This window comes from Brachycentrus maculatus, unplaced genomic scaffold (assembly GCF_059751285.1).
Source record: "Brachycentrus maculatus isolate JH-2025_06_01 unplaced genomic scaffold, ASM5975128v1 h1tg000077l, whole genome shotgun sequence".
Classification (NCBI taxonomy): Eukaryota; Metazoa; Arthropoda; class Insecta; order Trichoptera; family Brachycentridae; genus Brachycentrus; species Brachycentrus maculatus.
Window position 1 is genome coordinate 333284 of NW_028280831.1, and position 144179 is coordinate 477462.

Below are 144179 nucleotides of genomic sequence, written 5' to 3' on the forward strand. Positions count from 1 at the left end.
GCAATCTTCGAAAAATGGAAATGGTTACTGCTGAAATCGATTCGTAAAAAGTTTGTTACGTATTTCGTAATACGCGTGTATTTGGTAAATGCATAATATGCAATTGGCAACCAACATAGGGTTAAATTTGCGGGACTAGGCACGCATGGTCGCCTACGCCTACGCGATCAACCTGGGGGCTTCATGGCTATTGGCATGATGGCACCAGGGCTGCCACACACATCACTTCATAAATAATAATATAAAAGAAATAAAAATAATTTTAGAATACCCGAATGCAAAACAAAACAGTACCAACAAAGTTACATATACTTAGGAATAAAAAAATAAAAAACCATCCCTTTAGTAATTAAAATTATAAAAGACACAAACACTAAAAAAGAAACTAAACGAACACTAGGTACAAACATATACAATCTATATAACAGGAAATTAAACATGACAATTCCCTCGTACCGCATAAACATATATGTTCCCTTGTAATAAATGTTTTTTTTTAAATATATAATATGATGCTGTAAACCAAAAAGCAAAAATTAGAAAAAATCCCTCTCCAAGCACAAGAGCTCAGTCTCTGTAGCGCAACTATAATTATATGATTGTGTTAAGTAGAAATGTGTAGAAATTGAATTAAATTGAATTAAAAAAGTGAACATATTGCGTAAATAAAATAAAAAGTTTTATTTATTATTTAAAATTAAAAAAGGTATTTTGAGATGGTTTAAGCTGAGACTCGAATGTATTAAGAAAATAGTAAATCAAACATATGAGGCAACTGTGTCTTTAAAAAAAAGTAATATCTATTAGTTGCCTAGGAAAATTCTCCAAGCCTATTATGCACAAGGATTTATAGCATATGCACAAGGTTTATATATCTTAAAAATGAACGTGAATATATCGCTCACTCCTTTCAAGAACGTCATAAATCAAAAAACTTAATTTTTCAGGAGAACGTTTTCAGGAGAAAGTTTAAAAATATAATACAATGTATTAAAAATAAATATCAAGCCACTTATTGAACTTTTTACTGTGCAACAGATCTTTTTAGGTAAAACCTGAAGGTTTTTTCTCCATTTGAAAAATATTTAGAATATTTAAAAAAATAATTAAATAATACCTTTTCTTAAAAATGGAAAAACAACACTTTCTGCCCTAAAGCGAGTAAATATTAAGTTAAAAATATGCCTCTTTTGCTGGGATATAGTATATTTTCTGGGCGTTCCGGAAACATGCACAACTAAAAATTTACGATTTTTGATTTATGACGTTCTTGAAAGGAGTGAGCGATATATAGTTTATAATAAATTAATAAGGTTGATACCCATGTACAATACAATAGATACAATGGATTCAATATCATTTATCAATCAAAATTTGTCAAATTTACTTGTCTTATTCATATTGCCATATTATCTAAATAAGACACTACTACAATAAATCTGATCTTTATGTCCTATTTTCTCATTAATTTGGCGAATGTGGTAGGTAATAGAAGCAGAAGAAGCTAAACTTGGCAGGATCAAGACTTTCGATTGCTTGTGATTGTTAGCATAGACAGATTGGTGTGCGCATAGGGCATCGTATTGAAGCAGTGTTATCTTGATCATTACTCACAAGAAGGCAAGGTATATCACTCCTGCGCTTCAGGGACCAGGCCAGGGTAGTATAATAATATATAATAAAACCCTTATCCGCACCCCAATGGTGCATAGGGCACTGCGTCATATAAAAGCAGTGTTATCTTGATCGTTTACGCATGAAGGAAAGGTGATCAGCCCTCCGCTTCAGGTACCAGTCCAGGGTAATATTAAATAAATATAACACTGAAAAAATCACTTATATTTATTTTACCCCCCTTGGGAATTGAACCCGGGTCCTACAGAACGGTAGCCGAGCGTGCTGACCATTACACTACGGAGGCGGACTGTTAGAGTGTTAATATATTAATATTTAGTTTCATCCCCCTCTGAGAATCGAACGTGGGACCTCATTACATTAATCATATAAATATATTTTCTTCTGTTTATCGAAAAATTATTTTTTATACTATTTCTATTTCCGTCTCCGGTTAAATTTGCACATTCATTGGCATCCGCGTATGTGACCAGTGAGGCATTATGTACCGTGTATTACTGTTATGTAGTTGCCAACATAGCTGGGTAGGTACTATAGAGAGGGCAATCGTGAACACGCGGATCAGCGCTTTCCCAAACCCTGCATAGCCGTACACAATGTAAATGTACGTATTAAGCTACCCGTGTATTGGACAGCCCTGTGCACAGTGAAATAAACTGACGTTTATATTAAAAATTAAATGTTTTCAATTATTATTATTCTTCTTCTTTCTATACATCTTCAGGATGTGCCTGTGTCGTCTCCTGTCGCTCTTGGGATGATGACTGCCGGCTATCTCTCCACCTTTTTGAAGGTCTGCCTGGGAGTCTACGTCCTTCAGGGTTTCCTTGAAGGATCGCCTTCGTTGTCGTCCACACCTCACGATATCTTCCGTCTTACGCATGCTCTGGATATCAGTATTTCTTACGCGGTCTCGCAATGTGTTTCCGGTTATATGTAGATCGGAGAGTTTTCATCTCAGAGATTCTGAGTCGAGATTTGTTCTAGAGGTATTTGCTCTTGCCTCAATTCCATAAGTGGTTATTGAATTCAATAAATTTAAAAATATATATATATTTAAAAAAATTAATCTTTAAAAGTCAACGATTCCTTTAAAAATTTTGTACTTAGTAGTATTCGAATACTCTTACTTTACTCCTACTTTTTTTTACATATCTACAATATATAAATAATAATTTAAATATTCATTTTATCAAAATCCTGAAGTCTGAAAACTAGACACTCTCCATATCTGTACAGATAACAACAACAAAATATTGTATATTTACTAGTTTTGTGAAATGAAACATATTAGAAAATTGCGCCATACATTTTCTTTCTTTTCCATTTAAACACTCAGGCACAGTAATGCGTGGCTGGGTACAGCTTGTATCTATTCGTTTAATAAAGATCAAACTTTTAACATACTATTTTAGAGACTGGTTTGGACCATTTGAATAGTTTCAAAAATTTGAGTAGTGTGCTTATCAATCACGGGTAGAATGGTGAGTGCTACACTGCATAAAGTGATCACTTAAACCACTAGCCTATGACGGGTCGTATGCCTTGAACTACATATCAAAATTCAAAATTTCTTTTCCATAACGATCCAATTGTTTACTGCGGCGCATCGCCTGCTCTAGACATGTAGACACACCGATGTGCTTTATACCTTTGTACGTAGGTATATGTACATTGGTATATGGATGAGCTTAATATGTGCATAGGTAGATGGTTCGTGCGAGCATGTCCGTGTGGCTTAACACAAGTCCGCGCCGTATTTGCGTAAATATTTCACAGATGCATCACAGGTACCTACCATCCGACAAGCGGATGCGATATTCTCAATAGGTACTTGTACATACATAAATATGTCCGTGTTTAATGTGCAAACACACAAGTTTAACTATGGATTGAAAGTAACTAAGCTAACTTGCGTCTACACATGTACAAAATTCATTTTTTTACATTAAAAAAAAACGGTCAAATCTGCCTTCATTTATTATATATTAAAGTCGAATGAAAACGAATAAAAGGCGTTTTATAATAATCAACTACTTGGAATTTTTTTTCTATTTTTTTATTATTATTAATTATTATCAAAGTGTTCATAGTGAAGATGTAGAAGACGTGTTAACAATGGTATTGAGAGCAATAAAAGGCAAACATTTCGAAACTAATCGCAATGCAGCAAGAGCGTAATTTAACAATTACAGAAATACGTGAAAGGTTAGTTCAAAAAACGATTATATGTTTTTTCAACATGTAATATGTACTGTACAGTAAACGCATGCAAATGCATAAAAATACAAGTAAGTACAATAAATGGAATAAAAATATATGCAGTGTATTTTTTTTCAATTTTCCATACCTATTCTCTTACTTGTATAATTTTTTTAATTCATCTCCAGTCTCGGGCTTGACGAATGTATATATTATATATTCAACTGTTGTATCTTACCTTATACATAATATACTACAATCAACTTTTTGCTACTAGCGTTTACATTTTTATCCTATTAAAATAATACTTAAACAATTAAAAAATATATTTTCTATTCCATTTAATTCTTAACACTCTCGCCAGAGATTGTTATATTGCCATATTGCAATGTTTTTTTTAACCCTTTGTATACCTATTGTTTTTTTAGAAAACTCCCATGAAGTGATTTTTCGCGAAAACAGCGCTGTATAAATTGGCCATTTATATTTTATCATCATTATATTATACATCAAACAATTTTAAAATTGTGATTTTTTCTATTTCCTTTTATTTTAATTTTATGAAATGTTTACTGTAATCAATATTTCAAATTTAAACCTCTTTTCCTATAGTAATTTAAAATGAGATTGAAAATAAAATTTCTCAATAATTAAAAAATAATACAAAAAATAAACCGTTTAAATTTCGCATATTTTTCAGTTGTGCATGTAGCTCGTAGTTTTTTTACGTAAGTATCTATTTCTGTAGCGCTGCCGGAAATATGCAATGCTGAAAAATTCACGTCGTGTCAGCACGACCATCGTCTCGCCAAGTCAGACTGAAAGTTCAGGCCCCTCCCCCAAAGCTCCGGCCCGCCCCGATTGGTCGGCCGGTCTCCGCCCCTCGCGACGTGCCACGAAGCTACCCGAAACCGAACCCGAAGTCGACGTCACATCCGTCTTGGCTTACGTGACACGATAACGATGCAGGTCGGTGCAGTATTGGTGCAATGTCCTGGATTCAAGATTTAAACTTATGTAGATGCACATCTGATCCCTGCCCGCATTTAATGGTGTACAAGGCACTGCATCGAATCGACGCGTTTCTTCGAATCTCTTCGAAAATCTGATCTTCATTATGTGAATCACTACATAAATAAATATTTCATTGAAACTTCAGTTTCGGATTGTTATGTTTTAATGTAAAATCTTTTAAAATTTGACACAAAAAAAATCAATTATTTTAATCTAAAGAGTAAAACTACTAAGAAAAAATAAACTTTTTTATTTATGTTTTATGGTAATAGTGCTTAGTTCTTTTTACGTTTGATCAGTTTTTATCGTCTTTATTTTTAAACTCATATATTAATTTATTTATTTGAAAACTACTGATCGATATCAAAATAATGCCTCGAAGAAATTAAATATTTTTTGGCATCGCTAATATTTTATCGTAAAAAATAGACGTGATCAAAAATAGACAAACATACATTTATCATACAAAATAGATTTCTTTGTTCAATTTTTTAATATGTTTAGTAAGTGAAAAATCGTTTAAGAAACTAAAACAAAATTGATGACATTCAAATATTTATTTTTGAACAATTCCCATGAGGAATTATTAAGAATTTAAATTAATGTTTTACTAAAAAGGTTGTAACAAAAATAAAGTAAAATATTCATTATTTTTATATGTATTTTTTAAAAGAGATATCATTTTTGAACGAAAAATCAAGACTTATTTTCCTAGCGATAGTATTTTCACGATGTTATGTTTGTTAAAGGTAGAAATATAAATAAATAGTGAACCGCCCTTAAGATATTTTTTTACGAAAATGGCGCTATTTTATCCAAAATTAATATCATTATAAACAATGCTGGAAGTAAATGTATGTTGATATTGGTTCATTTTTTTTGGATTATATGACTCATTTTTAAAATAAAGTTATAGATTAAGATCCAACATGCTCATTTATTATAAAGTTATAATCCAAATAATCAATCAACCAATTTCCATTTCCATTTTGAAGTCGTCAAAATAATTTCATCTGAATATAGTATAAACAATAAGTATGTTAGTTAGGTACTTTTAAAAATATAGTAAGTAGATTTAAAAAAAGGTTTTTCTAAAATTTTGTTAATCTAAATCAATGCAAGAATGATTTTGAATTGTTTCACCAATTTTCAGTACCCAGGAGATAATATTATAAAACCCAAACAATTGTAAGCGAATAAAAGTGAATTTGTAGATTGATATTGATAAATATTTATTGCTTACTTATAGTGTAAGAAAGTTATTTTTATTTCCCTTTAAGCTTCAGACTAGATTTATGACATGTATATTTTATAAATAAATAGTTATTTTCTAAAATAGGAAAAAAGGAGCTTTATTAGCTTTACTATTTTTTTGTTGACCCGATTGCCTGAAAATCAACCATATTGATTAATAATTTTCAGTACTCTTTGGTTAGTCAGATTTTACATTTTCGATACCAAATATTTACTTCTAGGTAAATAATAGGAAAATCATGTTATTGAATAGCTTAACTTTAAAAAAACTTAAAGCTCGCGAATGGCGAAGGAAAAAAGTAAAGAGCTTTATTAATGGCTTTAAATTTTTTGTTTGACTCAATTGTGAGAAAAAGACTCATATTTATGCATAATTTTTAGTATTCTTAGATTACTCAAATTTTCGAAGTATATTTTTAGAATAAATATTTACTCCCAGGTAAATTAATGGAAAAAAATCGTGCTTTGGAATATCTTAACTTTAAAAAACTTAAAGCTCGCGAGAGGCGTACCCTCCCCACCCCTAGTCCGCCAAGGGTGGTATGTCCAGAGGGTGGAGGAGAGGCATGACAAAATGGCCTGCAGACTCCGGAGTCGTATTACTTCACTACTGTTATCCCATTTCGTCGCACTGCCTGACGCATGCCTTGGCGGCTGCATCCCTCTCTCGCGCGTGGGGGATGAATCTCTGAAGGGTACTGACTAGCAGAGGCGGCATTAGTCCACTGATAGCGGCAGATAACGCTCATAAGTTTCGGTAACGCGAATCTAAAAATATCGCTGCGAGTTTCCACGTCGAAAAAATAATTAATTTAAAAAATAATCAGACATTCCTAAATAAATTACTTTTAAAGAGTTTCTTATTATTTTTTTCAAGGGCTTGATATTTTAATGAGAACTTTTAATATTATAATGATTCATACATTTTTTTCTAAACGTTCTACAGTTCTTGATAGTTAAATTCTGAAGATTAATTTTAGTGTAATGACAACCGTGCTTTGGGATAAACAGCGAGCTCCTCCTATTAGGAGAATGGGAACAGGTAAAAATATATTTTCCATACTTAGTTTGCATCAATTTATGATTTGGAAGATAATGATTTATTTCACATATAATTTGAAATGAAATCTTTAAAAAAGGAGTATTTTTCTAAACTAAAAGCCTTTAAAAAATATTAAAAGTTTTGTGCTGACATTTCTTGGAGAAACTACATTTTATATAATAAAACAGCAATTTTCTTTTTTCATTTCATTTTATTTGACCAGTGTTATGTACAAAAAAGGCGTTGAAAGACAGAATTTTTTTATAATTTTTCTGACAAAAAGAAATTCTATGAAAACCGGCTTTAAACTCGTACCACGTTTTACACGTAAATATATGTAATTATTATAAAACATTGCTTAAATTCATTCAATTTAAACTAATTTTGTGTAAAAATTACCGTTATAAATTCCTGCCTTGTTGACTTCCGTCAATCTGATGATGTCGGTAACAACGATACACTCTTACTTGACAAGTATAATAAATATGGCAAAATCTATATAGTTATTTTATTATACTAGATAGAAGGTTTACAAAAAAATGACAAACGTCATATTACCCACACATTTAAAATAAACAATAATAAATTATCATTTATCGTAATTGTAAAATCGTACTAACCTTAATCCATAACTAACTTAATCCGTTTACTAAAAAATATAGTCTTCGCAAAAAATATTTTAAAAAATTAATTGATTATGATGGTATTTTTTAATAAAATCCATAATAATTTTCAAAATTAATACAAATATATTTGTAAATCAATCAAAATATATGCATGTTTAGTAGAGTCAACATTTTTCTTCAAAGTGTTTTCAGATTTTTTAACATTCCAAATTGAATTGACTAGAATTTCTTGTCAGTCATCCAACATGTATATTTATTTGTAATGAAAATAAAATAAACTGTATCATACCTTAAAAAAAAAACCTTTCAAAATATCGACGTGCCCTACGTAAAGTGCTCTAACTACATTTTTGTCAATTTTGAGATATTTGGTGTACGTTATCAACTGACCGTTATCTACAAATATAAAAAAACAAAAATATATAAAATAAATTACCCCTAGTTTTCAGGCGTATAAGACGCTATCGAAATGAATTTTCGAAATGAACTGAACTCCTAAAACTCTAGCTACTTAATTTTGACAAAGCATAAAGTTTTAAAACGATTTAATACACTATTTTATCGAGTTTTTGAATGAATAATACTAGTTTAGAATTTCAGATATAACCGTTAATTACTAAAAAACAATACGTTGAAAAAATCTTCTAGGCCCTCTCCTGTAAAGTAACAGATTTGCAGTTACAGTACTGAAGCCGTCGATATCATTATTTATCTCATTATAACTTATTTACAATAAGTTATAATGAGATTTTAAATTTTTTTTAAATGTAATAATGAGCCCACCGATTTTAAGGTATACAACTTCTACTTCAAGACGTAGGTACATATTAATTAATCTTGAGAAAGAAACTGTCTGCTTCAGAACCGGTCAATGATGTAATAAGGTTATAATAAGATATAAATAACAAGAGATTTTAAAACAATTTTTTTTTTTTTAATTTAAAATAGAATAACACAAAGTAAATGCCACAAAAATTAATTATGAAATATATTACCAAACTCAAATCTGTTAATGGTTTACCTAATTAGCAAGCAGGCAGTCTTCTTAGCTATATATAATTGGTATATTATATATAGCTAAGAAGCTTGGCTAAATATAATTGGTATATTATATATAGCTAAGCTTCTTAGCTATATGTATTTTGTTGAATTCGTGCAATGTATACATACTTGATCGATGTAAAAAATATGACAAAGATTTTTCATTCCGAAAAACGAAATATTTTTACAATACTGTTATTTTTTACTTCATACCTATATAGAAGCAAGCAGAAATAATATAACAACCGCAGACTTTGAAATTGGATGAATATTTATTTATGATGATTTTTTTGCATCTATATCGCAGTGTTAAGCACATTTGGCTAGCATGCTGGAGGTACCGAGTTCGATTCCCAGGGAAATCAAAATAAATATATATGTTTTTGCACTCTAAAATTAATTTTATTTTACCCTGGACTGGTACGTGAAGCTCAGAGCTTATCACCTTGCCATCGTATAATAAATGATCAAATTAACATTTCATCAATTTGATGCAGTGCCCTATGGTATATTGGGTGTTGGTGAGTAAAGTAAGTACTCGTATAAAAGTTAATTTTTCTTGAAAATAAAGCAAAATAAATGTAATTTCAACTCTAAGAATCAATTGGTTTAAGCATTTAAGCATTAGGTGTAGCATATGTAAAGTAGGTAATATGTATCTTGTTTTTTTATTAGCAAAATAATGAGCGTTTCATTTCCGAATAATTTTAGAATATATTTTACATACATAAACACAGATAAATTAAAAGTCAATGTACCTACAGGATTACTTGTTTTTCGTTTATAGTAAAAATGTTCCCTTCTGTTGATTTAATAGATTTTCACTAAGCTCCCTTTCGAACAACAATGAAAAACGATCTACCCTTCTTTTTTTCTACTGTCAGAAGAAAAACTAAAAAGGGAAAGAAATTAGCGAGATTAGCGTAATCCGACTAATTCCTTTATCGTGCCGATCAAGGAATGGAGGGATCGAGGCGAGATGAAATGCCAAAAATACGAATTTGTCTCGAAATATATAATTTTAAATATAGCAAGAGAAAAGCGTCCTACGATGTTTTTTTTTAATAATGATATGAAGGTCGATTGAATGTTAATTTTAAGTATTACAGAAATTTTAATATTACTTGATACGTTATTTAGGATTAGACTAGGATTAAAATGTCGTTTTTTAAGATGTATTTTCAAATTTGATCAATTGATAAAAATCACAATGGTATCAATTGATCAAGTTAAAAAAAAAACATCAAAAAAAATTCACAATATTTTGAGTGCATCAATTTTTTTTTCACATATCTGGATTTGTCCACTTAGAAGTTATTTACGGGGCTTACTACCTCTCATAGGCTGACTACTCATTACCCAAATTTACTCCACAGTACTCAAATTCGTCATTATTTATCATTCTTCACACGCGAATTTTCGGCACCATCTATGGGTGAGTAAACAAGTTTTTTTTGTATTGTTTTATTCAACTAGAGATTATTTTACATACTAGAAGACGCTTGACAACATAATCTCAATTTTTTTATCAGACTTATAATTTGACCAGTTATTTTATTCACAATATTTTGGGCGTGTCTAAATCTTGTGTTCACAAATGTTAGAAGATGGAAAGAATCTTACATACATTTAATGAAGGTCTCTGCTAAAATATGATTTAAAAACTTAGCTCCATTATTTATGGTGCGGAGAACTCGCATGTGAAAGAAAGATATATTGAAGGATATAATTCTACATCCAAAATTTAAGTACTGTGTATGTCAATCATGGGTAGGAAAGTGAATGTTACACGTGTATAAAGTGATCTCTTAAACTAGCCCATGATAGGTCGTAAGCCTTGTAAATACTCAGGCTTCCATATTCATATTTTGGTGTTTAACTATAGTTAGCATTTTAGTTATTGAAAAACATTATTTCAGTTCAAGTACAGGCATTTAATTCCTTTTTATTTAGACGGTTTTTTTGTTCGAACACTTTGATATTAAAATTCAAGTCATTTTGGCATTGACACATCGTTGTTTTCTAAATTTGTAACGTTTTTATATAAAATAATAAACGACAATTTTATTTTAATAAAGAGGGTTTTATAAAATGCCAAATGAAGACTGTGTTCTTGTAAATTAAAGACATTTTGTAATTCCAATTTTAATTCTTTGGCAATAACACAATTACAAAAGCAGGAAAATAAATACAATCGGTAATTCTAACTTCAACAACTTAAAATTAAGTGAATATTAAAAGTAAATAAAAAATCGTCATATTAATAATATAAAACTTTCAAAATCACATAAATAGTCAATTTAAACACAATATTTTATAAATATTAAAATAGTAAATGTAAATGTAATTTATACAATAAAAAGTTGTGACTCCTCGAGGAATCAAACATGGCACCTTAAGTATAATAACCAAACTGAAATATAATACATGAAAACTGTGAAAAAGAGCAGTTATACACACATATGTTTTACTAAATTAATTGCGCTTTAATGTATCGGTCATAGATTATCTTTTATATACTTAAATAATCGGAAGGAAACTTTAAATTACTTAAAATATTTAAAATATTTAATGACATAACTTATGTATAATAAAACCCTTATCCGCACCCCAATGGTGCATAGGGCACTGCGTCATATAAACGCAGTGTTATCTTGATCGTTTACACATGAAGGAAAGGTGATCAGCCCTCCGCTTCAGATACCAGTCCAGGGTAATATTGAATAAATATGACAGTGAAAAAATCACTAATATTTATTTTACCCCCCTTCGGAATCGAACCCGGGACCTCCAAAACGGTAGTCGAGCGTGCTGACCGTTACACTACTGAGGCGGACAGACTTAATGATATAACTTTATGACATAAATACGAGAACTGAAAAACCTATTGAAAAATGGAAGGAAAATTATCTTTCTACACGCATCTAACAAAATATTTTTTACGCGAAACTAAGCTCGGTTTTAAAATTAAACTAATTTACGATAATAAAATATTTTAATTGTTTCATTTATATATATACATAACAAACTGTAATATAATTTGTGTTGAGATCCTTTGTTATTTTAATTTAAATACTTGTCTAGAAATAAAAATGTATATCTAGGATGTCAAATGTATTTTTGTAAATATTTTGAAGGATAGGTATTAGATAAAGTTATTTTTTTTTATACATGTGGGTTTAGTGGCACCTAAAGTTGTGTTAGTGGTAGCAGTGCAGATGTAGTAGTAACTTTGTGTGAAAATCCCTTCACGCTCCCTTAACCAGCAGTTTCCAGACACAAAGTGGCCGGGAAAGCTTTGTGAAGCATTAACTGACAATAGCTGAAACGTCTCGGACGATCTTAGCCACTGAAACGAAAATCGCCAAGTTCTTCCCTTCGGCGAGTCGGCGCCTCTTCAAATGCGGCTCGCGCAAATAATGTTCAAAGCTGTATGTCTATTAACCTTCTTTATATTTGTATGATACTTAAATAGAATAATATTTTAAATTGTTATTAAAACACTTGTTTTTTTACCACTACGAGTATTATGTTGTTACGACTAGTTGTAGATGCTTCCATCTACGGGTTTAAATATAAACATTAAAATTAATTAAACAATGAAATAAAAGATTATACTAAATTAACATTTTTTAAATTATTTAATATGTGTGTATTCAAACCCATAGATAACCAAGCATTTGTAGCTTCTAAACTAATCGTGGCAATATAATACTCGAATGGTAAAAAATAAATGTTTTATTTATAATTTAATTATGTCTTATCGCAAAGTGAATCCCGAAAAACTAACATAAAATATTTTAATTAAAAGTGGTAGAAAATAAAATGAACTGTTTTTCCGCTTAATTTAAAAAAATACAGATTAAACCAGTTAAAACGTAGGTATAAACATAGTTATCTTCACAACCTTTTTTTTTATTTTTATAAAATACATAACTTGTTAAGAAGCTAAGATTATTAAATTTTTATTCATTGTAGAATATTTAAACTTTTTTTATCTCAGTAAATTAAAAAAAAAAAAACAAGAGATTCACAAATTAGAGTGTCAAAGTAAACACACGATGGTAAAATAGGAGATAGTAAACCCAAGTGCCCAAGCCATTACTTTTATTTTCATTTTCCATTTTTACTCTCTTCCTTCTATTTTTTAGTTTCCTTTCTGACATTACAGTTATGTTCTTCATACTGAGATGCTTCCCTTACATCATCTGTTTTCCATCAGATTTAATACTTTCCTTGATCCAAGAATCTAAACGCAGCACTGATACCTTTCCTTTATATATGTAATTGTTGATCGAGTTATCAATGCGGCGATTCGTACAGTACTCTATGTACCTGGGTAAATGTAAATACCTATAAAAGTTAAAGAAGAAGATGAAATTGAAAAAATCTGTCACTCTGCAAAGCAGCATATACATATTATCGATCTGAATACTAGGTATTTCGCAAATCGAAAATCACTTCGGTAGGTAAAAAAAAATGATTTGTGATGCGAAACGAATTTGTCCATAAAATTGAATTTGCTTATTATAATCTGCAATTTAACATCTTAAGAGGTGGCTTATAATGTTAAAAAGGGGAAAAACAGGGGTCATCCAAAAAGAAAAATTAAGATGCATTGAAAATAACCAAAGCAAAGTCACATCGTATAAAGAAGTAAAGTAATTCAACATGAAGCTATGAATCAAAAGGATCATCTATTAGTCCATATTTATTATCATACCACAATATTCTGGAAAAATGAAACTATCAATGGTATAATATAATTTGACTTTCAATTTTAAATTTTAATGTCGAATGACTGAACTGAAAAATATATTGTTATATTGAAAAATATGTGTCGGCCTGTTCGGTATTCAACTTTGTAATTAAGTACTCGTATTTTGAAAAGAAAAACGAGGTAGAAAAAAATTCCTCCGTCATACGATTTTTTAAGTAATAATATTTTTTACGAATGTACATTTATATCAAAATGTTTAAATCCAATTAATTTGGGACTCTCAACTTATTCAGCATGAACGTTGTACAGTGGAGTCTAAATATAAAAATTGTACTGAAATTGGCTTCTAAAAAAAGAAGCGTTAAGTATTTTTAAACAATTGATATAACTAAAACTGATAGTTATATTAAGATAATATTTTTGCATTTTCGCCATTTCGGAATATGAATGTGATCCCTTTGAATGGCATCCATAAATCCAACCTAAACACTATCCAGGGAGACACTTATATTTTTTTTTAAATATACAGATAGAAATGTTTTATTTTTATTTTAATCGAAAACAATGAAACGCTTATCGCGATCACACCGTTTAAGAAGATTAGTACGTTTCTAAGCCCCGATACATTTATTTTGTCCGATCTCACCCCGCTAAACAAACACGCATAGTGTCGAAAATCCGCTACAGGCACGTAAGGACAACACTAGTAGTAGACAGTAGGGGTGGGTAATATCCGACCAAATAGGGATGACAAGGTGAGGGTGAGAATAGACAATAATGTCGATGCTTGTTTACAAGCAATAAAATGTTTTTCCGCTTAATCAGCCGATAGTAATATAAAATGCCTTCACGATAACGTGGATATATTCCTTTAAATCCATTGAGACAGGTACATTTGAGGGTACTAAATATATTTAAATATACGTATTCCAATAGATTTATTTATAGAAATAAATAAATCCATTGAAATAGGTACATTTCATGGTATCAAATATACTTAAATATACCTACTCCAATAGATTTATTTATAGGAATAATTCCACATTATTATGAAGGCATATTATGATAGTAATATGTTTTAGAGAGTTTTTAATTAGTGTGGGTAGTAGGAAAACTAGCGTCGAGATATAATTAAAATATGTTTTAATTTGCATTGCTTCTGCAGTTATGATTTGTTCATAATATAATACAGTATCTCTATATGTCCGCCTCCATAGTGTAGTGGCTAGGGCGCTAGGCTACCATGCTGGAGGTCCTGGGTTTGATTCCCAAGAGGGTCAAAATAAATACCTTTTAGCGATTTTTCAGTCTAATATCTATTTATTTAATACGACCCTGACTGTAACCTGAAGTGGAAAGGTGACCACCTTTCCTTCGTGTATTTAACGATCAAGATAACACTGCTTCTATACGACGCAGTGCCCTATGCACCATTGTGTGCGGATAAGGGTTATAAGAAGATATGAACCCACATTAAACCCAGTTCTGTTATTTTCGTATTGATTTACATATATTATAAGACTTCTTAATAACACGCATAAATTTTATCTTCTAAGACGGTATTTTGTATCTATTATTTACTTTATAGATACGCTAGTACGCAATAAATGGATTTTACATATCGCTCACTCCTTTCAACAACATCATTTATCAAAAAACTTGATTTTTCAGGAGATCGTTTTTAAAGTTTAAGGATATAATAATATATATTGAAAATAAATATCAAGCCACTTATTTAACTTACTGTGCAACATATATTTTTAGGTAAAAACCTGAAGGTTTTTTCTGCATTTAAAAAATATTTATAATATTTTTAAAAAAAATTAACAATACCTTTTCTTTAAAATGCAAAAACAACACTTTCGGCCCTGTAGTGGGTAAATATTAAATTAAACATATCCCGCCTTTGCTGGGATATAGTACATTTTTTGGTCATTCCAAAAACATGCACAACTGAAAATTGACGATTTTTGAAAATCATAACGTTGTTGAAAGGAGTGAGCGATATATGAACCAAAATAATCCGCATTCATAGTTTAGTACTTGGGAATACCTAATTTTTTGGCACGTTATCGTAAACTAAGTCTCGTACATATTAGCAGTGTCTATCTTACACAACCTGGTACAAGCACGGGTCCTATTCTCCTTTTCTTGTCTACAGGATGTGCATAGCTCAGCGTGAAGAACAAACTAAATAGTAATGTCCTACATACATCATCCATATGATTCATGATGGTATCACATGATCCATTGATATTCCTTCAAATAATCTCCATCCAAGATTCTACATAATAGGACTGATAACCATATCTTCATACCTATATATGTAGGCTTGCTAGATTTCTGAAATGCTTAACCGGTATAACAGAATGCTCCCAGCGTGCAGTAGGTACAGTGAAATAAATGACAAAATAATTATCCTGAAAATCCTTCACAGTCAATTGTTTTAAGACTTTTTTGTCATCTAAATCAAATTTAATGTTTACCGGGACTTAATTAAAACCGGCCGGGACACCGGGATTTTGTCTGATATCCGGGACTATCCCTATCAAACCCGGACGTCAGGTAAGCCTACACATATGCGGCGATCATGTTAACACCGTATCAATCCGATCCGGTATTTTATGTACCATATATTAAATATTATAAATTAAAATAGTAGTAAAAAAAAAGTTTTTTTTTACAACTTAAGTTATAAAATTAGTAGTGTTATTGCCGCCCCGTATAAATTTTTCCTGCTTTTCTGTCGACGTAAAGTATTATTTTACACCGATATTCCCATTTTGTTGCCAAAGATGCAAGATTTAATAAAAAAAAATTACTTATGACTGGGGTTTATATTGAAGGGAGAAAAAATTGTGGTGACAATATCAACTACATTGAACCCAGTTTGCCCAACAACTAATAGTGCGTCTTTCGATATTGCACAATTCATTTGAAATATGTCTTTAAGTAACTTACTCAAAAATAATTACGATAATTTGTTTCAAAATTATTAAAAACCAACACGTTATAAAAATATATCTGCACTAGTTGCAGTTCATGATATTTTTTGCTTGTTGTTTTACTTTTTGCTTACTGATGCTAAGTAATTTTTTCAGGTGACAGACTTTTAGACATTCCTTGTAATGTCTGTGGGGATAGAAGTTCTGGAAAACATTACGGTATCTACAGCTGTGATGGTAAGATTTATTTCACCTTTTACTGTCCTTTAGTGGTAGCATTTTTAAAATATAAATGTGATGTATATTTTGTTCCATTTAATATTTGTTATTTATTTTATTTACTTATCTTTATCCCAATCCTTGAGATTCGAGAGAAGTCATTGAGTCATTCGATTTTTCAAGTTTTATGAGATCAAAAAATTTATATGATCCTAGCTAGAGGAGGGCTACTACAGCGCAATTACGTATTCCAACATCCAACTTTGTATGCAAATACGATATCGACATATCGAGTTTGTCAAATTGCGAATTTGCGATTACGCAATGTGACAAAGTCTGAAATAATCAAGCCAGTTTTATATAAAAGATATGTATTTTTATTCAAGTATTGAGAATCGAATGTGTTATATGTTGATTCGTTGAAATGTTGATTCGTTATTCCAAAATAGTCTCATTTCGCTGATTTGCTTACATCACGTTTAATTTTAATAATAAGCCCTTAACGCCAAATTTAAGTTTTGACACCATTTAAGAGATATATTTGTGTTTTGAGAAAAAAACAAAATTTATTTTCAAAAACTATTCATAGTCCACACAAAGCTTTTCATTTCATCTAAGTCTATTTTAGTTCTCCTTTTCTTTGGAAACTTTCAAAGGATAATGAAGTTTTAAAGGATAATGATCGATTTAGTATTACCGATTTTAGACCATTAAAGGATAACGATCAACTAAATAGTATTGCATGCTTTCGTTTTTTACTTATTTTCAACCCTTGTCACTTGAACTTGTACGGTTTTTACCACTTCAATTATGCAAATTATAATGGTGTCTGGGAAAAAAGTTACAATTTTAGTATTTCTCTTCAACATCTTCGTCGTTGAAAGAAGATCTTAGCCAGATTTCGACCACCCTTGAACATCATATACACAATAGTATGTACACTGTGGTATACGCAATAATATATCACTAACACTTGCGTGTTTCTGTAGGTCGTTCCGGATTTTTTAAGCGTTCAATTATGGAAATTGTAATGATCTCTAAGAAACAATCGACGATTTTGCTATTTCCCTCCCATTCCTTTGATAGTAGATAAAACTTCACCTCACGACCAGGTGTAGTTGTTAAAAAGGTCGTCTTAGACAGATTTCGACCACCCTTGAACATCTCGTGCACGAATAACTAACACTTGCCTGTTTTGCAGGCTGCTCCGGATTTTTCAAGCGCTCCATTCACCGCAACCGCGTGTACACGTGCAAGGCTGGAGGGGAGCTGAAGGGACACTGCCCAGTTGACAAGACGCACAGAAACCAGTGCAGAGCCTGCAGGCTTGCCAAGTGCTTCCAGGCCAACATGAACAAAGACGGTCAGAATTACTTTTAAATCATTACTACTACTACTAATACTACTACTACTAACACCACCACGCCGTTTCTCTGTAGCGGTAAGCAGAGAGGATGAAACGCCACACTCTTCTGTCCTGATATATACTCCTAGCTTCCGTCATATCCATACATCTAGTCATACATGTCCTCCGATTACGTAGACTTTTGACGCCACCATATTTTAGGTTCGGATTGATCTGGTCATGCCAAGTCTTCTTCCTCGTTCTTCCGTTCACATTCGCCAAATATCCTTTCTTTGAAAATCCTTATCAATCTTCTTCTCACTTCTTCTGTGTACATATACATATTTGATTCCGTCGGATGCTTTTGATATTTAAAACGAAATAAATATATGGTATCAAGTTTCTTTGTAATCCCAATAATATTGCTGATTGTAGCGCCATCAGTTGAGAAATTGGTGAAGTATCTATTTAGCTTGTTCCGTTTGAACATATTCCTATAAATTGGCATCTCATCCGTAGGGCGAATAATCCAGTGTGTGATATAAAAAATAATATTAAAATGAAAATAAATCCCCGTTTATTGGAACTGTGATAATGTTTATCGCGGAGGGAATATTATCGGTTTTTAAGGCAACTTTTTCAAAAGCATATTTCTAGGCATTCACTTTTGATAGAAATATATTTCCGGTTAAAACAGACCCCTAACAAATTTAAATACGCGAGCGATTTTACCTTTACCCGTACATTCTCGTATATTATGGGACATTGGAACAAAACACGCGTGAATCGTTAATCGCGTCACGGCTGGAAGTAATCCTGTTAAACCGCTGAATGACCAACCACCGACCACCTTCGGAAGGATTGAACTGTGATATTATCGGGTTTGTTATAAAATAAAACACTTGTATCAGACCACTTTTGAGTTTATTAATGTAGACACGACTAGTTATACTACAAATGTTCTTATCAAGAAGCCCTTGTTGACTAGAGTAGTAAGTCTTGTAGTTCTCAAAACTACTCGCGATTATATTCTTCTTCTTCTAACCCTTATCCGCGCCCGATGGTGCATAGGGCACTGTATCTTATTTATGCAGCGTTATCTTAATGGTTGCTTACATGAATGCAAGGTAATCGCTCCTGCGCTTCAGGGACTAGTCAAGGATAATATTAAATAAATACTAAAGAGTAAAATCACTAACATTTATTTTCACCCCCCCCCCCTGGGAATCGAACTTGGGACCTTCAGCACGGTAGCTAAACACGCTAACCATTACACCACGGAGGTGGACTATATTAATCACCTCAAAAGTAGTCTTCATAATACAAATGTTGTATTTTTTTATTAAATTCATATTTTTTCCTTTAAACCCTTATCCGCACTCAATGGCGCATAGGGCACTGCATCATATAAAAGTAGTGCTATCTTTGATCGTTAACACATGAAGAAAAGGTGATTAGCCCTACGCTTCAGGTACCAGTACGTGTAATTAATATTGAAAATTTATAAGAGTGTATATTTTATATTAAAACCATCAATATAGTACAATATTTTTAGTGGTGTTTCAAAAGACATTTATATACTTGAGTTTAAATTACTTTCAACATAACATATTAGGGCATAACTTAAGCCATAGATGCTTTACAAAATGTGAAAGAAATTCAAAAAACAGCTACAGAACCAATATTCAACTGGTTAATTTTTTGTATTGTTTTATGTTATTCTCACTTTAGTATAAAGTGTCCCTGCGATTTTATTATTATATTAGACAAATGAAGCAAAAAATCAATTAAAGATCATTTTCACCCCCCAAAATAAAGCGCGCTCACTGCATTTAATATTCAATTCAGTAATCAGTATTTATATCGACCCTAAGCATTAATCCCCTGCACTTGATACACTAATTTATCTAGTAACCGAATTCGCGTGATGCACATTATAATAGAGAGGGTTGTTCCGTTGTTCGCCGAGTGCTGCCCGACGACCCGCGGCGATCGGTAGAAAATAGGGATGCGCTTGCATCGCGAATAGGCCCAATATGTTATTTACCGGTAGCAGAAGAACAGGAGAGAAGAGGGATAATCGAATCTGCGTCCGTGCATGTAGCTAGATTCCAGGTAGGTTCTGTAAATACTGCAGATGTTTAGCCAACGGCAAGGAAAAAAACAAAATAAACCTTTTGGATTCGTCGCGCTCGATTGTGAGGGTGAGTAGGTACTTTAAATTCAATTTTGACGGATCTGAAAAAAACATAATCAAATCCGAACTGAAACAACACACCTATTTACTTTGTTTTTGTTAGTTTCTTTATTTATTTTTCGTACGTATTTACAAAATAAATGTTTTTATTGCTAGAATAATGTTACTGGTGGCATTTTTTGGCTGGCGATGCGATATTTGACGTTAGTCCGCCTCGCAAAACTTATCTTTTCAAATTTCGCTTTATTTTGCGGACAGCGCTAGTGATACAAATATTTTAATTTCATTTATCGATTCGGCAGTCACTGTGGTAAAATCTATCCATTATTAATTTAAGTTTTACTTAGTAAATACCACAATTTCTTAAAATCTGTTATTGTATTGAAACAATCCGCCTCCGTGGTGTAAAGGTTAGCGTGTTTAGCTACCGTGCTGCAGGTCCCGGGATTGATTCTCAGGGGGGATGATAATAAATATTAGTAATTTTTAGAGTAATATTTAATTAATATTACCCTGCACTGGTCCCTGAAGCGCAGGGGTCACCTTACCTTAGTGTAAGTAACAAACGCTGCGTTAATACGATGCAGTGCCCTATGTACCATTGGTTGCGGATCAGTGTTAAAAGAAGAAGAAGAAGCATCAAAATATCGAAACATTGGCGCAATTATATTGGCACATATGATAAGGGAATGTGGATTTTTTTTATATTCATGAAATAAATAGAACCAAAATAATAATTTCACCCAAATAAAAAGTTTATGTTTCTAGAATTTATAATATTAAAAACATTGTATTAAAACACTCTCTTTATCATTTATCGTTCACTTTAAATGAGTGAATGATAAGGAGAGTGTTATATTCCCTTACTACAAAGTTAACAATGCTTTTAATATACAAAATATAATAATAATAAAACCCTTATCCGCACCCCAATGGTGCATAGGGCACTGCTTTATATGAACACAGTGTTATCTTGATCGTTTACACACGAAAGAAAGGTGATCAGCCCTCCCGCTTCAGGTACCAGTCCAGGGTAATATTGAATAAATATTACAGTGAAAAAATCACTTATATTTATTAGACCCCCCTGGGAATCGAGCCCGGGACCTCCAGAACGGTAGCCGAGCGTGCTGACCATTACACTACAGAGGCGGACAAAGTACACTTTGTATTAAACTGAAAAAAGCTTATTAATTATAATATTTTTCAGTAACAAACCTACCGGATGGTCTTGATATTCATTAGTATCATATTTCAATCGAAAACGCTCCGAAATCCATCACAGTTACTTCACTAAATGGTGGGATTATTCAAAGCATGATATGTGACTGGCTCCATATATTCCCATCGCTCTAAACTGAAACCTTTGTCAACTTGGAATCCATTATAAAAACCAATATGATACACGCTGTGATCTCTTCTCCCACGAATACAGATGGCGCCTTTTGTTACACAATAGAAAACTCGACACAAGAATTACGAGTTTTCCGTTTTCCAATACAAAAGCGAGACACCCAATAAAGCTGACCAAGCTTTTCGATCCACTATAAGACGGATATATTTTTTTATTGCAAAAATAAATATCATAATTCTTTTGATATTTCGCTCACTCCTTTCAACAACGTATATGACGTCGTATCAAAAAACTTGATTTTTATGGAAATCGTTTTTAAAGTAAGAATATAATAAAATATATTAAAAATAAATATCGAGCCACTTTTTCAACTTTTTACTGTGCAATAGATCTTTTTAGGTAAAACCTGGAGGTTTTTTCTCCATTTGAAAAATATTTAGTACATTTGAAAAAATAACTAAATAATACATTTTCTTCAAAATGCAAAAACAACACTTTCTGCCCTGTAGCGGGTAAATATTAAGTAAAAAATATGCCGCTTTTGCTGGGATATAGTACATTTTTTGAGCATTCCAAAAAAACGCACAATTGAAAATTTACAATTTTTGATATATGACGTTGTTGAAAGGAGTGAGCGAAATAATAGTTACACAAATAGAATTTAATTAGCTTTTCGTGTAAACCTTAGTAACTTATACATGAAAAATAATAATCAAGAATCGAACCATTCATCTGGAGTCGCTCACAACGCATAATTAACTTACTTACCATCACGCCGCTTCCTCGCAGGGGTAGGCAGTGAGAATAGAACGACACACCAATATGTTATTGCAAACAATATTCGCACCTTCCACATTTACGCGTCTTTTCCCCAACATATCTCCGCCGATAATCCGACTCATGACCTGATCACTTTCAAGTATTTGAAATACTTGATCATGTCATGTTATCTTCGGTCTTCTTCTACTTCTATTTCACACTGAAATCAGTTACAATTATAAATCGTAAAAAAAAATTGTCCGCCTCCGTAGTGTAAAGGTTAGCGTGCTCGGCTTCCGTACTGGTGGTCCCGGGTTCGATTCCCATGGGGGGGGTCAAATAAATTATAATTGTTTTTTTTCACAATAACAATTATTCAATTTTACCCTGGACTGGTAACCTTTCCTTCGTGTTTTAACGATCAAGATAACATTGCGTTCATATAATGCAGTGCCCTATGCACCATCGGGCATGTATAAGGGTTTGAAGAAAAAAAATATAATTCGACAAATACACACCCATAAATAATTTTATTATAGTCAATTTTTCTAGCATTTAACAAATATTATATGAAAATCATAAGTGGTAAATTTGATTAGTTGATTTATACTTAGCTTAGCATATTAATTTGATGTCAATATACCACACGTATTATATGTGCGCGTGTAAGTGTCAACTAACATGGGTTAAATTAAGCTGTATATATGAGAATATTATGTATTTGCGTCTTTGTATATGGGCGGATGTATGTATGTATTACGTATAAACCTTCACTTAAGGCAAGAGGAACTAAGCAAGTATCATCGTATAGCAACTTGATCTTAAAAGTTTACCCGGAGTAACTTAGGCAGCACTTGCGGTGACGCATCAACTACTAATGTAGTCTGGAACACTGCGCCAATATTACATATCGCTCACTCCTTTCGACAACGTCATATATAAATAATTGTCAATTTTCAGTTGTGCATGTTTTCGGAATGCCCAGAAAATGTACTATATTCCAGTAAAAGCGGCATATTTTAAACTTAATATTTACCCGCTGTAGGGCAGAAAGTGTTGTTTTTGCATTTTAAAGAAAAGGTATTATTTAATAATTATTTTAAATATACTTAATATATTTCAAATGGAGAAAAAACCTCCAGGTTTTACCTAAAAAGATCTGTTGCACAGTAAAAAGTTCAATAAGTGGCTTGATATTTATTTTTTAAACAGTTTACTATATTTTTTAACTTTAAAAACAATCTCCTGAAAAATCAAGTATTTTGATATTTGACGTTATTGAAAGGAGTGAGCGATATACCCAAAAATACATAGTAATATTATATACAAGCCTAGCTGTAAAATCAGATATGCAAAAAATGTAAACTTGAAACGTATCCTACATACCCATGTAACCATTTAAAAAAACATTTTCAATACATACTCGTTTATCCTGTATTATATGTTGTGTATCAACTCCTTAGGTTTAAGTAAAAAAAAATAGTTTTTATGGCATGTCTTATTTTTTTTATTTATGTATAACATAAGTTATAGTACGCAAATAATGATTAAATATACCTTTCTAGAGCGCACTACTCATTTTTAGTGGGGAATTTAAATCAAGCAAATATTGGGCTTTTAAGCTTTTTTTATCTTTGGTTTCGATCCCCACTCTATCACTACATTCTACTTTATAACTAATTTGCCATTATGCAAATATGTTTATTTATTAAATACTTTATAAATATACATATATAAATATATGTATATATATATATATATATATATATATATATATATATATATATATATATATATATATATATATATATATATATATATATATATATATATATATATATATATATATATATATGTATATATATATATATAGGTATATATTATGTCATCGCATCAATCAATGGCTTATTACCTATCGAATCCTTTATTTTCTTGAATAAAATTGTAATTGTCAAGTAAGTTTCAGGGTTTTTATTTGACGCACTATTATTTTACTCGAAGTCTCGTTACTTATATCTCCGAGTTGGTTCGTTAAAGTTGTAGTAAGTTAGGAGACTCTACCCGCTACCCGTAGGTAGCTGTACTTATCGCTTCCCACTTGCCACATAACTTTGCCAACTTCAGCGCTAGACTTCTCAAGTGAGGGTGACAAATGGAGTTCACGTCTTTATAACAGATATTGAGAAGAAGCTCAATTTTAATTACCAAGTTATGGGTAACGTATATTGTTATTTACAAATTGTGTAAAACTAAAAAGAAATTACTAACCAAGAAGCGAAATTTGCAAAGAATTATATGATTTTTAAATTTTATTTTGGAATTTATTATTGTATATATTTAGTACTGTAAAGGAGACGTATGAGAACGGATTTTCATGCAAAATGTCTGCTTTTCTGGAAATCTAAATAAGACTTCAAACCAATGTAACCGATTTACTTCTAAAAATACATGTATTGTTTTTAAAAAATGGTGAGACAGTAGCTAAATGAAGAAGAGTAATAATCAATAATAAATTATTTAAAAAAATAAAGTATCACCCGTTGGCAACAACTCGATTTTATTTTAAAATTTGTAAGTCGTTTTTCGACTGCAAATTTCATATGTTAAAAATAATTGGGCGTCTTTTATCTTTGGTATCGAGATCAAAAAATACTAATCGCCTTTGACGAATCAATAAAGAAATAACTGAAAGTATTAAGGAATTTCTCCCCGTTCATTTTTGCGATGAGAAAACTTCAGAAATTATTACGGACAACACATTTAAAAAATCCAAACTATTAATCGACATCAATGGTTATTCCATTCCATATAAAGAGTTTTCGCGTATTTTCTTTGCTTGATTTCGTCAGCAAAACTCGGTTTCCACATACATGAAAAATAATAAAAAAAATTCCCATATATTTTTTAAAAATCGTGAAAGCTTTATTAAGTCTTGAGTTGAAGGTCAAATTTCATAATAATTTTATCTTTGTCATTTTGAAAATCAATAAGACATCGTGTACCAAATCATAAGGCTGTAATCCTAGGTAAAGATTGGTCGGTGAGTAAGTCGGAACTGGTCATAGAGTTCGTGCCTTAAAGCTCAACTGGAAACGCGCAATAGTTTTCTTTAGCTAACGCCAATTTGTAGCAAGGTAACGAGAGTCGTCGGCGTAGCATTAGAAAGATAGTATTATTTGTCATGAAGTGGTTCGATTTGCTTGTGAATTTTCCGATTCATTGTGTCACGTAGATGCACCTTTGTAGAGAATGGGGATTTAGCCAATCAGCTAGCTCCAATAACGATATGCAAACAAACCCAGACGGCCCTGATAACTCTTGGACAAAGAACAGAGTTGGATCAAAGGCTGAATAAATGTGGACAGGACATTTATTATATCGTCATACCATTTATCTGATCAGAAAACCATTTTAAAATAAACCGTTTTTACCATATATTTTATAGATAATAAATAATTGAATAAATTAAAGTTTATTTTTCCTTCAATTGAGTGCCTTTTTTTGTTGAAACAAGGCTAAGATGAAATCGGATTAATGTAAAAACGACTATAATATACGAGTTAAAACTGTTAAAATTAACAATCAAAATACATAGTATAGATGATTAGATACATAAAATACCAAAAACGTACGTTTTACAAATATTAATTTTTCAAATGAAATATTAAAACTCTTATCCGCACCCAATGGTGCGTAGGTCACTGCATCAAAATGATGAAATGTTAAGGTGATCGGTGATAACATAAAGCCACGCGATCAATCTTGCGCTTCCAGTGCTTTTCCAATGTAATTTTAAATAAATATTAGGGTGAAAAACTTCAATATTTGCTTTAAAAGAGTTAATCGAACTCGAAACCTCCGGTAATGGTAGCCAATTGCGCTAACCACTACACTAAGAAGGCGGACAAATGCCAGGTCGTAAATCCTGAGATGCTCAAATTCCATCTTCTTTCATATAAAAACCATAAATGCTTCGTTTGAAATTAAGACACTATATAAATGCAAGAACGTCAGTTTCATATTTTTTAAAATTAAAATAACCATTTAACCTAACCTTTATATGATTCTGGTTGATACGACGAGTGATGTAATATGTAAATAATTTTTTAATTCAGTGTAGTGTCTACAGAATGAAGTAAAAAGCCTTTGGCAAATTACTTTTGCACGGGTCTGTTAAATTGGGCGGGAAACTGTGCAGACAAAAAGCTTTCATTTTATCCAGTACACGAAGATTATAAAGTACACATATTTAATTAATGCTATTTATTCCATACAAACGATAAAATGGTACACATTTTTTCGTATTTCCAATCGAAGTTTTTTTTCATAACCGTTTAGACAGTAATACTTTTAATAGTATTTAAAGCGTCTCCTAATTATTGTTCAAAAATTCTGAATTTATTCCACTTAGAAGTAAGTTACTTTTGAATTTTAAATTTAAGTTTTACTTAGTAAATACCACTGTGTCTTAAAATTTGTTGTGACTCGTGTTTCAATGCATTCCGTATCATTTTCAAGCACCATATGATAGATTATACCACGAAGTGACTGCCGAATCAATTAATGAGAGAATAGTTTGAGCATTCACAGGGCTTGGGACCTATTATTGGCTGGTTTGTGATCACTTTATGCACTATGTGACAGATCATAGACCCTAAAAATATTCAGACTTCTATATTTTTCTGCATCTTTGTTTGAGACATCAATAAATAAAAATCTTGATAATAAATAACCCTAAGTGTAGCAAATACAGAATTCGTGAATAAAAAAAAGTTTTGGCATACTCAAAAAGATGATCAATCAGTCTGATACTTCAGAGTTATAATTAATGAATATCAAAGTGAATAAACACTGTCTTTCCCTTGAGAATCGAATCCGAGCTACCGCGTTTGGCTACCATGCTGAAGGCAGCATGGTAGCCAAACGCGGTACCCACTACACTATGGAGGTGTAACATAAAAAACAGTAAATGACTTCTAATTTAAAATGGATAGATATTATAACTACTAAACGACTCCCAGATCAATTAATCTCATTCATTTTTTAAATATCAAACAAATTATGCAAAAGAAAAAATGTCATGACTGTCAATAAATAATAATAATAAATAATAAAACCCTTATCTGCACCCCAATAGTGCATAGGGCACTGCGTCATTTAAACGCAGTGTTATCTTGATCGTTTTACACATGAAGGAAAGGTGATCAGCCCTCCGCTTCAGGTACCAGTCTAGGGTAATATTAAATAAATATTACAGTGAAAAAATCACTTATATTTATTTTACTCCCCTTGGGAATCGAACCCGGGACCTCCAGAACGGTAGCCGAGCGTGCTGACCATTACACTATGGAGGCGGACAAAAATAAACCATAAATAAACATTTAAACTTAATTAGTTTCAATATAATAATGTTAAAATAACAAATGTAAAAACATTAAATTTATACCACTCCATAATCAAGTATTACCGTGTAGTCATTAATTCATTTTTTTTAATACGTAACTAAAAAAATAGCTGTGTTATACATTTTTTTCCTCTTTACAAGCATGTTTTTCCCGCCCCTCTTTTCTGAGCACCCTATACTCGAACACGTCTGTATGAAAATACTTTTGTTTGAGCCAATCTGATGTCAACCCCTATTTGTTTTTAGCCTTACAACAAAGAGTATTAAACTTTTCAATTATCTTTTTATCGTGTTACCCTTCCACGGGGCTGGGCGGAGCGGAGCGGGGGGGGGAGGGTTACTAAATTAATTTCGGCAACTTGGCCGAAGAGTTTCTGGTGATATATTTCCATCTCTAGACATTTCAACTTTTTACTATCTAGATGTAAAAGGAGCTCGAAAGAGGGCGCGTTAACTGGCAAGTTTTATCTTCCTTTGGGGCAAACTGAAAATCCTTTTCAGTTTCATAACTTCTAAACTGAAATATTTTTACCCATATCATTATTCTCTGTACATATTCATAAAATACTTGAGATGGAAACATGTATTTTCGTGATTAAGTATATAAATCAGAATTTTGCTTTATTTTTCATTCCTTTTGAAGATACTTTTTTGAGTATCGGTTTATGTATGAAACTTAATTATTTGAAGTTTTTTTTTTATAAATTTTTTAATCAAAGATACATTGTATGGCAAAATAATCAACATAGTTACAAATATATTTTTTTTCTTACGTGCTACCTCACTAAGAGAGCAGATTGCTCGTAAATTATGAAAACTGAGTATCAATATATCAATGGTTGTTTTTTAAACTTATCGATAAAATGTTAATGATTAAGGTTTAAAAAATACAAATCCAGATTTTTCAAGCACTTCTACATATTTATGTATCATCTTCATATTTGAATATGTCTGTTATATTCAAATTAACCCTAAACTTGAATGTACTAATTAGTTTAGAAAAATTATTAGAACTTTGAGTTCTGGAGTTTTGTTAAATAAATATGAAAAGTAAATTTGGAATGATTGAGTTTATAAATATAACCATATTAAATAGTACGTAAATTAAATCCTAATATAAATATTAATACAAATTTCACAATAAAAAAAAATAGAAAGATGTTTTTTCGTGGTTACTTGGTTTTCTTTTTTTTAAATGACCTTTGATAGGCAAGGATCTTTAAACAAAACCGGCAGCATAAGAAAACGTTAAATATTAACACGTCCCAGAGAGAAACGAGTATTTTTCACGGAAGGTCAAGCAACCCTTCCCTTTATAAGCAACCCTTGATAAAATATAATAGAACAAAGGCTCAGAAACATCAAAATATGAAATATAACATGAATTCCACCAAGGCATGTTCGTGTCAGGTATCACTAAGCCGACCGGTCTCCCGACCATGACTGACGAATTTGTAAATATGATATACTGTATATATATATATACACCTCTAGACACATACAAATATATATTTTTATTTATATATATATATATATATATATATATATATATATATATATATATATATATATATATATATATATATATATATATATATATATATATATATATATATATATATATATATATATATATATATATATATATATATATATATATATATATATATATATATATATATATATATATATTTCTATATATATGTATGTATAAATATTTATTTACATATATATATATATATATATATATATATATATATATATATATATATATATATATATATATGTATATATGTATATATATATATATATATATATATATATATATATATATATATATATATATATATATATATATATATATATATATATATATAGCAACGTTTTTATTTAATACGAAAATAAAAATACCTTTTAAAATTATTATTTGGAAAAATGTGAGTATTTGCAGAAATAAGTAGTAATCGATAAGAGAACAAACTTCCTTTGAATTAAAAAAAAACCCTTTCTAAAATCGCAAAGTCTTCAATCAAGGGCCTTAATGGAAAATCTCACTTAATTTACGTCGACAAAGTTAAAAAAGTTGCCAAAGGCGGGGCCCGGAACAGCGCTTTCCTCTCACAAGACGTGTACCGGCAGCGAGTACGTAACTCTTCCACAGCCGCCGGCTACTTTCCCCACTCGGTGACACTTTTATTTATTCATAAACCTAATTTTTCAGTTCACTTCCCCTTATAAGTGTGGGCAACGGGCGCATGTGTTGGGAAATTTGCGGGAGAATATGTAACGAGCGTCCCACACATACGCGGACCGTGGGAGACCTCGCACCTGACCCGGCCCCCCTGTCCCGGGGGTAGGGACACCCCCTCCCTAATGATGATGTGTTCAGCCAGGAGACTATTTCACTTCTGGATACATCTTTCTCACTTCTCGATGTGTTCCGTTACATCCCTTTCTGGCCGCCAGTATCCCGATATTAAGTCCCGTTCTCTGTCCCTCTCCACAATACACACTCGAGCAGGATACGGTTTGAATGTGACTCTGTAGCGTGAAAACGCTTGTAGGTTTCCGGAAAGGTGAGCTAATGTTCACATTCGAAGCGACCTATTCGTTTCGTTCATTTACTTATATTAAAACATGCAAAACCTACGTTATTTTAAACCAAAATACGTATTATATAATATAATATATACATTGTAATTGTATTTTACCAGTTGATTTTATTTTATGACTAGTTTCGGAAGCTATGCTTCCACTTCAGGTTCAAATGTAAACTGACATTTACATTTAGTTTCATTCTTCAGGTCTAAAAACATTATAACATTATAATAGTTAATATTTAGACCTGAAGATGGAAGCATTGCTTCGGACACTAGTCGTCATAAAATAAACTCAAGTGGTAAAAAAATAAGTATGTTTTTACAATTTCATCATGTCTTACCACAAAGTGAATGCAGAAACAATAAATAAAATAATATATACATTTTCACATGCGCTTATTACCATTGATTTATAAATACCATATTCAACATTATGTGTAATTAAATCTGAATTCACAATTTAAAAATACACAAAAATTGATACATCAAATAACAAGCATTTATGAAAACATTTAACTCCACAAATTCACTCAAATATTTCAACTAACTTTTGTAATTTGGAAGTGAATAAGAAAATTGAATGAATTTAACACGCTTATTAAAAACAATCTATTCAAATTCTATGGTTTCAAACTCTTAGATTATAATAAACATTAGACCAACACACAGAATGCACAAAATATATTATTTTACTAACACCATTCTGTCACTGACTTGATAAATATTAACCATGATTGGTTACTATCATAAATTAATATATGTACATATATATAATGTACTCGTTATTTCAATGCAATAATCGGCGTTTTTTACCATACTAGCTCACGGAACGGACAATTTATGGAACCCTGTCGATCGATAATATATGATTAGATTAATATCGCTCTAATTTTAATCCTGAATCTTTGATCTATATTTCAGGAATTCAGTAATCAGAATGACTTTTCTAATACTTCACGTTCATTCTGAGCATTTGACTGGATTGAACTATTTATCGTTATAACATAAGTTATTTTATGTAAATTAATATGATTTTTTCGCAGTAAGGTTTTTCAAAGCTTTCTTCTAATGACAAAAGTACAAAAATAATGATGTCATCATATACATTTACGGGAGTATATTTTTAAATAAAATAGATATATTTATGATAATATTATTACAGTAAAACGTTAAATTACAATTTCCACCCTTAATGCGAAGTTGTTTCCCATTCCTCCGTAATTCCTTTTCAGTAGGAGAGCCTTTTTAGGGGCCGCAATTGTAAGCTTCCTGGCGGAATTAATAGTATACGATGTTTTCACTCAAAAGGTAAATTGTTATGTCGAAAGGAAAGGCGTCCCTTCCTCTCCTCCCCCGCCCTCATCCCCTGATCCTTTCTATTCAACAAAATAAATGTATACAGCCTGTAAATAATTTGGTCGGAGGAAATGTTACCTCCATGACGCTTTGATCTCGTCAATCAAATCATTCAGATTATTTAAATGAACAAAGTGATTCGGAGAGGAAGGAAGAATGGCACGTAGTGAGAAGTTAATTTACCGGGAATATTCGCCGTGTCATGCCTGCGCTATTTTTCTTTTTAAAATTGAGATACCTGTGGGTATATTTTGTATTTTTACGTTGAATTAATTTTTAACGCTCTTGTTTCATATTTTGGGATGGAAAAATAACGATTTTAGAATAATATTAGTTTTAATGAAATGATTTGAAAGATATTAGAAAGGTTTTTTTAAAGTTCAATAAAACTATTTAAAAAGTAAAACACATTAATAGTTTTAATTGGCCTGTATTTATGACACTTTTATTGCTATATGTATAAATATATATAAATATATTAAAATTCGTTATTTTTAGTTTCCATGGGATTTTTATAGCAAAGTTCCAATGTAATTTTTTTTTACTTTTCGCATTTTAAAATACATATAAAGTACATAAACAGAAATGTCATAAAATATCTCACACTACTTAAGTTTTTTTTTTAAATGTGATCGGCGGAAAATTTACTCGTTTGCTCGGAATAGGTTTGTTTTAAATTTTGTGGTTTTACCCGCGAATAAATGGTTTCGTTTTATCTTACGAGAGTTTGCACGTTGCCCGAATTCTAGTCCCTCCATTCGACCTTTCCGAGTGAAAACCACAATTCGGTGTATTTTTTGCGAGTTCGCTCTGAAAGCTTTCAACTGAAAAACCTCACCGAATCACATCGTGAGGTCTAATTACATTAAGCAGGCTACATTTCAGATTACGGCATGCTTCAATTTCGTTATTTTCCCTGCTTTTTGCCAAACGAAAAAAGGGCGATTAGTGCCAAATATCATCGGAAAAAAGAGCCAGAATGATATACATGCACATCTTTATAGTATGAGAATACAATTTTACATAAATAAAACGTAAATAATAGTTTGTTTCAAATTTCCCAAAGCTATTAACCGATTGCTTTGAATTTTGACACAAGGTTACATTTGACGCGCTATATGCATTTTTTCAAATAGTATTGACAGTGCCATCAGTTGAACTAAAGAGTAAGACACGCAATACTAACACTTGATATTTTGACACATTTCGCTTCTTTTACAATTTTCCATATTTCCCATTATATCTTTCTTTCATAGACTTTTAATATTTTCATTGATGATTAATAATATGTACTTTGAATTATCATTTGTCATGAATAAGTTATGAATATCTTGTTACGCTTCCACAAATGTGTGGTGTTTATTTAAAAAATAATAGAATACCAGAAAAAAAAATAGTTTAAAAACAATTCAAGAATATTCGATTTACTAATGAAAAACGATGTTAAAAGATAAATTATAAATTATTCTTATTTTCATATTATTTTTTATTCTTATTTATTTAATATTTAAAAAAAGGAATGACTATACTATACTGCAACGTCTACATTTATAAAGATTTAAGTAAATATGCATATATAATACCTATCTGCTGTGTTTCTGAGTAGAATCCTTGATATCGACTCCTCGTAATTATTTTTACAAAGAAATAATACTAGACATCATTAGCTTTCTTTATTATTTCTCCAAAGATAATGGCACCATCAACATTGACGCAAATAAGAACTTAACGTTGTGTCATTCATTTAACTTTCTACCAACAATATATATATATAGTCAGAAATCCATCTGAGGGTACGCTTACCAAGAGCTGGTCCAGGTCAAAGGGAGGCGGGAAGGTGCTCGAGGTGTCGAAAGGCAAGGAGAACAAGGAAGCGAGGTGGTAGAAGTAGGAAGGGGTCGGAAGAGGTAGAGGGTTGGGTAGAAGGTCGCAGGGGGGTGGCAGGTTTGATTAATGACCCAATAATCCCAACGCCTCGGAGTTGCGGTGAAATTTAGGGACGCGCCGCTCCCGGGCGAGCAAACGGCCGGAATTTATCGACTGTGAAGTTAATGTGGAACATAAAAAGGTGAAAATGTTTTGCGATGAAAATTTTGATGGCTTTTTACAGTTTACAATGTCGCACATACCTGGAACACCTGTTCAGTTTCCTCTTTTTATATCCGACTATAGTTTATCGCGCGTATTCAGGAGTCGCTCGAGCAAGCCACGCGAGAATTATGATTAGACTTTAGTGTAAGTACTAATACTTTAAATAAGAAAGACAAAATTTGCGTAATAATATAAGTGCTTGCGGATGTTAAAATAAGAACGCTAGATACTAAATTTTTAAAATACTCGTACTATTGGTTTTATGGTAGTGAAATACGTACATACATATATGTATTTAACATTTTTTAAATATGTTATGTTTATATACATATTTTTTTAAACCACACAATATTGATAATCGTAATCTGGGTGTTATCTTAATGTATTCATGCACAACATTTATTTTTTACTGTGAAATTAAACATCTGAATAACGATTTCGTGATAACAAAGCTATTAATATTAAAGTATTTATCAACTTATCGTACTTGAATTTATGTTTCCAGAAAAAGATAAAAGTAATTTTTAGAACATTTATAGGTACTATCCACTTTCTTAGAACCTCAATACATTGTTTGAAGTTATATGTACATAACGTACATATGTAGATACGTTATTTAGAAAAGAAATATTTTGATTTTAAACTCTTGTGTTACCAAACTAACTATTTTTCCGATTTTTTTAACGTTCTTTAAACCAGGCAAATGCCAGGTCTTTTTTCTTCTATCGTATAAAAAAATAAACAATACATAAGTCGTGTCAGATGAGACACCTATAATATAATTAAAAATAAATATATTAGCACATAGTAAAACCGCGAAGTAAATCACTTACACAGACGGACCTAACTTCATTAAAATATACCCTATCCTACTCGTAATAGTGCACAGACGCAATGTTTGTATACAAAGTGTTAAAAACTTACATTTTGGTTTGCTTAGCTACTACATCTTAACTCTAAATGGATGTGTAACACATGAGCCTGAGTATGTGTACCTTCGTTGTTTAAACTCTGGCGGCTTGATTTATTAAATAGAGAAATGCATTGTAGAAAATGAATATTCTCAATAAATATTTAACAATTGTGTTAAGACGGGATTTTTAGTAGCCCACAACTTAATTTTCTTTAAATCCAGGTAATATTGAATTTTTTGCTTGAAATGATGTTCTTGAATGGAAAAATTAAATGTTTTTTTTTAATTAATGTATGGTTTTGAAAAGAAATTAGTTATTAAAAAGAAAGGAGTTAAAAAAAATTATAAAAACATTTTTTTTCTAAAATAATCTAATACCAACAAAAAACATTAAAATAAACTACGTGGAGACACGTGTAGCCTCTCATAGCAGCCGGTCCTTTACTGAATAGTATGTTTGCGAGTACCCCCTTAAATATTTTAAGAAAGAAAAACCTATTCTTTCCATAAATTTCCATTCCATATTTTATCATCAGCTTAATTTAAAGTGAGTGGATAAAAAAACAAAGTATTTTTATTTCTCCAAATAATATATAACAATGATCCACAAAGTTGATGCTTTGAACATTCAAAATATATTTTTAAACATACTGGTTAGTAACCACCATAGCAATTTGATTGTAATAAAATGTATTTCCGATATAATATTGATTTTAGTATCTGGCCAGATAGGTAAGTCTACCGCCCAGGGGTGGGCGGGCGGCTGACACGTCATACATCATGATGTTATAGAGCGAGCACTAAAGCATGAAGGCACGATATCAGGGGCCGCCCTGGCCCACACCTCCCCTGGAGCACCCCCGCCCACGGGGTCCGACCGTCACGCACACCAAATTACGTGACTGTGAATCTCACCGAGACTGAATCTCACCAAATAATTCAACACGATACAGACACAGACAGAACCCATGTCTTAATCCGAACTCTCAATATAATGAAAAGATTCGCGAATTATAAACCCAATTGTGCTGCATTTATGTATGTATGATTTTTTTTATTAATAATAATGAAAATGTTCACATTGAAAGTATAGGTGCGTACTACGTGTTTCTTTTCTGTTCGAAACGTTTCCGGGACAGCTTTTCATTATATATTGTGTTTTGGAAAACTGTTTCATCACTTTCAAAACGTATGTTATGTAAAAAAAATAGGTGATTTTTAGAATTTTAGATAAAATTTTTTTAGATAAATAATATATATGTTTTTTAAATGTGTCCCCATATTTAATGTACATATATACTCGTATATATATTTTTTGTTAAAAAAGGCGGATCATAAATTGTTTATTTATTTATTTACGGCAGAAGGCAAATCTACAAATAAAAGAATTTGGAAAAAAGTTTGAAATATATTATAGACTAGCTATATCCAGCCAAGCGTTGCTGTGATTCAATCTGGTAAAATAGAAAAGAAAAAAAGAGAAAGAAGGCAGTTCTAATATGCTTAATTTCATTATACTTGTGGGTATATGATATTTTAGCAGCTGTCAGGGAGTACGATGTACCATGAGCAATGTTTAGTATTGCTGTTACTTTTTAACAGATGGCGCAGCTGTCTTTAAAAATATGTTTTACCTGACAGAATTTCGAAGTATCGGTGAATAACTAAAACAAATTTCGAACAAATTAACAATTACATTTTTTTAAATATATTGTAGCTAGATAGAAGTCTGTGCATAGTAAAAAAAGACATTATAAAACATCGTTAGCAAAACATACAATTTGGAAATACAAAATAAAACATGATTTTTATTTATATCTTAAAATAGACAAAAAAGACGTTAAATGGGAACATGGAACATAGAAGTCAGGGCATTTACAGGACTTACGACCTCTCATTTGCTACACTGTGTGAGATTCACCATTCTACTCATGATTGAACAACCATAGTTCTCAAGCTTCAAAAATTTACATCTGTATTTTATTTGACATGTATATTCGTCATCTATCATGTTTTGTATATTAAAACAAATTTCATTGCTGCCAAATTTCGATGAACTTTAATAAAAACTTTGATAAAAACACAATGACCAAAATCATATCCATTACTAGCAAACATCTTGTTCAGCTTTGTTGTTCAGCTTTGTGATCTAAAACAATAAAGCATTAAAAATGTATATATTTGATTGGCATTTAGATTAAGGGGTTGAGAAAATGAAAATTTTATTTTCATTTCCTGTCAGAAATCCCACAAAACGGTTGTTACACTTGTGAAAATTGTAACTTAATAATGAAATAAAATAATTTATATGATACAAGACACTCCTTTCCACTAAATACGTACATACTGCCTGTGTTTACAGTAGATCTGTTTTGGTACGTAGATCGTGTAATAAATTTAATTTATATATTAGCGGTTTAAGGGATTCGGCGTGTTAGGCGCTCACTAGATACCTACTCCAGTCAGTGGTGGGCTGTGATGAATCACCAGGAAAACTAATATTTTTTGTGAAGTCTGCTAGCGGTATATTAATATTATGGATTTCCAATGTGTTATGAAAGTACAATGTAATGAAAATTATTTATAAAATAAAATAAAAAACTTTATAGTTTTTTTTCCACATAAATATTATGTGGAAAAAAATTATCTAGTAAGAAATATATAAAATGCAGTTCATCAAGAAATGTCAGTGCAAAACTTGAATCTATTATAATTATTATAAATGTTGCAAATAACGAATTCAAGATATCAAGGGAAAACCAACAAAAAAACATTTTACTTATGATGAAAACGATTCGAAGTCTGGGTATTTAGTATTTATAAGGCATACTTTTTTTCAGCTGTTTTAAGTAATAACATTATTCAGCCTATAACCTTCTCCATTGACTCATGATTTGAAAACCATATTAGTTTTGTTTTATTAATGAAGAATTAAAGGAACATACCCATATTCGCCTCATAAATTTACTTAATCGTGTTTTTAAAATAATGAAATTCTGACTTAAATTCATGCAGTTTTTTTATGTCCGTACCTATACCATATGTTCATGAAACCATTCATTCTTTACCGAAGGAAGGATTTCGTTTGTACGATGTTAGCAGTACCTACACCACTGCAGTTCACAGAGCGGAGGTAGGGTAGGTACACAAGGTGGCGGGGTCTAAACGCAGCTCAGCCTCTTACGTCTCAGTTCGCCAATGAATAAGATATGCCTTCTCGTAACCTTTAATACCATTAAGGCACTCACGTTTCACGGTACCGCAACCACTTTGACTGCCTTATAAGCTCCTCCAGACCTTTTCAATCAATTCAGTGAATAATTCCTCAAAGCGTATCAACCAACTTCGAATAATTTCACTTTATTTTGTGTTTGTTACTAACAATGTTTTGTGATAACGTTTCATATAAATAAATACCTTAAATAATTAATATTTAAAGGGTGGAAAAAACAGTATTTCACATTTAACAATAAACTATTCTCGTTTTAGAGCTTGTGTGTTATATAACGCGCGCGTTTTTACATGCACCTGTGATAGGTACTCGTATCACACGTGTAATAGGTAAAACATACCATGAAAAAAAAATCTTAATGCAATGGCAGCGCCATCTGTTGAATTTAACAACAATTTTAGATGTGTCGGATTGTGGTACCGTGGTTAGTATCGCGGACTCTTAAGTTAGAGTTTCTCGGTTCGAACCCCTTTGCCGCAATTGGATACCTATTCTAATAATGAGCCGCTTAGGCTCACAGAAATAGAATGAAATTGAAATATATGTGAAAAAAAATTATAAAATAAAGAAAACATTGCATTGTTGTTTCATAAATTTTAAATATTTGCACTGCTTCGTATGCATTGTTAAATTAAACAGATTAAAAATGTGTGTTTTCCATTTCCTTTCTTTTCCATTTAACCAGACATCACCACAGAAACGTATGGCCAAGTACAGCATGTTTAAAATACAAGCATCCCTTTTATTTCTGTTTTAATTCATTTTCTTATTTTTAGTCATAATTGAGGTTTTGGTAGTAATACATTAAAATATCGTTTTATCGATGGCAGTGCCCCCTGTTACATTAAAAATCATTCTTAATTCTAGTAATTATGTGTCTTGAATTAAAATACCTCATTCTGTCTGAGACACACTTTAAATTGCGACATCTCAAACCCAACGCCGATTACGAGGGGGTGAGTATTAGTGGGTAGGGGGTGATAGGAAGGAAGGGCTGCAAGAGGTAAAGTATCCGTGAAAGCGATCGCTTACGGTATTATGTATAACGGATTTTAAGGGTTGATTTCGCAAGAGGCATTAGCGGGCAATAGGCGTCGAGTCGAAGCGATAATTCGCTTAATCTCACCGAGGAATATTTAAAGCCGAAATTATATGGACTGAAAAAAGTTGAATAACTACATACACGACTATGTGTTAGACGAGTACCGGTATTTTTATTTTATTTTAAATATTTATTGTGATTAAGTTATACCATAAGCCACGTTACAAATAATTCTAATGTTACTATGTATATATTAACTATCTGTTGCTTTGGCATTAACTAGTGAAATAATTAAAAAAATTCTTAAGACCACTTTTTTATTTTAATGAAAATAGTACTAGTTTCGAGAACTACAGATGTTCTCATCAAGATGTGAAAATAAAAATTAAAACTATTGTATTTTCTCCTGTTGGTGTCTTATTCTTCCAATAATTGACAAACACACTATTCAAAGTTTAAATTATACTCCTATACAAAAAGGTTTTTGGCAGTCACTTTGTGGTCACATCTATCCATTTTTAATTAATGTTTTACTTAGTAAATACCACTATTTCTTAAAATCTACTGTGACACGATTTTCGATGCATTCCGCATCAATGCGGTGTTTGAAAATGATGCGGAATGCATCGAAACACGTGTCGTAGTAGATTTTAAGAAATAGTGGTATTTACTAAGTAAAAGGGGTTTTCTTAAAGTTGCCTGTTATTTAAACAATTTCTACTTTTTTATTGACTTCCAGGTAAATTTTAAATCCACAACTCTTATACTAATTCGTAATATAGACATAGAAAATAATACGCATATGGTACCTTCAAATCGCCAAAAATAGCTATGAAAATGTTAGAAAAAAAAATCTTAGAAAATTGTCAGTTTAATTTAAACAAAGTTTTTCTCAAAATTAGTAGTTATTCAAATCTTTTTGACGTTTTTGTTGACTTTTTGGCAAGTTTTAAGCCCACACTCCTACCAACTTATCCCTTGAGGATATATACGAATACCCATTAAGATCGAATATTTTTAACCACCTACTCCAATGTGTTTATCTTACCTTACTTCTTCGTACTTCAAATACCTAAGATAACACAGTCAATATTATGTATTTAATAAGGGTATCAAACATTTAATTGAAATTCACGGATCATACGCGATGAACCACGATTAATTGAGTGAAGCATAATAAAGAATGGAAATATTTTGATTGTATGTATGGATAAAAAACACAATGCGTTGATCGACTATCTCCCGCGTCCTCCGACTCTGTTGTTATTCTATTAAAAATTTGTTAAGCCACCTAAGGCAATTTTTCCATCCGTAATTAAAATGCGAACCCTCGCAGAATCCGAGAGAAAACACCCACGTGTTCAATTTATTTCTCCTGCCCCACAAATAGGTTTATGTTACATTATTTATGCTCTCGCCCTCTCGGCACGAAGCTGCCAGCGGACACTAGATTTAGTGCCGTTCGGTGGACATCAAAGCTACAAACTAGGGTAGGTACTACCCCGAGAGCAGCGAACTACGTCAGAAGAAACATCAGCTGGCGGGCATTAGTCGCAACTTCTCTACCTAATGTATTCGTAATGCAGATCTAAACAGTATTAAGTTGAAATGTTACTAAACATCGCCTATTCACGGTGATTGGGGTGAACTTAGGGGATGGGGAGTTGTGACATGACAGGGTGCGTGCAAACTTCCTGCCTCCCCCACCTATCTACGCGATATCATAGAGGTGTGGGGTAATCCCGAGATGACATGTGACATTGATCATCTCTTTGTTTTTGTGCGCTGATGGGCTATGATTTGTTTTTACCAGTATTTGTAGAGGAGTGGGTTCCTACCTACGTTTATATATAAGGGTGAATGCCTACCTATATTCTATACGTTATAAAACCAACACGTCATAAAGTATATTTGGGTTAATAATTTACATATCACCTTGAGATTGCAAAATGCGTTTTAAAAATAAAGTAATTATAAACATAAGTACACTTAAAACTTTTGAATGTGTTATCCTATTTTTACGCAATTACATACAGTCACTCCTCACCTAGCGACTAACTCGTTTAACGGCTGCTTTCACTTACCACCGTTAGCAAGTATGTAAACATTAGGATCTAGATTTAAAAAACACGTCATCTTAAACTAGCTTCAAATCCCTCATCTACTGTCTTCTGCATTGCTTCTTTTACCACAATTCTAGTTTTATAATGAATATTTACCTGAATTTGAAAAAGGCATGATACTACCTCCCATATTTATTTATTTTTAATAAGTAAATACCAATTCATTACAAGATATTGTACTTCAAACATTTATACAATTCCAAATAATTTTTTTGTATTTTTCAAATGTTTTTAATAAAAATATAAGGTACATAATAAGTAAAAAAAAACTATTGACATATTACCATATTGCCAGATGTTTGTTGGAATATCATTTTAATGTTTCAAACTCATAATATTTATCAATTTACTACTACTATTACTATCATCACGCCATTTTCTTTCAGAGGTAGGCAGAGGGATAGAACGTCACACTCGTCTGTCCTGACAAACAATCCTAGCTTACTTCGCATATATATGCCCTCGAGTTATATATGCCCTCCTATTACATCAATTTACGAGTATGTGTACTCGTATATTAACAAATGATTTTATAAACAAAATAAATGTAAGCCTTTATACTTAAGGCAACACCGTTGACTTTTTTTCTTGCTAGGAAAATTTATTCCTGCCATAGTAATAAACCGGTGGGAAAATACCTCGCATTCCATTACCGCCCGCCTGAAGTCCATGAAACCGAGAGAAGTTGGCGATGAGTGTCATAGCTCACGAGATTTGGTCATTGACCGCCCCTCGCATCGAATAGTTGGAGAGGCGCCACGTGCAAGAACAATACACGTGTTCTCATGCCCCGTAAGCCGATTGCCAGCATCTAGGGTGGAGACCAGAGTAATAATTCTCTCCCCAATATCGCTATGATGCCCTGGTACCTAGATGATTGAATGTAAACAACAACTGATGTTATATTAAGAAAATAAGAAGGAAAAACGACAATAAACATGTTTCCTTACAATCTTCTCATCGTCTTATTACTACATTAACCCTACATTTTTTTACCCTTCGCTCGACTGTAATTTTAATATTTTACCTGAAGGCTTTTTGTATTATGAAATAATATCGTATTTATGTTTCGTTCTTGTAATATTTATGTATTGTGTGTGTACTTTTACTTATACTGTTGCCAGTATTGTGAAATGTGAGATCTTATTTTCAATAATGTATTTTTATATCATTTAAAAAAACGTGTTGAAAACACCCATCGAATTTATGTTGCTAGTATTTTAAAAGTCAAAATTCTACGTAATTGGAGGTCGTGTATGACCAAATGTATGGATGTGAAGGAAAGTAGGAATGTATGTCAGGACAAAATAGTGTGGCGTTCCATCCGCCTATCCCTGCAGAGAAACGGTGTGAAGGTAGTCGTAGCAGTAGATGTACTCGCATCTTTGTGTTAATTAAGTTGCGATTTATAGTAATTTATGATGTTCTTTAAGAAAGGGCTCCATATCGTCCCATAAAATTACTATCTATCAGTAGAATCCCAACTGTCCATTAAACCTCATCCTTAGCTTTCTCCTCTAAACTCCCTAAACTCCCTTTTCTCTTTGCCTTCCCTATCTTCATCAATTTGATTTTTTTTAAAATATTTAATAAAATATAAAAAAGTTGCTTAATTAATACGGCAATAATTTATAATTTATTATTTTTTATGTTCAAGCACTATCTACCTTCTGATTGCAAACAGCTATAAAAGGTATCAAACGTTTTGACCGATATCACTGGTCTGTTTTTGGTCGTTGGAAGATATTGCCTTTTAGAAATAAGCCCGCCAATGTACATATTTATTTTATGTACACGAAGTTTAAATAAATAAATATAATTTAATGGTCGCATCTCACCAATAGCAGTTCAACACGAGCGCGGCCCCCGCAAGCCCAAGCTGCACGGGGGCCTGCTGGCGCCCCCCAAGGATGCGCTGAAGCTGTCTCCGGGCCCCAAGTTCCAGCTGCAGTCGTCCCCGGGCTCCGTGTTCTGCCGGCCCGGCCCCGCGCCCAGCAGCCCCCCGCCCGCGCTGGAGCCCCCGCCGCCGCCCTTCTTCCAGCCGCCCTCCGCGCTGGGCCCCCCGCCCGCGCTGCTGCACATCCTCATGTCGGCCGAGAAGTACCAGGTAATATTTTTAGTGTGTCCAAATCTTATATTATTTATTGATTCGGCATTAACTTTGTGGAATGACATGATTATTTTATTTAAATTAAACACTTGAATATACCACTTTAATGAGTTTTATTTATAGTTTTAATTTGTACCAGAATATGAAAACATCTGTCGTTTTCGAAACCAGTGGTAAATATAAATAAACTCATTAATGTGGTATATTGAAGTGTTTAATTTTAATAAAATGTCTAAATCTTTGTTCACAAATCTGGGTTTATCCACATTGGAGTTATTTATATTGATATCTCAACATAGATGAAGAAGGATGTAGAAATCTGGATATTTACAGGGCTTATGATCTGTCATATGCTGGTTTAAGCGAACACATTATACACATGTTACATTCGTAACATTCACCATTCTACCTGTAATTGACAACTTTACTACTCAAATTTCGAAAGTTGTATTTGTTTATCCTTCAATTTACAACTTCTTTTACGTGTGAGTTCTCAGCATTATCTATGGTTGAGTTTAGTAAGACTCATTCCTGACTTACCTCACGCTGGTTGAAGTTTATATCTTAACATCCGTTTGTGCGTTGTATTACATAATAAGTTACCGATTTTCCCTAAGCTTTTGATTTATTGGATGTTAGAGGAATATTATTAATGGCAATGACATCGTTAACACAGATTTTTTAGTATTGTTTTTAACCATTCAACTATTTTTTAATTCTCAAACTCGTTAACTTACAAAAAGTAAATAAGGTAAACAGAAAGAATAATATATGTTATAGGTGTCTCAATAATCAATGATCTTTATACGAAGGGAGATGGAAGTCTGAGCATCCAGAGCTTTCGACCTGGATGCTTAGAAAGGAATCCAACAAAATGAATGCAATATGGATATTCTATAATGAATATAATGGTGAACGTTACACTAGTGTATAAAGTGATCACTTAAGTCAGCCAAATGCCAGCCCCTCAGATTCCATCTCCCTTTGTATAAAAGAACAATGGATTTCTTTTTTATACTTGGATTCATTTTCACAAATGATGACATTTTCTACAATAAATTATCCAAAAACTGCATAATTTACAGAAAAAGGGTTAAAGTTGAGATCGAATAAACCGGAACTAGCTATAACGTCGCATTCGAGTCGTTCCGGTTTGTAAGATCTGGAAATAAAGCTCTTGTTTATAATAGTACTTTCAACACTACTTTCAAAATAGAAACAGGAGTGGTATTTAGAAAGAATTGCAAAAGATCACTTTCCAATACCTTGAATAGAAGGAAATACATCAGGCTACTTTCCCAATCCTTCAATTTTATATTTCTAGCCCATGTTACTCGGCCTTATACACTTGTGGAGGTCCTCACCAAAATGTTACATTTCCATTTTAATTAATTTTAAGTAACAAGAATTCTGGCTTGTAATTTTTATACGTTTTGGTGCGATTTAATGATTGCATTTTAGTTTAAAACAGGATTGGTCCCGTTTTGTCGCAATTTTAATCAAGATTTCGATAGAATACAGTAAACAGAACAGATTTGCATTTTAATGATTTTTTGTGCAATATTGGATATGTTACTGTTTGGTGAGGACCTCCACACTTGTCTTTGTGTAGCAAAACAAAAAATTAACTTTCTTTTTATATTATGTATTAGTGTGACCTCTGGCATGTTTGTATACATAAATGTCATCATTTTGCAAATTTATGCCGAAACTCATAAAGACAGGAACTTTATTTTGGTGAGACTGAACTGAGAGCTGTTATTGTATGGTGCATTGTAGCTTGAGAGCGGTTATTCCCAGGATCTGGTGTGGAGCGCTCGCCAGCTCCAGATGAACGAGTCTGGGAATCCTCGATCCTCGGTGCCACCCCTTCCACTCACTCTGGCACCCACTTGGGAGATACTTCAGGTAAACACTAACACTAGAAATTTACTTAGATAATACCTAAAACTTAGTAAAGTGGACCATTTAAGAGGCCTAGACATAAAGACAACTGCAATATCTGCATCATATTTGCGAGAATCTCAGAAACCGGCGCTAATCTCGTATTTATCATGCCCTTCATATTTTAAGGGCATCATATTTGTCCAATGTAAACTTGATGACTTGAAAAAAGACCGTTAGATCTTGAAAGTTATTTCCAGGATTCTAGGATGAAATAAATTCTGTTTTTGAAGGAAATTTAAAAATTTGTACTATATTACGAAATTTGTACATAGTTTTTTCATGAATTTTTAGAACATTTTGCTTTTTGTACCATACTAGATGAATGCCAAAAGCGCCTATCTTGTTTGGCGCCGTCGTTCATTAAATTTAACCTTCAAAAAATGTACTGGTCTAGATTGAGAACCGAAAAAATACCTTTCGATAGGTATGTCGAACATCCCATAATTCGACAGTTATATTTACTAAAATCTACAACAGTTACGGAAATGATGTTTATGAAAAAATTAACATTAATTATAATAACCCTTACTCGTTTTTCGTGGTTTATTTTTATGTGTTGTCTTCATTAAAATACAATGGATTCAATAATTTTTTTGATCTCAACACGACACGCTCAATTACACTAACAGACTTTTGATTCTCCAAAACGAAGCTTTCTCAACTCGTGAAAAAAGTATTGTCGTGAAAAAAGCTTTGAATGCTACGAAATTTAAAAGCTTCAATATCGAAATTTCGATATTTTCATATTTTTTGGATGTTAATTTTTTGTATATTTACAAATTTATTTATGATATGTATCATATTATAAATAAGTAGTTGTTTTTTATAAATTATATTCTAAAATATAAGTCGTTTTAGGTCAGACAATTAAAATCAACTTGTGGTTTGTAAACTTACCCTTTAGTTGCTACCAGTTTCCATGAATGTAACTTTAAAAGCCAACGCGTGCCAATTTGGGATGCCCTTCCGATTGGTTGATGGGAGGGTTGACTTCTCGACGGCACGCCTATAAAACTGCGTCGCGACGCAGTTTGTACGCACGGCGCCGCTCGCCCTGCACCCACTTGACTTACTGGTACCAGCCAATGTAAAAAGCATTCCTATTGGCTACAAAACTGACTTATGTTGGGCCACTATTTACAACATACTTTGGAATTTGGAGATTTCAATGCTCCTGCATTCAATTGTGATTTTTTTTTAAAACTGTTTTAGAATTTATTTTTTTCTTCTTTACATACTTTTTGTGTATTATTACTTTATTTTATTTAAACATAATATAAACAGAAGAAAATCTTTGTAATAATTATATGTAAATCCGATCGCAGTTTTATTCGATTTAATTTATCAAATTACTAACATATACATGACAAACTAACATTTACGCGTATATATTATTAACACAAATTACAAAGTTAATCAAAAGACATTAACAACAATAGAGACAAAAAAATATAAGTAAACAATTTGTCAAGGAATCCCGTTTCGGAACACACCCTTAGAGACATTGAACAGATCAATATCTGTCGTGATATTGTTCAGCATAGCTGCAGCTCTTCCCACAGGCATAACCATTGGCAGGTTGGTCCAATAGGAATATGAAACAATCTATGCCGACGCCTTAGGTAACTATCAGGAACATACAGACCGATGCACCGCATAATTTCAGGATTATCGATCATACCGCGCAACAATCAATAAAAATGCGTAATCAAATACATATTCCTTCTAGTCTCTAAACTGTTGTGGCCAAGCAAACCCTGGAGAAACTTGGTTGGGTAGAGCCAAGGACTCTGGGGTTGGGTACTTTTTTACAAGTTGGGTACTCTCTCATGTAGAGATTAGATACCTCAGAAACTTTTTTGGACTTTAAGAGAGTTTTTCGGACTTAAGCTCATGTGGTCCCCAAATTATCGAGTCACTCTCGAGTCTACTTCGCACCAAGGAGTCATAAAGAGTTTTCAGCAAGCGGGTATTTTCGAAAACCCTGGCAGTACGCGCATATGGATCCATATTGTTAAATTTTCATTTTGACAAGCTGCACACTTTTGTAGTTGAGACATTGTAGTTAACCTTTGGTGATTGTGTTTTAGGAGACGACAGCCCGTCTCTTGTTCATGGCAGTCCGCTGGGTGCGGTGCCTCGCTCCCTTCCAGACGCTCTCGCGCCGGGACCAGTCGCTGTTGCTGCAGGAGTCCTGGAAGGAGCTGTTCCTGCTGCACTTCGCGCAGTGGTCCGTGCCCTGGGAGCTGGGGGCCCTGCTGGCCTGCCCCCAAGCCAGGGACCGACTGCCGAGGGACCCCCTCACCGAAACGGAAATCAAAACCATTCAAGTATGTTGTACTTCTACACTTAACCTGTTCGGCTTCCAAATGTCAAAACAAGGTTATTTATTTATTCTTCGTATGGTTTTTAGCTATCACATTACATCATTACAAATTGGGTCGGGATTTGGTCCCGTGGTTAGTGTCGCGAAATCTTTAGTAAGAGTTTCTCGTTTCGAACCCACTCTACCACAATTTGATACCTATTTCTAATAATGAGCCGTTTAGGCTCACAGAAATAGTATGAAATTTAAATATTTGTGTAAATAATAAGAACACAAACATTTCTCTTTAAAAAGAAACACAAAAACACAATTATATAAATAATAATTATCAACCCATGGTACTAAACGTTTTTTTTTGGAAATTTGTTTAGGAGAAATAAAAACATGCGTTTGTTTTTTAGGTTAAGTTTGTAATGTAATGTTTCGTAGAAAATTTAAAATTAACTGGATTCACCGAAAACCTAGAATGCACGGGTGGGTCCTTGCAAATTTAAAGACACAAAACCATCGAAGTCATTAATAATTTCATCACTTATTCAATTATTCATTCAAACCATTTTATGACGGTCGTAAACCCCGTAAATGCCCAGACTTATACCCAATATTCTTTTCATCTATGTTGAGATGTCAAAAAAAAAAATATATTAAAACTCCTAATTGGAGATAGTCCAGATTTGTGAACTTTGTGAAATTTGGACACACTCAAAATAGTGTAAATAATTTTACTATTTTTTAAATAGATCGTGAATAATATATTTGAAGTTAAGAGCCAGGCTTTTGTCTGTGTAAGATCAACGCTTTTTGTCTAAAGTTTTGGTTTTTGATGAACGCTTCTAACGCTTTTTGTCTAAAGTTATGGTTTTTGTATGTTAAACCGAATAAACAAAAAAATACTATTCTTATTGAAGTAAATTTTAGTATAAACGGGAAAATCGTTAAATTTCAATATTTTTCAGGAAATTCTTTGTCGATTCAGACAAATCTCCCCGGATGGAAGCGAATGCGGCTGTATGAAAGCCGTGGTACTTTTTACGCCAGGTAAATTGATTTAATACCATTTGTTTTTGTTGCTTTGCAAAAAACTTTATATCTATATGTAAATAAATATTTAAGTTTCCCTTTGTAAATATAACAAATATTGTTATCATAATTTGTAATGTCAGATATTGCGTAACAAAGATTCCGTATTTTAAAACCAGTTCCCAGTCTTGCCCGAGCGTGACTCGGGCAAGGAGTTTGTACTGTATTCACGATCCCGAGCTATTCTCGGGCAAATCGTATTTCATTTTGTCGGTAGTAATTTGCTTGAGTCAAATTTACTTTTGTATTTGTTTTTATTTATTAATTCGAGCGGTATACGGGCAGTCTTGTATCGACTTGATGACGAATTTCCTCACCAAAATTCAACTGTTGAGTGTTTTTTTTTTTAATTACCTAACGTCCAAGCGACTCTGAAATCTAGCTTCGGTTTTTGCAACACCGCTTATCATGACCCTACTCAGGTTTCAACTTTTTGAGTTTTATGGCTTATCCCTATTCGTGAGTGGATTTACCCTTTATTTATTTTTTTTTATTTTTTTCTTAAGTTTTTAAATTTTTAAATTCTTTCAGTCTCTTTTCATTCTTCATACACTCAGGCATTTCATCATACATTTATAAACCCTTATACATTAAACAATTTTGCGACTCGGTTTTTTTCAACAATGGCAGTCTTATTTTATCCTTATTTCTAGTAATATGTTAATCAAAAATTTTGTTTAAAACTGTTTTATCCTTAAAATATTTGGGTAATTTATCGTTAGAAAATTATGTATAAAGATCACCATATTAAATCTTTTTTATGAATAACCAGTTGAGTTCTTCTCTCATTTTTTCTTTAATATTATATTTATTTTTCTTAAGAACTATTCTCATCAATTTATTTTACATAATTTCTAATTTATTTAAATTTTTCCTTCATTTGCTAAAAATAATATTGTTGAGCAGTAATCTATGTATGTGTGGAATAATGATTGTTTTAATGTAAATGTGTTTTGCATGATTATAAATGTGTTCTGCAGTATTTTTATTTTATTTATTCCTTAATCTACTAAGGAAAAATATTTTTTTATATTTTTTATAAACATGTTTATGTTTAAAGTTACTATAATTTCTTGTAATTCATGAGTGAAAATTCTAGGCAAAAACACTCGATATCTCGCTAGAGGCATGCCTTTATACATTTCATTTAGCAGTGAAGTTACTTGGTGTATGATTTTATCTCAACTGTCGAGTGGTTAAAAGATTGATATGTCCCTTTAGAAACGGCTGGATTGTGCGATGTGCAGCCTGTAGAAATGCTGCAGGACCAAGCGCAGTGCATCTTGGCGGACTACGTCAGGCAGAGATATTCTCGGCAGCCGACTCGCTTCGGGCGCCTGCTGCTGCTGCTGCCCTCCTTGCGACAGATCCGCGCCTCCACCGTGGAACTGCTCTTCTTCCGCGACACCATCGGAGACATTCCCATCGCTCGTCTCCTGGGAGACATGTACCACATGGAAAAATACTCGGTGCAACCGTAAAAAATTCACGAATTGTTCTACCCAGAATTGACAACCTTCTTTCAACTTTTGCTTTAAGGGGAAACTCGTAAACATCAAATTCAGAAAGCGATTGGCTGTGCGAGAAACCAGACGTGACTATGCGCACATTTTTTTTAGAATGGATATTGAAAAAAAAACTTTTAACTTCTCACCTTTTAATAACTGTTGTCTTTTGAAATTCATATTTTTATTTAGAAGTGAAACTTATTTTTTCAATATAAAAAATAGATTGATTTAAGAAAATAATTCAATTTCGTTAAATGTTACCTGGGTTTTAAAAAAAATATGTTACGATCTATTTATCACTGAGCCTTAATAAGCAAGGTTCATAATAAATGCAACTCCCATGCAAAAAATAAAATAAAAAACATAACTTCCTTTTTCCGTAAAACGAGAAATGGGTAATTTTCACATTGTTTTAATTTAAAAACGAATTGATATTTTAAAAAAATCGAACAACCTGTACTTTTCTTGTAAATGATTGTGTCATTATTAGTCATATCTGACTTAATAACAAAAAAGAAATAATTGAGCCTGTTGACGAGATTCGTATAACAAGAGGGGACTGAAGCCTGTGGAACTTTAACTCGGTAGTTTTCAGGCGTTGCAACCCTTTGCTACGAACTTTCCAAAAACACGCATACGCATAATGATGCAATATGTAATCAATTTACCAAAATGCTTTATTTCGGTAAGCGAATTGTGTACATGAAAATGATTTCGATTTTTTTAAAATACAAAAACCATATTATAAATCTTTTTATATGTAGATTACGCTATTGTAAATCCAGTATTTTCCTCAAGTGAAAATACCCCGTTTTAATATTATTTTAAAAAATACTAGGGTAGCTACCTACCTACTACCTATGTGTGGTAAATAATTTACCTACGATCAGTTGCTCTGTTAGCATTTTGCTCATGTTTTTTTAAAATCGTTTTCCATATATTTTTCAGCGTGTCGAACTAATCTTTACCTTTTCCCCTTTTTATACCTAACTAACTAACTAACTAACTTACCATCACGCCGCTTCCCCGCAGGGGTAGGCAGAGAGAATAGAACGCCACACCACTCTGTCTTTGCAAACATTCTTCGCGTCTTCCAGGTTCATGCATCTCCTCATACATACCCGCCGATTGTTACGACTCCTAACCTGACCACTTTCAAGTATTTGGCATACCTGATCGTGCCATGTTTTTCTCGGTCTTCCTCTGCTCCTTTTCCCACTTACATTCGCCTCATAAATTTGTTTTACCGTTCTTTCTTCACTCATTCGTTTTACATGTCCAAACCATCTCAAAACACCTTTCTTAATTTTATCGATAATGCTTATCTCAGCTTTGCATTCCTTCCTTATTTCACTATTCACACATCTATCATACATCGTTTTGTCGCACATTCTTCTGAGAGATCGCATTTCGACTGCATTCAGTCTACTTTCATCCTTCTTTTGCTAACTCCATGTATCACTTCCATACATTAGAGTTGGAACCAGGACTCCGTTGTGCACTGCCAGTTTAGCTTCCGCTGATAGGTTTTTACTTGCTATAACAGATTTCACTGCACCATTCACTTTGTTCCCAGCATTCATTCTCCTTTCTATGTCTTTATCAATCTTTCCATCCCTAGAAAACATACTACCCAAATACACGAAATCATCTACCTGTTCCAAAATATCTCCGTTTACCAATCTCCTCCCGATCTACATTCTCCTCTTTCAAAAACCATAATTTTGGATTTGCTAACATTCATCAATAAATCACTTTTCTTGTACACATTATACACTTTTGTAACCAACGCCTGCAGGTCTTCTCTGCTATCGGCAAGAAGTTTTTATACCTTTGTATAACAATCCAGTGCATATGATGCTCTTAAACTATTGGCGTCACTAGATTCTTAATTCCTTTATATATGTATGTAATTAGTATGTTCTTACCATTAAAGCTTAAACATTATTTTTAATTTAATGTATGTAAATCTTTAGATATAATACAAGCTATACGAGTATCAATACTGCTTTCAATGTACATATAAAGAAACTATTAAATTGCTGGTATCATTAACTCGTATAACCTATGCTGCTGATATTTATTGTATTTAAATCTATTCTAATAATGTCTACAGAAGTATTGCTGTTAGTTTTAAGAATACCTAGTCATTGTATTCAAACTCATGTATAAATATTTAAGAAATATGTAACACTAGTATTATTCATGAAGAATATTGTTAGATTATTTACACATGCATTCGTTCCACTCTGAGTGGTTCCATATATAGTAAGGGTAGCTAAAGATTTACTGGATGTGAAATTAAAAAGTAAGAAAAAAAGAAACATTTGAAAAGCATATATTTCTCCTAGTCTGTAAAGCTAATCCTACGTAAGGATTTATTTTAAGAACATGTGAACCATATCAAGATATTAACACCTCCTATTACGTCAGAGTTAGAAGCTTTCTTGAATATGGATCCAGGTATGAAACTAATAAACAAAGAAGGTACATAGAATAAATTTCTGAAATACTTTCAACAATAGAATATTCAAATAGTGCAGATTCTGCAATCTTCTTTCAAATGAACTCTCTGTAATCTTATTGTTTAACTCAATCATTGACTCTTAAAAATCACTGGATTGTTTATGTTTTAGTTTTCTCAGTCGAATCAGTAGTATTAAGAATGAGTAGAACAAATTCAACACATAACTCCTTTATTTATTGGTCATTAAAATGATTTAATGATAAATATAGAGACTGATAAATTTCACTGTCACTTTTGAGATCCTCCAACAACATCAGTCAACATTAATATCATGGAGTTTCCCTTGTTTTAACAACACATATTTGACTTTATCTTTCCTCCTCTCTTAATTACTTGTTCAAATTTAAGATTTTCATAATTGGGCCAGTACAAGTACCTATGTAATCACATATATCGTAGTCGTACAGGAGAAAGTGACCAACTAACGAAACGTAAAATGTTCAGGAGGGCCATTTAACTCACATTTGCTTGGCAAGAAAATACACATCAATCCAGTTAGTCATTTTTAACAAGTCAATATATTGAACTTCCATGTTAAATATCGCTTTGGGATTTTTTCAGGGCAATATTAAGCTAGTAAGATGTCGAATAGCGAATAATCAGGTTTTTTTTTTAAATGCACTTGGTCACTTTCTCCTGTATGACTACGATATGTATATAACGTAATGTAACTGATTTGTTAGATTCTGTAATAAAATGTTATGATTGTTGACTTCCACTTATAAAGCATAAATACATGTACATACCTACATCTTTTTTAAAAATCTAGTAAAAAAAGAATGGTCAAAATTAAGAAATTTTCACTATCATTTGGATCAAAATAAAAATAAATTTAGTCTTCAACAATATCATTAATTTTATCCTTATGGTTTATTCGGTATTCTTCAAATGTACGGGACACTTTGATGATCTGTGCTTGGAGTCCTTTGTAACTTAAATTTGTTTTTCTATATATTTACATGACTACAGTAAATCTTTGAATATAAGAATAACAGAAATATAAAAATATAGTATCAATACCAGTTTTCTTTTGATAGCGACTGGACTAAGTATAAATTATCACCAAAAGTTACTAAAAATTTAAAATGAATTAATTAATTTTAAAACATATTAGCTGATAGTTGTCATTAGTAATAGAAATGATAATCAATACTAATGTGGTAAGCTCTCAAGTGACAGAGGTCTTTGCCAAACTCCTGAGCAATATGGATTAACACTAGTCATTTTATTTAATGTTTTAGAATGAAAAAATCTTCTAAACACAACATAATATTTATTATATGTATATAAATAGTACAACTTATATTCCATGTTATTATATGTATATTAATAAATGTCGTTTGTGAAAAATAATTCTTATCTTCTTCAGTAAAATCTGTGATAAACTATTTGTTTTCAATATATGTAATAAAGACATAAATGTCAAAAAAAATGTTTTTTTCTTAATTCGAGCCATAGTGTGTAAACTGGTGTATATCTACCGGATTAGTGATGAGTTCCTACAATGTGTAATGCTACAATGTAGCATTAAACTCCAAGGGCAAGATGCATAAATTCGCATTTAAAATTCACTATGATAGCGTTTACATGTATGCAGGTGATGAATGTAACTTAACACATTTTCAAACAATTGTACTGTGGGAAATGAGCTGCGGAATCTGCCCAAAATAACACAAATATATTGGATTTACACATATGATTGGCTCCTTTGAATGTCAGATCTACAAATACTTGATTTGATAGCGTTTAGCTACATGCTACATTCAATATTTTATAATGTGCAAACTCTTCTATCAACCGTAGAGCTACTGCTATAGGTATGTACATTTTTTTTCGTAGTTTTCTTTATCAAAGTATGTCTCATTGATCAATCTGTAAACACTGAGCCAGTAAAAAAAGGATAAAATTAATTAACATGACTAAAAAGCTTATTTCATTGTTTCTGGAATTTTCAAGGTAAAAAAAAATGTACATCCAAATAAATAATTTAAGAAATATTCACAGAGCTGGTGGAGTTTTTAACTCTTGAGACGAGCTTGTTAAAATTATGTGGAATGACTTGGTTACATTTTGTAGTATGCTCACAATAAGCTATGTTTGATATTATCTTATTTTAGGATTTATGCCTGATATTATCTTATAGTAGTATGAAAAGTGTAGGTACATTTTTTTTTCACAAACAGAAATAAAATCAGGCAGATATTAAATAAAACAACATTATTAATTGTATATATCACTGTATTTTGAAAAAAAAAATACATTAATGATTCATAAAAGGAAAGCAATTACACACTTTAAAATATGAAGCAAAATTACTTGGCATTACAGTTAAAGGTTGTTAATTCTAACAATAATTATAATTTTGTCAAAATTGAAAAATATTTCAAAATGTTGGTATCTCTAATGATGTTTCGTAGAAAACATTCGATAAATCAATAATTGAAATAGAATTTCACCCAAACATTATATGAAAACAGCAACCAAAAATTTTTTTTAAAAAGATTTTTAAAAATGTTTATATTATTAACTAAATAAAAATAAAATTTAACTAAAGAAAATTAAGGTTAAAATTTCCAATTTTGATCTTTTCTTTTGTTATTTTGTCAACAAAATAATACAAATTACTTTTGAAACATCACAAACATTGGTTTCTAAGAGCCAGAAAAAAAATTAACAAGCTTTCACTGTAAATGTGGATAATGTACATCGCTAAATCTTATAACCAAAGCAAACTTTCCGCTATCGACCCAATATGAATTTGACATCCACTCGAAACTAAACTTTTTCATGTAACATAAAATACTTTAATGTTGCCTTATACATTCCAATAAATACACATTCAGCACCTCGCCGATAGCAAATTGTGTGTTTTGATAACTCTGTGTGTATTTTTTTGTCATGGCAATAATGGAAAATATTATGTTATTTATTAATACAATATGTATTGATCAGAAAATGTATAAATATACAAATTCGTATTTAGATAATTTAGATAATACACACAGATATTTTTGATGGTATGAATGTATGAATTTCTATTGGAAAAAGGGTCATCAAATCAAAATTATCAACTAATTTATGGAGGCACTGAAGAGACAATCATATTTAAACTAATTACAACTTATTAACACCGAGTATATGTTTAAAAGTAAACCTTACAGTGTAAAAATATCACCAAGCGAGTTTAATCTCTAAACTAAAGGGTCGTTATAATATTGATTGTGCCTACGTACTAAGAGTTTCAAAGAGTGATAATTTTACATAAAACTGCTAAAAGTCCTTGTACATGAGAAAGCAATTTTACAAAACAAATTATCATGTAATATGAGATACAATATTAACTGTAACATTGCAAAACTCAACAATACCAATGAGGAAATTGAGTGATGCTAAAATTAAATATGTAGTAAAGATATTTCCTTAAACATGGTAAAAAAAAAATAATGTTACCATATGGAAAAAAAATTCTAAAATGTGTGAAAATTAAATTTTTTTTAAATGTACAATTATTCATCATAAACATGTGACGTCAAATGTTTTTCATTTGCACTGCACGGTAGACGTCTACCTATGTAAGAGACAGCTTGTAAGTAAATTTTTCACATTTGACATATATGTATTACAAAAATCATTTTAAATTAGCTCTTTTGTTTCACTCCCTTTTTTATTTTAACTTTTTGAAAATCATAGTGGCAAATATGAGAACCAATAGGAAATTGTTCCACTATTGAAAGCATTGGTTTCAACCATTGGTAAACCAATGTTACTTTTTATATTGGATTAGTTTGATAGTATCATTACAAGTAATGATAAAACACTTAACTTCCTCATTGCCATAGCTGATGAAGAATGAAAAAACAGAGCCAAGGTTTGTACTCGATATTGGAAATATTCACACTGAACTATATTCAGATACTGTTAAATTATTTGTGATAAATGTAGAAGCTGTGGTCAGTGGCATCATTTATTTAAATTCAGTTAAGGTCATCTTGGAGATTGGTTCAACATCATCGAGATCAATATCTCCATTATTATCCCAAACATGCTGCTGTTGCGGCTGTGCTTGAGGTTCCTCGGCTTTAGATTCTGCCTCTTCCTTCTTACTTCTCGGGAAGTCCAGTTTGGGCCATGTACCGGGTTCGGCCTTCTTCAATTTGATCTCAACTTTTGTCCCAAACATGTTAGCAACGCACTCTTTAACATCTACAACCTAATATAACAGAGAAATCTTTGTTAAAAAACAACAATATATGTGACATTTCATCACACATACATATCAAATTAACCAATCTCAACTGCTGCCATCGAGGACATCCTGGTAATATGGGGGGAGGTTCAGAAGTATACCAACACTCTCTATCCAAACTCAGCTACGGCTAACAGGATCAAAGATCTCTCAAATGACTCCCTTGCCCATTATTCAAATGCAATCAAATAAAACATTGAACAATTGGAATATAAATATTTAATATTGACTCAAGTCAAAGATCTAACCTAGAATCTCTTGCACGATAGCAAAATACGCTAACAACAGTATGGAGGTGTAATCACATTAACAGAATCTTTAAAATGTCCTCACTCTGAATACTGATATTCTGCTTTCCCAGGAAAGTACTTATTTAATAATTTTCAATAAATTTAGAATAGATTAAAATTTCTAGTTTAATCATAAGGAAAAAAGATTTAGGGGAAACACACACACAAAATGAATTAATGATTACTTACTCCTCTTAACTCAAAGTCCAATTCGAACTTAGCTTCACCGGAGTTAGCGAATTCCAACTGAATGGAAAGTCGGATTGGATTCAGTTTCACATAGCTCTTTAAGGGGTGATAGTCCTTGGAATACACAGCAACAACTACATGGCTTGCAGTCTGGTGCCAATCCCATCTACATTTCACCGTATTGGCGGATTGCGATTCCTGAAATGCGACAAGTCTAATCACAAGTCAAAATCTGGAAGTTTCTTCAAAATGCAAAAGTGACACTGGGCAGTCGATTTGCGAGTGTACAAAATTTAAAAAAAAAAAGTGTATTTTTTTAATCATTTTTGTTTAACTCGACAGTTATGAAATGATTGCACATTGATTTGTGTTTAGTGAAAATAAGGGTTTGACAACTAACATGTAACCCCAGAATTAATACACTATGGGAAAGGTATTTCTATAGGTTCGGTCGATTGATGCTTAAGGCCGGAAAGAGTATTTTCACCTTCTGCACCGGCCACATTTCAAAGGCAGAAAAGAAGGAATTATCCAATATATTTAAATGAATGTTATATACCAATCTCTTTATTAAGGTCTTAACTATAAGTGCATAATTATCAAATCCCGTCGCCAGCAGTCCGCAGGCGTAAAAACTACCCGTCCAAAATGTGTTACCTAATTTATTTGTGTGCATACCTCTTTTTTCCACTTGTGTAAGCCAGTAGTGCAACCAACTTGGTTAAGGAAAGTGTTGAAATCGGTGGTCTTCTTCTGGCAGCAAGACCAGTACTTCATCCCCTCGTGGAATATGGGAGTGCCGGGATGGTGCAGGCACTGCTGACTGTCACTTTCCGGCCCTTCATATGTACCTCTGCACCCACCGTTCTTGCAGGAGGTCCCAATCATAATGCTGTTGAAGAAAACGATGCAAATTGACATTGGCAAGTTTCAAGAATAATAAAGGCGATGGAAAAATGGTGCCGAGATTTTACACATGCCATAACCTTTATTGTAGTTGCTAACCGGATTCAAAGAAAAATGCAATTGTTATACATAATAACATATAATATAATAATCATCAATATTGAGGGACCTACCCACAGAGTACTTACTAACAAGACGAAACATTTGTTAGGAAGAATTTTAATTTTTATGTTTTTGTAGAATAAAAAATACCTCAGTAGACCCTAAAAATCAGCGTTTGATTTTTGGATTTAAAATATAAATTACGGAGTTCCATAAATTAAATGCCAAACCAATAAATAATATAAGAAGGATGATTTCTAACATTGAGCCGATACCTGTCATTCTGGAAGGGTGCGTGGGAGGAATGTACATTAGGGCACTCCGCAAACTTTTGTTTCAGCGAGTCGGCCACATTGGGTTCCAAAGTGATCAAGGGGGTCTCAAATGGGGGTCTTGCCAAGATGCTTTGGGCCTTTGGAGCCGGCACGTTTACTGTAATAACTTCATTTGCGGTTTCCTTATCGACCTTGGACTTTGGGAGTTCTGGCGGTTTCTAGAACATAATTAAATTAGATAATTAACCTTTAGACGCACATCCGCCGAGTGCAATAAGGGTAGCGCCCTGCCCAAGCATTTTTGTAAAATATTCGCGACTCACTACGTTTGCGTAGCTACTAAAATATTTATCAGAACCAAAAATAAAATGATGGACGGTATCTGAATGACATTATTTACGTAAGCTAATATTAATATTTTTAATATTGTCATAAATCAGTGTTATACAATAGCAAAATGCATCACAATCACCGGTCCTGTATGGTACCGGTGGGCATTGAACGACGCAAATCCGCGGTCCCGTAAAGGATCACTGGGCGGCTAAAGGTTAACCATAGATTCATAACTATTCAATATCATCTACAAAAGCATTTTCAATTTTATCACGGTTTCTCAGCTTTGCTACGAATTCGCAAAAATACAAAAATAATGGTATCTATCTCCATTGGCCAATAGGTTCAGCATTGTAGACATTTTCTATCAATTTTTTTTATTTCAACACACTGGACGGGAAAGGTATTTTAACCCGTTCGGCAATTGATGCTTAAGGACGGAAAGGGTATTTTTTACCTTCTGTGTCGGCCACATTTCAATGTCAGAATAGAAGGAATTACATATTTAATGTTTTTATATATGAATATTATGTACCAATCTCTTTGGTAAGGTCCTAACTATATGTAGATAATTATCAAATCCTGTCGCCAGCGGTCCGCAGGCGTAATGTGAGTTCATTATCCTTGTTTAATGAAACTCAATACATTTATGAGTACACATATATACAATAAGAGTAAAAGTAATGATGCGTAAGAGAGTAATAAAAGAAAACATAACTTTAAAAATAAAAAGATACCTCATTAGAATGTTTGGCTAAAGTGCATCCTTTGATATTAAGAAATTCGGTAAAATCGGTACACTTCTTATTACAGCAACTCCAACCCTTGTACGCGTCATGAAAGAATGGTAAGCCAGGATGAAAACAGCATTCATCTAAAGCATACACGATAAAAGAAATATGAAAAACGTCCCTTTTCCACTCGGTTGGTAAGGAAAACAAACAAATAAAACTTGTTAGTTAATAAGTATGTTTAATGTTAGTTAAACTTGATAGGAACTATTGTCCGGTATCAGAGATCCAAATGAAAATACAATATAAAACGTTTAACGTATACTGAGAAACTTCTGGAAACTTACCTTTGTCATTGCTAGCAGGGTTAAATTTTTTACCGCAACCTCGGTTGTAGCATTGAATTTCACAATCAGATTCTCCAGTCATTTTTTAACACGAATAATTCAGGAAATGCAAATCTCAAGTTCACAAAATCTCCCCAAATAAACTTCGAAAACTATTTCGAAAAGACAAAAACCAACGCACGAGGGACCGTCTGTAACTGTCAAAAAGATTCAGAAAATCCATAGAAAAAAGAGAAGGTATTTTATTTAAGTGTCTTATTTTTAAAAAGGGGTACTTTGTTTATTATGGAAGTATGCGTAAAATTTTCGAAATATGTAATTTTTAAGATTTGTAATGAACGATCAATGTTTTTTCATGAATGAAATTCAATAAATCTATCGGTGGATGTAAAAGAATGTCATACAGCTTTGTACATTTTAAATCACTATAAATGAGTAGTTAGCACCTCCTAAAAATTATTTATTTAATTTTGACCACATTTTTAAAAAAGTTTCTTTGATTTGGGAAAAAACTTTGGAAATAAAATTAGAAATTTCCAAATACATTTGAATATATTTAACATAAAAATAATTTTAAAAAAAACAAGCCTTTAAAACTGAAAATAATACTTTAGTCAGGTTTTTTTCAAGAGAAGTATTTAGGTTTTTATTATAAACAAAAATACTTCACTTTCATACTATTTTTGTGAGCCTAAGCAGCTCATTATTAGAAATAGTTATCAAATTGCGGTAGAGTGGATTCGAAGCAAGAAACTCTGAATCAAGAGTCCGCGACAATATCCACGGGACCACAACCCGACACAATTATATTTTATTAATGTTTATGAAGGCACAAAATACAAAAAAGAGGTAAATAAAAAAACCGTGATCTAATTTAAAGTCGGTAAATAAATATAAAATACCGATTATTCGTTCAGAATGTCGATAAAAATGTATTTACATCTCTATTTTTGACAGCAGCTGTCATCTTGTTATTGTGTTGTGTCAAACCTGATGAATATTGAAAATGGTGTAAATACTCGATGGATGACCATGTTACGAATAAAACAAATACCTACTTGTAATAATTAAATTAAGTATTCGATATTCACAGTGTACAAATTTTACGTGTTTACCCAATTTATTTATTATTAATACTTTGAGGAGATACCATTTTCAAAATGACATCAAAGAAGTTGAAATTTCACCCAATTATCGGTTCGATTCAACGTATTGCTCTGTATGAAACTAAAGCCGTAAGTAAAACTTCACTAGTATTATAAAAAGTCTTTTTTTAAATATATTTACTAAATATTATATTCCGTGTTTTTCAGAGATTTTATTTAATTGGTTCCAATAATACACAAACAAGATTTAGAGTATTGAAAATAGACCGGACAGATCCGAGAGAACTGTTGCTTGTCGATGACAAAGTGGAATATAACCAGCAAGAAATTCACCACCTTGTCAATATGATCGACACAGGCAATCGATCTGCCAGATTTGGTGGTGTAAAGGTTATTTCTGCATTTGGGATTGTTGGTAACTATGCCTTGTTTTAAAAACATTTTTCGTTACAATTTTTATGGAGAGTTTTAATATTTTAAAATACTGTTTTTTCATTAATTTCCCCCAAAGAAAAGGGTGACAGATAGGGATTAGGGAATAAACCATATTATTTAAGTACACTAATATTCTGCCGTAGAGTAATGGTCAGCATGCTCGGCTACCGTAATGGAGGTCCCGGGTTCGATTGCAGGGGGGTAAAATAAATATGTGATATTTCACTCTTAAGGGTTTGACATGGGGGGGACTCTCCCTTTATGGATGTGAGTGATGTTTTTTTTTTTTATCCTGGACTGGTCCCTGAATCGCAGGAGTGATCACCTTTTCGTAATGTGTTAACAACCAAGATGACATTATTTTTATATATGAAGCAGTGCCCTATGCACCATTGGGTGCAGATAAGGGTTAAAAGACACTAATATTTATTTTAGCATTAAGTAATTATATCTGTTTAGGTTTCGTAAGATTCCTCGAGGGTTACTACATTGTACTTGCAACAAAAAGAAGAAAAGTTGCTGTGATAGGATACCACTCTATCTACAAAATAGAGGACTCATCCCTTATATACATCCCTAGTGATACAACTCGACCTAAGCATGTAGATGAACAACACTATGTGAGGATGTTTCAAGCTATCGATCTATCTACTAACTTCTACTTTAGGTATAAGAATGTTTTATTCTTTCAATAATTATATTTGTATATGACTAAGTAAGGTGTGAAGCAATAGAATATGAACAATTCATTATTATTATTATTGATAAAAATTTGTAAAAAACAAAGAGAGATGTAAAATATTAAACTCTACATGTATAGAGAGTGGTTCCACTTTAGCACGAAGCTTCGCTTGCTGTTTAGAGCGGCTGTGAACGAAATAAAAACTACTTTCTTGATTACTATTATCCAATTTACAATGTACAGCAGTACAATGAAGAGAACAAGAAACCAAAGAAATTTAAATTGCTACAAAGATACTTAATTCTAATGAAATTACACCTGACATCAACACATGTCCCACCTACTAGCCCTAGTTTTAACGGCATTGATATAATCTTGACATGAACTTTAATTATATGTTGCCAGCTTAATAATAATGCCCTTTCTTTGTAAGGGAGTTTTGCAAACGGAAATATTAAATAACAGAATAAGATAATTTAAATTATTCATAAGAAATCATCATTTTACATATTGTATAATATGTACATTTATAAAACATGTTAAATCCGATATTCCTCCTGAGATTCTATATTCTCATATACATAAGTACCTACTTTAAATATTGATTATTGTATTATTAAGAGAAACATTTTAATATATCAATTTAACTGATGAAAATATTTTATACATGTAATTTTGTGACTTCAAAATGGCGACAGAACCCTTTAAAACTCACAGTATGACCTATCAATGGTTATTTATTTCTTACACTCCATTGCGATTTTCTATTTCAGTTACAGTTATGACTTGACACACTCTTTGCAAGTTAATTTAGCTCCGCCCAGAGAATTTTCGATCAATACTTGCCCTGGAGTTTTTGATGAAGGATCCAACTTTGATGAGTCGACACCAAAAGCTCAAAGAAAGCCAGATGATGATGATTTGTTTACTACTTGGAAAAAACAAATGGATCAGAGAAATGTGAATTCAGGGTGAGGAATTAAAAAGTTTATTAAAACTTTAAATATATATTTTTTTATTCACATTTATCTTTTTTTAGAAAATATGCTATGTACATATTTACTATTAAAGTTATTTATTACAGGATGGGATATGTGTCTTGATACAATTGGGTCTAGGGATACTTAACAGGAGACTGTTAAGTTTCCCCAGACCTAGAAATTTTACCATCAAGTAGAATATATTAATTCCAAAAACACACTTTGTTATATTCCATATGTATGTGTACAATTTCACCAATGGATATGACCCAACAACATACTATTTAGCAAAGTCACTAAAAACTATATGATGAAATTAACAAGACTTTTCTTTCAGAAAAGAGTCGATTCTTGAATTTGGAATCAGAACAGTGCCAGAATGGCGATATGTATGGAATGCCCATTTACTTGCTCCCGTACATTCCCAATTACATCCCGATTGGATAGTCTATGTGACTCATGGGTTTGTAGATCAATCGAACATGTCTGTGTTTGGTCGATCCATATATATAACAGTAATAGCTAGGAGAAGTAACAGGTATGCAGGAACGAGGTTTCTTAAAAGAGGAGCTAATTCTGACGGTGATGTTGCCAATGAGGTTGAAACTGAACAGATGGTGCATGATTCTATGGTTTCATCGCTGAACACTGGAAGGTAAAATAAAAATGATTTGGTGTTTTTTGCATTTAGAAAATACTGGTAAGTACAGGTAATAAAGAACAATAGTAAATCCAAAATGTGAAATGTTCAAGAGAGACAAATAATTGTTTTTTTCAGAATTTTTAGGAAGTTAACTTCAATTTGATAAACCCAACAAAATATACAACAATTTCATATTTACTTCCAAATAACTGGCAGTGAAAAAATATTTTTTGTCCCTCCTGAACATATGATATTTTGAATTTAAGATTGTCAACCTCATACTCACTAATACGACGGCCTACTAATGATAAAGTTATTTCGCTCTCATATATTTGAATGAATGATGGAAGAAGAAAAATTTCTCTTCAGGTTTAGTTCTTTTGTACAATTGAGAGGATCTGTACCCGGGAATTGGTCACAAGATATTTCTAAGATGGTCCCAAAACCAGCTATATCTATAGATCTGGCTGATCCTTTCTTTCAAGTGGCAGCCAAACATTTCAATCACATGTTTGAGAGATATGGAACTCCAACAGTTATCCTTAATCTCGTAAAGAAAAGAGAAAAGAAGAAGCACGAGTCATTTTTAAGTGAGGAGTTCAGCGCATCCATAAAATATTTAAACCAGTTCCTTCCTCCCGATCACTTGATTCAATATCATCACATTGATATGGCTCGAATGAATAAAATCAAGGAATCAACTGTTTTCGACAAGTAAGTATTTTTCAGAAGTAATCATAATTATAACTGAGTCATTTTATTTTTTTGTTATTTCTAAGATGATCTATTCTATCCCACAGTGTTACTTGAAAATCATACTGTTAACGTTTCTTATTGCTGACTAATTCATATTTGGTATTCACTCTTCTCCTTCACAGTCAGCCATCTTGCTCGTTGCGGAGGGTGGTGATTTTTTTATCCATTTCTACAGTTCAAACTGTCTCCACATCTCGTGATTCTGTTTAGCACAATGTGCAGTAGGCCTTCTGTCATGTCATGCACTTCAATTTGTTCGTCTTTTAGACGTCTTACCCTCTATCCTTACATTTTTCAAGTGCTCACTAATTTTAAATCCGGCAACATGCTGATACAACAAATAATTTTATTCTTACGTGTAGTGAAAAGTTTCATACGGAGTTTCCCTTCGGAAACTCTTCAGCAGAGACGTTTGTTAGTCTCATAGTCCATGATAAGTGAAACATACAACACCAACACTTGATATTACTAAATACTGATAAGTTCAAAAACCCTACCATTAAAAAACAATAGAGTATTATAATCAATCCTGTCAATTAATAAATAAATAAAAATGAATAAGATAATATGAGTGAGTATTGCTCTATTATATTTGTCAAGCCGAAATAATAATAATAATAATAATAAAACCCTTATCCGCACCCCAATAGTGCATAGGGCACTGCGTCATATAAACGCAGTGTTATCTTGATCGTTTACACATGAAGGAAAGGTGATCAGCCCTCCGCTTCAAGTACCAGTCCAGGGTAATATTGAATAAATATGACAGTGAAAAAATCACTTATATTTATTTTACCCCCCTTGAGAATCGAACCCGGGACCTCCAGAACGGTAGCCGAACGTGCTGACCATTACACTATGGAGGCGGACAAGCCGAAATAAACTATTATTATTATTATATGTGCCTTCAACCCCTTTCATTCACTTCTTATGTATCTATTAATAAACTGCTGATAATACTAAAAATCTTACCGGTGCAATGTGATGACAACTATAAAACCGGTTATTGGTCAATGGCTGAATGTTAATCATTTAGTAATATTGTTTAAATAGGTTAACAGAAATAGCACACATGGGTATAAAAAGAACAGGATTCTTTATGAGTTGTGAACCACAAGGAGAGTGTTATGGAATACCTGGTCATGAGGGAGGAACTTTACAAACTGGAATAATACGGGTAAACTGTGTTGATTGTCTCGACCGTACCAATACGGCCCAGTTTGCTATCGGAAAGTGCGCTCTTGGTTATCAGGTAGGGATAAAAACATTTTTACTGTGAAATGGTACCTTGTGGTAACAAAAACAAACTATTTGGACATGGGAATATGAATACAAGATACTTTTGTTCATTACACAAAGTTCTAACTGATAATTGTAATTTTTTAATGAATTTTAAGAATTTGTTCTAGATTCCTCCAATATCAATTTATCAAAGAATATTGAAATAAAATGTTACGAGCACATACCAACATATTAATTATCTATATGTATTGTGTGAATATTATTCCATAATATTGAAACAATTTTATAATTTGTATTTTTTAAGATGCAATCAATTCAGTAAATAATTTTTGAGATCAGTGTGCATTCAAACTTTTTTTGGATAATTTTAATAAATTGAATGTAATGAAATCAGAAACCTGTGCTAAGCTCTCTTTAGTGTACATATTTTGATACACCATATTATAATTAAACTGATTTTAAAAAAATTATAAGTTATTACAGTCTTAAGTTGGGGACTGACCGGAGTTATTTTGCGAGCATTTGTATTGTCAGTATAGCGAGCCGAGCTGCTCACTGCTCGTTCCGAGTACTCCATCCAAAGTCGGATGTTCGCCGCAAATGTTACATTATGACAAAATGCTCCAGTCAGTCCCCACCTTTACATTTTTTTCCATTATAATTTCAGTTGTGTGCATTAGGATTATTGGATACTCCTGTCTTGGAATTTGATACTGACTGTGTTAGAATATTGGAAGGATTGTATGAGGATCATGGAGATACTTTAGCACTCCAATATGGCGGGTCACAGCTTGTTCACAGGTATCAAAATACTCCTAATACATAATCCATATTTTAATTTTCTGTCATTACGTGTTTATTATTTTTGTGTAATATATTTTTAGGATAAAAACATATCGTAAAACTGCACCATGGACATCTCAGGGAAATGATATAATGCAGACTCTGAGCAGATATTATTCTAATACATTTTCTGATGCTGAAAAACAGAATACTATAAATCTTTTCCTAGGACTCTTTGTGCCAGATATATCTAAACCTCCTCTTTGGGAATCCACTACAGATTATTATCTTCATCATGTTGATGCTATTAAATACACTCCAATCAGTGATAAAAGGTAACTATTTAGTCTAGCATTTAGTTTTTATACTCTATACAAGATAGGGTAATACCACTAATAAATACCAAAGTATTGGGATATTTCAAAAAGTTTTATAATTTTTACTCAATTTAACCTTTCCAGGAGTAAAATAATTGATGTCCGACTTTCTCTGGGGAGTGGGTTTTTTCTTACATAAAATATATATATTTTTTAAAATAAAATCTTTGTATTATGAAGATTAAATTATTTTAAAATAATTTAAATAATAAATAAAGCTCACCATCTCTGTTTTATTTTATGACAAAGTAAAATACAAATATCCACAGATGTCATTTCATACTACATATACAAATTACATCATACCAATTGACAGATAAGACTTCGACGTTCATTAACGTCAATACTCCTTTGAGGAAAATTCGCACCAACGTTCATTTACGTCCATACTCCCGGAAAGGTTAATATCACCCTGTTAACTCAATCTTACACGGTATATAAATATATTTTTTATTAACTTTATAAAATAAAACTTTGTTTTTAACCACTTATTATTATTTTTTTATTGGTATACTTTTTCTCCAACCGGTTTCGACAAGAACCTTGTCATCATCAGGGTTTATATACTAATTCTAAAACATTTAAATACTCATAGTTAGGTGAGTAGGCGGGTTTAACCACTCCCTTACGATGCCAAAAACTTCTGCGCGCTCCGTATACCATGTGAAAATGTGATAAACCATGATGATGACAAGGTTCTTGTCGAAACCGGTCGGAGTAAAAGTGTACCAATAAATAAATAAAAAAAAAAAAGTGGTTAGAAAAAATGTTTATTTTATTTTATAAAGTTTATAAAATGTGCCATTAAGTATCTGCGAAAAACATTCAAGAAAATATTTTTTATTCTTTAATAAGTGAATGTCTGCAATGTATTTCTCTATTTTATTGTTTAGAAACCCATTAACATTATGGTGGAATCCAGATGTTTTAAAGTATCTTCCAATCTCCTATGTTGAAATGAGGAAGAAATGCTATGAAATTGTCCGCCTGGAAGGAACGTGCGATGGTACACAATCTATTGAAATGGTTGATTCTTATCATGATTTTCATAGACCTTATGAATACAGCACATTGTCAGAATGTTATGGATATAAGGTATTTTATTTCTATCTATTTAAACAACACCCGGCACGATATTTGACAAAATAAAAATTAAATTTAAGAAAAGTTTTGAATCTCGACAAAAGTCATAATTTGACAGTCATTTAGCCACAGTAGACAAAATCCGGAGAATACCAGAGGTAAAGGTTGCTTTGAAAATTCCCATAATTTTCCATCAATGAGAAATTGTAAATAGCAGTCCTTCAATTAGCTCTGTAATAATCAATTAATCAATTTGTCAAATCAATGAGCATCATCCATGGAAACATTGGCAATCTTATTGACTGTATCTAGGACACTTAAATCATTTGTCTATTTCCATCAAAACATCTTTTTAAATGTTGTATTAACCTAATACGTGATGAATCTTTGGGAACCTAACTATATTTTTCAGTTAGGGAATTCAACCAGAGATCTGATGACTCAATATACACCTAATTATAGTCCATTTGTTGTCCGAGGAATGCCCTATGGACCAGGAAAAGGTGCTCCATCTTCTAAAAATCCTGGACTTTCTGGAAGAGCCAGTACAGGTTCTAATAACTCAAGCGAGTAAGTTTTAAAATGCAATCAATAATATATTTGAGGGTATTAGAAGCAAACGTTGAATTGTTTTTTCAGGGTTATATTTCAGTTTCAGCCAGCATTGCAATCTAATCTAGGCAATTTTTTAAAGAATTTTATGATTTATTATACTCCAAAATAATAAAAGCCCAAAATCATCAATAATTTACATAGTGCCGTTTTTAACTGATATAAAACTCGTTATAGTTTTATATCGCAGTAACATTGCTTTCACTGAATAATTCTAGTTTTAATCCAACACCCCATTTATTGTTTTGAAAAAAAATAACACCTGATTTATCTCAGTATTATATATCGCTCACCCCTTAAAGAACGTCACAAATCAAAAAACTTGATTTTTCAGGAGAACGTTTTTAAACTTTAAAAATATAATACAATGTATTAAAAATAAATATCAAGCCACTTATTGACCTTTTTACTGTGCTACAGATCTTTTTAGGTAAAACCAGAAGGTTATTTCTCCATATGAAAAAAAATAAGTACATTTAAAAAAAAAATTAAACAATATCTTTTCTTCAAAATGCAAAAACAACACTTTCTGCCCTGTAGCGGGTAAATATTAAGTCAAAAATATGCCGCATTTGCTGGGATATAGTATATTTTATTGACATTCCGAAAACATGAACAACTGAAAATTGACGATTTTTGATTTATGACGTTCTTGAAAGGAGTGAGCGATATGTAGTTTATTAAAACTAAAGAGGTTCATAGACTTGTATGTCTAGATATTAAAAATAAATATGTAACACTAAAAAATTACATACTAGGGTTAGTCAGATATGACCTAGATATTTCATAGTCTTAATTGATTGAAAAAGATTCTGCGTTATATTTTATTCAATCACATAGATTAAGGAAAAATAATGTTGAATTTGGCTTATTGATTTCAGTTCAAATAGTGAATCTTCATCAGATGATGATATAACAAGTTCTAATACAAGTACTAGACAAGTAAGCCCTTCTCCCAACAAAAACGTAACCTTGGTGGCTCTGACGAATGATGGAGATATATGGGATACCTTCCCAATAGTTACAAGAGGAACCAGAATATCTTTACAAAAGCCTTCCAGAGTAAACCTTCACATGTAAATATGATCTATATTATTCCCTGCAAATACTAATACATACTCAGATTCAATGCAATCTTTAAATAATTGTTACTTTTATTTTCAGATATAAGCGGTATGTTAACACAGACCGAAAATCCAGTAAAATTCAAAGTAATACGAACCCAGTGGAAGTCACTGTAAGCAGTGGTTTTTCTATAGACAGTTCTTTAAGTGTAATACCACCTACAGTAAACAGGGTGTCTAAAGAAATTTATAAACAATATGTCGGCCGATACAACGGTCCAACTCAACCTTCTCCGAAATCTCTCCATTTCTATTCCAAATATGTTAATTGCAGCGTTTAACATGTTCATTGCCATTTGAAAAATGTGATAGTTCACATGTGTACTTTATTCTTATTTATACAAATTCTGAAGAGGGATGGTAATATATAAATTAGAAAATTATTACTAAAATACCGCTAATTCAGCACAGATTGCATCCTATATCAGATGCTTGGTAACACATCCATATATGTAGTAGGTGCATGACGTGAATATTTCTTTTGTATTTTGTAATATACATGATGAAGTTTGATCTCAATTGAACAACCTAATTATGTCAAATTGATTCCTTATCGTCACTTCCATAATATGTACATAGATTGTTAACATTTTTGGATGTGTCCTCCAAATTTTCGCAAGAATTTAGTTGGTATAATTGCTGTAATCAATGACTTCTCATTTATAGAGGTTTATACCATGTAACAATACAGTCTAATGAACTAAACTTATCAATAAAAAAAGTCCAAATGATAAATGTTTTCAATTATTACCCAATCCCAACAGATTTTTAAAGGAAGTTCATGGATTTTCAGAAATTTTCTAATCAATTTGACCTCAAAGCTGGCATCAGATATGGAAGGCTAATCACCTACCTTTACCGACCTGTTTTAACCTTCTTGGATAGTTTCTACTACATATAGGGGACATTTCAAGATTCTCCCAAAATTATATTTAATATTTGTAACTTTATTCTCAGATGGGCCTAAATCGTGCAGTAGTTTTTTTCCTCATTTTAAATGTCTAAAAATGGGAAGGATCAAATTAAAGTGTTTTCAGAGGACTTCCTTTGTGTAAAAATGATTAAGTTTGTTAACTCACTTACTAATTTCATCAGAATTAAATATTTATTACGAACATATTTTTTTATTTACGTTTATGAAATGCGAAATATATTTATAGAATTGATGGTTAATAGCGTACAGTTAATTATTTTGGTGTTTGTTATAAATATAAGATAACCATGTAAAATAAAGTATTCAGAGACTCAATGCCTCTTACAGGATATATGTATTTTGAAAATCTTGTTTTCAGAAATTTTTTGAAAGCTCTAAAAAAAATCCATATACATAATAATGATTCCAAAATTAATTTGTTGCATAGCAAAACTGCAAGTTTTAGAATGTCAATCAAATGTAGCTCCAGATAGAAGGAAAACGAGACATGGATGTTCTTTGAGGACCAGTAAAATAATAAGAATTAAAGGCGATGCTGAATAAAAGACTTTTATTAATTTAGAGTTTCAGTATAATAAAGTGACATACTTCACACCCAGAAATGGAGGAATGCATGTATAAGAGCGGTGTGAAAGTCTACTTCAACTTCTTCTTTGGGCGCAAGTTGTTGGTGTGGCCACACTTCTTCTTGCGGCAGTTGGTCGCCCTGGGGTGCAGGCGAGCGTAGCACTTGCGGCAGATCATCTTGTCGCAGTTGTACTTCTGTGCCAGGATACGCAGAGAGGGCTCGATGATACCTGGGAAGATCAATTCATTACAATTAAGAAAACGGCATTCTCTACTCTAATAAGTAAAAATTCAGTTTATAAACCTCCATTCAGCCTCTTGAGGCAGATGGTTCGTTAAATCGTAGAAAATTTAGACAGGTTTTTCGCATCCTTTGACAGCAGCAGATATTATAGTGGGGTTCTTTAAAAAAAAAACTGGTTACATATGTATTTTCAAATTGACATTATGTTGAAAACAAATAGTTTTAAATTTAGATTTTAAAAAAGCATGGAAACCTACATGTTACAGTGGAGTAATCTATCTTTCAATTTGTGATAAAAATATTTTATTTATTATTTTACTACAAATGTGATAATACTACCAACATATAAGGATGTACAATTTAGAGAAACAGTTTCCGTATTATGAACTTTTTTTTCAACATAAGTTCTATTAACAAATATTTTAAATGAACATAGAAATTTAAGGATATACCTTAATGTATTTTCAAACATTAATTTGTATATTATAAAGGTTTTTTTTCCCGAAATTCATCTCCCCTAATACCAATTTAGGATTTAACCTAATAGTGTCCAATACTACACTGCAAAGGCTAATCAACAATTTTACCCAAGAGCTTTAAAATTACAAGAGACGTGTATTATTATTAATAAAGAAATTTCAAAATCCCAATTTCTCACACTTCCAGCTGTCAGTTCTGGTGTACTCAAATGAATTGATAAATCAATCATTTTTCAACAAATTCAGAGAATATTTATGTGCACTGCAGCAATTATTATTTTGGAATGTTTTCTTAACAAAATATGAATGCAAGTCAAATTGTTTCAAAATAAGTTAACATACATGATTTTATAACTTTCGTCATATTCAAAAGGCTTTTCCTATTACATCCTAGATGCGTACCATAACTGTGGTACAGATAAATTTCAAACCATAGATCCATTATTTTGTTCAAACAATAATTAACGACTAATTTTGGAATTATTTTATATTTTTGGTGTATACAACTACAAAAAAATCTTAGGGCATTTTTATGAAATTTTATCAGTGAAATATTTTTAAACCAGGAAACACTAAATAACAGCTGATGCCAGTGGACCAAATAGTTATAAATTTCTTTATAGTGTGGCAAGTAGGTGATGCATTTTTATCTGAACACATTATTCGCGTGCAGATTTTTCATCAACCCCGACCCTAATTATACTCAGTGTGTAGCCTGATCTCCAATACACTAATAACAAGTAACCGCAAACTCTCTCGCGCTCTACCAAAAGTAAACCAATAGAATGCTTATAAGCGTCTTCCGTTCTCTACCAAAAGTATGTACAAGATGCTTAAACAAAGAGTTAAATGCAAATACTAACATTGTAAATGTCAAAAATTTTAGGTTATGTTTTGGTTGAAACAATGTCTGATAATGCGCAGTGCTCGTAAAAAAACTGTAAATGCTGGCCACACTAAGGATGTTTAATCATGGCGGCTTGATAGATCACAAAAGTGTTTTCTTTGACCACATACTTGTTAATATGTGGTCAAAGAAAATAAACAACATGGATCTAATCACATGCAAAATTGAAACTCATAAAATGACACAAAGCGAGGGGTACATATATAGTTTCTAAATGTGTAAAAAAATCATTTTGTTTTACTTTGATAAGATATCTTTTAAGTTGTCACTTATATTATACTTTACCTACGTACATTCTTGCAACCAATGCAGTTGGAACCAATTGCAGAATATGCCAAAACAAATATTATAAAAGAATATATATAGTGAAACCTCAAGTTAGGAACCCCCGGGACACCGAAAATACACGCTACAAACAATACAATACATCAGTTACAAAATAATCAGCAATTCCGTCCGCAAACTGTGGCTTTACGCCAGACCTCGTTTGCAACCTGAATATGGAAGCGGAACATAGCTACATTTGCACAAAATTATCCGAAAAATACTAACCTCCTCGAAGTCGGAGCACCAAGTGAAGAGTGGATTCCTTCTGGATGTTGTAATCGGAAAGGGTGCGTCCATCTTCCAGCTGCTTGCCGGCGAAGATCAATCGCTGCTGATCTGGTGGAATTCCTTCCTTATCCTGAATCTTGGCTTTGACATTCTCGATAGTATCGGAGGGCTCGACCTCGAGGGTAATGGTTTTACCCGTTAGGGTTTTAACAAAAATCTGCATTGTGGCCACTGAAAACAAAACAAACTGTTACTTAAAATTTTGATACGATTAATGAAAATTCTAACACGAAAAACAAAAGTACACCGAACGTCAAAAAAGAACGAGCACGTTGCGAATTTTGAAATTTAAATCATTCATCTAGGCCAGCACTTATTTGATTAATACAGGCACCTAGCAATATTTATACAAAAAGTATAAACGTTATTACATGTAAATTATTGAATAAGCGTAGAGTTTATATTATAGTTTTAATAATTTGATAGATCACCTTAAAAGCAACGTGGTCGCTAAAATTCTAACCAAAACGAAAGAAAGATGTCGGAAATTTCAGTGTTGCCTCAGTGAAATTCATAGACAATTTTTAGGGAAGTAGCGAGATTTTAATATAGGGGCATATTGTTAAATAACAATTCTTATGTTTATAATAAAATGTAAATACATAGCCACTATTTCGAGAAATAATAACAAAAAAAAATAATATGTATAAGTGGTGGATTTGCCTTGTTAATATTTTTTAATTTATTACAGTCATATTGACTTTTAAACAATCATCGGCGGGGCAAACATAAAAATTATGAATTAGTGTTGTGTAACAGCTGATATGTGAGCTAAATCAATTAATATTAATTATATGTACTACAAATTTGACACAAATTAAAGAAAGCTCACTTTTTTCAACCAAATTTACTTTATTTTATGCGTACTTACTATTTTCTTGGGTAATAAAATAATACCCGCCACGCCAACTTAAGTCATTATTGACAGCATTAGTCGTAACTGGTTGTAGTAAATTTAACAAAATAATGTCTTAACTTCATGCTAGATTTTGTACACTAGTAGGGAGGAACAATATTTTACTGCACAAGATTACAGATATGGCAGCTGGCAAAAAAAATTTTAGTCAGTTTGTGGACTTCATGTTCTTCACATTGGGAACGGATAGATGAAATAAGTAAGTAAAATGTTTAATGGGACGCAGGCCATGAAGTGAAAGGGTTCAGGAATATATTACTGCTATATGGGAAAAGAAATAGAGGTTGGATATTAGATACTATACGAGAGGAATATGAGAATAGCAGTAATGTCTAGGGCTCTCGGGGTTTTATTCGTATTTTTTGTCCAATACTCGTACTCTTTCTAGCTTTTGTAACTTGTAAATTTATGATACGTACGTGTCCCTCGAGGTGTACCATTTTTTTGTATTGAAATACAAATTCAATATTATTATTACAAATTTAAATAGGTTGTTGGAAATAAAAAAAAGTATATTTGTCCATAGCAACAATCTATTTATTATTTTTTCTAAGTACAATAAACTTTCAAGCTTATCATCCAAAACGTATCCATAAGTAAGCGTTTTTTGACAAATTGCTCGTTGCTAAATTACTTCAGGTCAAACCTACTATAGAAAAAGGCCCACGAGCAACCAACTCCAATTAAACACAGGCCCATTGTCGCTCTATAGAGGATCACGTCAGCGGGCCCTCCTTTCAGATGGACGGGGATGTCATTGGGTCTCTGAAAATAAAATATTAGAGCACTTAACCTTTAATCAATAATCTTTTTCACATAAACAACACATAATTATTTTTTTTGTTGTTTAAAAAAATGATTAACCTCGAAAGCTAGTCAATGTACACATTTTAGTACAAGAAGTTACATATCATAAACAATTAACATAACTTTAGAGGATTACACCAACTGCCTTTAGAATTAATTTAATTTAAAAATGTATTTGTTAACATTTAATATTTGCGAATTCCTTTCGGCTACACATTTGACATGGCGCCTACTTTTTAGGATTCCGCAAAAATGTAACACATCTTATTTAATGGCGTGCGTTGAACACATTTGATGTTTAAGTGGTTAGAAAATGCATAATATATTTTATATGGTAGTGTCTTTTACATAAACATAAAAATTATTGTATATTGTAAGTCAGGAAAAATAAAGTTATTCATTTTGTATCTCCTGTAGACAATTTAAAAAGTTTTACTTAAGCCAGTTATAAATAAAATCATTAAATTCATGAAGTCATTTAAAAATGTAACCATTCAAAAAATAAACAATAATCGTCCATAAATAATGAGTAGGTAGGTAATTATTGTAAAATGCAAATATTTTAAATATGATTAATTATATTTAAAAAAAGTTGCGAATCCAAATTATGTTTACGATTTTAATTTTTTTTATCGATTCCGAAATTATTAATTACGTTATTAAGCTGGACTCCTGTGTATAATACATATCATTATAATAAAATCATTTTGATTCTCCGAAATTTCTAATACCTCTAAAGCGATTACTGAGATTGAAAATGGATGAGAATTAAATCTATAAAATATTACCTGGAAAAGTTCCATCTTGCTTTTTAGTTTTTCGCACAAGGGGGAATATTTTTGATTAGTTCCAGGAATCGTCTTAGATTGGGTGCTCTGCTGGCGAGCCTGCCTAACAACAGCATGCTTCACACTGCTGTCATACGTCACCTTGGGGGTTGGGGCTGCTTTTCCGGGCAAAGGCGCCTGTAGAAAATAAAAATCATTTAACCAAACAATAGTAAACACACATTAAAATTATTTAAACTGATAGGGGAAAAATACACTCGAATACGATGTATTTTTAAAAGCCTATTCAATTATATTGTCCGCCTCCGTAGTGTAATGGTCAGCAGGCTCGGCTACCGTTCTGGAGCTCCCGGGTTCGATTCCCAGGGGGGGTCAAATAAATATAAGTGATTTTTTCACTGTAATATTTATTCAATATTACCCTGGACTGGTACCTGAAGCGGAGGGCTGATCACCTTTCCTTCATGTGTAAACAATCAAGATAACACTGCGTTTATATGAAGCAGTGCCCTATGCACCATTGGGGTGCGGATAAGGGTTTTAAAAAAAATTCAATTATAAAAAATATATCGAATTGTGCCAAGGAAGACATTTTGATTACCTATGTAATAAATCCGTTTATTTAAATACAAAAATGTGTTTACTGTTAAAATATAAAGTGTTTTAAATCCTCCTTTAAAATTCACAAATAAATAATTACTACGGTCGTTGAACGGTAGAAATTATTTATTTGTAAATTTTTAAGGAAAGTTAAAAAACACTCAACATTTTAAAGAACAGTTGACACTGTTTTGAATAAATGTATTTATTACATTGGTAATCAAAATGCCTTCCTTGACTTAGTATGATATTTTTTATCATTGAATCAATTGTTGATAATTTACTAATTTTAAATCAATACACAATTTCACTGGCGTGTTTTTTTGCACGGAAAATAGTGAATAAGAAATCATAAACAGAAATCTGTCATTTTTTTTATTTTTTTTTAAATCAGTAAAATGTTCAGCAATAATTTTACGGATATATGTACTTCAATTAAATACTGTATAAAATATAGTTGAATTATCTTACAATAGGATAGAGCGGCGACTGAATAGTAGAAGAATAGGTGATTCTTCCAGTGACATTATTGTAGTTGTAAAACATTTTGCAATTTTAGTACAGACGATTACGAAACAACTATGGCCCTTGACTAGCCTAGGAAATTTTGCAGTAATGCGCCGTCGCCAAACAGTTTTTCTTTTCTATTTTACATCTATAATTAATGTTATCGACAGTACAGGTATCTTCCGCAGAACTGCATAACCGTTGCACCTCCCGAGGAAAATGCAACTGCAAGCCGTAATGCAGTTTTTGCTTTGTCAATGCAACCATAGATGGCGCTAGCTGTGGGAAAATGCATTATAGTTTAGGTCCAGTTTTCACAGCGAAGGTAGTGATTATTGTTTGCGGGTTTATTTTGTTTATCTCATACTGGGTGTAATTGTTGAATCAGACATTATTTATAACAAAAAGGATTCGGCATAATCACATTTGGCATGCATAATCATTTTAAAAATTATGTATGCATAAACTGTTATGGATTATTTTTCTAACATGCAAGCATTTTTCAGATTAATAAATAAAACAGTATATTTAGAAATAATTTTAATAAAATCAGAAAATGTCATTTTTATTAAAGGTATATACTTCTAACTTATGACGTCAATCGTATGTTATGATAAATGACAAACAAAATAGGGCATCGCATCGTATCGATGGATTTAAACTTGATCATTTATTAAATTGTGAGCGAATTGCAAAAAAATTACCAAGTCAATCCATAGCTCATTTAAATGTTTGAAATATCTGCGAGTTTTGTATATTTAAAAAATCTAAAACATTCTACTTTAAGGGTATCAAACATTTTTCTGAACTCTTAAAAAATAATGAAGTATTAATTAGTGGCAGATGATTTAATTTTTTTTAATGGTAAATTTTTGCAAAATGCTCATGATATAAAGGCAATCCCTTATTTCCAGATTCATGGAATATATTTAAAAGGCTATATTTGGTGTAGTGAAGAAGTCTAGGGTGAAGGATATAACCCCTTTATGTGAAAGGAAATAGAGGAAAAATAAAAAAGGAAGGAAAAGAAAAATAGCAGCAATATTTAATGCAGTTGGTGTTAGTAAACACACTCGTATGAGCTTGCGTAAGTAGTAATCTACAGAACCATAAAGGATATTAAATGAATTCAAGACTATTATTTTCAACTGTATTGTTAATTACGTCACACTTTCGCATTAAAATATAAATAGGAAGCCACAAAAGTAAATTTTTAAATGATAACATTAATTTCGAGTGATACGTGACCTCGCGCGGCTTATATTGGATGATCCATGTAAAAATACGATTAACCTAATTAAAAATTCAGACATGTGTCCCAATTCTAAAGTAGTTCACTCCCGATACTGGTCTCTAAGGACTCGAAGCCCCGAAGAAAAAACATTTAGTCGATAATTCATCCACGGTATCGCGCGCCCACCTGTTCCCAATGGTTTAGAGGTCTCATTACATAAAGAAGAACGAGAGGTAACTGTAGAGTTATGAAATAAGTGTTGTTTAATATAATACATAATGTTCGTTGAAAAGTTTTGTCAAAAAAATCAACCATGAATTCGGATAGAGCGAATACAGAAGAAGATTGGAAAATATTCGAAGTGCTGTGTTCAAAAACTTCTTCAGAGGTTTGTTTATTTTTTTCTGTATTTATTTTGATTATGTCCAAGGAGGTCGTATCGGCGTGTAGCGGTGATTTTTTTATGATACAAAGATGGAATTGCATGCGAAAATACCAGCAAAATTTATTCTTACGCGGTCGCTATGGATATGTTTAAGGCTTCCCGTGCCTTGCACTAAACATCGATTCGTCAATAGGGGAGGGAAAAGTTTGGGAGGATTTGAAGGCGGGAAATTACGAAACGCATGAAGCGCTTTCTTCGCAGTGCAGCTAAACTTTGTGTCGATTCAAGGCAATAGGCAGTGTCTGTAGAGTGAGCAGCCGATTCAATTCTGCCTCCACGAACGTAAGTTGATATCGGCTGTCATGTTGGCTCTGCGCTGGTACCGTGCGTGACTACACAGCGATGAAAATTTCTTCCGACCTATTTTATAATGTTCTTCGCTTTACAATGAAACGATTTAAATGGATCATTCCGTAGCACAACGTTGAGAAATATTGACGAAGTTATATTTAGTTTTATGTAACCTAAATCGTTTTATTTACTAAGATACCATTTGTTACATTACGCGATTGAAATGATGGAGTTTCAATTGTATTTTTTAGATGGAAGGAGATGTTGAGCTCGATACTACTATGGCGCTAAGAAGTGAACTTGCAGCACTGCAATATAAGAGGGATCGTCTTGCATCAGAAGTAAATTTATTAAATAATATAATACTTACATTAACATGCGAAATTAAATTTCAAAACTATATTTTCAATGGTACGATATTTTATAAATATATTTTTTTTCAGATCAGCGACATGAAAAATCAAGTACTGTGCAGAGATCAAAGAGTGATGGAGCTCCAGGTGGAAATTGAACACCTCAGAGAACAGGCAGCTCGTCAAAACGCAGTGATAGCTTCATTGAAAAAGAAAATACAAGATCTAGAAGACAAAGAAAGATCTCTATATTCAACTCAAGGAAGAAATGAAATATCCATACAGACGTTGCAAAGAGACTCGAAATATCAAGAGGACAGAGCGAAAGACCTAGAAAAGAAACTGAGAAATTTAGAAATAGAGTGCTCGAATGAAGAGCAAATGAAAGACAACTATAAAAGCCAGTTGCAAGATCTTTTGCGCCGATTGTCCGCCGCCTTGGGTGCTGAGTTCTGCGAGACTTCCCACGCGCATTCCCCGGAGAGTGTAGTTATAAGAGCCACTGAACTCGTGCAAGAGACGTCTAGATTACGTAGCAAATGCATCAATGTCACAGAGAATTTGTCCTGCGTCGAACAAGACCTAAAAAATTGCAGAGACGCTCTCGAGAGGACAAGTGCGGAACGAGACATTCTACAGAGACAATGTACCACGCAAGTTGTGGACTTGGACAGACTGAGGCAGGAAAAGGAAACCCTAGAAATGCAAAACAGAGTTCTAGAGAGGGAGCTCCATGACAGTAGAGATAAATACTCTTCTTCGAGCAAACACTTGAATTCTGCCACGGGTAATATAGCGCAGTTGGAAACAACGATTTGCCAGTTAAAAGGTACTGATATAATCTCCGGAAATTAACAATTATCTTTTGTTCCAAAATGATTAGCTGATATTTATTATCATTGTTACAGATGATCTAAAACATAGAGAGGAAAAAAACCAGAGACTGCAGCATGAGTATCGAGCGGCCATGGAAAGTTTGGCCATACAGTTAAGTTTACCTGCAAGATTTGTGGAGTGCACGGAGAGTGCCGTCAAAGAAAGAATCAGAGAACTACTCTGTGATAATAAAGATATGAATATGGTATGTCGAAATTTTGTTCTATTTACTAGTCATATCTTAGTTTTTAGGGCATAGGATGTGTTAGGGTGAGGATCTGGCCAATCTCTTTATTTTGAACATACTTATCGTTACAAGGTGTAGCTTTTAGGAAAACACTGAAAACTGCCATTGTAAGACATTTATTTTCGCGATAATGAGTTCACTTTCTCGGGTCATAAAATGATAAATGATTAATTGATATCCTAATGCGAAAAAGCAGTCACGAAAATATATGAATTACGTAAAAGAATTATATTTCTTTGTTTCTGTATAAGCTTTAAGTCTGTTAAGTTCGTTTACATTATAAAAATATAGGTACATAAAGGCATTATTCGATAGTTCTCCATTATTTACTAAATTCATATATTTTTAAATAAACCTAAGTTTAGTAAAAAGTCGCCATTCTACTTATTTTATATTCGCAAGTTGAATTAGGAGTTTAATTGTTATTTCCGCCTAATATTTAAGTATGAGAAATAATTTTTGATATAATCAATATTTTTAAAGGCAATAGTTTTCGCTTTCATTGTTTCGATGGTCTACTAAAATGCTTTAATTTCATTATTATTAATAAATCTAATATAATATTTGTATTCAACTTGTATGTTAGTATTTTGGATCAACACGGACTTAGACTAAAAATATATATATAAGTATGTAGACATTTTAACAAAGATGAACAAGAATATGGAATAAAAGTCTGGTTTTTATAGGGTTTATTACTGATTTGTCATTTAACCAGATTTGTGAAGTATTTGGAGACACTAAAAAAATTGTGAATGATATATTGGTTTGAAACTTTAGCAACTGCATTCGTTACGTGAGAAGCTGAACTCAGAATCTCAACACCTGAACCGTCAAGTGATCTCTCATGAGCAGACTGCTGGGAGGGTAAGGGTCCTGGAGGACGAACGAGCTCTGCTGGAGACCAGGGTCCACAATCTGGATAAGGAACTCACAGCTGCTGAGCTTTCTAGGGATTCCCTCAGGAGAGACAAATCATCGGTTGGTAAAAACATATATTTTTATCCAGCAGGGATTGTTACCAAAAGTGCACTTGAAATCTTTAAACTAATTTTTATTATATTTAGAATATAAGATAAATGTAACAGATAAAATAATTTTACTTAAAATCACTACTTATCTTATTTGAACTTAATTATTATTTCGAAGCAAAACAACCCCTTCCTCAAAACTACATACGTGATTATATTAATATTGAGGAATGAAGTATTCGCTTAGAAATCAGTAGAAATCATAGAGTTTCAATAAGCTATTTAGTGATTTCAAACAAAAAAATCACAAAGTTAGTGCTTCAAATATTGATTATTTAAAAAAATTAATATAAGCAAAATCGATTTGCTTAATTGATTCGGTAGTCACATTGTGGTAAAATCCTTTTTAATATGTTTTAATGGTAAATACAACTATTTCGTTTTATTTTAGAAATACACAGTAGTATTTACTAAGTAAAACTTGAATTAAAATTAATTTGATTTCATCCTCCACCAGTTTAAATGAAATAACTTGTTTAGAGTAGATCATTTGCCCATGTGTACTGTTTTAAAAAATAATTTCATGTAAAATTGCAGGAGACTTTGAAATAAATAAAAAAGTCAACAATCAGTTATTTAAAAAATATTATACCAAATTCAAATAAAATATCAACTTGCTTTCAATTTTATTTTATTTAAATTGAAACGAGCTCACACTAATATTTTAAATGTTAATTTTATTTCCAGATTCACGATAATTTTATAATTATTGTAAAATTTACGTGGACAATTTATTGACATATTTTATATTATTTTTCAATATAATTCAAAAAGATTCATTGAAAATGTAATTAAAAACTGTTTTAATAATAAATTTATATCTTACGCTTAATGGTTTTTCAAATTATTTATATTCTAATAATTTTGTTTCCTTCTATGCAAAGTTTTCAGCGATTTTTGAAAATGAATGCAGATACAACACCTTTAATTACGATTTATAGCATCTGTTACCTTCGCCTTGAAAAGTTGTTTGATTTGTTGTTTGTTTAGTAAACGTACTTTCCATAGGTACTAATAGTTCAAGGATCCTACTTAGTTTGATAACTATTTTTTTAGTAGAACAATTGTCTGCAGAATAGGCTTAATCCTTAATATTTAAATTAAAATCACCAGTAAAAACTGATTTTGTTATGTTTTTATTTATTTATTTGCTTTTCTTGCAGAAAATGTTAAAAATATTATTTCTTATCATGAAATATAAAATACCAACAAACATGATTTTGTCCAATTTAGCTTGAAATATTATATGCAAGCATTTTACATTCATCATTTATTTTGTCAGCCCTAACCAAATATTTTAAATAGTTAAGAAAATATAAATTTTTATTTATGAGCCAATATTTTAACATTGCTAATAGCATTATTTGTAATAAAAATCATCGAAAAAATTCACGTTGTAAATTCCAATTTTATGTGTTCGATGCTTCTATAAATCTATTCGTATCCCATACATTTCTTGTAACCATTATCAATCCTGCAAAAGATGTAAAGTAGCCCACGCCGCCAAGGATTTACAAAGGAATTATCGATTAAAAATATTGTTACGGATTGTGTATTTAATTATTTTAACAACATCTTTGTTACCTCAAAAAAAGATTAACATGCTTCATATTTCTTCAACAGTCAAAATTTCCATCTATCTTCTAAGATAATTAACATATCGTTCACTCCTTTCAACAACGTTATATATCAAAAAACTTGATTTTTCAGGAGATCGTTTTTAATGTTTAAAAATATAATAAAATGTAAAATAAATATCAAGTCACTTATTCAACTTTTTACTGTGCAACAGATTTTTTTAGGTAAAACCTGAATGTTTTTTTCTCCATTTGAAAAATATTTAGTATACTTAAAAAAATAATTAAACAATACATTTTCTTTAAAATGCATAAACAACACTTTCCGCCCTGTAGCGGGTAAATATTAAGTTAAAAATATGCCGCTTTTGCTGGAATATAGTACGTTTCCTGGGCATTCTGAAAACATGCACAACTGAAAATCGTCAATTTTTGATATACGACGTTGTTGAAAGCAGTAAGCGATATGTTTTTAAAACAAAATTATCAAATAATATTATACTGATAATTATTATTTGCCTTGATCACACTTTTTTACTTATTCAAATGGTAACTTTTTGCAGCTTATAACTTTCTTAGAAAGATTGAGTAAGGCATTGAACATGGACGAGTTATCCCAAGAAGTCGGAGTAGATCTACAAACAGAGTCTATGTTGGTCAGAGCGGAACAGCTTGCGAGATTGGAGAGTGACAAAATAGTTGACAAGGTAAACAAATATAATTGAGTTTTTTATCTACATTTCGTTGAACTAAGTGTGAATATTTAGCGCCTTTGATGTCTTGTTGTTGTATTATTTAATTATTGTTTATGTCCATTGATGTGTTATTTCGACCACAGTTTCTATGCTGTGGTTATTACGGTTCGCTGCCCAGATTAAGAAGAGAAAGATCGTTACATGATTTACCAATTTTAAAAGAAGTAAGACTGAAAGGATAACTTTAATATAGCACGTTACTCTCTTAATCACACGTAACATTGAATAATAAAACATTGTTGGGGCTATTTAGCAAATTGTCCGTTTTAAGTTAAAAGTATGATTAGCTTCTGTTCCTCTTTCAAACAAACGACAACATGGCGACTTTTGAAAGTCATATCTCTTTTTAGATGAGAGATCATTCATGGCAATACGCCGTGAGATAAATGGATGTAATTGACACTGGAAAATACCGGTACTATATGTCATACGAGTATATGTATGAGAAAATTTTATTTGTTTTTTTTTTCTTTCTTATTATAAATTTAAATTATATCCTTATTATTATTATTAATTGTATTATTATACAAGATTGTACAAGTACGCGTATGCACCCTTAAGTGCTTAATCTATTTCTACTATTCCCTTTTTTTAAATTAATAATACCTGCTGTTTCTCCTGCATTTTATTTTTTTAATGTTTTGCATTTTATTTTTTTAATGTTATTTTTCAATAATATTTTTCTTTCTGAGCTGTATCCTATTTGTTGTAATTTATTCCATTCTTATTTCCAATGTCAAAAGCAAATAGGGACTAAATATACTTTTAACATTGACGGAACATACAAAAAATATCACCCCATTATCAACAATTTTAATTCTTATTATTATATCAAAATAGCCACTGAGAAGGCACGCAAAACTTAGTTCATTCAGCACTTCTTGAACTCCTTTTAATTATCTCCATCATATGTATACTTAGTTAGTTATAGTTTCAATTAATGATCAGTTTTTATTTAAATTGCATATTTTACATAAATAGGAAAAAAATATATTATTCTGAACAATCTTTCTACTACGGCGACACAATAAATATCACCACAACAAATTATATATTTCAATCGCTCATTTTATGACATGTCGTAGACATTTTATATTTATAAGTAGATATTATTTTAGAGTTATGATATTTTTGTTGTCGTTATTGAGAAAAATCATGATTTTTGGAACAACATGTAATACAACATTTTGAGTGTGTCCAAATACTTGTTCACAAAATCTGGATTATCTCCCCAATTACAGGAGTCATTTTCATATTATTTTTTGACATCTCATCAAAGATGAAGAAGAATATGGAAGCCTGGGCATTTACGGGGCTGACGACCGTCATAGGCTGGTTTAAGTGATCACTTTACACACGATCTTTATTTAAAGAGTTTCTGCTCAGTAAAAAGTTTCTTTTCATCTCACCAATAGATGTATCTAGTGAAAATCTAGTGATTCAAGAATAATGTTTAAAAATTGGTTCATGTAATATATTTAAAACTTCCAAGAATTTAAGTAGTGTGGTTGTCAATAATGGGTAGAATTGGTGAATGTTACACGTGTGTAAAGTGATCACTTAAACCAGCCTATGACGGTCGTCAGCCCCGTAAATGCCCAGACTTCCATATTCTTCTTCATCTTTGATGAGATGTAAAAAAATAATATGTAAGTACGCTTCGTTTTTTTCTAGATTATTTTTTGGATATTAAAAAATGTCATATATTGTTTATTCAGCAGTATTAGGTGCAAATGAGGAATTGTAAGTAATAATGTTAAAATTCATTTTGGTATGAATATCTAAACTCTTGAAATGATTTGATTGTAAAAAGTTTGCATCTTGCATCCTTATTACAACTAAACGATAGGTACGAGATAAACAATCGTAAATCCAATACGCAAACGTTGAGACGAGAAAATTATCGATTGTGAAGCTCGTACCTTTAACAAATATCGCTCACTCCTTTCAAGAACGTCATAAATCAAAAATCGTCAATTTTCAGTTGTACATATTTTCGGAATTCCCAGAAAATGTACTATATCCCAGCAAAAGAGGCATATTTTTAACTTAATATTTACCCGCTACAGGGCAGAAAGTGTTGTTTTTGCATTTTGAAGAAAAGGTACAGTTTAATTATTTTTTTGAAAATACTAAATATTTTTCAAATGGAGAAAAACCTTAAGGTTTTACCTGATAAGATATGTTGCACAGTAAAAAGTTCAATAAGTGGCTTGATATTTATTTTTAATACATTGTATTATATTTTTTAACTTTAAAAATGCTCTTGTGAAAAATCTTTTATTTTTATTTATGACGTTCTTGAAAGGAGTGAGCGATACTTTATCTTAAATATTTTCATATTGGTTTTTCAGACGGCAGTTGTTTATCAACTACAAAGACGGGTGCGTATTTTACGGGAACAGTTGCAGAGAAGAGATCTTCACTTAGACTTACTCAGAAGGAAGTTGTCGCTCCAGGAAGACAGTACTAAGATGAAAACGATCCTTCAAACTGAGAGGGATGAGAGTTTGAGCCGAAATAAAAAGTTGAGTAAGCAAGTTGATAAACTCAGCATACAACTAACAGACGCCAGAGGGCAGATTAGAGATCTCAATTCTCAACTAGCTGAAGCCGCAGATTACAAGGTGATAATTTGGAATAATAAAAAAAATGCGCGTAAATGAGCTTTATCAAAAATGAAATACAAGATTACCAGAAAATATTTCATGTGAATACATACTTATATGTTTATAAGAAGGTTAAACATGAAATCCATATTTTTTATACATTGATATGTTTTCGCTACTCTATGTCATGTACAAAGTAACCGGATTAATTACACTGGCCAACAATGATTTTGTAACTGAAATTTGCTGACTGATTTGGACTAAGTTAATCGTTCTTATTCAAAGTCTATACGGTGATAAGCTCGTATCACGTCAAGTTTTGATGTTACAGTTATATTATTGTTTGTATGGACCCCATATGTTGAAACCGTAATAGTAGTTGCGATCTACATAGACATGTTTTAGTCTAAGGTCTAAGGGATTAAAATAGTATTGATAATTATAGAGTAACAATGGAAATGTATTAACTTATTAATATATAATACGATACCATTGTATGTTTATATTATATATATATATATATATATATATATACATATATATATATATATATATATATATATATATATATATATATATATTTATATATATATATATATATATATTTATATATATATATATATATGTATAAATATGTATATATATATATATATATATATATATATATATATATATATATATATATATATATATATATATATATATTTACATAAATAATAAGATAAACGTGAGTCAATGTCAGAATTAAAAATATTCGTAACTAAAAAATCTGACTTGCTTCATTTTTTTGCTGTCGTTTTTGAATTCAGCTACGCAAAGTGCATAAAATCAGGTATTTTCATGCAAGTTACAAAATAAAAGTTGTAAATTGTTGGTTACTGTTATTAGCAAGTAAGTAAGAATCGGAATAATTATTTGCTATTGTAGGGCCATTATATTATTATCTTTACAATATCGGAGACATTTCATTATGATTCCAAGTCATGATTGCTCCAAAATCAGTTTTTATAAACTCATTCAATAGCTGTTGTCATTTCTGTTGGTACGAGGTAAACTATAGTTATGTTATTTATGGTGAGACAAATGAAGATTTTTTATTAGAAATTTTAAATAGTAAACTGACTCAAGCTTCCCCCTCTAAAGAGCTTCATCATTCAACGTCAAAAAGGCACAACTTAAAAATTTAGACCAACCTTCACATACGGTGTTTGATCATGATGCTGCAATAAGTCAAAACACCTGTTACAATAGATTTTTAAAAATAGTGGTATTTACTACGTAAGTAAAAAATAAAGAGATATTACCATAAGATGACTGCTGAATCAGTCAATTAAAGATAATGTTATTACGTTACTAAAAATAAAGTTATTATTTTCAATAATTTTTCGTTTACTTACAAAAATCTGTATGGAAATATTCTAAAACATCTCTTAATTTCTTTCTCCTCAATATTTGATGTTTTGGATTTACGATAGTTTACCCCTTACCTACCGATTTGTAAATGGATAATATTCATTTGACAATGTGAGAAAAACTCCTTCGTGACTCCTGTATCTTTTATATATCGATTCGATTGGTTTTCATCATTTCTGCTCTTTCAAATGACGAAAAAATCGTCACTGTAACAGTTTTTGTTTCCCAGATAACAGCATTGGAAAGAGGTCGAAAAATCGAAGATCTTCAGAAGCGACTCGCGGACTGTGAAATGTTGAGGACAAAATATAACAGGAAAGTTCATATCTTGAAAGATCACGTCAGGTCTGCGGGAGAGAATATGGACCAGGAGCGCAGTATCTCTGATCACCAACTGACTATGTTGAGAGAAGAGTTGGCCAGGAGTAAAGAAATGCTAGCAGATGCCAATCGAAGAGACGCACAGTTGCAAAGCTTCAGGTGATTATTTTTTTTAAATGCATTGTTTTGCATTTTTTTATTTATTTATTTAATAAAGTTACATTTATGGTAATTTTTTTTTGCAATTTAATTAATTTTCCGGACACATCTATTTTACAATTTAAAAATTAATAACACAGTTTTCTCCAATAAAGAGACTAAGACTTACACTTATTATTTTTTATTTATGTTTGTGGGTGATATAATTTTATTTTATTATAATTGTTTTTACTGTTTTTTTTACATATTTTTTTCCTGGATGTTATCGCTTTTATAAACCTAAAAAAACTAACTGACTAACCATCACGCCACTCCACTTAGGGGTAAGCAGATTTAAACGCCACACCAATCTGTCTGCACACATTCTTCGCCTCTTCCACATCATATATCTTCTCATACATACACGCCCATTATTCCGACTTTTGACCTGACCACTTTGAAGTATTTGAAATACTTGATTATACTTGATTTCCCACGGACATCCTTTGCTTCTATTACTAACCACATTCGCATCATAATCTTTTTTTGTCTTCACTCATTCGATTCACATGCCCAAACCATCTCAACACACCTTTCATAATTTTATAGATAATGCTTATACACCTAATTGGTGTTTTTGGCTAATTTGGCGATGTCGATACACAAATGCTAGATTATATCCTACTCAGGGGTATTATCAAGATTTTTAATTGGTACATATTATATAAGTCATTGATGGGATCGTAAACTGTTTTTCTTCGTCTTCAGGACGTCTATAGCAAAGCTCCTGGGAATCTTCAGTCCAGTGGCAGACTACGAGATAGTTTCTCGTCTCCAGAAGCTGGTGGATGCTCATCACGACTTCACGCTGGTCTCCCGGCGGTATGACGACCCCGCCCTCCGCCTAGCCGCCCGCTCTCCGCCCTTGCCAGGCCCGCCCAGTCGCCTAGCGAGAACGCCAGAAAGGTACAAGCGTTTATATGAATTATCTTATTCAATTTCGTCCTCTCCTTTGCTATACCAAACATGTCCTAGATTCCTGTGATCCCAGTACATTCGAGTTTATCTTAAAGCTAGGATATTTGCCTTCTGCCAATGTCACGTCTTACTCGTTTTGCCCGAGATAATCATCTGATATGCTGGATACTTTTCATCATGCGTAACTTGTCCAACATAACCTTAATGCTACCTTAAGGCATTAACATACTGTACATGTATCTTCATTCTCTACTGAGACAAGTTCTTCAGAGAATTGGAAAACTGATTTTCATTTTAGTCTATACAACTCGTAACATTCTTCTTAATATTTCAAATGACTCGAGATGATTGTGCATATAAATCTTGAAACCGATATATATGTCATTTGACCAATTCAATTCGTTGTTCAAGATTTTCTTATTTTATAACTTCAAATATGTATATATTATTATCAAATAAAAAGATGTGGTTTTGAGTGTGCTAGAACTTCAATTTTTCTTTCTGAATCTCTCGATAAAAAGGTATTTTATTTCTCTTTTATTTATTAAAAATAACCCCTTTTACTACTGCTTCTTCATCCTTCAATCTATCCATTGCTGTAAATCTGTCCTTTGTAAAGTTATCAGTATAATATTAGATGGTCCACCATCTTTCATCTCCTTTTAGTAAATATTTTATACAAATAATTAAGATATGACTGCAAAACTAACAAGATATTTTATTAAATAATTCGTCAGTCACATTGTCGTAATTTCTATCCATTTTAAATTTCAATTTACTTCATAAATAACACTTTTTATAAAAAGTGGTATTTAACTGAAATTTAAATAAAAATATCATGTATTTTCTCTCAGCCCATGATTTTAAAATGTTTTTTGGACGATATAAATTTGATTATGTTTTCACATGTTTTTTTAGAACTAAGAGATTAATGCCTCGTGAAAGTAGATCACAGCGTATATAGTTATTATATTTTTGTACTTATTCAATTATTTTTTAAAATAAACATGTGGAAGTAATTGAGATTCTTATGCATCACAATTCACTGAATCCCAATTGGATGTCACTAAGCAAGTGCTCACTTTATCCATATGAATGTATTATTAACAATACATTTTTGTTATGGGAATTTAATAAATTTAATTAACATTTGATATTGCAGGTCCTTGCGCTACGACGATTCAGGGTGCATAGACCTTCCTGACAGTGAGGATCTTGACGACGATTTATTAGGAAAAGGAAGAACTTTTGGAACTTTGTGACCCTCGTCCTACAGAAGGCGAAATTATCTTTAGCCTTTTGTGATTAATTTTTAAAATAATAACGATCGATCATATCCAATATATGGTATTTATATATCTACATCAATATTAACATCGGATAAAAAACACAAATGTTGTGAAATGAGATGTTTTGCTCACTATGTTCAAGATATCCTTATAGTTCCTTATAATAAAGTAAGTTACAAGAGTACTTTAACATAACACAAAAACGTAGGTATTTTGTATATTATTTTTTGACATCTCATCAAAGATGAAGAAGAATATGGAAGTCTGGGCATTTACGGGGCTTACGACCGTCATAGGCTGGTTTAAGTGATCACTTTACACACGTGTAACATTCACCAATTCTACCCATTATTGACAACCACACTACTCAAATTCTTGGAAGTTCTATATATATGAACCAATTTAGAAACCTTGTTCATGAATCACTAGAACTTCACTAGAGACATCTATAGGTGAGATGTAAAGAAGCTTTTGATTAAGCAGAAACTCTTATATTAGTATGTGAGATCCGAATCCTGGATTATAATCACACACATGAGAAACGCCAGAAAATACCATTTTCATTTTTATTATTAAGCTTATAATTTGACGAGATAATTTATTTACAACATTTTGAGTGTGTCCAAATACTTGTTCACAAAATCTGGATTATCTCCAATTAAAGGAGTTATTTTCATATTATTTTTTGACATCTCATCAAAGATGAAGAAGAATATGGAAGTCTGGGCATTTACGGGGCTTACGGGTATTTTGTATTATGGCAAGTTACATTGCCATATACTCGTATAACAAACTTTGTCTCTAACGTTTTATATAATCAGAATTTAAAAAAAAAAAGTGTTCTCTGAAACAGTATATGAGGTAAATTAAGTATATAAAAGTAAAATTTAAAGTTACAGAAGAAAAGAATTAGGTGATTTCATTTTCGTTTTTGAAAATTAATAACGGGAGAAAAATTTATCACCAGTGTCTTCCTTTATTGTATTTTTTAGTCAGATTATACATATATAAAATTAATATAATTTACATTTTAAAAAAAATATATTTGTTACAAAAATAGGGTCAACAACATGTGCAAAGTTAGGATGCAAAAACGATTTTAAATATTTCGATCAATATTGTTTTTTTTTATCGGAATATAATCTATATAATGAAATTTATTTAAATGTTATATCACTAACCTCTATAAATTATTGTACTTGGGGTTTATTTTCCATTTTTTTAATATATGATATTAATATCTTATTAATTGTGTATTCTATAGATGATAAAAAAGATTCATTTTGATAACAGGAGTTTGCGAGCTTTTTCTATAAATCCTTAAACACAAAAAAAAATATTAGTTTTTTGTCTAGTTCGACTTACCTTAATACTCCTCAAATATTAACGTTAGTTTTTCTGGCTACTAATATGATTTATTTCGAATTTTTTTGCGATGTAATGAATTGTATCTTGTTGCCCAACTAGTGTTGAGCTTCAGAAGAGTACAGAGATTTGAGAAAGGAAATGTGACTCGAACAGTTGCTTGGTGTAACAATTTCAGATGGCACGTTTGTAATTAAAATATTATACATTAGGATTGAACGGAATCGAGTACGCGAATGGTATGGACAACGAAGAATTCGTATAATCGATATATTAAAAACGTTTATTTCGAACTTTATATTATATTCCTTGTAGTTAGTAGGAAATTATATTTTACCGAATACAGATTCAATCAATATTTAAAAACAAGTAAAACTGAAGAAAATTGCTAGTTAATCGTTTCAATAGTTTAAAAATGTGCTATGAAATTGAAACAGCTATCACTGAAATATATATTTGACCACTAAATTACCTAAATTTACGTGTATGTATATTTATACATATGTATATATATATATATATATATATATATATATATATATATATATATATATATATACATGTATATATATATATTTATATATATATATATATATATATATATATATATATATATATATATATATATATATATATATATATATATATATATATATATATATATATATATATATATTTATATATATATATATATATATATATATATATATATATATATTTATATATATATATATATATATATATATATATATATATATATATATATATATATATATATATATATATATATATATATATATGTATATATAAATACAACTTGAAATATCGGCCTAAGTGTTCAAATGTAGTGCTAAAATAATTAATAATATAAAAATATGAATTTTCAGAAAAAAATGTTTATACATGTAAAAGGTACAAAATAAAAATATAATCTATTTAAATAAACAGTTGTGTTTTAAATATTTATTAATGTGAACTGTACGGACTCCATACATCAAATAAAGTCAGCTCCTCCTATGCGGAACGTATGGAATCCTCAAACTGCCTATTGGCTCTTATGTCGACTGCCAGCTTCTTTGAATACTTTCAAGTTCGGTCAAGGTCAGCAGTGGTTTGAATGTAACATAACAGACGCCGCGACGCCGACGTCGCCTAAGGGTAAGTTGAGTAGACGCACAACTGCGAAACTGGCGTCATTAGTTTGATACCGGTTAGCCAGTCCCAAAATAAATACAATAAAAAATATTTTGGTCCGATTTGTAAAAATCAGTAATAAAAATTCATTAAAACACTGATTCTACCTCATTTTTATTTTTTTGCCCATAAATACATAAATTTAAGTTGAAAATGTTCTTAAAGAGTGACGCACAAAACACTTGTGTTATGAATTTTAAGTTCATTGTTCGAAAGCATATTATGAAACTGGTTTATACGTTGTATTTCATTAACGACGAATTAATCGAAACTGCTAAAACTCTTATTTATGACACCAATTTGGTAAAAAGGTGTATAATAAATAAAACATCATAGTTTATTTAGAGATGACGTGTTGAGACATTAAATCTGTCATTTTTTTCTCGTTACAGACACTCTCAATTTACCGGGATGGATGATAAATAAATTTCTGGGAATTTTATTATTTAATCACTTTCATAACTTTTTAAACTGAATAACTTTATTATCAACTATTTTCTGATCAGCCAAAATTAAATCAAGGAAATTGATAAATCATTTTGTTTTTAATCACAATTTTTTATCCACATCCACCTTAAAAATCAAGTTAATCCAATATTTATGTACCCAAACCTTAAATGATAGGAATAATAATTATAAATATATTTTTTAAGTTTTACAATATGATAACGATAGTTGATGCACTCGACCACAACCCTGAAACATTAAAAAAAAATTGGAAACTCAATTTTCAGACATATTTGAAATATATTGAAATCACTTTATCCAACATATAATTTATTTGACCAGTGACTGACATCATCACGTCGGAAACCCAGTAACTAGAAAAATAAAATATATGCGGAAAAAACCAAATATGTAGTTTTTATTTTACTATATATAATATAATTCCACCAATAAATATCAGTACAAGATTAAATATTTGATACACAATACATCTCTGATAATCTGCTTCTCGGTGGATCCAATCTCATTATCTTTATAAATTAAATGTAACCCGTAATTATTCACACTACACCAAATTAAAATAGCTACGTATCATGTGATAATTTAAATGTTTATTAATATTTTAAGTATTACTTCATATATGACGACGTTGAATTTAAATGAAATCGTTGAATCAGGGAGTCATGAAGTCTAGGATTATTATTCTCTATATTTGGTATCTGTACGTATCTAATTACTTAATCTAGTTTTACTAAATAAGGAAAATTTAAACGGGTATTAATTATTATGTTGTAATATTCATTTCAAATTATTATTGTGGTTTGGACTATATGTAAGTGAGAGATAAAAAAAGAGTTTTTTTCGGAGTGTAGTGAATTTTCATACTCGTACAAACAAGTTTTTGCCACGAATAAAACAAGATTATTTGTGCTACCGTATTTTAATATCTTACTGAAAGATATTTAAAATATGATTTTACAAAAAAAATGTATGTTAATGTTGGCTCGAATTTGTAATTAATTTATGATCTTTACGCGAAATTATTTCATTAATTATTTAATCGTGACTAGTTCGCACTAAAGACGTTTTGAATTTCCAATATTAATTGTAAGAGTATTGTAGATTGGAAGTATTTTGTTGCCCGCGGTATTTTGTATTTCACCCGTAAAAGGAAACAAGACCCTCGAGTTTGATATAGTTTCAGGCAGTTCTAAATGGCACAAAGACCAATAAAAATCGTTATTTATTTTCCCCTCATGAATTGTTCCCCTCATGAATTGTACACGTCTCCAGGCTATTATTCTCAAAAGACGTGCTTCATTTCTTTAAACCGGAACAGATCTTTGACATTCTGCGATAGTTATTATATTTTATGTAGAGGTTTATTTGGTCGACCATTTTCTTCATTATCTTCGATGAAGGGAGTGAAACTAGTATGTACATATTGAAAAAAAAAACATTTTTCAAACTTCTTACCTTACAAAAACTATTTTTTTTCAAGATCATATATATTTATTTCGAAGAAAAATAACCTATTTTTTTCAGAACTAAAACGGTGTTTTCAATTGTGTTAAATTTTACCTGGGTTTAAAGAAAAGAAAATTGTGGGCTATCGATTTTCCCGCCTTAATAATAATAATAAAAAATCATTAAAAAATTATTATTTTATTGAAAAATTATGAGAGTAAAAACTAAATTTATAACTATAAATTGTAAATAATTGGTTATAAAAGTATCCTTGAAGGAATGAAATCATTGCATTACATCAATGCATACCTAATACTTGTTGTGGCTTGTTAAAAGGTAATAGTATTTAACAATAACAAATTGAGTTTATTAATAACATTATGATGTATGGATGTAATGGTGAACAGAGGTCAGACTAAACAATGTGGGTATTCAGAAGTAAGTAACGGCAAGCAAAAAAATAACTTTTAAGAGGAGAGTATAGTTAAATATGATATAATACAATTTTTCGACTGTAAGAGTGTAAGGTAATAATTCTCATTCGAAAATTTTTGACCAACATTTCAAATTCCATATCTATCGAAATTGCAACTAATAAACGAAAGACATCTTAAAACAGTGCAATATATTAAGTTTCAAAATTAATACGATATAGATTCCACCGACAAGTCACACAAGGTGGCTTGGCTAGGTGGGTCACTACAAAAAAAAAATGTTTATGAATTTTTAAATGAATATATACAGCATATGTATTTATATGTATACAAATATATATAAATATATATATATATATATATATATATATATATATATATATATATATATATATATATATATATATATATATATATATATATATATATATATATATATATATATATATATATATATATATATATATATATATATATATATATATATATATATATATATATATATATATATATATATATATATATATATGTATATATATATATATATATATATATATATATATATATATATATATATATATATATATATATATATATATATATATATATATATATATATATATATATATATATATATATATATATATATATATATATATATATATATATATATATATATATATATATATATATATATATATATATATATATATATATATATATATATATATATATATATATATGTATATATGTATATATATATATATATATATATATATATATATATATATATATATATATATATATATATATGTATATATATATATATATGTGTATATATATATATATATATATATATATATATATATATATATATATATATATATATATATATATATATATATATATATAAAGCTTACAAATAAATGTTTCAGTATGAATTAATTTTTATAAACATGTTAAAAATAGGTAGAATAACAATCGTTACAAATGTGTATAAAGTGATCAATTAAGAGCTTTATAAAATAAAAAAACCCTGATGACATTTTCTTGGCGAAACCGGTTGGAAAAAGTGTACCAATAAAAAATGGTTAAAACGAAGTTGTTTTATTTTATAACGTTCATAAAATGTGCCACAAAGTATCTGCGAAAAACATTGAAGAAATCAATTAAGAGAGCCGAATTTCAGGTATTAAGCCTTGGAATGCTCAGACTTCCGTCTTTCTTTCGTTTAAAAACAATAGATGCATCGTCGCAGTTAAGATTTCATAAATCATCCGTAGGGGGAGAAATTCAGTGTCTGATATATATGTAATCTAGAGATAAGTCTCTACAATCAAATATTGTAAAAAATATATTATCTGGTTCACATTTAAAAGGAGTTATTCAAGAAATAATTAATGGAGTTGCAAGATAATTACTATACTCGGGTGTTAAACAATTTATAATACGATAAAACTTTTTTGTTTCACAATTTTACTTTAAAAAAAAGTTTTAGCTAATCAGAATTTTTCATATTTATGTTCACTTCAAAACTCCTTCCTTAATGCTAGTAAAGTATGTCTAGTATACATACTAGCACATTATTAAATAGATGATATACAAATCGAAGCTAATTTAAGTAATGCCCACTGATCAATCTATGCATAAAATTCTCGACCTTTTGAGATATAAGTATCTTACACATTTATTATACGAGTGGAGTGGCTCAAGAGGAAGTTAATTAAAGAAAATGACCTTCACAAAGCGAAGATTTTATATAAAATAAAAATATAGCTATGAATCGTAGAATACTTTTTTTTTCAAAAATAACATTCATTCATTGAGTCAATGAGTCAAGAAGACTGATGGATAAAGTGTTATTTAAAGTCTGTTTTAAAGCGGAATTTTACGATAATATTGAAATGATAAATTAACTCTACAAATTAATTATTTCATATTTAATATTCACTGGTGTAATAAAAAATATTTTTGGCTAAAAAAGCTAAGATAATGTAAATAATATTAAAGTTCGAGATGATTTTTTTTTTAAAGTTTAAGTTTGTGCTCGTACACACTAATATTACTCTTATCTTTTGAAGAAACACCAGAATATTAACCGTTATCCTAATCAGTACCTACCAATGGATACGTTACCATTAGAATGGTTTTAGTAATAATTTGTAAAAACAAATATTTTGTATTTATTTAATTCCAAATATTGAGGTTAAAGTATCTATGGTACTTAATAAGCTCCTTATTAAGTACCATAGAACGGGGCTACTTGAACTTTGATGTGTTACTTGAGCCCGGTATAAAAAAATTGTTCGATCTGTATTTGGTCTACAATAATGAACATATCGACATGATTCATTGTTTCCCTGACAGGTGACACTTATACGTTAATTATTGTAGACCAAATACAGATTTAAACCTTTTTTTGTACTGGGCTCAAGTAACACATCAAAGTTCAAGTAGCCCCGTTGTACGGTATTACCTTATTGTACTGAACTAAATTGGCTTCCTTTGAATCAGCGCAATATACCCGCAATCTCTCTCTCTCTACTTATCATATTTTTCGCAACCTTTTTCACAACTTTTTTTAAATAAAAGATATTAAAAACACCTGGTTCTTCTCAGGGTAGAACACTTTCTATTCCTCGCCATTGCACACCATTCTTCAGTAATTTTAAAGCCATTTCTGTTAAAAAAGGATATGGAATGAATTACCTCTTGATGTGAAAAATGCACCATCTCTGATCACTTTCAAGAATCGCCTGAAACCTTTGGAACACTAACTGTCCATCATATCGGCCTTCCTTGTTTCGTCTACCTCTCTATTACACTCAAATAAAAACATCTTGTATGAAAACAAGATAAAGTTTCTTATTATTTTATCGGGATTCAGATAAATGAAATTTAAGAGTTCTAAATGCAATTAATATGTTAAAACGGATGTAGGAACAAAATAATTAGTTTCTCGCGTGGATATAATGCAATTTGGCGTTAAATATTTTCACGCAACTAGTTTCATTCAAACACCCACTGATAACCTTGGTAGAACAAAGTGGTAATCAATATTAATTATTAGTTTCTAATTCAGTCGCTGTTTATTACCAAAACAACGTAAGAAGCGTTTCGTGAAAAGTTGTCAGCCGTGTATAGAGAATCCTATTAAAACGTTAAAAAATTAAACATTTTTTTGTCAAGTTCAAAATCGTTCAGTCAAGTGATAAGTATAATTTTATTATAAGGCACTCCTTATCCTCGATTTTATCAATTATGATTTCTCTTCACAAAGCAAATCCTTTATTAAAATGATTTATTCAGTAATTTATAATGTGCATGAGTTTACAAGGCTTAAAATAAGTTTCAAAAGAAAAAAATGAGAATTATGTTTTTTTTAAATATATTTTCGGCACCTTTTAAATATCAACATCACACGTTTGGTAAATTTCGTGACCCATTGGTACTTATCTTAATGCATATTTATTACAAACCAAGATACATGCATGTTATTTAATTTATCAATTGTAATTTGAAGCTTTGCAGTATTTATTATAATTTTTTTTAGTGATGTAATCACATTTCCCATGGATATATGGTAAAAGTAGCTGCCTGAATATTTTCGATATCCATTTACTGCGTTCCGTATTTTAACGGTCGTCGAGTGCGGTACTATCTCTTTTCTGTGCTGTGTTATTAATCATGCTGTGTGAATAATTTTATTTCAACGTGTTAAAGGTACACTTGTAAAACCAATGGAGGTTTCGCTTTGGCCACGTGTAAAGAGAATGACCCTAGGTTGAATGAATGTTACAATAAAACATTCCAATACGATAGCATATAGCATGTACCATGTACCAATACTGGCGGCTAAAAAAGTGTCGTGATTTGATATGTAAATATTGAGTTTATTTTTCTTCTTCTTTACGTGTCGTGTCGGGTTTCTCCGACGTTGACTATCACTTGTGAGAATGTCCTTAATGGTCAGTCCGAAGCAACCTCCTCGACGCTCCGTACTCCTGTCCACTCATGTATATTAGGAGCCAGGATTTTTGTTTTTTCCGACACATCTTAGACCAGACCTGGCCAACCCAAGTTAAAATTTTCCTTAGGGTCGCATACAGACAGTAATAATTTTTTAAAAAGTACGACGAATTTCATACTTGTTGATTTTTTGTAAGTATAAATAATTTATACTTACAAAAATACCTGGCCAACCCATGTTAAAATTTTCCTTAGGGTCGCATACAGACAGTAATAATTTTTAAAAAAGTACGACGAATTTCAAACTTGTTGATTTTTTGTAAGTATAAATAATTTGTAAGTAAAATTATAAGTAATTTGAATGCAGAGGTAATCAGAAAGTACAATCAGGATAATTGTAATAAAATAAACATTACTACAACCAGAAATGAGAAGAAAACATACATTAACAAAAAATAAAATAAAAACCAGCAAAAAATATATCTGTATTGTAATAAACATTTATATCAATTTTAACAATCAAGATTATTAATTTGGATACATAAATCAAACAATGTTACCAATTTTATTTTGAATAAAACTAATTTATCAATGGCCACTCAGTGCGATATTTCAGTTTCTTTACACCAGAATATATGCATTTCATGTAATTACAGAAACTTGATCGGTTTTAATAACTTAAATTTGGTTTAAAATATCTTCTGAAGGACCCTGTATTAAAATTTTAAAAAATCGTCATACATGACCACGGGCCGCACGTCATAGTAATTGTACTTGTCCGCACGTAAAGGCGCCGCGAGCCGCATGCAACCCGCGGGCCGCGGGTTGGCCACCCTCGATCTTATTCTTAATGATCCGTTACTTTACTTTTGCTTGTACTTTTCTCCTTAGATGTCCCAAATAGGACAATTTCCGGGTTTTAATATTCAATATTAGTTCCTTATTCGCTCTGGCTCTTTGGAGAACTCTTTTTATGTTTATAAGGCGAGGTAAATTGAAAATACGATTGGAATAACCAACAATACAAAAAATGGCTGATGAAACCTTTTTTTATTTAATGTTAATATTTGATGTATATATTTAAAGACATCTTTGAAACAACAATGCAATCGAAAACATTAAAAATGCTAAGTGACAGCAGCTATTAAGAAGCATACTGTCTACCATAACCAATCTTTGGTGTTGCTTATATTGCTATTACGTTCAATAGATGGCGCAGCCATTGTGATTAAACTTTTTTTTTTAAACATGCCTTTTACCTGTCTAAAAAAAAACATGCTTTTTACCTGCGACGATGTGTCAAAATTCAAAGATTATTTTAAATATATTTCATGGATTTGAGATTTTGATCAAACGAACATCTTTTTTATTTATACAGCTAGACATATCGCTCACTCCTTTCAAGAACGTCATAAATCAAAAATCGACAATTTTCAGTTGTGCATGTTTTCAGAATGTCCAGAAAATGTACTATATCCCAGCAAATGTGGCAAATTTTTAACTTAATATTTACCCGCTACAGGGCAGAAAGTGTTGTTTTGCATTTTGAAGAAAAGGTATTTTTTAATTATTTTTTTAAATATACTAAATATTTTTCAAATGGAGAAAAAACCTTCAGGTTTTTCCTAAAAAAATCTGTTCGACAGTAAAAAGTTCAGTAAGTGGCTTGATATTTATTTTCAATACATTGTATTATATTTTTAAACTTTAAAAACGTTCTCCTGAAAAATCAAGTTTTTTATTTTATTTTTGACGTTCTTGAAAGGAGTGAGCGATATATGAATGTACTTTTGCGTATTTTGGAGTTAATGGTCAGTTCATCGTACAACATTGTGAATGTGATCATTGCTATTCCCCGAGCCAACATTAATAAATAATCCTTTAACATTAATACGATCTTACCGTAGACAGAGACTATGTGTTAGTGAAATTACCTTACATATGCGTAATTTTCGAAAAAGACACAGTTCCATCAATAAACAACTACGTACTCGTATCATATCTACTACCTATATTCAGTAGTGCCTATTAATGTTCAAAAGCTCGGTAAGATACATTAAAGTACAAGAAAATTACGTCACCGTAACCTATTCGTCGAAGTGTGCCTTCACAGTTGGTGGTAGTTTAATAAATTTAAGAGAATATTTCGCGCTGTGTAATTTTATGATGTCAGTTGTACTTATGGTATTTTGCAAATTTAAATGTGTTATATCAGAATTTAAATGTATAATAATAACAACATTTTGAGTGTGTCTAAATACTTGTTCACAAAATCTGGATTATCTCCAATTACAGGAGTTATTTTCATTTATTTTTATTTTTTTAATATAAGAATTTCTGCTTAATAAAAAGCTTCTTTACATCTCACCAATAGATGTCTCTAGTGAAGTTCTAGTGATTCAAGAACAAGGTTTCTAAATTGGTTCATATATATCGAACTTCCAAGAATGTGAGTAGTGTGGTTGTCAATAATGGGTAGAATTGGTGAATGTTACACGTGTGTAAAGTGATCACTTAAACCAGCCTATGACGGTCGTCAGCTCCGTAAATGCCCAGACTTTCCATATTCTTCTTTATCTTTGATTAGATGTCAAAAAATAATAAAATAATAACATTGTATCTGGTACCTACCCTAGTGTATGGATGTACAGAATGGAGCTGGCAAATGAAAGATGAAATTAGGTGAAATGCGATGACTCGAACGAATGTACGTCAGAAAGCTGTTTGTTAGATTTCTGAAGGTGGAAAAGCGAAATGATGCAAGGCTGAAGTAAACATTATCGATAAAATGAAGAAAGATGAGATATAGTGGTTTGCACATGTGGAACGAACGAGAGAGGAAAGGATGGCAAAACAAATACAACATAATATATGATGTAAATGTTGTTGGAAATAGAAGCAGAGGATGATGAAGACAACTTAGCATTGTCAATTACTCAAATTACTTGAAAAAGGACAGGTCAGACGTCGAAACAAGCAACGGGTACGTATGAGGAGACGCATGAATGTGGAATAACCGAAAAATGAGTAAAAAAATAAAGTTGCGTGGCGCTCTATCCTCTCTGCCTTCTTCTGCTGTGAAGTGGCGTGATGGTTACTGGTGCTATTTTTTTAAAACGAAAAAACAAATTTTTAGCAGAAGTTCAAAAGTAAACGAAATTTCATATAGATTCAACAACGAAAAGTGTTTTTAAATTGAGATAATTTTTTTATGATAGGCCGATGCCCTAAGGTCAAACCAAAAAAGCTGTAAAGAGTTGAAGAGAGAAAATTAAAAAAATTGCTTAGATTATTTATAGAAGAGACAGATTTAAGCTCCTTTTTCATTTAGCACATGATGGCTAGCTTTTACTTTTTTACTTTGTCATCTTTTTTATGTTTTTTAAGTTTTTATTTTAAAAAAAATTGCTTACTGAGAGTCAAGTATTTTTTTTTGTATTTTATATTAAGTTTTTTTGTATTTTGTATTAACTAATTATACTTAGAAACCTATACCCTTATACCCTGTACTATGACTATTTATTTTGTATACCTACACACAGGCCATGCCATTGTGGGATCTTTTTTTGTATTCATTTTTATTTTTTACTAATATTTTTTGTTTTTGAATTTATGTAATACAAAAGAATTAAAAAAAAGAAAAAAAAAGAAAAAACTGAGTTTTTTTCTTAGTATGTTAATTTTAAGCTACCACAGAGAGTAAGAAACTAATGAGATATCAGTTTATGCGTATTGTTATTAGACAAATATGTACATAAACTTCCTGCACCTCTGAACGTGTCTTCAAATAACTATGTAATTTTTATGTGGGCGGTCAAGTGATCTTTTGCGAATTGGAATTCCCTTATACAGTTTCTCCAATACATTATAGTTACTACCGGAACTATATCTCTAATCTGCATATTGCGTACTAGGCGGGTGTTTTTAAGTTCTAATTTATTAACAAGAAAATACATTTAGACCTCGATTCGATACTCTCATATGTGGAGTTGTTTTGTGTTTATGACAAGTCATAGCCCTATTCCTTTTATTAATCTTTACCATAAAATAGCAAAATAACCTATTATCCATTTTTTTCAGCTTTTGAGTATGTGGGTACCACTGGCAGTCTGGTGTCCTTTTTTATAAAACATGAGTATCAGCGTTTTGCTGACGAATAAAAATAAAACATACAAAAATAAGCTCGTATTTTTAACTCTCTGTATATTTAATAAAAGTTTTTTTTTCCTAAATTATCCAAGTTGCAATAATAGATCTAAAAATGGTCTATTAAACTTGATTGAAAACTCTTTACAAAAACTACAAATACAGAACCATTATTTGATATTGCATATTGATATTTTTCCTTATGATTTCATTCCTGATTTTAAACGCTTCGGCGTAAACACATATTTAAAAAAAATTATATAAATAGTATCATATAAGTTTTACCTGCAACTTCTATAAATGAGCAATACTGCTCGTATTTAAAGAGAGGTACAAAGTTTACTTTCAATGTACGTACAATTAGCTTTATTTCAAAGTATTAGGTATGCATAAAAAATTCAATGTATGTAAATAGAATAATATCTCCATACAATGTGAGTTTCCGATCTTATGCTGTTATCAACGACCATATTAAGATATTGTGTCCAAAATACGCATTTTCTAGACTTCTTTAGCAAAACGAGAATGTCTAATATTCAGTCGATTTTTTAATGAGTAAAAAGTTTTTTTAAATAAAATATAAAAAATCTATACTATTTCAAATCAATCAAACAACATCAATAGTCAAAAATAAATCATGATCCCTAAAATATATTTTTAAAATTAACATTAAGTCCTAGTTTTAGATCTTGGAATATTTGTATGATAAGACATCAAAATGATTTTCTCTTTTAAATAAAAACCTATCAACTAAATAGACAAATATACATTCAATGTCATTATTTTTTATCATGAAGCATACATTAAGATGCATTGAGTAGGTATATATTTTGAAAGAAAATATCTTATTAAACGTAGTAAATATTTCATTCCGCTGAGATATTAGTACGAAGTGTGTAATTAGGAAGGCATTGGGCATACAAGAAATTTGACTTCTCTTTAAACGCGTGCAAGGAAAAAGTTATAAAATCATTAAATTGTCATTAATTTACTTACGCATTTTATTACAGTCATCATCAGAACATTGACTGCTAAAATTATCACAGTAATAAGCGGGTTTGCTGATGTCTTGATTATGTAGGTGCATTCTTAATAGTATCTATATTTATAGAACATGAAACTAATGGGATATTTTGTATCTGAGTCAACAAATGTAAATGTACTGAACCCGCTTATTTTAACTACATATGAATAATCTGAGTTGTGGTCCAGAGATTCCGAGGTGATATCACAGCATGATACCTATTTACTAGGACAATAAATATACATAGAAGATATTGTAATATATTTTATGCTTAGAATGTGTGTGGAGGTTCCACTAAAAAGTTACATTTTCAATATTGCACAAAAAATCATTTTTATCCAAATCTTTTCTGTTTGCTGTATTCTATCGAAATCTGAATTAAAGTTACGAAATCACGTGACCAATCATGTGTTAAACCAATATTAAATCATTAAATCTCACCAAAACGTAACAATTTTACAAGCTAAAATTCCTGATTACTTAAAATCATTTATAATGGAAATGTAACGTTTTGGTGAGGACCCCCACATATGTATCAATAATAATATAAAAGTTGTGGTAATTCATAATACCGTTGCAAATTAAATGCACATGGAATGCTCCTATTACATGAACGTGATTTTAGTGGTCATTATGCTATTTGTATCATTCGGGAAAATAACAATCACGACGTTTTAGAACCAAAACGCTCTAAAGATGAATTCTGTAATGGTGGCCGAGGCTTCGAAAGAAGGAAATAATATACGGGAATACGCGAAAAATATATAAAAATTCATGTTTTACTAGTAATTAATTGATGAAAAAATATCGGATAATGAAAAATCTAGAAAATATTTTATACTATATTTTAATTAAAACAAAAATATTTTTTTTAAATATTTTATATCTTTTTGTTCTTACCCTTAACTGCACCCAATGGTGCATAGGGCACCGCGTCGTATTGATGCAGTGTTGTCTTGATCGTTACTAATATGAAGGCAAGGTGATCACTCCTGCGCTTCAAGGACCAGGGTAATATTAAATCAATATTGGAGTGTAAAATCAGTAACATCTATTTTCGATTCCCCCTGGGAACCGAACCCGGGACATCCAGCAAGGTAACTTACATGCTAACCATTACTCCACGGAGGCGGATGGGTATTTTATATTGCTCATTTGGTGCCACAATGGCGGTTTAGAGTTTTAGAAATATTACAGAAGATGCCATTCAGACGTTGTAGCAACAGAAATGGCGCCATTTTACTGAATTCTGAAATGACACTCGCACTATCTCGCATCATTCCACCATAAAATCAATTCTATCAATGTTTCTCCCGATGTAATAAATATTAGATCCCGAATTTTTTAGCTAGTTTAAAAAAAAATTAATAACGCTATTGTTGCACCTAATGAGCGATATATTGTATAATAAAACAGTCTTCTTCTTCTTCTTCTTGGTGTAGGCCTTGTGGCCTGTTTTTAAGAGGGATTAACCTCTAGCGATGTCTGCATATCGTAGTCGTACAGGAGAAAGTGACCAACTACCAAAACGTAAAATATTCAGGAGGGCCATTTAAGTCGCTTTTGCTTGTCAAGAAAATAAACATCAATGCAGTTAGTCATTTTTAATAAATCAATATATTATGCTTCCAAGTTTAAAATGCTTTGGGATTTTCTTCAGGGCAATATTAAGCTAGTAAACTATCAAATAGTCAATGATCACGTTTTTGTAAAAAATGCACTTGGTCACTATCTCCTGTATGACTACGATATAATAAAACAGTCCTTTAGTAAAAATCAACGGGCCACCCTTTTCTCTCGATCCTTTTAGTCACACACCATTTTCCTTCTTACAGGATGTAATAACATTCCTTTAATAGGGATAGGTGGATTGTTATGTTCCATATATTATTGATGCAAATTACACGTCTCACCGTATTAATATTGTGGTTTCACAGGGAAAACCAAAGCCTCGGTGATTCCAGGCTACCATAATTATTTACGTAATATAAAAATGGCATGTTAGTAATTAATTGAGTAATGAATCACTTTAAATAAGACCGATGAGTAAAGGATTGTAACGCAGCTCCACACCCGAAATAATATTTTTTCCCCATTCTTAATATGCTATACGCACCGTAGAGCTTTTAAGCATTTAATAGAAAATTTAAAATTAACGTTGTTCCGTCAATAATAAAATAAAATAATTAAAGTATATAGGTATAATCATAATTATTACATTTGTAATGGTCAGCGTGTTTAGATACCGTGCTGGAGGTCCCGGGATCGTATTAATTATGAACTCTAATATTTATTTAATATTACCCTGGACTAGACTCTGAAGCACAGGAGTGATCACCTTGCCTTAATGTAAGTAACAATCAATATAACACTGCGTCAATGCGATGCAGTGTTCTATGCACAATTTGATGCGGATAAGGGTATAAATGTAAATATTTTTAAAACCTCTATTTACTTCAATGATAAAAACATTTAATCCGAAATATTATACTTTATTCCCTTCTAATTGTACATTTTAATGTATGCTGCCTATTTATTTTATCATAATTTTTAATGTGGTCCAAATATTTCTTAAAAAAATTTATGTACTACATTACAGATTATTGTGAAATGCTCTTTTGAGCAGTTCGTTTTACATAACAGAAATAACAAAAAAAGTGAAATGATACGTTGTTATGCGGCGCCAAACTAAGTCATTGATAATTTCATAAAATTACACCCACGAGTAATGCTATGTAGACTTAATATAATTATGCAAATTGCTTAAGTAAATACCGTGTAATATATTTTTGAAAAATATATATATGAAGGTAATATTTCACTTCAAAGAGGAAATAAGTGCATATTGGCATGGATATCTGAAATATTCGATTTGTAGTGTTTCTTATAGATTTTATAACTAATATGTCTTGCGGTGACATTTTAAATGTAAATTTATTTGATAATACCGACATATTCAGATAAATTATGGCATACTTTTAAGATCAGTGTATATATATATATATATATATATATATATATATATATATATATATAAGTGATTATAACAAAACCAACCGGAGATTTCGTTTTATACTATTTCAAAGGAAGCTTGGCACGTTCAAATCGATCAGATTGACCTTAAATCTAGTGGTGTCAAAAGACTGCGTAATCTGAGGGCATATATGAGTAGATGTACGGATGTCAAGGCCAGAGGAGTGTAGCGTTCCATCCTCTGTGCCTACCCCTGACGGTGGTAGTAGTAGTAGTAAAATTTCGACATTATCACCTTTTGTCTGAGATCGAGATTTTTAGACTTGAACCTGGAAAATTTAGATTTCGCTTTGTTGTGACAAGATTATAATCATGAAGTTGGATATTGAGAACACAATATGAGTATACCGAGCCTGGATATCACACATATGCACACGTTTCATAACGAATGTTGACAGTCCAGAACGCAGCGTCAGGTTTGCAGTCTCTATGGCAAGGTTATTTCATGAACCTGAAATGTAATGAACTGTCATTTTTTGCCCATTAGTTTAACGGTCGTTTAAATTTGAACGGGTAAGGTGTTTTTATGATGCATAGACGTTCGAGTACAGGTTTTACTGGTTTAATTATTCTGCACGGAGAACAATGTATTGTGCCATTGTTAGAGGTGAAACAAACAGAATAGCTACTACTGAGAGGGAAGTAAACTTACATCCTGTAACAAACGACAGTAAAAATACAGTAATTTATAATGGCCACATGTTCGAGATTATTAATGCACAATGTCACAGAGAGGTAACTTATATACATCATATTTTGACAGAGTGACAATGGGCTCTGTAAATAATTTTATGATTATATTAATTTTGAGTTTTTGCTCTCTTACAAATGCAGTTCAATCTAAGAAAAATTAGAACAAATCATGTGTTTTGTATATTAAATAAATGATAAGGAGAGTGTTCAAATAATAAGTGTATCATTTCGATACGAAACATCTAAGGTTCTTTTTATATAACGTTCTTTTCTAGAAGATGGAAATCTGAGCGTCCCAGGACTTACGACATGGCATTTGGGTGGCTTGAGCGATTACTTTATATCTTTTAGTAACGTTCACCATTCGGGCTATTATTGAACATCTATATTACATAATTTGTTAAAACCTGTATATTTGCAATGGTCTCGATCATCCATAAAGTCATTAAATAACGATACTACGTATAAAAGAGCTATTCACAAATAAATAATGGAGGTGAGAAATTTTGAAATATATCGTATCATTCGGTCATATCACGCAGATTGCATGACTCGTATTAATTACTAATCAAATATTTTTTAAGATAGATAAAATGTGCCCTCGGCACGGAAAAACGTATAAAGTATATAGTCTATCTGTTTAAAGTTTAGTTACAGCTTTCGAGTATCTTTTCATGAACATTTAATGCAAAGGTTCAGCTTCATTATTTCACTACTAACGACTAATCACACTTTCAAAATAATATTTCAAATGGTGTTTGACAATCAAATAATGAATTACTGTGACTAGAAACAGTAATCGATTACAGTGGATAGCCCCTAATCGTTTTATTGAATAATGAAAAAAAAATAAAGTATTTGACAGCGGCGATATAATATTGCTCAAAGTGTAGATAATACTGCGTTGTGAAAACATATTTTTTATTTCAGAAATTTCCTAAATAATGCATTATTTTACTTTCATTTTCAATGTTATCAAAGTATGTTCAAATCTTTGCAAATCAATTTAAGGTTTGTTATCATGTTTTTTAAGTATCTTAACAGACACAAAAGAAATAAAGAGGGAAAAACTGAATTCGGAGTTTTTACAGGGGTAACAACCTGTTATTGGCTGGTATGAAAATAGTCAGTTTAACTAGCAAATGTTGGCGCAGATTGTTTTAGCCCCTAAATACCTAGACTTCCATATTCTTTTCCGAAAAAAAAAATCATCGGCGTTATTGAAAAATCTATTAAGCACAGTATGCTATTTTCAATCATATTATTATTTTATATTTTTTTTCATTATCCGGGAATTGTTGCCGCATTGCTAAATAGGTATGTCGTATTGAGTAGGTACGTAATACGTGGGTGGCTATCCCACAGACACAATTTGATTGTTACATATAATACATAAATCAAATGTTAAAATTTTCTTTTGTACGCCATACATTGTTAATGTACCATATGTTATTAAAAATTTATAAAAATGAAGACTTCCATTTTATATTATTGCCACTTCATGAGTTTTATTTTATTATACACGGCTATTTTCAAAACTACAGATGTTTTCATCTACATGTGAAAATTAAAACGTGTGTAATGAAATAAAACTTATTAAGTGGTATTATACAAGTGTATTATTTTTTTTTTAAAAAATCAACATGTCATTCCACAAAGGTAATGCCGAATCAATAAATAATATTGTATTGTTGCCATTAAAATCCGAAATCGACCATTACATCGTTTAATATAAATACATAGCGAAAACCGGAATGTATTGTAATTTAATTTTTACGTTTTTTTACCGTAATTTTGATGATTTTATTAATTCATCACATCTCAAAAATCTTACTAACAGTGTTTTTTTTCCTAGATAACTGAGAAAATGGGTAGCTTCTTGAAAATTCTGAATTTAGTTTTAGTAATAAAATGCACGCTTTTTGAACGCTTTAACGCATTATTTGTGAAACGTATGTAAATATTTTTATTGATACTCAGAATCTAAATTTTAAATGCTAATGCTATATACGTTTCAGAAAAAAATCCTGGTTAACTCTGTGGGGTGCTTTGGTGTGTATTATGATAATATCGGTGCAATACAAAGGTAGCCAATAAACTATTTTATTCCCTGTGAACAAGTCAATTTCTTTGCGACCATGTTGAAATTATAATGGCGGTTATTTATATCTCGAAGTACCCGCTCTGCGGCGAGCGCGTTATTGGCGCCGATCGTAGGTAGTCATATAGTCCGACAATAATAGTATCAGTGCATAGAGTTATAGAGCCTCGCCTCGCCTATCCGCTTCTCAGCTGTTTGATAAGAGTTCTGCAATGGCGGCTGCGGGCAATACCAACTGCGAGGAGGTATAACGAGACGAGAATCTGGTGCGGCGGCAGTCGCGAGAGCAGAGTGCCGCAGACGGGACGCGCGGGAACTAACCCCATTGGTCGGAAAGCGTCGAAGTGCCTAGCGGAAGTACTACGAAAAAACTCGTACATACGCCGCAAGGTTTAGTCTGACGTTTGTTCGGCGCGAATTCTAATCGGTTCGAATTTCGTCGCAGAAGTGCCGCGCGCTCGCTCCGATACGGAAACGCGGTCTAGTCTACGAGGGATTTGAATTTTAGAAGCTAGAAAGTGCTACGATTGTGGATGTGGATAACATGAAGTTTGAAAACAAATTTCGAACAATAAATTCGATTCTAAACAATTGATTGATTGTTTTACCGTTCCAATATTCGGTACATTAGTGTCCCCACCATCGAAATGTTTTCTTCGACTTTGATATAGATTTTGAACGGTCAAATCTACTTATTTCGTTTGGATATTGTCATTACATTTGTTGTAAACGTGCAAAAGGAATTTGACAATGTCATTTCACATGGTAAACTTAAAGTGTGAGGAATAAGTGTTATAAATATATCTGAAAATGAACAGTGATTTAACAAGTAAAACCATCTGAAGGAAGGGGTGCCGGATAAGGGCGCCGGAATCGATAGCTATGCCTTGCAACAAGGCTTCTCGGATTTTCTTAATATTCCTCATGGTAAGAATTTTTACTTAAAATTATAATTAACTTAACTTATATTTTATCTTTTATAATAAGAGCAAATACATGTACGGAATTTTAGGACCTTTTATATTGCCCTTGAAATACCGTGAAACAGGTTTATATAACTCTTACCCATAATTACAATTACATTAATGACTTTAACTTTCATAGTTACGTAATTTTTTTAAAAATACATAAATATGTTTTTAAAGTCAAAAACATAAAATTTTAAGTGAATATATATTTTTTAAGTGAATTTAATTCTTGCAAAAGCAATCGAAACAGTCTAATAATTAAAAAAATATTTATTATTATTTAAAGGTTATAAACTTTACCAGTTAAGGTCATGTATTTGATTTCATCAATATGGTATGCAATATATTACATATGTATTTATATTTGCAAAATGTTGTTATTTGAGAATTTCCTTTATCGATCACCTAATGCAAAAAATAATTACGATTTTTAATTTCTCCATAAAATTTTATTTTTCATTACTCTTTTTTTATTTCTTTGTTAAATTAAGTTTTTTATAAGCGTTTTTTAAATGGAATAAAAATCTTTAACCTAGAACAAATCTGAACAACAACAACATCCAAACGTGGTTCTTTTGTATTGGGTTATCGTTGTGAAATAATGTGAAATACAATACTGCAAGAATACGTGGCTAAAAACAAATGTTTTTCGTTGTTTTTAAAATATTTTTATTTAACTTTTTGTACAAAATATACATACATTAGCGGGCTTATTCCTAAGAAGAAATATTTTTCAACCAACCAAAAATATTCTAGACAAATATATTAAAAATCAATATTGCCAAAAATTCTAATCAAAGGATTGGTGTTGGAAACAAAAAAAACATAAATTACAATCAATTTCAGTTCAAATAAAAAGTAATTACGGCGTTGCAAATTCAATTATTTTATTAAGCATATTCTTCTTTCCTAGAAATATGGTGAAAATATCGAAAGAACAACACATTTTAATTCCTACAATGCGCGGAGACTGTTATTTCCAGTAACGTACGTAATATTAAATAGATGTGTAAAATAGTACACTTTTGCGTCGTAAAATATATATTTTATTGAAGTGCCGACTGAAAATGGGGACCAATCCCGTTTTCAATTTCATTAGTTCCCCATTCCATATCTGATAAATATAGATTATGGCTATTATCCCACTTACCAAGGCTTATTCTGATGCACCGCATTCAGGATATAGCATCAAATGTGTATAAATTTAAAGGAGACAAATTACATAATTATCGTTTATTTTGAAAGTAGCCCAAGTCCATTTTTGTTGCTGTTATTGGCAATAGTATATTATTTTCTGAACAAATTTCATCGTATTTTTTTTTATGATAGCTAACTTCAAATATACTTCTTACTTTTACCATATTTTTTTTATTATTAAATGGACTTATGCCACATTAAAAATAATAGGCTCATAAATTGGGGACCAGAGGTAAAAATAAATTTAAAAAAAAACAGTCTTTTTTAATATTTCATCTTTAAATTTATTATTACCCTAGGATTCTTATACCTTTCTGAAGTCTTTCTGGGTGTGTGAATTCCTAAAACATATATGTATCATGGTGTGAAAAAATTAAGGAGAATATCCAGTGTTTGATGAAATAAATAACATTTTTTATTTATTTCATCAAACACTGGATTTTCACCTAAAAATTCTCACATCATGATGTATGTTATAGGAATTTAAACATCCAGGATGACTTCAGAAAGGTTTACCTTATATTACCTATATTTGTTTTTAAAAATTGATGCATCGTCTCTATTAAAACACCTATTATATAATTCGTAAATTTTAATAAAAAATTCATATGCTTTTAAAGTATGGGTAAAAAAATCATTATTGCTTCGGACGAACTTGAAACATGTTTTTCTCAGTACTCGCTCTACATTGGTAGTAACGGATACGTTCACTGTTATTCCCGTTGCCTGAGAAACTACATAAGAAGTATCCTGAATATTTTTTTTTTCAATTTAATAATACGATGATTTTGGAATCTCAAAATATCAGGACGCCGGAATAAGACAAAAGGTAAATCGAGATAGTTCCTTTCGTAAATGCTGTAAAATTGAAAATATGTCCGTGGGTGCCTCCGTGACTGTACTTGAGGTCCATGAACAATAGGTAAGATATTTAGATCGGTTGCTAATAAGAGCAAAACCACTTTTGACGGATCTTTTAATGGTCCCACGACCTCTTTTTAGTTAATCCTCTCCTTTCCATGAGATCGTTATGAATTAACTAATATTCAAAAGACGAGATTCAATGTTATTTCCATTTTTAGTGTTTACTGTATATTTTAAGTACTGAAAAATGTTGAAATATTCATTGATATAAATATCGACAAATAAACTTATCGGCAATTGAATTTTTATGATAAAAATTATTGACGATTAATGAGTTACCACAGAGATATAATTTACGACAAATCTTTAGAATTTTTGTATGGATGCAATGACATTTCAACAGCAGTATATTTAATTAACTTCAAAAATGTTACATTTGTTGAGCTAAAATCCGCAGTGAAGAAAAAAACTGCTACAAGTGTTTTTTTAATCATTTCAGTTGTTTTTTTTCCATTATTCCAAGTAAAAAGCATTTTGTATTTTTTTACAAATCACTTAAGGCCCAATATATAACGAATATTTATGTTCATTCTTCTCTTTTCGCGAGTTGGAACTATCCACCTACTTCTAGCTTTATTATTTGTTTTCGCAAGCTGCAAAATATTCCGTTATCACTACAAATTTCGCCGATATTTTGTAATAAATAATATTATATTAAGCTTTTGTAATGTGGGCAACGAATTTTATAAAGCGAGAGTGATGCAAATGGGTTAATGCATTATCTCCTAGAGGTTAATGGGAGCCTGGGCGGTACATGAAAGTTGACAATTTTCTTGCTATTTTTGTTTTCGAAACCGTATATAATTTTAAAATAGTAATATTGTCAACATTTCATTTTCCTCCTTTGTTAAAATAAGTGAAGAAAATCGATTTTTGTTAATGCTTACTGATAAATTATTCTTAAATCGTGACAACGTCGAAAAATGCCTTTCTACTTTGAGATATTATAATTTGTAGCAGCCATTGTACTGTGAAACACTGGGGCTAGAGTTTGATGAAATTATCTAGCTTAGACGATTTTTCAAAAGAAAATCAAGATTAAGGGAATCGTAAAGCAGTATTTTCAAATACGTTTGTACGATATATAATATAAGAAAATACTGCTTTACGGTTCCATATGATATCATCTGTGATAGTAAAAAACAATTTTTTGACGAGCTAACCATTATACTACGGACACAGACAAGGTTTTTTTTTATCAATAATAAGTAAAAATATGATTTTTTTTAAAACATATTTTTTTACCGTAAAGCATTTTATCGTATAAAGTATTTTCATATAAATTTGTAAGACCATAAATTCCTCACTTACGGATGATGGTATGATATATATAAAAAAGAGATTTAAAATGAACTTTTTTGTACCTGCCAATATTTAAAAAAAAAACCTTCCCTAAACTATAAATATCAATATCTTTGATTATAAAAGTTATAGATTTTACAAAAGCACAATGAAAAAGATGACTTTTTTTAAACCTTAATTTATAAATACATAAGTATATCATTTGTAATTAAATAGTTTATAGTACATGGAACATTTATGAAAATACTATTTTTTCCAAATAAGGAACTCAAAGTAAGGTAAAAATTTATACAACATTTTTTAACCCGTATCAGCCCCCGATAGTGCATAGGGCATCATATAAACGTAGTGTTATCTTGATCGTTGTTAACACATGAAGGAAATGTTATCAACCCTTAACCTTAAGGTACCAGAATAAGAACGTTGAATAAATATTTAAAAAAAAAATCGATTTTTATTTATTTGATCCCTCCCTTGGGAATCGAACCCGGGACCTCCAGTACGGTAGCCGAGCGTGCCGATCATTGCACTACGGAGGCGGACTACTTATTCATTTATAAGGAGTTTAAAAAAAATTATCGTATTTTTCTGTAAATTTGAGGAAACGGAATTTAAAAAAAAAATTATATTTTCCCACTGATTCCAACATTGTAAAGGTATTCAAAATTACTGAATAATTCATCTTCTACAATCTAGAAGTTCCCACATACACGCATCGTAAGATGTTTGTTGTTGACCTTTTACTCGACGATGCACAAAACGCATTAAATATATTTCTATGGCGTTCAATCCTTTGATACTAAAACAGTATACAAACAAGAAATTATACAGGACAATAAAGGAGTCCTACCAAATTCGTAGATGCTTACAGCATTGGCAAAGTAATTACACTGCAGTCAATTGCTATAGTGTGGGTTTAATAGCCGCACTTGCTTCATTTAGTCCATCCACTTTGAAACTATTTCTTTGATATTTTATGTATAAATTCTGTCACAGATAGACGTTACCAACGCATATTAAAGTTTTTTTTGACATCTGCACAAGATGAAAAATAATGTGGAAGTCTGGATATTTACAGGGCTTATAGGCTGGTTAAGTGATCACTTTACACACGTGCAATATTCACCATTCTACGAGTACTCATGATTGACAACTACTCAAAGATTTTGGAACTCTTAAAAATACGATTAATCTCATGACACAGTACAAATGACTTCACAACAGGCATCTACGTTAGATTGAGAAAGCTTTTATTTAGTAGACGCCATTTTATTTGTATGCAAGATCCGAGCACCGGATTATTTTTACATAACACCTAAAAACATGATTTTAATTTTTATTTAGCTATTTTTATTACCAACATTTCAAATTCTTCTTTACAAATCTATATTTTCTCCACCTGAAAATTATTTTTAATTTTTTTGTTGTTGACATTTTGTCTTTCTGACATCTCAAATATTGATTGTGGCGTTTACAAAACTGTTACAATTATATACCCTTTACACAGATTTGTCATTTATCTTTAACGCGCATATTTCAAATACAGAACGCAAACGGCCGCTTTAGGGGCTAAAGTGTTTTCGCAAGATTTTTTTTTCTAGATTATATTGTTTATTGGAATTCGACCCTTTTTTAGAATATATATTGAAAAAAATTAATATATTTTTATTTATTACCATTCAACAGCTCATTTATTTTCAAAAACATGTACTTATTTAAAAGAAAAACTTATTTTTTTAATATATAAACGGTATTTTAAGCAAAAAATTCCATTACCGTAGAACGAGGCTACTTGAATTTTGATGCGTTACTTGAGCCCAGTACAATTTTTTTTTATCTGTATTTGGTCTACAATAATGAACGTATAAGTGTCACCTGTCAGGGAAACAATGAATCATGTCGATACGTTTATTATTGTAGACCAAATACAGATCTAAATATTTTTTTTCGTACTGGGCTCAAGTAACACATCAAAGTTCAAGTATTTTTGAGTTTTAGAATTAGAGTAGAATTTGAGTTCTACGGTACGTCAAATGTAACCTAGGTTTAAAGAAAAATTAAGTTTCGATTTATCGTATATTGGGCCTTAATGTGTAACCCATTTTTTCAGACGAGTTCCACTTGATATCAGGTTTATATTTCCACTTGATTTTATTCCGTATGAGATTTGAGATGGAACAAAGAACAGGTGATACGAGGGCGAAAGGTTGTTCATAAGAAGAGGTTTTGGTCCAACAGAGTTCGACGTATCCTGATGTAACGATGTATTCGTAACTGTTGATTTGCATTGAAATAATGCTAATTTATTCTTTACCTTGATTTTGAAATAGGATTTCCCGTTTGTCATGATCGGATACAGATGAGCCAAATAGTACGTGCCACTCAAATATTGTACGAGTATATAAATAAAAAATGAAATATTATTTTGTTAAAATCTTAAATAAAAAAAACAACTTATCATAACGCCGCTTCCCCGCAGATGTAGGTGGAGAGAATATAACGCTACAGTAATCTGTTAATGCAAAAAGCATTCTTCGCCTCTTCCACATTCGTACATCTCCTCATACATACCCACTCATTATTTCGACTCGGTCTTTCTCTGCCCCACATTTGCCTCATTTTTTACCGTTATTTCCTCACTCATTCGTTCCACATGTCCAAACCATCTCAACAATTCTTTCTAAATTTTATCGATGAATTACATTTTAATTTTTTTTTAAATATTCACCAATAAGCACGTGTTTTCATCATCAGCTGTGACGGGTGTTTTTACCTGTGATAGGTAAAACATTTTTTTACCCCCTAACTACTACGCACTACGGAGGCCGACAATATAATTTGTACCTGTAAACAGGTAAAAGTAATCTTTAAAAAAACGCAATGGCAGTGTTATCTGTTGAGCGTAAAAGTAATACAAACAATACTCAAAACGGACAGCGTGCTTCTTGACAGCTCGAAAAATATATTGATTACAAATAATATTTCCTTTGGATACCCAAAAGCATTGTAAAATTAAACATATTCGAAATGTGTGTTCTCACTATTCTTTCTTTTCTATTTAACAAATTTGAGCCACAGTAAAATCAATAATAAAAATTTCAAACATTACCACACTGTAACAATAATATCAAACAATACTACATATCTTCGAATTTATAAGTGAATAGATTTTATTAGATTTAAGTTTTGTACAGCGTTTTATATAATAGAATAAACTATGTAGTTTTTTCCACGTGAATTTTATTTGACCAGCAACCGGGTTTCTCGTAACCGACACCAGTCTGATGATGTCGGTTACAACGAAACCCGGTTGCTAATTAAATAAAATTCGTATGGAAAAAACTATAGTGGTTTCTTCATTGAGTATAGATTTTTACAATGATTAAAGAAAACACTTCGTTTTAAATAAATGCCATATAAAGGCCAAATTATGAATTATCTTGAAAATTTAGAAATCCAAAAAAACCTGAATTCTAATAATAATTTATTAAATAATTATATTGTTTCAAAATTCTTCACCATTGCTTTCCATTTTTCCTTTGTTTTCAAACTCCGTCCTTTGACTTCCCCTTACTTTCCCCTCTCCTTATTTATAGAACAATTTTATATTTTATATTTTAGTTATTATACAGACCTGAATGATGGAAGTTTAACTTCTGAAACATGTAGTCTATAATAAAACTCAAGTGGTAAAAAACGAAGTGTTTTCTTTAATCGTTGTAACATGTCTTACCACAAAGTTAATGCCGAAACAATAAATAAAAAAGATTTTTTAAGTGAGGTTTTTTATCAAATTGTTTTGAATATATTTTTTTTTATTTGTAATACAGCGCTAGGTTCGTCGTTTCAGTTTGTAGCTAGCTCTCATCATCTGTACGGGTTTATTATATTATATTAAGCTCATTGCAATGCTATTTCGTAATACCTTCATTTATGAAGCATCCGTTATTATGTACTCCTTGAATTCCTAGCACTAACACAATCAAATGTGCCTTGGTGTTTAAGCGTGTATACAGAGTCATCATTAGACACTGAAATAAGCCTTTGACATTAACAATAACGCACCAACGTGATAGGTTATCAAAAGGCTTTAGACAATAATTAGAATTACAAGAAAAAAATTAACACAGCATAAAATTACTTATTGTTATGAGCGATTCATGAAAAATGTCTAAGGAAATAATGTCTATTACAGTGGTTCTCAACCTGGGTTCGATCGAACCCCAGGGGTTCGGTGAGTCAGTCTCCTGGGTTTGGCGGAGGTGAAAACACACACCGACTTACTTACTTACTTCATACGATATTATGAAAAAAGATAAGACGTACGATATATTCATTTATCCAATAGATCTAGTATATTATTTGAAAGAAATATATTAAATATTATGAAAAAATATACGACGTACGATATATTGAATTCTCCAATGGGTTTACTTTACTTTTTTTTCTTCTTATTTTGCTTGGTATAGGCCTTGTGGCCTGTTTTTAAGAGGGATAAACCTCCTGCGATGTCGACTCCCAGCTGTCGATCCATCTCTTTATACCATTGTCCCTTCGTTGCCTTCCCCACCTAACGAAATCTTCGGTCTCGCATATTTCCCTTATCCTGGCGTTTCTTATTCTGAGTCCTTATTTCTGACACTCTTAGGGCGATTTTTATGCCTACAGTGTCCGCTCTACTTTCAATCCAAAAATTTTGCAATAAAAAAACTGATTTAGAATAATTTAATACATTTACACAGGTTATAAAAATAAAACACAATTAGAATACCATGTAACACGACATTTCCTTTATATTTTTATCCTTACTATCCCATTCATGCAAATTAATTGTTTTACATTAAAGGATGAAATTACGAGAGAAATTCATGTAATCAACGAAATCAAATTAAAAATCTATTCTGGCTTTACAAAAATTACTTTCTAACCAACCATCACGGCGCTTCTCCGCAGGAGTAGGCAGAGAGAATAGAACGCCACACTAGTCTATCTTTGCAAACATTCTTCGCCTCTTCTACACTTATGCACCTGCTCATACATACCCGCCGATTATTCCAATAACTGACATGACCGCATTCAAGTATTTGAAGTTTTTCTCTACTCCTTTTTCTAACTGCATTCGCCTCATAAATTTGTTTTGCCGTTCTTCCCTCATTCATTCGTTCCACATATCCAAACCATATCAACCCACCTTTCTTTAACCTTACCTAACTAATTGAACAAGCATCATCTGATAAATGTTCATTATATTATACTCGTATGCTTGGGGATAATTTATAACCTACATGGCTTTATAATCAATTTTCACTGCCCACCCTTTTGGAGGCAAGCCATGTTTACATTAAAATAGATAATATCAAAATAAATCAATGAACAACAACGATTCTTGTTTGGAGTTGCGTAGTCTCGGAAATGTAAGAAAATTGACATTTACGACTGGCTAATTCATTATTATAAGCAAAAATAATTACTGCACACATAGATTGAATGTCACACTAAAAAAAAATAAAAAAAACTTGAGTGTACCTACATGGAAAGACTAGATCTGTGCATCGTATCAGAATATACAGAGATAAGTTTAACCGCAAACTAGGGAAATTTACACTGAATTTCTATTCCGCTACTGCCGGTTTAAGTTCGATAGATATTTAACAAGCGAGTTTTAGTTGTAGACCCACGCGCATGCGCATTGGGTGAAAGGGCGGGCGTGACATTGACTGCTCGGCCCGTTTGTGAATTCGCCATATTGTCTTGACAGCTTTGAACTAAATGAATTATGAATATATGTATTTTGCTCTACATTTAAGAAAAAGATACCGGTTTACAAGACATCTTTTAAAAATGGATCTTGATTGCAAAAATGCCATATTGGCATGACCATTCGAGATACCAATCAATAATTCCAGATTTTGGAGGTTGGAAAATAATTGAAACGTCGCGATTTTTTCAAATTATGTACATACATATAGCTCTGGTCTGAGATATTGTCTCCTATATAACATATTATAATTTTTTTTAAATATATTTTAAAAAAAAACACCTTAACGAGTCATTTTGAACGTTAATTAAAAAATAAAGCGATTAATTTTAATAATCATACGATTTGATTCATCTTTTATGTTGATCAGAAAAATAGGTGAATCACACTATTTTAATCCGAAACCAGTGATAAAATTTCAAATCAAAATATTGACATTTACATAGTACCATAAATTATGAATGAGAAATATGCAGAAATACATGTACATATATTTTTTTGTTAAATTATTTGTTATTTCATTTATGTTGGCCATAGAAAATAAATAATAATCTCAAATAGGTAAGCACTGTAATAAATTATACATAAATTCCGTTTAATTTTAAGAGTGCGTTTTTTACCTACGTATATGAGCACAGAGTGCCAGTAAATTACTAGAGAAATATAGATTTTAGAGGTTCAAGGACAATACAGGCGTTTAGGACTCCCCTGTATTATCGAGGATACTGCAAAGAACTTTTCGTCACGAGATTTTGTAAATTGGGATAATCATGTTCAAACTTAGACTTATTTGTCAAATTTTCAAAATATATCATTTCCGTTCCAGTCAGTTATGGTAGTAAAAAACACAATAAAACATCGTTGAACAAGCCGAATAAAATGGAAGAAACTTCCCATTTTAACAATGACTGTCTTTTTTATTTCACATCGATATCGACAAAAAATAAGTGCGACTTATCCAATTTCAGATCATGGCAAATACCTCAAATATTACAAATCGTTTTATTTTCAGCTTAGAGCAAATAAATTAGTTACTATATTTACGATTAATTATATTTCGATAATGTACTGCAACGGAAGTAATCGATTATATTTGTACTTTGAGAATAATGACCCGAAATTCTTATTTAATGGAGTCCTCGAAAAGCACTCAAAAGAAAATTAAATATCGATCATCGATCAATTATACATTTACCTTTACCCAAGTATTATTGAACTTAATAAACTACAGTCACAGTGCTTTATAAGAGAGGTTTTAGTATTGTGCTGTAGTTTTCATACATTTGAGCTATACTATTTATTTTCACGCGCATAAAGCCTTAATCTGAAAGGCTTCAAGGGCTGCGAATACTTTCAAAAATGTTAGACATCTTACATTAATTTAATTATCTTCTATTGCAGCATTTATTGGAAAAAAATACATACATTTTTTATAGTTTTGTTTTATTGTATAGTGGGCTATAAAAAAAAGTAACGAGCTACTTCTTTTTTAGCTAAATAATTATTTCGACTTAAATTCAATTTCATTAATTCATTCAAACCCTCATGCTCACCCGGTGGTGCATAGGGCACTGCATCATATAAGCGTGTTGATCGTTGATCACACATGAATGAAAGCTGATCAGCCCCCCCCCGCTTCAGGTATCAGTCCAGGGATATATTGCTTGGACATTAGAGTGATTTTTTTTATTGACTATTTTATTTTATTGACTATTTATTTGACCCCCCCTTGGTGATTGAACCAGGGACTTCCAGCACAGTAGCCAATCGTGCTGACCATTACACTACTTTGGCACATTTCATTTATATTTCTTTGGCATTTTCAAATCAATTGTTATACAATACAGTGAGGAAGCTAAAGAAAATGGGTGAATAAAGTGGTTTTTTTGTTGTTGCTGTTGATAGAATACATTCAATGGGCAATTTATTATACATATATACATTACGTGGTTAACGCCCTTATAATACCAACTCCTTAACTAGAAATTAATCGGGAATATTATATTTGTGACTTATGTATGTAATATGTATAAATAAATAAAATACAAACGACAAGTTAACAACTAAACGTACCTAACAGGATCTGAATAATTTAAATTAAATTTTGATATTAAAAGATATATTAAGATATTTTAAATATTTTTTTTTTCCTAGTGCAGTTATGTTTATGTTATAAAATTGTTTTAAATTAACCGTTATACTATACACTGGAGAAACAATAGCACTTATACGTCGTAAATATGTAATAGTTCGACAATTTTTTTCCACATACTTACGTAAGTGTTTAATGTACATATATAAAGTATAGTATAACATATTACCAGTCCCAATACAAGGACGAATATAATATTTGTAGTTGGTACGTATGACATATTTACCAATCATTCCATACACTTTTGAATTTGTTTTATAATAATAATAATTGTTATAAGTTGTGATATTCAGTTAGAAGTGAATGCAAGTTTGATCATTTTAATAGCGACACAAGGTTGTGTTTTCGACCGGTTTTGTACTCAATCCTTTAAAACGTCAAACAGATAAATATTGAATATTGTTTTCTAGTTATAGTTTATTAATGAAATAATACAAAAAATGACATGATTAAAAACAATATTTAAAATATGCAAAAAAAATAAGTCCACATTTACTGAATTTATTTCTTGATTTAAATCATATTACTCAATAGAATATAATTAACATTAAAAAAAAGCAAAAAGTTACTACATTTTTAATGTGTCCAAATACTTGTTAACAAATTTGAATTATCTCTAATTATAGGAGTTATTTCTCATATTATTTTTTGACATCTTATCAAAGATGAAGAAGAATATGAAAATTGGTTCATATATATAGAACTTACAAGAATTTGAGTAGTGTGGTTGTCAATAACGGGTAGAATTGGTGAATGCTACACGTGTGTAAAGTGATCACTTAAACCAGCCTATGACGGTCGTTAGCCCCGTAAATGCCCAGACTTCATTGTGCGATCGATAAAGAAAATTGTATGACGAAACTCTAATAAATGCAATGAATTTTACTACTTGATGTTCATTGAAATTTGTTCTGTGTATTATATATAATTTTCCATTACCTCCCAAATTCATTAGTTTAAACTGAATTTTAAAAGATTAACAAAAAGTTCTTTAAGATGGTGTGGAGCGAATAGATCACGAGAGAATGACTGAGAAAGTATATTTGCCTAATGTGAACGGGAGAACAGAACGAGGATGGCCAACCGTGCTAAGTCTCTGGCAAGAGACTTAGCACGACCAGATAAATCAGAACCTAAAATCTGGCGGTGTCAAAAGTCTACGTAATCGGAGGGCATGTATGACTTAATGTATGAATGTAAAGGAATCTAGGAGTGTATGTCAGGGTAGAAGAGTGTGGCTTTCCATTTTCTCTGCTTATCCCTGCGGCAGAATGACGTTATGGTAGAGGAAGTACATTTGCGGTCTTTTTGATATGAAGCAAGATCATCCCTCCAATCAAAAAACATACAAGTACCTAATAGTGGTCAAGGTTTATACCGAATATATCGCTCACTCCTTTAAACAACGTCATATATCAAAAAACTAGATTTTTCAGAAGACCGTTTTTAAAGTTTAAGAATATAATGAAATGTATTAAAAAAATATCAAGCTACTTATTGAACTTTTTACTATGCAACAGATCTTTTTAGGTAAAACCTGAGGGTTTTATCTCCATTTGAAAAATAATTTGTGTATTTGAAAATTCTTTATTTTAGTGCTTTCACACAAACATCATGGTTAGATTAACCGCCTATGTCCGCCTCCGTAGTGTAATGGTCAGCACGCTCGGCTACCGTTTTGGAGGTCCCGGGTTCGATTCCCAAGGGGGGTAAAATAAATATAAGTGATTTTTTACTGTCATATTTATTCAATATTACCCTGGACTGGTACCTGAAGCGGAGGACTGATCACCTTTCCTTCATGTGTAAACGATCAAAATAACACTGCGTTTATATGACGCAGTGCCCTATGCACCATTGTGGTGCGGTTAAGGGTTTTATTATTATTATGTTAATAAATAATAAAACAATAGCTTTTCTTCAAAATGCAAAAATAACACATTCTACCCTGTAGCGGGTAAATATCAAATTAGAAATTTGCCGCTTTTGCTGGGATATAGTACATTTTCTGGGCATTCCGAAAACATGCACAACCGAAAATTGACGATTTTTTATATATGACGTTGTTAAAAGGAGTGAGCGATATGTTAACTGTTGAAAATTACTTGGCAGATATTGGTTCTACATATAAGTGAGAAGAAATAAACATAAATTACAAACTGTCGCAATATGAATGATGAAGTTATAATAATTTTTTATTTAATATGTCACTAATGTGCAATTTTAATTTACATAAAGCAACTCAAATAACACGACACTAATAAACAAATAATGACACGTTATATACCTTGATCTTAAACTGGAATACATAAATGTTAACATCTCAATAACAGTATATTGTTTATAATATTATATATACGCTGTATGAACCTTAGAGGTCTACACACCCAACCCCAAGGTTTGGAATAAATAAATTAAATAATATAAAATAAAAGCATTGTATTATTCGCAAATCAATTCTCAATTGATTTTTGTAATTTATCTACGCCTGATGAAGACTTGACTAATAATTGAAAAGGTCACGAATTGTTTTACGTGCATCTAAATACGTTATATTTAAAAACCTTACATTTTCAATGCTCATAAAACAATCAATAATACTAGACATTTTGATGCGCATATTTTTTCCGTTAGCAAGGTTACTATCGCACCTACCAAATACTTATAAATGGATGGCATAAACAAAAAAGCGTTGGAAAACACGTTTTATACACTATGATAAAAAAGCTGAGCATAAACACAACTTATATGCGATGTGCATAATATTATTATCGTGGGAACTGCTGAATACAATTTTGCATAACAATAACAAGTGGGCGGAAAGAATTTTTAATTTTTCTCCTAAGATTCTCGTCATTTCGGCGTAGGTAATTAGTAATTTGACAAGATATAGATAATCGATTTCTGTTCATGGTCTGCTTGATTTTTTGTTGAGTAGGTATACATATTTTTTTAATTTAAGTTTTACTTAGTAAATACCACTATTTCTTAAAATGTATTGTGACACGTGTTTTGATGCAATCTGCGTCATTTTCAAACACCGTATGCGGAATGATTAACTGCATATTAAATTATGTGGAATACATCAAAACACGTGTCACAGTAGATTTTAAGAAATAGTGGTATTTACTAAGTAAAACTTTAATTTAAAATGGAAATATTTTACCACAATGTGACTGTCGAATCAATTAGTGAGAGTATTTATTTATTTATTTTCGGGAGGAACGTCGAGGACGACCCGATTAACCTACATGGATCAAATTATCTCCGACATGCATTGTAGCAGAGTGACGAGTTGAAGAGACAAGCGGAGGATAGGGGCGGGTAGAGACTTTCCATGAAAAAAGCAAACCAATCATCACACAGATTGTAACCCACGACAAAGATTTATTATCACCGAATTTATCCATATTGAATTATATGTATGAACAATTTTTGCCCAAGAACATGATTTTAGATATAGCAACTATGGCAACAAACTCAATCTATCAAAATAAAAATTACAATGTTACCAGAGATTTGAAAAAAAAAAAAATCTTTTTACAGAAATTAGGAATTAAAACAAAAGCATACATATTTATCAGAAATTAGGCCTCAACAGTTTTTTTAGAATTTAACAGCAGAGGCGAATGTGATCCCTGAAAGATCTGAACAATTATGAAAACTGTAGAAATCTTCTTCCTCGCTGACGAATATTTTTAGGGTTTAAAAAAAAAACAAAAAAGGAAATCTCAATAATTTTAATTTATTTTGAGAGCTTATGACCGGATTCAAAGTTTTTAGTGGAAATAAACCGATTTCAGAAAAATATGAAAATATTTCTTGTAGGTACCATGGTACAAGTGAATATTCTTTCAATATGTACCTATTTAATAATTACGTACTACGAGTATAAACTTGATTCTAGAGTTGCAGATTTCATGTTTATTTTTTACATAAAATATAACATGAACCAAACTCTTTATTTATTTGAAACGGACGCCTATTCAAATCATGTTTAAGCCTAATTAAGAATGTAAAACCGGGAACGCTAAAGGTTGACGAGTTAGCGAGAGATGTCCGACTAAAACAATGATACTCAACCTTTTTTTTCTTCGGGCCGTATACATATATTTGTAAAGCTACGCGGGCCGCAACACTATACTGGTATGACAAAAAATATCATGAAACCCACCACCCCCGTTTTTCCGGAAAACCATTTGAGATTTATAAAAATATGACCAAAACAGAATAATAATAGCGCGCATATTTGTCTGTCAAATGTTTGTTTTTTGGGAATAAATCTAGCGCGTGCAGTAGCAACACTCTTATACCAGATCTGATGTTAACACGACAACGACAATCCTCTTCGGGTTTCCATGTCTGTACGCCAAAGTCGAAATAAATCTCAAGATATCCGATTCTATATTAATAGAATGCCAGATTTTGTAAATCATGTTCCTGATAATAAATGTGTTGGGGGCCGCACAAAAAAGCTTGGTGGGCCGCATGCGGCCCGCGGGCCGCAGGTTGAGTATGGCTGGACTAAAAGATTAATAAAAAAAAAGCAATTTGAAGAGTTGCTCCAAATAATTTAAGCTTCTCTATTTTTAGCATCGGTAGATTCTAGCCCCCGACTAGTTGAAGCATGATTAATCTTGTGGTCAGTAAATTTCAAATAAAATATATACAGGATTCGAGACGGAGCCGGTTCCTGAATCACTATTTTAAAGAAAAACTTTATCCTTTTATGACTAGTATAGAATTATATTTGAAAAGTTTGCTTAATCCAATGATAGTGGTTTCAAATTAAGTCTTTATTTCAAACACAGCTATAACTTAAATCAACCAAAAATGCATTGAAATACCCTTAATAAAGAAAAAAAATAATTACATAAAAAAACAGCCTGAAAACTATTTTATGAACAAAAGAAAAAGGTATTTTATTCTTAAAAAATCTACGTATTTCAAAATAATTTACGAAAAGCGCTTAAATTGAAAAAAATACGATTTTACAAGAAAAAAATTGTCTCTATTTTACTCAATTTGTATTGAAATTTAAAAGCGTAAATTATTTAATTATAAAATTTTCCAACAAACTAAAAACAAATTTTAGCTTCTCTTTAAATTTATTTTAAATTTTCTTGCATTTCCTGGGCCATAATTGCAAGCAATATGTTTTTAAATTCTTATAAAAGTCATCAAAATCTATTTCATTCGAATTTTTTACCCTGTTTAAAAAGCATTATAGCTAAGCTTAAAATTAAACAGCAATTATGTATTTTTTATTATTGTATTATAAATATAATAGAAATATTTTCTAAACACTTGTTAGTATAACTGACTAACCAGAAAATACATTAATAATAAATAATGATGTAGATTTTTTTATTACGTAAATATCAACATGCTTCGATTAATTACTGAATTCAGTTAATTTCATTGATTTTTTGCTAGCGTGGTGGCCCATTAATCAATTATAAAATCATTATAACATGTGCAATTAAAATTAAACGTTAAATTCCTACATATTCACTTACTATGTGTGTTTTACAATGGTAGACCATTTCAGTAACGACTGACATGTAAAACACCATGAAAAAAATTAATAAAGATAATAATAATAATAATAAAACCCTTATCCGCACCCCAATGGTGCATAGGGCACTGTGTCATATAAACGCGGTGTTATCTTGATTGTTTACACATAAAGGAAAAGTGATCAGCCCTCTGCTTCAGATACCAGTCCAGTGTAATATTGAATAAATATTAGAGTGAAAATATCACTTATATTTATTTTACCCCCCTTGGGAATCGAACCCGGGACCTCCAGAACGGTAGCCGAGCGTGCTGACCATTACACTACGGAGGCGGACATAAAGATAAAATATAAAAATATTCTGACATAATTTTCAGAATACAAAACTTCCCCTACAAGTACAGAATATATGCATTAATTTGAAACCTCGGGTTATAAGCGCCGCTAGTAACGAACAATTCAAATATGAGCAAAATTTCGACTCTTATATCTCGGCTTCCGAACGAAATTTCGGGTTACAATCACAATCTTGTTATACGTACACGGAGTCATAAATGCATGTAAAAAGTTAAGAAAGAAAAAATATCAAAGGAATTTTTGGGAGTCCTGAACGGAATTATCTATTTGATTTGTTATGAGAACGCACATCGAGCTACGAACAATTTGGATTTCAAACGTACGGGATGAATTAAGTTCGTAACGCGAGGTTCTACTGCATGTTTATAACTTGAAATAAAAAATCTTGACGAATGAATGTGAAGCAGGCAAAGTATGTTTCCAAATTCTTAATGTAGCATTTTTCATAATAATTTATAAATCAACTCTAAAGGTGGAGACTGACCGGAGCATTTCGTCGTAACATAACGTCGTAACATCGCTCGCGGCGAGCATCACCGAGCATCCGAAACTATGGATGGAGCGCTCGGCTCGCTGTACTGACTGCCTAAATGCTCGCATCGTAACGTGTTACGTTACGACGAAATTCTCCGGTCAGTCTCCACCTCAACAGTCTCTAGCCCCGGTCAAAATACGAGCAAGCGACGCTCGGCCTATTATTATATATACTATTTGACACTAACCGCTTACCGTTTGACGCTTGCCGATTGTATCGTGACTGGCGCCTAACACACTGTGGCTCTTTGGCCTTCGTTCCTGGCATTAAAAAAAAAACCGGCATGTTTTTTTTTCTTCAATAATTATAAAGCTACAACTTTCATAGTCCGAGTATTACTGAACTTATAATTGCAAAGGACAGTAAATTTAATGCAATAAGAATATAAAAAAAAATTAATTAACTGATTTCAATTACTTGAGCTGGATTTAATTTTATATATTAATTTGACCTTGGGATACAGCTTCTACGCATTATGTAATGATAAAAGATTCGGAGAACTAAAAGCAACGATAATGTTGAAGTAAATGCGTTCGTTGACCGAAATTATGTTGAGTCATGGTTGAGAACAACAATGCACTTAGTTGTTGGGTTGGGTAAAATACGCGTCATGTAAAAGGCCTTAAACGTCATCGGATCAATGATCAACGCTTCTTACCTTCAATACACCGTTACTCTAATCCATTTTAATCTATGTACTAAAAAGTATCATCTCTTTAAGCAGGTTATAATAAAAAACCCCAAGATTAGAATAGGTAAATCGTCATTTTTTTAGTCCGAAGTATGTTATCTATATAAATAAAAATGTTAAAAGTTTTTCCAGAATCTTAAATCTTCTTAAAACTTTCAGGATTCTTTTGAAATTTAGCCATAACTATTTTTTATTTATTTATTTTATTTCATAGATACATAGAAACATTCATAGATACATATTTATTTCATATATGCATTTACTATATGTATTGCGGCTCTTTAGGCATGGCCTGTGTTGAGCCGAAATATATCTTTATAAGAAAAAATTGAAATGCGACTGTGTTCAAAAAGCCTGTAAAAAACTTGTCGTATTTTGAAAAGCAGCATATTTAACCGCAGTGGAAACGCCATCTCTTTATCGTAACAACAACACACGGTATACGTAATTACACACGAAATTATCCCTTTTTTCGAATGATTTTTTTTGTGCTCTTTTCTTATATTTTTCAAGAATCGTCGTTTTCATCGTTATAAAGAGAAAAAGTTGTAATTATTTAATATTCTGATAGTCTTCAAGTAACATTTACCAATTATAAGAAAAAATTAATGCCGTAAAAACACCATCAAATAAATCTCATTTCCCATACCCTGAAATGCAGAAAAACTAAAAAGTGTGCTTTTATACAATAAAAGTGGGTATATAAAATTACTTACGATCTAAAATTGTATGAGAAATTATCCATAACTGGAGATTGTTGATATTCTCGCTGATGATCTAATTTAGGTTCCACATATGACAAAAACCTTCAAAAGTTGATCACTTATTAAATTAATGTGGGCCGGTGAGTAGTTTCTCCATACGATGATCGGTCGGAAACCCGATCTCGATTCTTTGATCAGACCAGGGAAAAGGTCCAATTACTCCACCCACGATTAAAAAAAATACATGTTCTTTATTTAATTTCCTAAAAAGGATTGTGAAGCGTATCGATCAGTTGCAGTTTATAAACTCTATAAAAATCCAATTACTCGTTTTCAGGGTTGCGAAATTAAAAAGATTTCAATAAAAAATCAATTAAGGGTATAATCCTTTGTATATATCGTAGTCATACAGGAGAAAGTAACCAAGTGCATTTTTTTTACAAAAACGTGATCATTGACTATTTAATATCTTACTAGCTTATTAATGCCATGAAAAATCCCAAAGTGATTTTAAACTTGGTAGTGTAATAAATTGACCTGTTAAAAATGACTAGCTGCATTGATGTTTCTTTTCTAGCCAAGCAAAAGTGACTTAAATGGCCCTCCTGAACATTTTACGTTCTGTTAGTTGGTCACTTTCTCCTGTACGACTACGATATGTATATATATAATATTATTCTGGACACAATTTAATGACAGTTTTATCCATTTCCTGAAATATCAAGTAATTTTTATACATTCAAAATTAAACTTAAAATGTATTATTTTTAAAATAATGTTATATTTTTTTACTATGTATATAACACGATAATGCTGGTTATAATTATTTTAACTCATACGATAGTAAAAAATAAAATTTAAAAGATATCAATAAAAATCCTTTATACATACGAGTATATATACAGTAAAACCCCCATAAGGTTGAGATATGTACCGCATTATCAGAAGGAATGTAATAAGTGGTTAATTTTGAAAATTGTGTTTTTACATTTTAACAAGCGGAAAAGACTGAAATGAGTCATCAATTAAAATACAATTTAAAATCATTAACCCCCTACAACGTTCTCATTAATAAACGCTGTACCTATTTTATAGGTAGGTTTACTAATAGGGAGAGTTTTATCCCTGAAATATCAACAAATTTCTTGATTTTAAAATAAAAATAAGAATCTCATCCAAAGTTGACTAAACAAGGATAATTTTTTTCTGTATAGGTATATAACACGAGAATGCTGGTCATAATTACACAAACTCGTAATATAACTCATACGGCAAGAAAACTAAATTATTATTTCAACATATCATTCCACGCAGCGGGTGTTAATAAGTATGATTAAAATATTGTAAACTCACACAGGGAACATAATTGATATATGAAATGTAATATGACCATATGATTACATTGAAATAAATAGTCTAACTTGAGATCAATAAATGTGGAATTGGTAGCTTCTGTATTACCTACTCATATAAAAAATTATGTTTTTAAACATTGTTGTTAACCCGACATAAGTAAGTTCTCGTTTTACGAACAAGATCCGTTCCTAGATCTTGTTCGTTGAACAGGAATGAACTTTGACTAAAACGACAAGCCACGGATGTTAATTTTAATTGATAAAATCCATAGAAGTTTGTTCGTCAAATTATGATGATGAAGTTTTCAAAAAATGTTATTTGAAATGAAGGTAGATTTTTACAGTCCTGTTTTAGAAACCCATTTCATAGTTAACACCATATCTCCCAAAAAGAGACTAGTTCTTGTACGAAAGTACCTACAAGAGACTAGTTCTTGTACGTACATTGGTATAAACTGATAAATGTCTTCTTAAATTATTTGTTTTTTTTTTTTTAAAATATCATTTACTAATTGAAAATATTTATTTTTAAAATTTTAAGTGATTTCATATCATCTTTTTTTTTTATTTCTGCGGAGATTCAGTATATCTGAGTTTGACTATTACACCGGCTTCAATTTTTAACTACAGATTTTAATTTTGTTCCTTCAAAAAGTTTCCACAAGGAGTGCCGAAACGTAAGTGGGGAATACATAAAAACATACTCAAAACTCAAAAAATATATTTTATGTTTACTTAAATTGATATCATTCGTTACAACGAATATTCGTTAACGGAGGTCTGCCGGCATGTATATTTTAATTTACTATTTTACGGTTGCGACATTATAAAAGCTTTGTAACATCAATTAAGGGCTAAAGTTCACGATTGCATAATGAAGACGTTTATTAAAATGCTTTGGAGCTTCGTGACACGACCAGTTTTATGACGTCCGACAACACAATAAATCCCGTTAAAAAAAACTTCGTATTCATAGTACCTTTGTTTACTATGATTTATTAATGTTAGTATCTCCATATAAGCCTTTGGATTATACACGGAGGTATGTGATATTTCACTTAAAAAGTACCTTTTTGTTTTCTTTGTAATATATAAAATGAGTCATATTTAAGTTGTAGGATTTGTTTAAGGGTTCCTTTGCATCATACTAATATCAAAACTGGTGAATTCAATTTTCGTACTTCCTGCAAGTATTAAAATCGCCGAATAAAAAAAAATCTGCAAATCACAAACGGACAGGTATTAAAAATTAATTTATTGTAACTTTTGACTGACTACATAACAAACATATTACATAAATTAATAAAAATACTCGGGTGATCAATATAAGTTCTTTTTGTAATTGTTATATTACCTGTATGTAGGTATTTATTTAGTTAAATGATCAAATCTGGATTTCATTCATTTTACTCGATTAATTTCTGAAAATGTGTTATAACATGACAAACCAGTACATGCAAACCATATTTTTATTACATTTTGACATCTCAACATAGGTGAAGAAGAATATGGAAGTCTGGGTATTAACAGGGCTTATGACCTGTCATAGGCTAGTTAAGTGATCACTTTACACACGTGCCACATTCACCATTCTACCCATGATTGATAACTACACTACTCAAATTTTCGTAACTCCTAGATATACGACTATGATAGATAATAAATACTGTAAATATCCAGACTTACATATTATTCTTCATCTATGTTTAGTGTCAAAATTTAAAATTAACTTTTACATGAAACGATGTAAAATGCTATTTATGTATAATACATGTAAAAATGTAAGAGCATGTAAAAATAATTCCTAGGTGGAGAAAACCCAGACTTGTGAATAAGTGTTTGGACTTACTCAAAATGCTGTAGATATAATTTTATCCATTGTATTTCTCACGGAATGCCATCATTTTCCGAATTATCTATCGGTCGCACGGTGTGTGATGGCGGTCTGACTTGCGTTTTTTTATTTTATTTCGAGAAACGGACTTCCACCTGATTTCTGCCAGAGGATAATTACAATCGTGACCTTGTGGCTATTGGTCGGATAAGCCACGTGTGAGTAGTTGACCAGTGGTGAGTCGATACCTGAACCACCTGCTCGAACTCTGGATCGATGAAATGATTCAAGGAGTAACGAACGAAGTAGTATTTTTTATTTTGACTTATTGCTTTTTATACATGAGTTATTAATTAAGAAATTTAATGTTCAAATCCTGTTTGAAAGAAGAAACTAATAAATAATCATTATTCTTAGGTAAATAATTCTTTTAAATGTGTAATTTATTTAAGAAAAAAAACAATGTATTATATTATGATTGGCATGGTGTTTTACGTTATGTAGAAAATATGGTTTGATCGATGTGAACACCGGCCCAAATATGCGTAGATCTATTATAAATTTTAATTCAACAGTTCAATAACCTGAGTCGAATCCAGTAATAAACAATATTAAATAAAACTTAATACTTTAAATACAAAAAATAATACTTTATCTAAAGCACAATTCAGATTTACAAGGTGTATTGACGAGTACCGATATTCAATCATGAGCCAATTTATAATACATATCTGATAATGTGCACTTTTATGATAATAACTATCCTTTACAGCCTTTGAGGATATTTTTTTAATGACAAATATAAGGGCTGGGGATGATTACAAAAGTATGGCATACTGCTATTCGAGTTAATTTTTAAACGTAAACATTGGTTTTTGGCAATATGCTGTAATATTAGCTATATATATTTATTTATTTATTTGCATTAAAAATTAAATCGAGATGAATTATAAACTGGCTTAGATTAGCGAAGAAAAAAATGATTTCATTAATTGATTCGGCAGTCATTTTGTGGGAAAAATCTATAAAAAAATTGTGGTATTTACTATGTAAAACTTACATTAAAAAAATGGTTACAGCAAGGAAAGTCCTCACAACAGGATCGATGTTTATAGTAATTACGTATACTCGTATGTAACAAAGCTTTTTACTCTAAGCTTTTTTGTATGCAATACAAGGGACGACTTTTTATACAAGAATTCCAGTGTACAATATTATGTATTGCAAAATTTAATGATAACAATCAATGATTTTAACTATTGGAAATATGTTTTTTTGTATCGTAAAATCAAACTATTAATTAATTGACTAAAAAGTAAATTATTAGGTACAATAACGTCGTTAATTCGTTAATGACAATATTTTTTATATTAAAATATGTTGTACAAGATCAAATAACATTACCATGTGTATTTGAAGTATGTTTTAAGTACATAGAAGCAAGGTATCAAACAAACCGTAGTCATTATTAATATTTCCAGTCCACTATCCGCAAGGCCATGAACATTCATGTTACCATGTCGAGTGCAGTCGGACGGAGCGACACAAGTCAGTAACTGGATTAGCAGGCGAATTTATACTCGTATCGAACGTTCATAACAATAAGCCGCCTTAGTATAACGTCCGATTCCCTCGATATTCATTTATTTTTCTTAAAATAGAATACAAACAAATACAATATTACTGCATTGTTCTAGTAGAATTATGGTTGTATATCCTACGCATTTTCTTTCTTAAATATAACAGTTTTTTTCTTAGCTTAACCCAGGATTCCTATGTCAACTTATGTATTTAGATCCTTGTATTAATATAACATACGAGTAGCTTTTGGTTTTTTTTAAAAACGGTAATCTATTGTTTTCTCTCTAATATTGCGATATGGTCGCTTAAATTGATGATTTTAAAATAATCTATTGTTATAAGCATTTATCAAATTGAAATCAAATTACATTATTGTATATCTGTTTTTTGACTCTAAGTATTTTTTGTTATTTTCCCATGGACAAAACAATTACCTTTGTTTTTTTGCATACATAATTTCTCATGACTTTATTCCTAAAATTTGATAATTTTTGACATTCTCTGGATTAAACATTACCTCTTTAAACCCTTATTCCCACCGTACGACACACAGGTCACCGCATCGTTATAAAATAGTTTTATCTTAAACGTCAAATAAATTACAGAAAAGTGGCCAGGTTCAAAAATCACTTATTTTTATTTTTGTCCCTCTGGGAATTCAACCTGGGACCTCTAGCGTGGTAGCCAAACGCGTTGACCACTGTACTACGAAGGAAAATAATTGATGCGGATTTAAATTGAATACGTAGTAAATAATTGTAAATAATACAACTGGTCATCTTCCTTTATATACCCAGACCTCCATATCCCAATTTAATACCTTCTTGATTTATGCTAAAATTTCTATAATAATCTTGATAAAAATCGTGATGTGGGGAAAACAGAAATGAGTACAAACTCAAAATATCGCAATGGCTTTAGTTTCTCTAAATAATTTTTATCAAAATAAAATTTTACTGACCGCCACTGCTGTTATGTAATATTGCTATACTAATGGAAAAATATTTTCAGAGCACTTATAGTCATTATTAAGTCATGCTCCAACTTTATAAGGTTATCTTAACCTTGGAAATAGCATCTCACCATTTTTTCGAGCGATTTCTGATTATATTTTAAATTTTATTCGGGGTGTAGATATATCTATCCTCCAGAAGGTCACGGACAATGATAATGGTGTTTTATACATTATAATTTTCTGAAAAATAAAACGCTTCTGATGTTTTTATATGGTTATTTTATTGCGATGTTTTTTGGGAATTACCTACGTCCAATGTGAGAACACAGGCACGAAGTGCAATTCACACCGAAATTGTTTTATTAGAAGTTATGCTTTATATAACATCATTATGCTTGTATTATTATTTGTAATTTATAAATATACATGTAAATTGGAATCTTAAAGCTTTATAATATGATTTTATCTCACGTTTATGTACATTAGCTGGTATATCTTGGTTAATGAATATATCTATGGAACTAAGAAACAAAATAACAACAGATTTATGCGACAAAAAATGAATGTATTGTTCAATTAGCTTAGATTATAAATTATTAATTTAGGGTTTTCATTCACATAAAGATGGTTCGTGACCTTGAATTTTGTTAAGTTTAACGTTGATTGATAACACTATGCTAAAAAACTTGTGTATTTTAGACAACGGGAATCGATCATAGAATCGAATTGCATAATGACTTCTTTAAAAAAAGTCGTTACTTGATTCGGTTTATCGATTCGATCACTTTAAGCTAATCAGTGCACAAATTTAAATATTGTATATTTCTAGCTTCTCATTCATTTTACAGTTTGACATCAAAGACTTAACATAGTGTTATCTTGATCGTTTATATGATGGCAAGTTGATCAATCCTACGCTTCAGGTACCAGTTTTATCTAATCAAATTTTAAATATTTTTGAAGATATTAACATTTACTTGAATTATTCCTCCAGCTCTTACCATTTCAACTTTACGATTTTACTAGCAACACTATTATATAATATACGACAGTACTTATAATTGTTCAATCAACTCTAGGAATAAATTTACGCGCAGTGGTGATATGAAATATTACCGACATTTTTTTACTTTTAAGTTCCGTGATGTTTGATTGATATCTACTTCATAAAACGAGCTGGCATAAACCACCGAAAGTCGACGTTTATTCGTGTTCGACAGTGGCGTGCTTTCGTATTTTTATATCCACTAAAACGTTGTACTAATATGGACAAAAACATAATAAGCATCTGAAATTTTGGACAAAACTGTGCATTCTTGTTTAAAATGTATTTCTAATTTCGGAGCGTATGAAAAAGTTTAATAGTTCGTTCAAGGATAAAGAGTTTATAGTTGTTGCATAAACAAATTCGTGATAATAATATCTTACATTTTATGGTACCCTTTCGTACGTTTCTTATATTGCGTAAAAAGTTACTTTTATTAATTACGGTTAATATTATGCGTAAAAAGTTTGTTTGACTTAAAAATCTGGGCTTCTCGATTATTACTTTTTACAGAGTTTAGATTGATTCTTAGATATGAGATTCGATGGTGTCTGCTGTATGAAGAACACACTTATATGGGATTCAACCCAATAATAATAACATTATTTATAATCATTGGTCGATTTTAAAAGCGTATTTTTTTATTCGTTCTATTAACTAATTGGCTTAAGCTTATTTTCTGGTTAATGTGATTACTTTGTAACATTCACCATTCTAGCTAAGATTGACCATCATATATGTATTACTTTTTCTGTTAAAAAATCTATCGTTATCTCGCATGCATATTTAACGTACAATATTTTGAGTGTGTCCACTTGTTCACAAATCTGGATCATCTCTAATTACAGGAATTATTTATCTTTTTTTATATTTATAATTTTTTCGTATTCTTCTTTATCTTTTATGAGATGTCAAAAAAACATATTTAACGTATTTGCTTTGATAACTTACAATTTTAAACCATCTACGACAGATCATTACCTCTGTAAATACTCAAACTTCCATATTACAATCTCAATCATATATATACCTATATTGAGATGCCAAAAATATATTGAAAACAACCCTTCAATAGGGTATAATTTAACAAAAAGTCTGACTCATTTAGAATTTTTTTTTCTTATAACGCGAGTTTGACGTTTCTACTATATTATCAAATAATGTCTTGCCTCTTGAACTAGGAGTAGAAGGCGCACTTATATTTTACCAACATGTAATGTTTAATGTTTACTATGTTCATGAATTAAGAATCACGAATTTCGATGAGTATAATAAATACCGCTTTGATTCATGTACATAAAATTTGCAGAAAGGGTATTTTTTTACAATAAAAAAACACAATTCAAATGATAATTCATTATCTTAAATGATTATCAGTCATGTTGACACGAGTCTCGAAAATCTGAAAGTTGATTTGTATTTTATTTATGCATAGATAAACCGATTATTTTTAGTGTTCTAAGTTCGCGTTACAAGTCAGTAGTGTCTCTTTGTGATCTGCATGTTGCAGCTTTTTATTCGTGTTTATTTTTTTATTCCCATAATATCCAGGACAGACAGACGGCGTTTCAACATTCTCATTTCAGAATACAATGATTATTATTGTCTAACTTGTCTTTATCTATATAAATAAGTCACTCTAGCGTGGCAGAGAAGGGGAAGTACAAAAATCGACTAAAAAGGTTTTCATTCTTATTTCTTCCTCATTGAGAAAACCATTTGAAATTTCTAGTTTTTTCAAGTTCGCCATTCGTTCAAATATCATTTAGAAACAAAACCAAAACGGAGAAGGAAATTTTTATTTCTGAACAATTATATAATACTAGTACGTACTAACAGTACTTCTTTCTACACAAAAAAAATACAAGACGAATTGATTATTTTTATTTTTTATCGATATTCTCTTATTTCGTTTTTTTAAGGTTAATGCTTGTTTTTATTTATTTATATACTATGATACTGTAATACAGGGCTTATATTGGGTGTTAGTAAGTATAAAGTGCCAGTAAAGTAATTTAACGGATTATCCTTTTTTAAGAAATTGTCTCAAAGATCTCTTATACTCGCTCTCGTTCTACTTCTTTATATAACGCGATTGACTTATGTTTTTTTATTGTATTAACATTAAAAAAATAAACTCTTTAGGTAACCCTAATGTTAAAACTATCATAATTAATTAAATGTAAAAATAAAATATTTGTAGATCACTTTTTATTAAATTAATAAATTTGATTGGAGAACCATAGATATTCTCTTAAAAAAAGAGTGTATTTTCATATTTTGAATAGTTTCCGAAACAGTCGAAACTTGAAGTGGTGTTAAAAACTAGTATAATTAAATTAAATAAATGAAACATTTGTGGAAGATCACTTTTGTTTCGAGAACCATAGATTTTATCGTTTAAAAAAAAACAGTTTGTACTCGTATTTTCACATTTTGAGTAATTTCCGAAACTAGTCGTGTTCACATTATAAAACATAAAGTGGTCTTAAACATGTATTTTATATTAAAGTTTGAAGCATGTTCTTCCACATAATCAATGTCAGATTCATAAATAATTTGATTAATATCCATGTATCATCTATGTATATGGTAGCTTTGAATGCTGTGATTTATTGTAATGTCTACACATTTCCGTCGTTTTTCTGATGTGCAGCGTTTTCATTTACGTCAAATCCTCAAGAGGCAGGCTGTAGGCAGGCACTGGAACCTAATTGCAGGTCGCTGTAAGAAGTGTGATTGAAGCGAGGTACCGGATTAATAGTAATACGAGTAGGTAATAATAATTCTCTCGGCGGCATATTTCTCTGGGAATTCGTACGGCGACGGCGCGGGTGTCAGCGGTTAGCGGCCGCCCTTGGAACGACTTGACCACGCCCGATGGTCACACTTTCGTGGACTTGTTGCGGTCTCGTTGCTTTATAAACCATGGGTCGTCAACCAAGAGAAAAGTGAAAACTATTTTATGGCAAATACATCATTTTTATGAACTGCTGATATGCGAATGCTTAGATGGTCAGCTGGGGTGTTCTTTAGAGACAACATAAAGAGTTCACGCATTCGTAGAAGCCTGGGTGTAACAGACATCAATTGGACTACATGACTCCCCAGTCTGCAGATTTTGTATAGTGGATAGCGAAACACCAATCAACTGTCTATATAACTGTGACGCACTCGTCGTGGACCAGGTCGTGAACTACATGACTCACGTAGGTTTTGAGAGTGAGCTATGATACAAAGGGAGGTCACAATAGACTTATATGGTCGCGGTGACATAAGGGATGCAAGATCCCTTGACCTCATTGTAAAAAAAAACAAACCAATAGTAAGAAAGAGGAAAGGTAATTGAGATAGTTTGGCCACATAGGACGTAGATAACCTAAACATATTGTAAACTAGGTGATTACCATGGATATTCCTCGAAAGACATCCAGAGAAAGATCAAATAATTCATGGATGCTACAGAAAGATAAGATGATTCGAATGCATGGCCTAGGCAACGTTGTCTATAATAGAAGGTCCTACAACCTGAAGACAAGAAGAGCTGACCCCAATAGTCTACAAAGACGGTAAGTTGGGATGGAGACGGGAGAAAGACATCATTTACATTTTTTGGTCTGGAATGTCAAATGAGGCTAGTGCATTCATTATTTTAAGCACTGCTGTGAACATTACATGAACATTCGTACTTACACATATGTTTAAACAATGAAATTAAAACTGTCATTTTTAAGGATTTCTTACAAAAATTACATATTAAATATTTTGTGTGTAAATTTATTTATTTTTATTATTAATATTTTTATTACAAATTACAATGAAAGTTATTTATTAAAGGAAAAAAATCCATTTTTTGTACACAAATGGTTATAACTTTTAAATTCTTTAAAGAATATAAATGATTCCATATTGGATCGCTATCAAGAAATGTTGACTTTAAATTACATAGCTGTTTTTTTAAAGTTAATAATTTATAAACAATTATGAACATAAAAAATGTTCCGTTATTTAAGTTAAAATTAATATTTCGCGATAGCGATCGTACTCTATTGTTTCAACTTTATTTTTATAGAATAAAAATGCATCTAATTTTAAACCCAGAGGTTGTCGATCACTTCACCTGAGCGTGCACTACAAATGTGTAAACCAATCGGCAATCGAAATCTTTGTCAGTTTTAGCAACATAGCTGCGGTAGGAACTAAGAATTTTATTAGATATATTAGTTGGCCAAATATGGTCGCAATTATTTACACTTCGCCAAACACAATCCGTGCTAAATAAAAGAGTTTCATAAGATTATTCTGTACAGATTTCACGCTCAACTTTTGGACGTAAATTGGTCAACAATAAATACTCGGAGAGTAATAGATTTACACATTAAAAAACGCTGTCATTATTCGGTAGATTTTTGAGCCAAGTAATTTACTTTTTAAGGCGTTTTTTACAGTAAATATTTATGTTTATACCTATCTACTTTATGATTGATAGTTGCCCGATGTTGTTATCATATAAAGTTACAAATTTTATATTACAAATATATTGCCCATACCCAAATTAACCAGCTGCCTCACATATAACAATAAAATACAGACAAGAGTCCAAAATGAATGAAATGAAAAAATACTTTATGGAAAAATATTTGTGTTAGTGATTAGTTATATTTTCCCTTTTTTTCCTTTAAACATGTTTCTTACCTTATGTTTTTTTTATATACCTGTTTACTGTAACTTTTATGACATTATCTTGTCCATTTTGCCCTATGTTTTCTTGTTTGTTACTTTCTTATCTGTTTTGCAGTCTCGTTAACCATGTCCCAAAATAAGTAATGAAAATTACTCATCGGAATATTATAAATGTGACTTATGTTTAAAATATGTTTAAATAAATAAGTAAATGTATTTCATTGATACGTTGTGATATATTTTATTAGTTTAATAAAAGTTTACAAATGTTTTACCCGGCTTCATGGATTTTTTCACTTATTTATTTGACACTGTATCTGCTGAAAAGAGATTAGCTCTTAGGAGAGGTATAGTTGTTTTTTATGCAAACAGTTAAACATATTTAATTCCAGACGATAGAGACTTTACGTTTTTTCTGCATAATCTATGTCTTTAAAAAGGAAGCTCCATTTTTCATTAATTTCTAACTTTCAATTTTGTTGGAAGGGTTTAAATGTGGATGGCAATTTGTTACAGAGTTTGAAAGTGTACTTAATTACCGTACATTTATATTACAGGGCGGGCTGTTAACACATGCGTTAACTCTTTCCGGTCACCCAAAATTTAAAAAAAAATCTAGGTACACAGCCACAGTCCAATTGGAAAAAAATTGTTATCTGCTCCACATACTGTTGTAATAGATACGAGTGACAAAAACGTAAGCTTGGAATTTAAATAAATAATACTAAAAATGAAAAAAAAATGTTGAATGACATCCGACATGAGACCTAAGAGGAAAAAATCGATGTCGAATGAGATTCGACATTGGACCAGTAAGGGTTAATCAAATCCATTGAAAACTTCATGTCGATAAGAATAAAACATAAAAATAAAACACTCGGATATGACAACTTTTGAGTTTATGAATGTAAACACGACTAGTTTCGAGAAATATGTGAAAATACAAACTAAATTCACAAAATAAAATTAGTTTATATTTTCACCTGTTGATGAGAACATTTGTAGTTCTTAAAACTTGTCATGTTTACATTTGCAAACCCTTAAGTGAACTTATACATGCACTTTATTTTTACATTTTATCATTATGTTATTCTACAAAAATAATGCCAATTCGATAAATAGATAGGATTTGACGGGATTCACACATCTCAATTAACCTTTTGTGAGGCAAACATTTTCAATAATTAACATTAAAACTATTACAGTAATTTTTGAACGTATTTTCATTGTGAGTATTTATTAATTCCTGGTACCTGAAGCGCGAGACTGATCACATTTACATCAAGTAATAAACGATCAATGAAACACTGCGTCGTTGCGATGTAGTGCCCTATGCGCCATTTGGTGCTGATAACGGGTTACAAGTTGAAGATTTTTTTTTAATAAACATATCGTAGTCATACAGGAGAAAGTGACCGAGTGCATTTTTTACAAAAACGTGATCATTGACTATTTGATATCTTAATAGCTTAATATTACCCTGAAAAAATCCCTAAGGATTTTAAACTTGGAAGTATAATATATTGGCTTGTTAAAAATTACTAACTGCATTGATGTTCATTTTCTTGCTAAGCAAAGGTGACTTAAATGGCCCTCCTGAATATTTTACGTTTTGGTCACTTTCTCCTGTACGACTACGATGTGTTAAATTACAAATATGCCTTGTAATTAAATTTATGTAATTTATCCTTAATTACAACTTTCATTATCCATTTATATTAACAAAATATTTTTATTTATTGAATTTATGGTTCATATGTAGTAGCAGGTCAACCTCTTTTGTTATAATTAGAAAAAATCTGATCAATTTTATTTTATGAAAAAAAAATATATGCAGTACATTTCACGTACTTCAATAATCAATTATTTATGCTATCAATTCAAGCGGAAATGGTCCACTTTTATCATGTAACCCGAGGGTATATGATGTGATGTTGATATCACGATTGCATTGCGTATCTACCTCAGGTAC

General features: G+C 31.2%; 7 protein-coding genes across 7 annotated transcripts in view; 4 read left to right on the forward strand and 3 right to left on the reverse strand.

Moving 5' to 3' along the window:
• The first annotated feature begins 4603 nt into the window (after window positions 1–4603).
• Window positions 4604–50130, forward strand: dsf (nuclear receptor dissatisfaction). The gene is made up of 9 exons (XM_088257249.1): window positions 4604–4786; window positions 12161–12195; window positions 16643–16716; window positions 17900–18061; window positions 42959–43221; window positions 45004–45132; window positions 47262–47501; window positions 48454–48535; window positions 49799–50130. Exons 1-9 carry the CDS (start codon window positions 4604–4606, stop codon window positions 50056–50058), a joined length of 1428 nt encoding a protein of 475 aa, XP_088113375.1. The 3' UTR covers window positions 50059–50130.
• A 5508-nt stretch (window positions 50131–55638) lies between these two features.
• On the reverse strand, window positions 55639–60243 carry mora (cysteine and histidine rich domain containing protein). Its single transcript, XM_088257269.1, has 6 exons — window positions 60032–60243; window positions 59691–59827; window positions 58621–58838; window positions 58016–58229; window positions 57338–57535; window positions 55639–56822 (listed from the first exon to the last, which is right to left on the reverse strand). The coding sequence occupies exons 1-6, from the start codon at window positions 60111–60113 to the stop codon at window positions 56577–56579; spliced, it is 1095 nt and encodes a 364-aa protein (XP_088113395.1). The 5' UTR covers window positions 60114–60243; the 3' UTR covers window positions 55639–56576.
• A 758-nt stretch (window positions 60244–61001) lies between these two features.
• Window positions 61002–70589, forward strand: FIG4 (polyphosphoinositide phosphatase FIG4). Its single transcript, XM_088257270.1, has 13 exons — window positions 61002–61266; window positions 61345–61552; window positions 62032–62239; window positions 63028–63225; window positions 63572–63889; window positions 64247–64591; window positions 65687–65885; window positions 66543–66676; window positions 66760–66993; window positions 67929–68130; window positions 68531–68688; window positions 69612–69806; window positions 69895–70589. The coding sequence occupies exons 1-13, from the start codon at window positions 61192–61194 to the stop codon at window positions 70133–70135; spliced, it is 2715 nt and encodes a 904-aa protein (XP_088113396.1). The 5' UTR covers window positions 61002–61191; the 3' UTR covers window positions 70136–70589.
• A 734-nt stretch (window positions 70590–71323) lies between these two features.
• On the reverse strand, window positions 71324–74074 carry RpL40 (ribosomal protein L40). The gene is made up of 3 exons (XM_088257271.1): window positions 74032–74074; window positions 73538–73771; window positions 71324–71585 (listed from the first exon to the last, which is right to left on the reverse strand). The coding sequence occupies exons 2-3, from the start codon at window positions 73761–73763 to the stop codon at window positions 71425–71427; spliced, it is 387 nt and encodes a 128-aa protein (XP_088113397.1). The 5' UTR covers window positions 73764–73771; window positions 74032–74074; the 3' UTR covers window positions 71324–71424.
• Window positions 74075–75031: 957 nt separating this feature from the next.
• LOC148311074 (uncharacterized) lies at window positions 75032–77309 on the reverse strand. The gene is made up of 3 exons (XM_088257308.1): window positions 77183–77309; window positions 76112–76288; window positions 75032–75281 (listed from the first exon to the last, which is right to left on the reverse strand). Exons 1-3 carry the CDS (start codon window positions 77255–77257, stop codon window positions 75147–75149), a joined length of 387 nt encoding a protein of 128 aa, XP_088113434.1. The 5' UTR covers window positions 77258–77309; the 3' UTR covers window positions 75032–75146.
• Window positions 77310–78765: 1456 nt separating this feature from the next.
• On the forward strand, window positions 78766–90748 carry LOC148311075 (coiled-coil domain-containing protein 170). Its single transcript, XM_088257248.1, has 10 exons — window positions 78766–78840; window positions 79440–79529; window positions 79632–80370; window positions 80450–80622; window positions 81445–81645; window positions 83836–83979; window positions 86382–86654; window positions 88279–88529; window positions 89277–89474; window positions 90649–90748. The coding sequence occupies exons 1-10, from the start codon at window positions 78766–78768 to the stop codon at window positions 90746–90748; spliced, it is 2244 nt and encodes a 747-aa protein (XP_088113374.1).
• Window positions 90749–110921: 20173 nt separating this feature from the next.
• LOC148311076 (uncharacterized) overlaps window positions 110922–144179 on the forward strand; it is a 111610-nt gene continuing 78352 nt past the window's right edge. The window contains exon 1 of the mRNA XM_088257273.1: window positions 110922–111575. Coding sequence (XP_088113399.1) covers window positions 111531–111575 — 45 coding nt within the window. The 5' untranslated portion in view covers window positions 110922–111530. The remainder of the gene's footprint in view (window positions 111576–144179) is intronic.

Excerpts from the sequence above, each read along its gene's own strand:
- dsf (XM_088257249.1), top strand. The coding sequence starts at position 4,604 with ATGCTGAAAAATTCACGTCGTGTCAGCACGACCATCGTCTCGCCAAGT. Across the intron at positions 16,717-17,899 it reads CGGTATCTACAGCTGTGATG|GCTGCTCCGGATTTTTCAAG; the intron begins GTAAGATTTATT and ends CCTGTTTTGCAG. Across the intron at positions 45,133-47,261 it reads CCACTTGGGAGATACTTCAG|GAGACGACAGCCCGTCTCTT; the intron begins GTAAACACTAAC and ends ATTGTGTTTTAG.
- mora (XM_088257269.1), bottom strand. The coding sequence starts at position 60,113 with ATGACTGGAGAATCTGATTGTGAAATTCAATGCTACAACCGAGGTTGC. Across the intron at positions 58,839-59,690 it reads TAGCCAAACATTCTAATGAG|AAACCGCCAGAACTCCCAAA; the intron begins GTATCTTTTTAT and ends ATTATGTTCTAG. Across the intron at positions 57,536-58,015 it reads TACACAAGTGGAAAAAAGAG|GAATCGCAATCCGCCAATAC; the intron begins GTATGCACACAA and ends GTCGCATTTCAG.
- LOC148311075 (XM_088257248.1), top strand. The coding sequence starts at position 78,766 with ATGAATTCGGATAGAGCGAATACAGAAGAAGATTGGAAAATATTCGAA. Across the intron at positions 79,530-79,631 it reads GGGATCGTCTTGCATCAGAA|ATCAGCGACATGAAAAATCA; the intron begins GTAAATTTATTA and ends ATTTTTTTTCAG. Across the intron at positions 86,655-88,278 it reads CTGAAGCCGCAGATTACAAG|ATAACAGCATTGGAAAGAGG; the intron begins GTGATAATTTGG and ends TTTGTTTCCCAG.
- LOC148311074 (XM_088257308.1), bottom strand. The coding sequence starts at position 77,257 with ATGTTTTACAACTACAATAATGTCACTGGAAGAATCACCTATTCTTCT. Across the intron at positions 76,289-77,182 it reads AGTCGCCGCTCTATCCTATT|GCGCCTTTGCCCGGAAAAGC; the intron begins GTAAGATAATTC and ends TATTTTCTACAG. Across the intron at positions 75,282-76,111 it reads GCAAGATGGAACTTTTCCAG|AGACCCAATGACATCCCCGT; the intron begins GTAATATTTTAT and ends TTTTATTTTCAG.
- FIG4 (XM_088257270.1), top strand. The coding sequence starts at position 61,192 with ATGACATCAAAGAAGTTGAAATTTCACCCAATTATCGGTTCGATTCAA. Across the intron at positions 64,592-65,686 it reads GAATCAACTGTTTTCGACAA|GTTAACAGAAATAGCACACA; the intron begins GTAAGTATTTTT and ends TTGTTTAAATAG. Across the intron at positions 65,886-66,542 it reads AGTGCGCTCTTGGTTATCAG|TTGTGTGCATTAGGATTATT; the intron begins GTAGGGATAAAA and ends TTATAATTTCAG.
- RpL40 (XM_088257271.1), bottom strand. The coding sequence starts at position 73,763 with ATGCAGATTTTTGTTAAAACCCTAACGGGTAAAACCATTACCCTCGAG. Across the intron at positions 71,586-73,537 it reads GGTGCTCCGACTTCGAGGAG|GTATCATCGAGCCCTCTCTG; the intron begins GTTAGTATTTTT and ends TGATCTTCCCAG.